This window comes from Crotalus tigris, unplaced genomic scaffold (genome assembly GCF_016545835.1).
Source record: "Crotalus tigris isolate CLP2741 ecotype Arizona unplaced genomic scaffold, ASM1654583v1 scf7180000024473.799607, whole genome shotgun sequence".
NCBI classification, from domain to species: Eukaryota; Metazoa; Chordata; class Lepidosauria; order Squamata; family Viperidae; genus Crotalus; species Crotalus tigris.
The window spans coordinates 66770-210948 of NW_024100644.1; the positions used below are offsets into that span (position 1 = coordinate 66770).

Here is a 144179-nt window from a genome sequence, read left to right on the forward strand (position 1 = left end):
TTTTTTTTCAAATTCTATCAAAAGACGTAAGATAAGGCTCACTGTGACAGGGATATAGAGTGGCTAAACTGATAACAGTTGAATATCACTTCTGCCTTTTAATAAAATTCATTAGTTCAAAAAGGTGCTACCAGATTCTTTATTATGTTCTTCCACCATAGAAGATGTTTCTGTTCATACAATCACATCAGAAGGTGATATACCAGTCATCCATCAGTGGTATGGCCATATACTTTTCAGATCTAAAAAATGAGCGAAGAATGTTCCATCTCCTTATATTGTGAGGCAGTAAGAACTTAAACCTCTTAAAAGGGAAAACATATGCAAACCACTTCATCATAAATTAATTTCCCCCTCTACTGAAGCTTCATTCATACTTGACCATCTGTCTCTTCTAAAAAATAGATCTTCAAAGGGATAATAACAGTGAAGAAAAGGGATCATGAACTGGCTCCTTCTAATTTTCATTCCCACAATTTTGAAAGGTATGCTACTGCTGGTGTCTTCTTTTTGTTTTATTAGCACAACTCATTCTCACAGATTATCTGTATAGATCAGAAAAATAATCTTAATCTTTAATTATAATAGCTTTTTTCTTATAGAGTAATTCATTTCCATCATTTGATGACCATTTCTCCATCCCCCAGGTGCCCTTTCTCAGATTACTCTTACCCAGTCAAGTCCAGTAATCAAGAATCAAGGAGAATCACTCCAACTCAAATGCTCCATAACTGGGTTTGATATTTACAATCATTATATGCAATGGTCGATGAAGCAGCCTGGGAACCCACTGAAGTGGCTGGTACACTATCGTATCCCAAAGTACAGTGCTTATTCTCCCACAATACAAGGAAGATTTACAGCCTCCAAAGACAGTTCCAACTTTTACCTCCAAATGAATGATTTGAAAGTGGAGGATACAGCTGTGTATTATTGTATTAGTACAATAACCCACACAGTGATGGAAAAGAATCATGACAAGAGGGGAAAAAAACCCTTCTCTTAAATTGGATTCAGTTTGTGGGTTGGCTTACCTGCAGATGGGCTTATCCATAAATGTATACAGTAATACTTTTTTTTTCAAAAAAGTACTCATATGCCCCATATATATTCATGGAGAAGCCCATCAGCAGATAAGCAAACCCATAAATGTTTAACCAAAATATCATAAAAATGCAATATCTATGAAAGGGCTCATTGTGAATATTGAAACATACAAAAAATTAGAGGGTTTTTTTTATACATAGCTGACACATTTTTTCATACCGGTAGTATTTTGGTTTAAAATCTCACGAAGTTTGGTCTTACACATAATTTGGCTTATCCATGGATATGTACAGTGCTAAAGACTCATTACTCTGCTTTGTTCATAAGAGCAGATAAGGTTGTCCATATTTTACATTGGACAATAGGTATTTACTTTTGTGTAACTGTAAGTCTGATATCATTATGTAGGGTAAAATAGCTAAGAGCAAGTAATGCAAAAATAAAATAGGGCCATCAAATGCTTTGCAAATGTTGAAACAAAAACATGATACATTTAAATTCCATAGGTGTAAATTTGCAGTTCATATTGATAGTAGATAATTAGCTGTTTCATTTGACTTTCTTCAGGTCTGTAATGGCAATAGCAAGTCCTTGGACTTATATACCACTTCACAGTACTTTACAGCCCTCTCTAAGCAGTTTTTACAGAGTCAGCATATGGCCTCTGATGACTTGGGTCTTCATTTTACTGACCTTGTGAGGATAGAAAGCTGAGTCAACCTTGAGCCAGTGAGAATCAAACTGCTGGCAGTTGGCAGAATTAGCCTGCAGTACTGCATTCTAACCAGTGTGCCACCACGGCTCTTAATCAAGATTCTTATCTAGCAAATACCATTTTTCACTGGATATTCTTGTGGCTGTAAAGAATCTCTAAGAGAGAGGGTACATATTAAACCTCCACTAATTTTAGATGTCACCAATGCAATTCAGAGATGAGATATGCAATCTTGGTCCTCAGCAACAGGCACCTGTTCTTGATGTTTTTGGGTTTCAGTGGACAATTGAAGTACGGAGCACTTAAAATATTATCTACTTAAATAATGGGCATTTTGAGTACTATGCAAATTATTTTATGTTACTGCTGCTTTAAAGGGGAAGGATTAAACTGACCATTAGGTTCCTTTTAGCTGGAGATCAGAATTTCTGCTCATCTCTCTTACTCAATATTAACATTATGGAATGGACTATCTTGGCATGTTTCATATTGTCATTCTCTGAATGTAAGGAACTATATATATATATATATATATATATATATATATATATATATATATATATATATATATATATATATATATATATATACTGATCTCTTCTATCTTCATGTAATATTCCAACAATTCTTTCTGTTACCTTATGCCACAGGCAGTTTATCCAGTCGTACCATTATTGAATCAGGAGGTGATGTTAAGAGGCCTGGGGAGTCCATAAAACTGACTTGTACAGTGTCTGGATTTTCTGTAGCAGAGGCGTACATGGACTGGATCCATCAACGTCCAGGAGAGGGACTGGAATGGGTTGGACGTATTGCAAAGAGTGGGACTGTATATTATAATAGTATTTTACAAAATCGGTTAACCCTCACAAGAGATACCTCCAAAAACCAATTTTTACTGCAACTCAATGGTCTAAAACCAGAAGACACTGCCTTGTATTTCTGCACAGAAGACACACAGTGAATGAGTCCTTCTAAAAATATCCTCCCTGAAATACAATTTTGCATGTTAAACAAATCCTTTTTTCAGTCATTTGGGTTTCCCAATTACTGCTTTGTAACATCATTCTTTTTTCATACTGCAACAATCATTGGTGGTATGGATACATGAAGTGCAGTTATAACAGTATAACAAAGTTGGGAGGGACCGTGGAGTTCTTCTAGTACAAATCTCTGCTCAAGCAGATTGAACTAGAAGATCTACAAGGTCCCTTCCAGCTGTAATCTGATTGATTGAATGATTGATTGATTGACAAGGTCCCTTCCAGCTCTAATCTGAGTGATTGAATGATTGATTGATTGACAAGGTCCCTTCCAGCTCTAATCTGATTGATTGAATGATTGATGATTGACAAGGTCCCTTCCAGCTCTAATCTGATTGATTGAATGATTGATTGATTGACAAGGTCCCTTCCAGCTCTAATCTGATTGATTGAATGATTGATTGATTGACAAGGTCCCTTCCAGCTCTAATCTGATTGATTGAATGATTGATGATTGACAAGGTCCCTTCCAGCTCTAATCTGATTGATTGAATGATTGATTGATTGAGAAGGTCCCTTCCAGCTCTAATCTGATTGATTGAATGATTGATTGATTGAGAAGGTCCCTTCCAGCTCTAATCTGATTGACTGAATGATTGATTGATTGAGAAGGTCCCTTCCAGCTCTAATCTGATTGATTGAATGATTGATTGATTGACTCCTAAAAGGGATTACAACAGTTTATGCTGCAGGAAAATGGTTTAAATATTTATTTATTTATAAAATTTAAATATGCATTGAGAATGCATATTGTGAATGTCAAGTTGGAAGGCCTTTGAGATATAATTTAAACATATGAAATGGTTTTTGCATGGAAAAATAGTCTTCAAACAGGGCTTGCTCAGCAAAGCCACTTCAAAACATTGCATTTAATTGCAGCTTATCAGGATAAATCTTTGTCTCTTCTCAATGTTGATCTGTGATTTACACCTTTTCATACAGGAAGACATGGACAGCTCTCACATATCACATTAAGCATTGATTGTCCTAAGCATGATTTCTTGAACCATTCACCAATGAATTCAAAGGAATCTAGATTTTTTGTTTTTCAAAGATTTTGTAGAAAGGCTTAAAGCAGGCATGCCAAAATGCTGGCCCGCAGGCCAGGCGCATCACCAGGAAATCACACCACCCCATTGCTGCAGTGGGGAAAAATTCTGATACGTTGCACGATGTCATGTGACATCACAAATTTGACGTGTCTGGCTTAAAGTTTTGTAAGGTACTTTAACAGTCACATAGTGACTAAGCTGATAAGGGCTAAATAAAAACATTTGAACTTGGAAAATGTGCTACCAGACCCTTTATCATTTTCTTTCACTGTAGACTAATGTGGTTCTATTGCTACAATGACACTAGAAGCTCATCAACCAATGATGGCACAGCCATACAATAACTTTGTTAACTGTCAAGACTGTTTTTTTTTTCCATTAGTTATTCTAAATAGTCTGTGATCCTCTCCTCTCCTCTCCTCTCCAGTGTTGTTCTAATGGAAGTTTCCTTCTCCTTATGTGATGAGGCAGTAAGAACTTAAACCTCTTAAAAGGGAAAACATATGCAAATTACTTCATCATATATTATTTTCCTCCTCTGCTGATCTCCTGTCTCTTCTAGAGAAAAGTCTTCAAAGGGATAATAACAGAGAAGAAACAGGATCATGAATTTGCTGCGCCTAATTTTCATTCAAACAATTTTAAAAAGTATGCTACTGCTGATGTCCTCTTTTGGTTTTAAAGCACAGCTCAATCTCAAAGAGGATCTGTGCAGATCAGAAAAATAATCAATCTTTAATTATGGTAGCTTTTTTTCTTATAGAGTAATTCATTGCTATCATCTGGTGACCTTTTCTTCTTCCTCCAGGTACCCTTTCTCAAATTACTCTTACCCAGTCAAGTCTAATAATCAAGAATCAAGGAGAATCCATCCAACTCAAATGTTCCATAACTGGATTTGATATCAATCACCATTATATGAATTGGGTGATGCAGAGGCCTGGGAAGCCATTGGAATGGCTGGTGTATTATCGTATCCTGAAGTACAGTGGTTATTCTCCAAGAATACAAGGAAGATTTACAGCCTCCAAAGACAGTTCCAACTTCTAACTCCAAATGAATGACTTGAAAGTGGAGGACACTGCTGTATATTATTGTACTACTCATATAGACCCTGCACAATGATGGAAAAGAATCATGACAAAGGAAAAAACAATCCTTATTTTTCTGGAACAGTCATGTTTCATGACATGAACTGCTGGCAGAATTATTTATTATGAGATAACAACTGTTTCTAAAGAAAATAGAAGGGGGAATCTCCCTCTCCATGGCAAAAAACTCTTTCATGAAAAATCCAAAAAGTGAGTTACCATCTGTTTCCATGGCCATTTGTCTATCTCACACATCATAAACAGTCCTCCACATCAGTATTTGTCAATCTTGTCAACTTCAGGTTTTCTGGACTTCAATTCCCAGTGTTTCTAGTCAGCATGAATTCTGGGAGTTGAAGTCCAGGCATCTTAAAAGTGACAATGTTGACTAAACACCAACCCCAAACAGATGTTGGAGAATGCACATTGATGTTCACTTCTGACTGCTTGTAGTTAGATTTCAGAAATTAGAACATAACAAATGAAGTGAAATGAAACAATGCATTGTCATAACTCTTTGCTTAATTGTAAATCTATGTAAAATAAATCAAAGAATTTGGAAAATTACTATGATCGAAATGTTTACAAAATGCTTGAGCCGGTCAGTTTGCAACACTTCATGGTGGATTCTTCAGAATTATGAAGAGCTCCAAAATATGTTTTGTCTTGTCTCATCAGTTCTTGTAGGAAGGGTATGTTTTGAGTCCTGTCAAATAATATCATCTGGTGGGACACAGGAATCATGTCTTCTCAAGACATTCTCTTTGGAAGATAATTCCATCTGAGGGTAAATTAGATCCAATTTTGCTGACCATTCATACAGCTCATGAGACCTGGCCTTTCTCTTAATCATGGGGATTTTTCTTCTAGACCAGAGGTCTTCAAACTTGGCCCTTTTATGACTTGTGGACTTCAATTCCCAGAATTCGTCAGCCAGGCACTCTGGCTGAGCAATTCTGGAACTTGAAGTCTACAAGTCCTAAAAGGTACACGTTTGAAGGCCCCTGTTCTAGACTAACATGGTTTTATTCACACAGTCACACCAGAAGGTGATAAGCCAGTCATCCATCAATGGTACAGCTATGTACTTTTCAGATCTGAACATTGAACAAAGAAATGTTCCATCTTCTTATATTGTGAGGCAGTAAGAACTTAAACCTCTTAAAAGGGAAAACTTATGCAAACCACTTCATCATAAATTAATTTCACCCTCTGCTAAAGCTTCATTCATACTTGACCTCCTGTCTCTTCTAAAAAAACAGTCTTCAAAGGGATAATAACAGAGAAGAAACAGGATCATGAACTGGCTGCCTCTAATTTTCATTCTCACAGTTTTGAAAGGTATGCTATTGCTGGTGTTTTCTTTTGGTTTTACAGCATAGCTCATTCTCACAGATTATCTGCAGAGATCAGAAAAAATACTCTTGGTTTTTAATTATAATAGTTTTTTTTCTTATAGAGTAATTCATTTCCATCACTTGATGACACTCTCCTTCCTCCAGGTGCCCTTTGTCAGATTACTCTCACCCAGTCAAGTCCAGTAATCAAGAATCAAGGAGAATCACTCCAACTCAAATGTTCCATAACTGGGTTTGATATTTACAATCATTATATGGATTGGTTGATGAAGAAGCCCGGGAACCCACTGAAGTGGCTAGTACACTATCGTATCCCAAAGTACAGTGCTTATTCCCCCACAATACAAGGAAGATTTACAGCCTCCAAAGACAGTTCCAACTTCTACCTTCAAATGAATGATTTGAAAATGGAAGATACAGCTGTGTATTATTGTACTAGTGCAATAACCCACACAGTGATGGAAAAGAATCTTGACAAGAGGGGAAACATGCTTCTTGATCTGAAGCACTCATGTTTCATGACAGTGCAGCAACTGGCAGTAATATTTATTATTAGAAAGCATTTTTACTAAAGAAAATATAAAGGGGAATCTATGTCTCCATGACAAAGTTCAGTTTCATGCATGATAAATCCAAGATATGAGTTACCATCTGTTTCCATAGCCATCTGTCTCACAAATCATGCACACTCCTCTATACCACTGTTTGTCAACCTTCTAAAATTTAAGATGTCTGGACTTCAACTCCCAGAATTCCCCAGCCAGCATGAATTTACCTGAGAATTCTCTCAATCATGGGAGATAGTTATGCACGTGAGTTCTATGTTATTAATGAATTTACTCCTAGTTTTTTTTCTTGTTGGCTTTGCATATTTTATGGGTTTATTTTTTTAACTTGCATTCCATGGATGTGTTTTGTAAGTTGATTATTATCTCACTCACTTGGTGAGATAATAATCAACTAAAATAAACTCAACTTTTATTTAATTAGCTAATTGATCTATGTTCCATTGGGTCCATTTTTTATCATTTTTATTCAGTGCAATAAAACTAAACCACTTCCTCAGCCTTTTAAACAGCAATGCAGTGATTTTTGTTTATCTTCAGAGTCTAGTTTTAAAGGGAAGGAAATCCTTTGAGGGAAGTGCAGATTCTAGCAATTGCACTCATGGAGGTTTATTTGCAACTCTCAAAAAGTGTTTTACAACTGCTGTCTTCTTGATTGTGGTTTGATTAAGCAATTTGGCCAACTAATTTGAATTCTCAGATGGTTCAACATATAAGTCCAGTCTATAAACTTGATTTTTCTGGTGGACTCAAATCTACATACCATACATACTTTTAGAATAAGCCAAGAATGTTAGCTTTGAAAAAAAAAATCACCAATCAAGTTGGGTTCAGCTTATCTGGGGTTGGGTTTATCCATGTGTATATACAGTATACTTTTTTTTTAAGTACTCATATCTCCAAGTTATATTCAGGGATAAGCCCATCAGCAGATAAGCCACAAATAAATATTTAACCAAAATAACATGGAAAATGCAATATCATAAGAAGGGTAATTGTGAACATTGAAACATACAAAAAAATGGAGAGTTTGTTTATTCATAGCTGACACATTTTTATGGTATTTTGGTTTAAAGTTTCACAAAGTTTGATCTTATCTATAATTTGGCTTATCCATGAGTATGTATGCTACTAAACAGTCATTACTTCTTTAGTAATGTTTATAAGAACAGATTAGAGCTAATAAGATTGTCCATGTATTAAATTGGATAATAGGTCTTCTACTGTTTTATGGAATTGTAAGTCTAACTTCATTAGGTGTGGCAAAGAAGCTATGAACAAGTACTGTCAAAATTAAATAAAGCCATTAATTGCCCCAAGGGTATTTTTTCAAATGGCAACTTTTTTTTGCTAAACAAAGCAAAAAAACAAAAACAAAAAAACAAAAAACACCTCAAAACAAAAACAAAGTCCAGTTGTATTTTGAAAAAGCACCTTTGGGACAATCTTTACCAGCATGACTGAGAATCTCCATAGACAAGGTTATTAATTGCTTTGCAAATGGTGGAAAGAAACCATGATGGGTTTCATCTCCTTAGGTGTAGATTTGCAATTCACATTGTCAGTTGATAATTAGCTGTTTCATTTGGTTTCCTTGAAGTTTGTAATGGCAATAGCAGTAGCACTTGGACTTCTATATTGCTTCACAATGCTTTACAGCCCTCTTTAAGCAGTTTTTACAGAGTCAGAATATTGCCCCAATGATATGGGTCCTCACTTTACTGACCTCGGAAGAATGGAAAGCTGAGTCAACCTTGAGCCGGTGAAAATCAAACTTCTGGCAATTGGCAGAATTAGCCTGCAATACTGCATGTGCAGTACCAGTGCTCCACCATGACTCTTAATCAAGATTCTTATCTGGCAAATGTCATTTTTACTGGATATTCCTATGGCTGTGAAGAATCTCTAAGAAAGAGGGTCCTTATCAAATTTCCACTAATTTTAGATGTCACCAATGCAGTTCAGTGATGTGATATGCGATCTTAGTCCTTAGCAACAGGAATCTGTTCTTGATGTCTTTGGGTTTCAATTCACAATTGACATACTGGGTACTGCATCCAGTTTTGGTCACCACGATGTAAAAAAGATGTTGAGACTCTAGAAAGAGTACAGAGAAGAGCAACAAAGATGATTAGGGGACTGGAGGCTAAAACATATAAGGAACGGTTGTGAGAATTGGGTATGTCCAGTTTAACGAAGAGAAGGACAAGGGGGGACATGATAGCAGTATTCCAATATATCAGGGGCTGCCATAAAGAAGAGGGAATTAAGCTATTTTCCAAAGCACCTGAAGGCAGGACAAGAAGCAACGGGTGGAAACTAATCAAGGAGAGAAGCAACCTAGAACTAAGGAGAAACTTCATGACATTGAGAACAATTAATCAGTGGAACAGCTTGCCTCCAGAAGCAGTAAATGCTCCAACACTGGAAGTTTTTAAGAAGAGAATGGACAGCCATTTGTCCGAAATGGTGTAGGGTTTCCTGCCCGAGCAGGGGGTTGGACTAGATGACCTCCAAGGTCCCTTCCAACTTTACTATTATTATTATTATTATTATTATTATTATTATTATTATTATTATTATTATTATTATTATTATTATTATTATTACTATCTAATTAAATAATGGGCACTTTGAATATCATGCAAATTATTTTATGCCACAGCTTCTTTAAAGGGGAAGGATTATTTCTTTCAGCTGGAGATCAGAATTTGTGCTCATTTTAGTTAGTCAGTATTAACATTATGGAATTAACAATCTTGGCATGTTTCATATTGTCATTCTCTGCATGTAAGGAAAAATGTATTTCATATAATATTTCAACATATCATTCTTTTACCTTCTGCACCATCATTTTCTCCTTTTTAATTTTGCATTTTTATTGTTTTTTTATCACAGGCAGTTCACCCAGTCATACCATTACTGAATCTGGTGGTGATGTTAAGAGGCCTGGGGAGTCCATAAAACTGACTTGTACAGTGTCTGGATTTTCTGTAGCAGAGGCGTACATGGACTGGATCCGTCAACGTCCAGGCGAGGGACTGGAATGGGTTGGACGTATTGCAAAGAGTGGGACTGTATATTATAATAGTATTTTGCAAAATCGGTTAACCCTCACAAGAGATACCTCCAAAAATCAGGTATTTGTCCAACTCAATGGTCTAAAACCTGAAGACACTGCCTTGTATTCCTGCGTAAATAACACACAGTGAATTAGCCCTTCTAAAATTATCCTTCCTGAAATATATCTATCCACCCTGTCACAATGTCACAGCTGCTGAACAAATCCTTTTTTGGTCAGTAGGTTCCTCAATCACTGTTATATAGTGTCATTCTTTTTTTTTATGCTGCAAGAATCATATATGATATGGAGCAGTGAAGTGCAGATATCCCATGTTCCTAGTCACAGAACTGAAAGATGAGTTATAAATAAGGGAGAAAGGAAGGGAGAGAGGGATAGAGGAGGAAGTATTTCCAAAGGTTTTTGATTATTCTTTTTCCTTTTTTACTACTAACAATGGGTAGTAGAAGCAACCATGCAGATCTGATGAATTTTAATGTAAGCCAGCAAGAATCATTCATTGAAGATAGCAAGGAAGCCAACCAAGAAATCATTATGGGACATAGCAGAGAATATGTGGAAGTAGGATTCATTCATTCATTCATTCATTCATTCATTCAGATCTGATAAATTTTAATGTTGTAAGCCTCCCCCCACTCTGTCACCTCTATGAGAATTGGGCAACCATATACATAAATAAAAACTGAGGTTTCCTATTGAAGAAAGCAAGTAAGCCAACCAAAAGTCATTATGGAACAATGCAGAGAATAAATGGAACTATAATTCATTCATTCATTCATTCATTCATTCATTCATCATATTTATATAGCCATAAGGGCTGCAAAACATGGCTCTATGCAGCATACAATGAAAACTAAACCATACAATAAACAATATTAAAAGTATTCTGTAACTTAAAAAAAAACAATCCATTAGTGTTACTATTAACACACTTAAGAGAGAATTTGATGTTAAAGGCAATGCAGCCACCTCTCTAAATCACCACTTCCCTGAAATACTCAAGGAACAACCATGTTTTAAGGGAATTCCAGAAAGATGTTGTAAGAGATGAGAGAGGGGATCAATGCATAATCAGTCATGAGTCTCTTCATCCCCACAAGAGATCTAAGTCCAGTCCACCTTGAATTCCTTTTTATTCTTAACTCCCACTAATTTATCTTGACTGATAGTAGTTCAGATTCTTGTATAGAGTTTAAGCTTACAATTAATCTTTCTACAATTTGAATTATCTGGATCTCCTGATTTTCCTGGTTCTTGATTGAAGTCATGGATGGGACCAATCTCACCTCAGGGAGAATAATGTTCCAAGATTGGATGCCATGAAAGAAAAGACCCATCTCCTAGGTCCTTTCTCATGGAATTTCAGACATGAAGGGGATAAAGATACATCATTGGGCAGAGAAAGTTCCTTCCTTGAATAACTCAGCCCCATGCCATAAAAGAATCTAAACCTCAGAACTAGCATCACAAATGGGACCTAAAAGCAAATTAACAACCAATGCAGTTTACAGTGCAGAATTATAATGTATGCCATTCTAGGACACAAATAACAGCCTGGACCACCACATTTTGTATCAGTACAATTATCCATGAACTTAGCTATTATTTTTGCAAATCATGGTTCACATTATATGGGGCCTAGGCTGAATGGCTTGAGGCTTGCTTCTATCCATGACTTATATTTAAATAATAGGTTAGAGTGATGTGTGTATTTACCTAAGTCTGCTCTGAATTCATAATTTTACTTGTGTTTCTTCCTAAGGCCCAGCTTCATTTTAGAAACTCTTTTCTTTAAATCTCACGGGTCTCATCCTCAAAGGAAAGAAAACTTAAATGGATTTGCTCATATTTATAGTTGTTCATGCTTAGTTCTACTGCAAGGTACAATTGCCCAAGTTTAGAATAGAGTAGAGTAGAGCAGAACAGAACAGCAGAGTTGAAGGAACCTTGAAGTTTTCTAGTCCAACCTCCTGTTCAGGCAGGAAACCCTATACCAGTTCAGATAAATAGTTATCCAATCTTTTCTTAAAAAACTTCCAGTGTTGGAGCATTCACAACTTCTGGAGGCAAGTTGTTCCACTCGTTAATTGCTCTGTCAGGAAATGTCTTCTTAGTTCTAGGTCAGGGGTGTCAAACTGGCAGCCTGCAGGCTGGATGCGTCATGGCAAAACCATGCCCACCCCATTGCTGCAATGAAAAAAAGTTGTGATACGTCATGACACGTCATGTGACATTGAGAGTTTGACACCCCTGTTCCAGGGTGCTTCTCTCCTTCATTAGCTCCCAGCCATTGCCTCTTGTCCTGCCCTCAGGTACTTTGGAGAATAGCTTGATTCCCTCTTCTTTATGGCAACTCCTGAGATATTGGAACACTGCTATCATGTCACCCCTAGTCCTCCTTTTCATTAAACTAGACATACCCTATTTAAGCAGCCTTTCCTTATATGCTTTAGCCTCCAGCCCCCTAATCATCTTTGTTGCTCTTTATTCTCTGCACTCTTTCTAGAATCTCAACATATTTTTACATTGTGGTGACCAAAACTGGATGCAGTATTCCAAGTGTGGCCTTACCAAGGTATTGTAAAGTGGTATTAACACTTTGTGTGATCTTAATTCTATCCCTCTGTTAATGCAGTCTAGCATTTGATAATTTGAATTGGAATTTTATTATAACACAATTGTACTATATGGATTTTGGGACAAAATTTGGAAAGATGGTTGAGAAAATATATATTAAACAAACAGCTAGGGTAATTATAAATGAGGAAATGACAGAAAAAAATGATATAACCAAAGGAGTAAGACAAGGATGCCCACTTTCTCCTCTTCTATTTATTTTATCATTAGAAATACTTCTTACAAAAATCAATGCAGCCTAGAACTGTGTTGGCTTTTTTGGTAGCTGCAGCACACTGCTGGCTCATATTTAAGTGATTGTCCACTAGGACTCTGAGATCCCTCTCACAATTATTATGTTCCAGACAATATCACCAACAGTTAGGTGTAGTACCACCATAATTATGGACTCCAAGCATTGGATACTATGACTTTTTGGATTTAGGATGTCTTTTGCATTTTACTGTCTGAAATCTGCAAATCAAGACCTGCACTTTACTATTAAAAGTCATTTTTAGCTTTCTTAGAAAAAAAAACTTATTTTCAGTCTATATTAGTCATCACAGATTTATTAAGCCTTCTATTCACCACAATGCTGTGCCTCTTCAACATGTTATTGTTCATCACCATGTAGATCTTTTTAACTTTTTTTTAATAAAAAATGATTGCTTAATAAAGAGTTAAATTGTGAGAAGATTAATTCTCTTGCTTGCTGTAGAGAGGGATATCACTTAATCATACTGGTTTTGATCCTTCATTAAAGTAAACTAACTGCCTCTTTGCTTTCCAGAGGGGATTCACAAGTCACTGTTCATATCACCGCTCTTCTCTTCTCTTCTCTTCTCTTCTCTTCTCTTCTCTTCTCTTCTCTTCTCTTCTCTTCTCTTCTCTTCTCTTCTCTTCTCTTCTCTTCTCTCCCTTTCCCTTCCATTTTAACTTCTCTTCTCCCCACTTCATGCTTGATGCTGTTGTTTGACTGGCAGCTGTTATTAATGATGGGGGATATAAAGGCAAGCAGAATTAAGTGATATCCCTGTCCATAACAAGCCATAACATTAATCTTCTCCCAATTAACCTTGTTCTTTTTTTTTTATTATTTCTTTTTTATTTTTTTTATTTTTTTTTATTGAAAGTTTTATAAATTTTACAAAAAGACAAAAACAATACAAAACAAAAGGCAACATATACAAAAAAAAACTAAACATTACATATATAAAAAAAAAAAACCCATCCCCCACCCCTCACAAAAACCCTCCCTTCCCCCCCCTGAGCTTCCCAGAGCAGAATACAGGCTTAATTAAAAATTAAAAAATAGAAATAAAAAATTAAATTAAAAAATTTATATTTATATATATATATAAAAAAATATCTATATATATATATATATAAATAAAACTTATAAAAAAGCTATGTGATATTTTTGTATACCCAATCTAAATTGTATAAATTTTATCCATTTGTCCCAAACAGCAAGGAACTTCTCTTGCGTTTGTTGCTTTAAGAAAGCCGAAATCTTTGCCATTTCCGCCAGATAAGCTACTTTAAGAAACCATTCCTGCAATGTTGGCAAAGATTCCTTCTTCCAATATTGTCCTACTAACAGCCTAGCAGCTGTAATCAAGTTTAACATCAATACAACCTCCTTTGTATCACAATCTGTAACAATGCCTAACAAAAATAATTGCGGAGTAAATTTTACCCTCCTTCTAAGAATTCTCTGGATATTCCACCATATTTTGATCCAAAATGCTTTTATCTCTCTGCATGACCACCAAATATGATAATAGGAAGCATCCTTATAACCACATCTCCAACATTTGGGTTGCACGTCAGGGTACATAAGAGACATTTTTTGTGGATCAAGGTGCCATCTATAAAACATTTTATAAAAATTCTCCCTAAGATTCTGTGCTTGTGTAAATTTGACATTTCTCACCCAAATGGTTTCCCAAATGTCCAATGAGACTGGGACACCAAAATTCTGCGCCCATCTAATCATACAATCTTTAATTAATTCCGTTTCTGAGTCCATTTCAACTAATACCCCATACATTCTCTTGATATGGGTTTGTCTTTGATCCTTGACTTGCTTAATAAGATTTCCATCTTCTCTAAGAAAACCCAATTTACAATCCACCTTCCATTTATCTACTAGTTGCCTATATTGAAACCAAGAATAAATAATATTTTCTTGCGCTAAATCTTCCCGTAATCTTAACTGCCAGTTTTGCCCATCCCATCTAAGTAACTGACTATAAGACACCATGTCCATTTTTACTCCTCTTTTATTCCTTCTATCGCATGCCAAGGTATAGCCCATAATGGAACTTTAAAATCACTTTTATAATATTTTCTCCAAATCCTAAGTAAAGAAATTCTTAAAATATGAGATTTAAAGACCCAGTCCATTTTTTTTATTAAATATTAAATAGGCATGCCACCCATAAAGTAAGTCCCATCCCTCTAAATGAAGTATCTCAGGATTTGTCAAATTTACCCAATCACTGATTAGTGTTAAAAGCACCGCATCGTAATATAATTTCAAATTTGGTACCTTAAGTCCACCCCTCTCACGGAAGTCTTGCATAATTTTAAACTTAACCCTTGGCTTTTTCCCTGCCCAAATAAATTTATTAAGACCCTTCTGCCACTCACTTAATTTAATCTCATTTTTCAAAATCGGTAACATTTGAAACAAAAAAAGAAACTTGGGTAGAATATTCATTTTTATCACTGCAATTCTTCCCATGAGGGATAATTACAACTTCTCCCAATTCTTCAAATCCTTCTGTACCCTGACCCACAACCTTTCATAGTTATTTTTATATAATTTTACATTAGAAACAGACAACATCACCCCCAAATATTTTACCTTATTAACAATCTCAAAACCCGTCAAGTTAGCCAAAATCTGCTTCTCCTGACTAGACATATTTTTAGGTAGGATTTTAGTCTTATTTACATTAATCTTGAAACCCGAAACCAAACCATAATGATGAATCAACTGTAATAAGTTTACTGCAGAATAATCAGGTTGCGACAAAGTAACCTTGTTCTTAAATGAGTATCATTTTAAGAAAAGAAGACAGATGCATTTATAAGGCAATATTGTGATGGGAAGGGAAGGGAAGGGAAGAGTTTATAGGGACAGCATCAGTAGCCATTCTCCGTGTCTCCATTCATGGTCTTCAAGCCTCTCCACTCCTGAACCTTCAGCCACTTCCATTTTTTTGGCCCTGAAGAGAGGCAATGTTGTCTATACCTCAAAGGATTTGTGTTATTTCATTAAATTGTTTATACCCATTGGTGCTCAGTTTATAAGGCAAGAACACCTTCATATAATTAAAGTTTCTAAGAACAGTTTTCTAAATAGATATATTTATACTGACCGTTATGGGAAAAATAAATTTATTAATCTATCGATATTCCTCAAGCCAGGAAGATAAGGCTTTCCTAAAACTTGGATGGAAGAATAGAGAATTCTCAGGACTCTAGTCTAGATTGGAAATCAAAACCAATTCAGGAAGACCATCTCATCAAACACCTTCTGTATCAATTCAAAGAAAGTAACTTGATCTTGTCTATGAATTCATTCCAAACTGAATTCAGCTAGAAGGGATTTCACGTAATCCATAGCTACATAAGTTGCTCACTAAAGCGAATATCAATGTACAGTAGATGCAGTGTGGATATGCACCATTCTTGATATGAGCTCAAGTTACACAATAGTTGAAGTTGAAGATGTGACTTGGTTATATTTGTATGATCTGTGATTTCATGCAAATATTCCTGGTGTGCCTTTTTCTTAAAGGCAGTAATTGAGAATATAGTTCAGATCAGTTTCAGGTGGAAAGAGTGAATTCCGTACCTCAATCATGGAGCTACATATCTTGATTTCTTTCTTAATGGTCTTTCCTGCATGTAAGGGGAAAAAAAGCCACATTTTTTAAAGATAGCATGTGGTCTTTTTCCTACATTTCCTGATACCAATTTTTTGTCCTTTCTATATTCTTGAATGCAGGTATTTCATCACAGATTACCCTTACTGAGTCTGGTGATGGCCTTAAGAAGCCAGGAGATACTCTACGGCTGACTTGTACAGTCTCTGGATTTGCCATCACAAGCTATGCAGTGTCCTGGATCCGTCAGCCCCCAGGAAAGGCATTGGAATGGAATGGTGCTATCTGGGCTGGTGGAAGCACTCAGTATAACAGTGCTCTCCAGAATCGGATCAGTATCACAAGGGATACATCCAAAAACCAGGTGTTCCTTCAGTTGACTGGTTTAAAGCCTGAGGACACCGGCACTTATTACTGTGCAAGAGACACAGTGAAAGAAATGCTTTGCTCAAGCAGCCTAAAACTTCTCTTCCTCAAAATGAATCCTTAGTCATTTGTTGTTTTTCAATGGCAGCTGGCAACTAGATTGCTTTCCATGCTCTGCCAGCTATGTGTGAAAGTTTAAAAGGAGAAATTTGGAGCATGCCTTTACTATGGGAGAGAGTGGTGCAGGCAGGTATTCTTGGAATAAAGTAGTCCCTCATGTTGCCCCTTTCTATGGCACGTAAGCTTCAAAGGTGATAACCAGCACCTTGAATCAAAACAGGAGCCTATTGGAAGCCAATGCAACTCACAAACTAGCAGTGTTAAGTGGGCCTAAAGACATGCACACATAACTCTGGTTCCCAGATGGTCTTCAAGAGCAGCTCCATGTGGAATGCATTGAATTACTCCAAATAAGAGGTCAGTAATCAGCATGCTGTTCCTGTCCTGGAATTGGCAAAACTGCTGCCCAATAGGCAAAGGCCCGCATGATCATAGCTGTTGAATGTTCTTCAAGCAGAAGCTGAGTTCAGAATCTCAGATTGTTCACCAAGTCCAAACAGAATAATGCTACTCTATCCAAGATCAAGAATGGAAAGACTCTGTTTATTAGATCGGATAGCCAGATGCCAGAATGATTCAGTTTTTTCAGTGTTAAGCTGCAACCTGTTCTACCCCCTCCAGATTCTCACAGCCCTAGAACAGAACCTCAACAGCTTCACTTGGATGGATGGGGGCAGAGATATACTGTGTCTCTGGGTACCATCTCCATACTGATGATGCCTCACTCTGTACATGCAGATGTTCTTACCAAGTACTACTGAAATGTATGAAAAAACCAATAAACTGTGAAAAAAAGGAAAAAAGGAGAAAAGGAGAAAAGGACTATGTTAGTCATCACAGATTTATTAAGTTTTCCATTTACCACACTGCTATGGCTCTTCAACATGTTATTGTTCGTTACAACACCACCATGTAAATCTTTCTGACTTTTTTTAAAATAAAAAATAGTTCCTTAATAAGGAGTTAAATTGTGAGAAGATTGCTTTAGACAGGGATATCGCTTGATCCTACTGGTTTTGATCCTTCATTAAAGTAATCTATCTGCCCCTTTCCTTTCCAGATGGGGATTCACAAATCACTCTCACTCAGTCAGGTCCAGAACGAAAAAGAGCAGGAGAATCCACAAGACTCACTTGTTCTATAAAAGGGTTTGACATAAATAACTATGGCCTGCTTTGGATCAAGCAGTTTCCAAGGAAGGGTCCGAAATGGTTGGCTCACTATTCAACAGAAACAATCAACCACTATTCTCCAGCCATCCGAGGGAGATTCTCTGCCTTCAAAAGCAACTCTCAATTCTATCTGCAAATGAATGATCTAAGGACAGAAGACACCAGATATCTATTATTGCCCTGGAGATACACAACACTGAAAATCTTACATTAACTCTTGCAAAAACTCTTTCCTCCATTAAATCTTAGAAGGATGTTCCTGGAGGTGGAGCTGTTGTTCCATCATGCTTTTATTCAGGAAAAAAAACAACAATGTTCAGAATCCAAAAATAGAAGAAACCACAAAGGAAGAACAAAAATAGAGAAGGAAACATTCACTTACAATCTGGAGCAGCTGTCTAGCAGAAGTGTCCTCAGAGCTGAAAGACATTGCTTGATTGTTTATTCATTCCACATATTTTAAACTTAAGATGTCTTGACTTCAATTCCCCAGATTCTCGAGCCAGCATGAATTCTCCTGGGAATCTTCTTAGTCATGGGAATTGGGAGGTGGTTAAGCTTATGAGTTCTATGTATGTGTTATTGATGAATTTACTCCTGGTTGCCATTCTTTGCAGTTTGTTTTGTATATTTTATGAGTTTATTGCTATTATTATTATTTTAGAAAAAAATGCTTTGTACTGATATTTTTCATAAAGTCACCCAAAAGTAATTTCTTGTGATAGTTACTCTTTTAAGAGTTCTTCCCCTTTATTTTATTTTTTTTTGTACTTTGTATTTTGATAACTAATAAAAAATTAAAAGTGAAAGATGTTCTTTAGACCTCTCTATTCTATTCTAAAGAGGTCCAAAGAACAACTTCTACTGTTAATTTTTTATTAGCTTATCAAAATATAAAGTACAAAAAAAATAAATAAAGGTAAAGTGAGGATAAAAAAGAGAAATAGGAAAAAAAATGTGTACAGGAAAGGGGGAAAAAAGAAAAAAAAAACATTCACTTTCAACTCTTATTTTAGAGCAGTAGAATAAGGTAATAACATTCAGCCCCAATTCCTCCACCTGGCCCACTAGGATAGGAAATCAGGCTGTGTTGTTGGTCCCATCTCTCAGGTATGTACATCTAGGCTGACACAAAAGTGTTCATCTCTTTTTCCCTTCCCTTCTCTCCCCTCCCCTTCTTTTCTCTTTTTTTCTCTTCTTTTCTCTTTTCTTTTCTTTTCTTCTCTTCTCTTCTCTTTCCTTCCATTTTGACTTCTCCCTACTTTATGCTTGATGCTGCAGTTTGACTGGCAGCTTTTGCTGATGATAGGGGATATAAAGGCAAGCAGAATCAAGTGATATCCGTGTCCATAGCAAGCCATTAAATTAATCTTCTGCCAATTAACTTTTTTGTTAAATGAGCATCATTTTTAAAAAAGAAGGTAGATGATTTTATAAGGCAATATTGTGATGGGAAGTGAAGGGAAGGGTTTATAGTGACACATCAGTAGCCATTCTCAGTGTCTCCCCACACCTGAACCTTCAGCCACTTGCATTCTTTGGTCCTGAAGAGAGGCAATGTTGTCTATACCTCAATGGATCTGTGTTATTTCATTAAATGGTTTATACCCTTTGGTGTTCAGTTTATAAGGCAAGAACACCTTCATATAATTGAAGTTTCTAAGAACAGTTTTCTAAATAGATATATTTATATTGACCATTATGGGGAAAAATATATTTATTAATATATCAATATTCCTTAAGCCGGGAAGATAAGGCTTTCCTAAAACTTGGATGAAAGAATATAGAATTCTCAGGACTCTAGTCTAGATTGGAAATCAAAACCAATTCAGGAAGACCATCTCATCAAAAACCTTCTGTATCAATTCAAAGAAAACAACATGGTCTTGTCTATGAATTCATTCCAAACTGAATTCAGCTAGAAGGGATTTCACGTAATCCATAGCTACATAAGTTGCTCACTAAAGTGAATATCAATGTACAGTAGATGCAATGTGGACATGCACCATTCCTGATATGAGCTCAAGGTCTGTTGTTACACAATAGTTGAAGCTGAGGATGTGACTTGGTTATATTTGTACGATATGTGATTTCATGCAAATATGCCTGGTGTAGCTTTTTCTTAAAGGCGGTAATTTAGAATATAGTTCAGATCAGTTTCAAGTGGAGAGAGTGAATTCCGTACCTCAATCATGGAGCTTTTTATCTTGATTTCTTTCTTAATGTTTCGCATGTAAGACAACAAAAAAAACCCCATTTTTTAATAATAGCAGAAGTGGTCTTTTTTCTAAAGTTCCCTCATACCCATTTTTTTTCCTTTCTATATCTTGAATGCCAGGTATATTTCTCACAGATTACCCTTACTGAGTCTGGTTGATGGCCTAAGAAGCCCAGGAGATGATCTACGGCTGACTTGTAACAGTCTCTGGAATTTGCCCATCAAAGCTATGGAGTGCACTGGATCGTCAGCCCCCTGGAAAGGCATTGGAATGGAATGGTATTATCTGGAATAGATGAAGCACTGAATATAACAGTGTTCTCAGAAGAGGTATCACCATTCACAAGGTGGGTACACAAAAACCAGGTTTTCCTTCAACTGACTGTTTTAAAGACTGAGGACACCGGCACTTATTACTGTGCAAGAGACACAGTGAAAGAAATGCTTTGCTCAAGCAGCCTAAAACTTCTCTTCCTCAAAATGAACCCTTAGTCATTTGTTGCTTTTGAATGGCAGCTGGCAATTAGATTTCTTTCCATGCTCTGCCAGCTATGTGTGAAAGTTTAAAAGAAGAAATTTGGAGCATGCCTTTACTACGGGAGCAAGTGGAGCAGGCAGATGTTCTTGGAATAAAGTGGTTCCTCAAGTTGCCCCTTTCTATGACATGTAAGGCTTCAAAGGTGATAACCAGCACCTTGAATCATAACAGGAGCCTATTGAAAGCCAATGCAACTCATAAACTAGCAGTGTTAAGTGGGCCTAAAGACATGCACACATAACTCTGGTTCCAGATGGTCTTCTAGGGCAGCTCCATGTAGAATGAATTGAAGTACTCCAAGTGAGAGGTCAGTAATCAGTATGCTGTTACAGTTCGGGAATTGGCAAAACTGCTGCCCAATAGGCAAAGGCCCCCATGATCATAGCTGTTGAATGTTCTTCAAGCAGAAGCTGAGTTCAGAACCTCAGATTGTTCACCAAGTCCAAACAGGATAATGCTACTCTATCCAAGATCAAGAATGGAAAGACTCTGTTTATTAGATCGGATAGCCAGATGCCAGAATGATTCAGTTTTTTCAGTGTTAAGCTGCAACCTGTTCTACCCCCTCCAGATCCTCACAGCCCTAGAACAGAACCTCAACAGCTTTACTTGGATGGATGGGGGCAGAGATATATTGTGTCTCTGGGTACCATCTCCATATTGATGATGCCTCACTCTGTACATGCAGATGTTCTTACCAAGTACTACTGAAATGTATGAAAAAACCAATAAACTGTAAAAAAAAGGAAAAAGGAGAAAAGGAGAAAAGGACTATGTTAGTCATCACAGATTTATTAAGTTTTCCATTTACCACACTGCTATGGCTCTTCAACATGTTATTGTTCGTTACAACACCACCATGTAAATCTTTCTGACTTTTTTTAAAATAAAAAATAGTTCTTTAACAAGGAGTTAAATTGTGAGAAGATTGCTTTAGACAGGGATATCGCTTGATCCTACTGGTTTTGATCCTTCATTAAAGTAATCTATCTGCCCCTTTCCTTTCCAGATGGGGATTCACAAATCACTCTCACTCAGTCAGGTCCAGAACGAAAAAGAGCAGGAGAATCCACAAGACTCACCTGTTCTATAAAAGGGTTTGACATAAATAACTATGGCGTGCTTTGGATCAAGCAGTTTCCAAGGAAGGGTCCGAAATGGTTGGCTCACTATTCAACAGAAACAATCAACCACTATTCTCCAGCCATCCGAGGGAGATTCTCTGCCTTCAAAAGCAACTCTCAATTCTATCTGCAAATGAATGATCTAAGGACAGAAGACACCAGATATCTATTATTGCCCTGGAGATACACAACACTGAAAATCTTACATTAACTCTTGCAAAAACTCTTTCCTCCATTAAATCTTAGAAGGATGTTCCTGGAGGTGGAGCTGTTGTTCCATCATGCTTTTATTCAGGAAAAAAAACAACAATGTTCAGAATCCAAAAATAGAAGAAACCACAAAGGAAGAACAAAAATAGAGAAGGAAACATTCACTTACAATCTGGAGCAGCTGTCTAGCAGAAGTGTCCTCAGAGCTGAAAGACATTGCTTGATTGTTTATTCATTCCACATATTTTAAACTTAAGATGTCTTGACTTCAATTCCCCAGATTCTCGAGCCAGCATGAATTCTCCTGGGAATCTTCTTAGTCATGGGAATTGGGAGGTGGTTAAGCTTATGAGTTCTATGTATGTGTTATTGATGAATTTACTCCTGGTTGCCATTTTTTGCAGTTTGTTTTGTATATTTTATGAGTTTATTGCTATTATTATTATTTTAGAAAAAAATGCTTTGTACTGATATTTTTCATAAAGTCACCCAAAAGTAATTTCTTGTGATAGTTACTCTTTTAAGAGTTCTTCCCCTTTATTTTATTTTTTTTTTGTACTTTGTATTTTGATAACTAATAAAAAATTAAAAGTGAAAGATGTTCTTTAGACCTCTCTATTCTATTCTAAAGAGGTCCAAAGAACAACTTCTACTGTTAATTTTTTATTAGCTTATCAAAATATAAAGTACAAAAAAAATAAATAAAGGTAAAGTGAGGATAAAAAAGAGAAATAGGAAAAAAAAAGTGTACAGGAAAGGGGGAAAAAAGAAAAAAAAAACATTCACTTTCAACTCTTTTTTTAGAGCAGTAGAATAAGGTAATAACATTCAGCCCCAATTCCTCCATCTGGCCCACTAGGATAGGAAATCAGGCTGTGTTGTTGGTCCCATCTCTCAGGTATGTACATCTAGGCTGACACAAAAGTGTTCATCTCTTTTTCCCTTCCCTTCTCTCCCCCTTCCCATTCTTTTCTATTCTTTTCTCTTCTTTTCTCTTCTTTTCTCTTCTTTTCTCTTCTCTTTTCTTCTCTTCTCTTCTCTTCTCTTCTCTCTCCTTCCATTTTGACTTCTCCCTACTTTATGCTTGATACTGCAGTTTGACTGGCAGCTTTTGCTGATGATAGGGGATATAAAGGCAAGCAGAATCAAGTGATATCCGTGTCCATAGCAAGCCATTAAATTAATCTTCTGCCAATTAACTTTTTTGTTAAATGAGCATCATTTTAAAAAAAGAAGGTAGATGATTTTATAAGGCAATATTGTGATGGGAAGTGAAGGGAAGAGTTTATAGTGACACATCAGTAGCCATTCTCAGTGTCTCCCCACACCTGAACCTTCAGCCACTTGCATTCTTTGGTCCTGAAGAGAGGCAATGTTGTCTATACCTCAATGGATCTGTGTTATTTCATTAAATGGTTTATACCCTTTGGTGTTCAGTTTATAAGGCAAGAACACCTTCATATAATTGAAGTTTCTAAGACCAGTTTTCTAAATAGATATATTTATATTGACCATTATAGGGAAAAATATATTTATTAATATATCAATATTCCTTAAGCCGGGAATATAAGGCTTTCCTAAAACTTGGAGGGAAGAATATAGAATTCTCAGGACTCTAGTCTAGATTGGAAATCAAAACCAATTCAGGAAGACCATCTCATCAAAAACCTTCTGTATCAATTCAAAGAAAACAACATGGTCTTGTCTATGAATTCATTCCAAACTGAATTCAGCTAGAAGGGATTTCACGTAATCCATAGCTACATAAGTTGCTCACTAAAGTGAATATCAATGTACAGTAGATGCAATGTGGACATGCACCATTCCTGATATGAGCTCAAGGTCTGTTGTTACACAATAGTTGAAGCTGAGGATGTGACTTGGTTATATTTGTACGATCTGTGATTTCATGCAAATATTCCTGGTGTGGCTTTTTCTTAAAGGCGGTAATTTAGAATATAGTTCAGATCAGTTTCAAGTGGAGAGAGTGAATTCCGTACCTCAATCATGGAGCTTTTTATCTTGATTTCTTTCTTAATGGTCTTTCCTGCATGTAAGAGAAAAAAACCCACATTTTTTAAAATAGCAAGTGGTCTTTTTTCTACATTTCCTCATACCCATTTTTTTTGTTTTTTCTATATTCTTGAATGCAGGTATTTCATCACAGATTACCCTTACTGAGTCTGGTGATGGCCTTAAGAAGCCAGGAGATACTCTACGGCTGACTTGTACAGTCTCTGGATTTGCCATCACAAGCTATGGAGTGCACTGGATCCGTCAGCCCCCTGGAAAGGCATTGGAATGGAATGGTGCTATCTGGAATGATGGAAGAACTGACTATAACAGTGCTCTCCAGAATAGGATCACCATCAGAAGGGATACATCCAAAAACCAGGTTTTCCTTCAACTGACTGGTTTAAAGCCTGAGGACACCGGCACTTATTACTGTGCAAGAGACACAGTAAAAGAAATGCTTTGCTCAAGCAGCCTAAAACTTCTCTTCCTCAAAATGAACCTTTAGTCATTTGTTGCTTTTGAATGGCAGCTGGCAATTAGATTTCTTTCCATGCTCTGCCAGCTATGTGTGAAAGTTTAAAAGAAGAAATTTGGAGCATGCCTTTACTACGGGAGCAAGTGGAGCAGGCAGATGTTCTTGGAATAAAGTGGTTCCTCAAGTTGCCCCTTTCTATGACATGTAAGGCTTCAAAGGTGATAACCAGCACCTTGAATCATAACAGGAGCCTATTGGAAGCCAATGCAACTCATAAACTAGCAGTGTTAAGTGGGCCTAAAGACATGCACACATAACTCTGGTTCCAGATGGTCTTCTAGGGCAGCTCCATGTAGAATGCATTGAAGTACTCCAAGTGAGAGGTCAGTAATCAGTATGCTGTTACAGTTCGGGAATTGGCAAAACTGCTGCCCAATAGGCAAAGGCCCACATGATCATAGCTGTTAAATGTTCTTCAAGCAGAAGCTGAGTTCAGAACCTCAGATTGTTCACCAAGTCCAAACAGGATAATGCTACTCTATCCAAGATCAAGAATGGAAAGACTCTGTTTATTAGATCGGATAGCCAGATGCCAGAATGATTCAGTTTTTTCAGTGTTAAGCTGCAACCTGTTCTACCCCCTCCAGATCCTCACAGCCCTAGAACAGAACCTCAACAGCTTCACTTGGATGTTGGGGGCAGAGATATACTGTGTCTCTGGGTACCATCTCCATATTGATGATGCCTCACTCTGTACATGCAGATGATCTTACCAAGTACTGCTGAAATGTATGAAAATACCAATAAACTGTAAAAAAAAGGAAAAAGAAGAAAAGGAAAAAGGACTATGTTAGTCATCACAGATTTATTAAGTTTTCCATTTACCACACTGCTATGGCTCTTCAACATGTTATTGTTCATCACAACACCACCATGTAAATCTTTCTGACTTTTTTAAAAATAAAAAATAGTTCTTTAATAAGGAGTTAAATTGTGAGAAGATTGCTTTAGACAGGGATATCACTTGATCCTACTTGTTTTGATCCTTCATTAAAGTAATCTATCTGCCTCTTTGCTTTCCAGATGGGGATTCACAAGTCACTCTCACTCAGTCAGGTCCAGAACGAAAAAGAGCAGAAGAATCCACAAGACTCACCTCTTCTATAAAAGATTTTGACATAAATAACTATGGCGTGCTTTGGATCAAGCAGTTTCCAAGGAAGGGTCCGAAATGGTTGGCTCACTATTCAACAGAAACAATCAACCACTATTCTCCAGCCATCCGAGGGAGATTCTCTGCCTTCAAAAGCAACTCTCAATTCTATCTGCAAAATACCCATCTAAGGACAGAAGACACCAGATGTCTATTATTGCCCTGGAGATACACAACAATGAAAATCTTACCTTAACTCTTGCAAAAACTCTTTCCTCCACTAAATCTTAGAAGGATGTTCCTGGACGTGGCGCTGTTTTTCCATCATGCTTTTATTCAGGAAAGAAAAAAGTTCAGAATCCAAAAATAGAAGAAACCACAAAGGAAGAAGAAAAATAGAGAAGGAAACATTCACTTATCATCTGGAGCAGCTGTCTAGCAGGAGTGTCCTCAGAGCTGAAAGACATTGATTGATTCTTTATTCATTCCACATATTTTAAACTTAAGATGTCTTGATTTCAATTCCCTGAATTCTCCAGCCAGCATGAATTCTCCTGAGAATCTTCTTAGTCGCGGGGATTGGGAGGTGGTTAAGCTTATGAGTTCTATGTATGTGTTATTGATAAATTTACTCCTGGTTGCCATTCTTTGCAGTTTGTTTTGTACATTTTTATGGGTTTATTACTATTATTAATATTTTACAAAAAATTGCATTGTACTGATATTTTTCATAAAGTTACCCAAAGTCATTTCTTCTGATAGCTACTCTTGTAAGAGGTCTTTCCCTTTTTTTGTACTTTGTATTTTGATAAACTAATAAAAAATTAAAAGTGGAAGATGTTCTTTAGACCTCTCTATTCTATTCTAACGAGGTCCAAAGGACATCCTCTACTGTTAATTTTTTATTAGCTTATCAAAATATAAAGTAGAAAAAAAAATAAAGGTAAAGATAAAAAAGAGAAAAAGGAAAAAAAGTGTACAGGAAAGGGGAAAAAAGAAAAAAAAATCACTTTCAACTCTTTTTTTAGTGCAGTAGAATAAGGTAATAACATATATCCCTAATTCCTCCACCTGGCCCACTAGGATAGGAAGTCAGGCTATGTTGTGGGTCCCATCTCTCATATATGTACATCTAGGCTGATACAAAAGTGTTCATCACTTTTTCCCTTCTCTTCCCTCCCCTCCCCTCCCCTCCCCTTCTTTTCTCTTCTTTTCTTTTCTCTTCTCTTCTCTTCTCTCTCCTTCCATTTTGATTTTTCTTCTCTGTACTTCATGCTTGATGCTGCTGTTTGACTGGCAGCTACTGTTCATGATGGGGGATATAAAGGCAATGAGGATCAAATGATATCCCTGTCCATAGCAAGACATAAAATTACTCTTCCCCCAATTAACCTTTTTGTTAAATGAGCATCATTTTAAAAACAGAAGACAGATGGATTTATAAGGCAATATTGTGATGGGAAGGGAAGGGAAGAGTTTATAGTGACAGCATCAGTAGCCATTCTCCGTGTCTCCATTCATGGTCTCCAAGTATCTCCACATCTGAACCTTCAGCCACTTCCATTTTTTTGGCCCTGAAGAGAGGCAATGTTGTCTATACCTCAATGGATCTGTGTTATTTCATAAAATGGTTTATACCCTTTGGTGCTCAGTTTATAAGGCAAGAACACCTTCATATAATTGAAGTTTCTAAGACCAGTTTTCTAAATAGATATATTTATACTGACCATTATGGGAAAAATAAATTTATTAATATATCAATATTCCTTAAGCCAGGAAGATAAGGCTTTCCTAAAACTTGGATGGAAGAATATAGAATTCTCAGGACTCTAGTCTAGATTGGAAATCAAAACCAATTCAGGAAGACCATCTCATCAAACACCTTCTGTATCAATTCAAAGAAAACAACATGGTCTTGTCTATGAATTCATTCCAAACTGAATTCAGCTAGAAGGGATTTCACGTAATCCACAGCTACATAAGTTTCACACTAAAGTAAATATCAATGTACAGTTGAGGCAGTGTGGCAATGCACCATTCCTGATATGAGCTCAAGGTCTGTTGTTACACAATAGTTGAAGCTGAGGATGTGACTTGGTTATATTTGTACGATCTGTGATTTCATGCAAATATTCCTGGTGTGGCTTTTTCTTAAAGGCGGTAATTTAGAATATAGTTCAGATCAGTTTCAAGTGGAGAAAGTGAATTCCGTACCTCAATCATGGAGTTTTTTATCTTGATTTCTTTCTTAATGGTCTTTCCTGCATGTAAGAGAAAAAAACCCACATTTTTTAAAATAGCAAGTGGTCTTTTTTCTACATTTCCTCATACCCATTTTTTTTCCTTTCTATATTCTTGAATACAGGTATTTCATCACAGGTTACCCTTACTGAGTCTGGTGATGGCCTTAAGAAGCCAGGAGATACTCTACGGCTGACTTGTACAGTCTCTGGATTTGCCATCACAAGCTATGGAGTGCACTGGATCCGTCAGCCCCCAAGAAAGGCATTGGAATGGAATGGTATTATCTGGGCTAGTGGAAGCACTCAGTATAACAGTGCTCTCCAGAATCGGATCAGCATCACAAGGGATACATCCAAAAACCAGGTGTTCCTTCAATTGACTGGTTTAAAGCCTGAGGACACCGGCACTTATTACTGTGCAAGAGACACAGTGAAAGAAATGCTTTGCTCAAGCAGCCTAAAACTTTTCTTCCTCAAAATGAACCCTTAGTCATTTGTGGTTTTTGAATGGCAGCTGGCAACTAGATTGCTTTCCATGCTCTGCCAGCTATGTGTGAAAGTTTAAAAGGGGAAATTTGGAGCATGCCTTTACTATGGGAGCAAGTGGGGCAGGCAGATGTTCTTGGAATAAAGTGGTCCCTCAAGTTGCCCCTTTCTATGACATGTAAGGCTTCAAAAGTGATAACCAGCACCTTGAATCAAAACAGGAGCCTATTGGAAGCCAAAGCAACTCACAAACTAGCAGTGTTAAATGGGCCTAAAGACATGCACACATAACTCTGGTTGCCAGATGGTCTTCAAGGGCAGCTCCATGTAGAATGCATTGAACTACTCCAAGTGAGAGGTCAGTAATCAGTATGCTGTTCCAGTTTGGGAATTGGCAAAAATGCTGCCCAATAGACAAAGGCCCCCATGATTATAGCTGTGGAATGTTCTTCAAGCAGAAGCTGAATTCTGAATCTCAGATTGTTCACCAAGTCCAAACAGGGTAATGCTACTCTATCCAAGATCAAAAATGGAAAGACTCGGTTTATGAGATCCAATAGCCAGATGCCAGAATGATTCAGTTTTTCCAGCATTGAGCTACAACCTGTTCTACCCCCTCCAGTTCTTCACAGCCCTTAAACAGAACCTCAACAGCTTCACTTGGATGTTGGGGGCAGAGATATACTGTGTCTCTGGGTACCATCTCCATATTGATGATGCCTCACTCTGTACAGGCAGATGATCTCACCAAGGACTACTGAATTGTATGAAAAAACCAATAAAAGTGTAAAAAAAAGGAAAAAGGAGAAAAGGAAAAAGGACTATGTTAGTCATCACAGATTTATTAAGTTTTCCATTTACCACAATGCTATGGCTCTTCAACATGTTATTGTTCGTCACAACACCACCATGTAAATCTTTCTGACTTTTTAAAAATAAAAAATAGTTCTTTAATAAGGAGTTAAATTGTGAGAAGATTGCTGTAGACAGGGATATCACTTGATCCTACTGGTTTTGATCCTTCATTAAAGTAATCTATCTACCTCTTTCCTTTCCAGATGGGGATTCACAAATCACTCTCACTCAGTCAGGTCCAGAACAAAAAAGAGCAGGAGAATCCACAAGACTCACCTGTTCTATAAAAGGATTTGACGTAAATAAGTATGGCCTGCTTTGGATCAAGCAGTTTCCAAGGAAGGGTCCGGAATGGTTGGCTCACTATTCAACAGAAATAATCAACCACTATTCTCCAGCCATCTGAGGGAGATTCTCTGCCTTCAAAAGCAACTCTCAATTCTATCTGCAAAAGATCAATCTAAGGACAGAAGACACTGGATGTCTATTATTGCCCTGGAGATACACAACAATGAAAATTGTACCTTAACTCTTGCAAAAACTCTTTCCTCCACTAAATCTTAGAAGGATGTTCCTGGAGGTGGAGCTGTTGTTCCATCATGCTTTTATTCAGGAAAAAAAAAGTTCAGAATCCAAAAATAGAAGAAACCACAAAGGAAGAAAAAAAATAGAGAAGGAAACATTCACTTACCATCTGGAGCAGCTGTCTAGCAGGAGTGTCCTCAGAGCTAAAAGTCAGTGATTGATTGTTTATTCATTCCACATATTTTAAATTTAAGATTTCTTGACTTCAATTCCCCGAATTCTCCAGCCAGCATGAATTCTCCTGAGAATCCTCTTAGTCACAGGGATTGGGAGGTGGTTAAGTTTATGAGTTCTATGTATGTGTTATTGATGAATTTACTCCTGGTTGCCATTCTTTGCTGTTTGTTTTGTATATTTTTATGGGTTTATTGCTATTATTATTATTTTACAAAAAATTGCATTGTACTGATATTTTTCATAAAGTCACCCAAAGTCATTTGTTGAGATAGCTGCTCTTGTAAGAGGTCTTTCCCTTTATTTTTATTTTTTTGTACTTTGTATTTTGATAAACTAATAAAAATTAAAAGTGGAAGATGTTCTTTCGACCTCTCTATTCTATTCTAAAAAGGTCCAAAGGACATCCTCTAATTTTAATTTGTTATTAGCTTATCAAAATATAAAGTACAAAAAAATAAAGGGAAAGTAAGGATACAAAAGAAAAATAGGAAAAAAAAGTTTACAGGAAAGGATGAAAAAGAAAAAAAAAACATTCACTTCCAACTCTTTTTTTAGCGCATAGAATAAGGTAATAGCATACAGCCCCAATTCCTCCACCTGGCCAACTAGGATAGGAAGTCAGGCTATGTTGTGGGTCGATCTCTCAGGTATGTACATCTAGACTGATACAAAAGTATTCATCCTGTCAGAATCCAATTATATTTCATCTTTAATTATCAAATATAGAAACTCCCAATTCTGCCTTCTCTGGATTCTGCCATAAGAGGGAGAGAAGGGGGAGAACAAAGGGGCTTTATGGCCCTCACTTCTTTCAGTACACTTCAAAGAGCTGAATGCTGAATGTGTGTTTATTGTAACCTCAAAGCGTTAGCATACCAAAGGAGGGTATTTGCCTTTCATGTAGTTATCTGAAGTCTCCATCCAGATGGAAGAAAGAAGAAAGGGGGTGGAATTGTGATACTTGAAACTATCACTGGAAGGGGGGTTGATTGGGTGGGACTACTGGGGAACCCCTTAAAACCTTGAATGGGAGAGCTTGACCCCAAGTCCTGTCTAGCATGCCTGCAACCATTTTCTCTTAATAAAGGATTCCTGTTGGAAGAATTATTCCAAGAGTTCTGTCTTCTTAAGATGCAAAGTGGGGTGGGTCCTTACATTAGACAGGACTTGCAAAATTAATCCACCTGGAAGGGAGACCCTTGCCAGGGGATTTTGCAAAAATTTACCATGTCAGACAATGGAGCAAGAGAGGGGGAAAACTCCCTGGAAAGAGAGCCGCTGACCCAGTTGGAACCTTGCCAGATGTTGGGATCCGAGAGGCCAGATTCCTCAGGAGAAGAAGTGGTGGAGACACAGGACCACAAGCCTCGCTGGTCGATGGGCGTTGGAAAGAAAAGTGAGTAGAGAAAGGAATCAAGAAAGGTGACCCTGAGACGGGGACCAAGCAACCAGAATGGAAGCAGGAGATGGAGAAATCCCTGCACGCAAGTGAAGAGGGAGGAAGCTGGGCACCGTACTCAGACTGGATCCTAGAGAAAGCTATTGACCTGATGAAGAGAACTCTCAGCTCCCTAGGAGAGGAGAATACTGAGCCCTACGGCCGCCCCAGTTCCTGGAGCCACAAAGGGAGAGACACCGAGGGGGACGTGGAACCTGCAACCCCAGGGACATCTACTGATCCAGGAGCCCCCACCCCCTACCGGACCACAGATGGCAATCTGGACGGAAGACACTACCACCCACAACGGAGGCACCGATCCATTCCAAGATGTCCACCGTTGGAGGTGAAATTCAAAGGGGAGCCAACACGCTTGGGGTTTTTCCTAACCCAAGTCCTCAGCTACATGGAGGAATATGGGCAGGACATTCCCAGCGACAAAGCCCGCATCCGGATCGTGCAATCTGCCCTGGATGGACCAGCTGCGGATTGGGTAGTGAACTTGCATGACTCCAATGCCCCAGAACTCAGTAACTTCAACCATTTCATGTCCTCTTTGAGAAGACGATTTGAAGACCTCCTGGCTGATCGCAAAGCCCGTGAAAGAATAACAACGATGAGGCAAGGCAAACGCCCAGTGGCTGAGTATACACAAGAATTCCGGGCCATTGCCAGCAAACTGAATTGGCCAGAGGACATCCTCCTTGGCCATTAAAAAGACGGACTAAACTATGATCTATATGATGCTTGCCTGCCCCGAGGGGACCCACATCGACTTGAGGAATGGTACGTCTTGGCAGAGGAAGCAGAGATCGACATATTGAAGAGGCACCACCGAGGAAAACAATGGAGCCGCCCCCCGCCTGAGCTGACACACCAACCGGTGAAATCATCGGACACAGCCAAGAAGCAAATGGGGTGTTTCAAGTGCGGAAGAGAAGGGCATCGAGCTGTAGAATGCCGCTCAAAGGCCCCCCAGCACAACCCAGACAGATCCCCAATCAACAAACCCGGAAAGTATTCAGCTAAGCCAAAAGAAACAGCCATGAGAATGATGGAAATTGCAGAAACCCCCACCTCTGCTCACCAAGGGGAAAGAACTCCAGCCTACACCACAGGGCCGGTGGATGCCTCAGATGACAGCTCGGAAGGGCGAACCCCTGGTAAGTGGATGCATCACACCCATCTTCAAAACAGTGACTATATTAATCCCCCCCATGCCCGAAGCTGTGAAGGTGAAAGCCTTAATAGACTCTGGCTGCACCCGCTGCCTCATTAGCCCAACACTAGTGGGGAATCTGGGCATCCCATCCAGGAGACTGGAACAACCAATCTCATTTGGCCAGCTAGATGGATCCATAGCAGGGGGGGTGCCAGCTACCCTAGCCACTCTGCCAATACACCTCTCCCTGGGCAACCATGAAGAGGACTTAACGTTTGTGGTGACCCCAGGTATGGAATGCCCAATGATTCTAGGGATGGAATGGTTGAAAAAATGGAACCCCTGGGTAAACTGGAGGACGACAGAAATCAAATTCCCGAAGGGGGACCCTATGGACTTAAAACCCCAAGGGAGGCTACCAGAATCAAGAATAGAAAAAGCATCCATAGGAGAGGAAAAAAGATTAACAGAAATACCAGAGGAATATAGGGACCTTGCTGAAGTCTTCAGTGAGGAGAGGGCGAATGAGCTTCCCCCCCCACCGACCCACAGACTGTACCATTGAATTCAAGCCTGGGGCAAAACTCCCGAAGCCCAGATTATACTCCATGAGCCCAAAGGAGAAGGAGGAAATGGAAAGATTTATAAAAAAAAACCTGGAGAGAGGTTTCATTGAGCCAGCCAAGCCTAAAGTGGCTGCCCCGGTCCTTTTTAGAGAGAAGAAGGATGGCTCTTTACGTTTATGCGTGGATTATAGGGCCCTGAATACAATCAGTGAAAGCAACCTATACCCGCTGCCCCTCATGAAAGACATGCTGTCACACCTATCGAAAGGGAAAATTTTTTCTAAACTAGACTTAAGGGAAGCTTACTATCGCGTGAGAATCAAGGAAGGGGACGAATGGAAGACTGCATTTAACTGCCCCATGGGGTGCTATCAATTCAAAGTCTTGCCATTTGGATTACAAGGGGGCCCTGCAGTCTTTATGCAATTAATCAATGACGTTCTAAGGGAGCACCTGTTTAAGGGGGTCCTTGTTTACTTGGACGACATTCTTATCTTTACTGAAACAAAAGAAGAACACGTCAAACTTGTCAGAGCGGTTTTAAAGAAGCTGCGAGCCGCTCACCTATATGCCAAACTCTCAAAATGCGAATTCCACCAGGAAAGGATAGACTACCTAGGCTATCGCATATCCCCACAGGGCATTGAAATGGACCCAGAGAAGGTCAAAGCAGTACTAGAATTGGGCACCACCCCGCACAAGAAAGCAACTACAAAGTTTCCTGGGCTTTGCAAATTTTTACCGCCAATTCATCCCCTCATTTGCACAGATAGCCTTGCCCCTCACTAACTTACTAAAAACGAAGGGAACATCCTCAGTAAAACCTAGCCAGCCACTAACATGGACAATGGAGTGCCAAGCAGCGTTTGAGAGACTAAAGAGACTTTTTTCTGCCGAACCAGTACTAAGGCACCCAGACATGGACAAGCCCTTCATAATACAGGCAGATGCAAGTGATGTGGCAGTGGGGGCTGTGCTATTACAAGAAAATGATGATGCAGTATTGCAACCCTGTGCATATACATCCAAGAAACTCACGGAAACAGAACAGCGCTGGCCCGTATGGGAGAAGGAGGCTTATGGGATACGTTGGGCATTACTCACGTGGTGACAGTTCCTGGAAGGCAACAAAATCCCCTTCCAGGTGTGGACTGATCACAAAAATTTAGAAGCCCTGAAAACTTCCAGGAAACTCAATCCCAAACAAGCCCGCTGGTCCCAGCATTTTCACCAATTCCAATTTAAGCTCAAACATTTACCAGGAAGAAAGAACTTCCTGGCAGATGCACTATCTCGCATGCCCAATATAACAGCGCACGAACCACAGACTCTAGACCAATAATGGCAGAGTCACAACTGGCAGCACCAGTAACCACAAGAACCCAAGCCAAAATAAAACCACAACTGGACAGCCAAACTGGGATTGAATTCAGAAAAAGTTTGAAAACAGATGAATGGTTCCAGAAAAACAAACGTGTGCACAATGAGAGACGGGTTGCCTTGGGTAGGGGGAAAGTTATATATACCAACAACTCAAAGACTAACTTTCATGCACCTTTGCCATGACACAAAATCAGCAGGGCATTTTGGATTTGTAAAAACTTTACACTTAATTAAACGGCAATTTTGGTGGCCATCAATAAAAAAGGACATAGAAAGTTATGTTGCCAGCTGCCCAACCTGTGCATCAGCAAAGAGGTTGCAAGGGAAATCGCCAGGGCTATTACAACCAGTGGCACGTCCCTCAGCCCCCTGGAGGGAAATAGCCATGGATTTTATAGTGGAATTGCCAGAAAGCAATGGGAATACTGTTATCTGGACAGTCACGGACTTGTTTTCCAAACAGGTGCACTTTATCCCTTGCCACAAGATTCCCACTGCAAAGGCCTTAGCAAGACTTTTCATCCAGCACATTTACAGATTGCACGGGGCACCCCAACGCATCATCTCTGATAGGGGAGTGCAATTTATGTCTGCATTTTGGAAGGAATTTTTATCTCTCTTAGGGACCACTCAGGGACTGACATCTAGCCATCACCCTCAGACAGATGGACAAACGGAACGGTGCCATTCAGTACTTGAGCAATATTTGAGATGCTTTTTAAATTTCCAACAGAGTGATTGGACGGACTTACTTCCTTTTGCAGAAGTTGCCTACAATAATGTAGCCCATTCCAGCACAGGCTACACTCCTTTTCAAATAGCCAACAGTCAAAGTTTCAACCCCATGCCAGAATTAACCCCAAATGAACCAACAATCCCTTCGCTGAAAGAATGGATGGAGAAATTACAAAACACCTGGCCAATAGTCAGAAAAGCACTAGATGAAGCTAGGCAGGCATACAAAACACAAGCCGATAAAAAAAGGGTTGAGCCTACACCATTCATTATAGGAGAGATGGTGTACTTATCTACAAAATACCTAAAGTCCCTACAGCCCTGTAAAAAACTTGGACCAAAATATATAGGCCCTTTTCCAATTAAAAGAATCATAAATCCAGTAACAGTAGAATTAGAATTACCCAAAAATCTCAGGCAAATACACCCAATTTTTCATTGCAGCTTGCTGAAAAGAGAGCATCAGTCACATCTACGGCCAAAAATCCCCCCCCACACCACCTCCACTCATGGTGGAGGGTGAACAACACTTCGAAATAAAGGAAATCCTTGATTCTAGGAGATATCATGGAGCAACTCAGTACCTAGTTGCCTGGAAACACCTCCCTCCCTCACAAAATGAGTGGGTCCATAAACGTCATGTCAGAGTCCCGAAGCTATTGAAGAAGTTTCACACAGAGTATCCTAACAAGCCTGACTAAATTTTATACTTGTGTTTTCTTTCAAGTGGATCTCTCTTATTTTTAAGAGGGGCCGGATGTCAGAATCCAATTATATTTCATCTTTAATTATCAAATATAGAAAATCCCAATTCTGCCTTCTCTGGATTCTGCCATAAGAGGGAGAGAAGGGGGAGAACAAAGGGGCTTTATGGCCCTCACTTTCTTCAGTACACTTCAAAGAGCTGAATGCTGAATGTGTGTTTATTGTAACCTCAAAGCGTTAGCATACCAAAGAAGGGTATTTGCCTTTCATGTAATTATCTGAAGTCTCCATCCAGATGGAAGAAAGAAGAAAGGGGGTGGAATTGTGATACTTGAAACTATCACTGGAAGGGGGGTTGATTGGGTGGGACTACTGGGGAACCCCTTAAAACCTTGAATGGGAGAGCTTGAACCCCAAGTCCTGCCTAGCATGCCTGCAACCATTTTCTCTTAATAAAGGATTCCTGTTGGAAAAATTATTCCAAGAGTTCTGTCTTCTTAAGATGCAAAGTGGGGTGGGTCCTTACACATCCATTCTTCTCTTCTCTTCTCTTCTCTTCTCTTCTCTTCTTTCTCCTTCCATTTTGAATTCCCTTCTCCCCACTTCATGCTGGATGCTGCTGTTTGACTGGCAGCTGTTGTTGATGATGGGGGATATAAAGACAAGCAGAATCAAGTGATATCCCTGTCCATAGCAAGCCATAACATTAATCTTCTCCCAATTAATTTTTTTATTAAATGAGCATCCTTTTAAAAACAGAAGACAGATGGATTTATAACAAAATATTGTGATGGGAAGAGAAGCGAAGGGAAGAGTTTATAGTGACACATCAGTAACCATTCTCAGTTTCTCCATTCATGTTCTTTAAGTCTCCCCATACCTGAATTTTCACCTACTTCCATTCTTTGGCCCTGAAGAAAGGCAATGTTGTCTATACCTCAATGGATCTGTGTTATTTCATTAAATGGTTTATACCCATTGGTGCTCAGTTTATAAAGCAAGAACACCTTCATATAATTAAAGTTTCTAAGAACAGTTTTCTAAATAGATATATTTATACTGACCATTATGGGAAAAATAAATGTATTAATCTATCGATATTCCTCAAGCCAGGAAGATAAGGCTTTCCTAAAACTTGGATGGAAGAATAAAGAATTCTCAGGACTCTAGTCTAGATTGGAAATCAAAACCAATTCAGGAAGACCATCTCATCAAACACCTGATGTATCAATTCAAAGAAAGTAACTTGGTCTTGTCTATGAATTCATTCCGAACTGAATTCAGCTAGAAGGGATTTCACCTCATCCACAGCTACATAAGTTGCTCACTAAAGTGAATATCAATGTACAGTAGAGGCAGTGTGGATATGAACCATTCCTGATATGAGCTCAAGGTCTGTTGTTACACAATAGTTGAAGTTGAGGATGTGACTTGGTTATATTTGTACCATCTGTGATTTTATGCAAATATTCCTGGTGTGGCTTTTTCTTAAAGGCAGTAATTGAGAATATAGTTCAGATCAGTTTCAGGTGGAGAGAGTGAATTCCGTACTTTAATCATGGAGCTACATATCTTGATTTCTTTCTTAATGGTCTTTCCTGCATGTAAGGGGAAAAAAACCCACATTTTTTTAAAGATAGCAAGTAGTCTTTTTTCTACATTTCCTCATACCCATTTTCTCTTTTTGTTCTTTCCATATTTCTGAATACAGGTATTTCATCACAGATTACACTTACTGAGTCTGGTGATGGCCTTAAGAAGCCAGGAGATACTCTACGGCTGACTTGTACAGTCTCTGGATTTGCCATCACAAGCTATGCAGTGTCCTGGATCCGTCAGCCCCCAGGAAAGGCATTGGAATGGAATGGTGCTATCTGGGCTGGTGGAAGCACTGACTATAACAGTGTTCTCCAGAATCGGATTACCATCACAAGGGATACATCCAAAAACCAGGTGTTCCTTCAATTGACTGGTTTAAAGCCTGAGGATACCGGCACTTATTACTGTGCAAGAGACACAGTGAAAGAAATGCTTTGTTCAAGCAGCCTAAAACTTCTCTTCCTCAAAATGAACCCTTAGTCATTTGTTGTTTGTGAATGGCAGCTGGCAACTAGATTGCTTTCCATGCTCTGCCAGCTATGTGTGAAATTTTAAAAGGGGAAATTTGAAGTATGCCTTTACTATGGGAGCAAATGGGGCAGGCAGGTGTTCTTGGAATAAAGTACTCCCTCAAGTTGCCCCTTTCTATGACATGTAAGTCTTTAAAGGTGATAACCAGCACCTTGAATCAAAACAGGAGGCTATTGGAAGCCAATGCTAGCAGTGTTAAGTGGGCCTAAAGACATGCACACATAACTCTGCTTTCCAGATGGTCTTCATGGGCAGCTCCATGTAGAATGCATTGAACTACTCCAAATGAGAGGTCAGTAATCAGTATGCTGTTCCAGTTCAGGAATTGGCAAAACTGCTGCCCAATAGGCTATGTTGTGGGTCCCATTTCTCAGGTATGTACATCTAGGCTGACACAAAAGTGTTCTTCTCTTCTCTTCTCTTCTCTTCTCTTCTCTTCTCTTCTCTTCTCTCTCCTTCCATTTTGACTTCTCCCTACTTTATGCTTGATGCTGCTGTTTGACTGGCAGCTGTTATTGATGATAGGGAATATAAAGGCAAGCATGATCAATTGATATCCCTGTCCATAGCAAGTCATAAAATTAATCTTCGGCCAATTAACTTTTTTTGGTAAATGAGCATCATTTTAAAAACTGAACACAGATGATTTTATAAGGCAATATTGTGATGAGAAGGGAAGGAAAGAGTTTGTAGAGACAGCATCAGTAGCCATTCTCAGTGTCTCCATTCATGGTCTTCAAGTCTCCCTACACCTGAACTTTCAGCCACTTCCATTTTTTGGCCATGAAGAGAGGCAATGTTGTCTATACCTCAATGGATCTGTGTTATTTCATTAAATGGTTTGTACCCATTGGTGCTCAGTTTATAAGGCAAGAACACCTTCATATAATTGAAGTTTCCAAGACTAGTTTCTAAATAGATATATTTATACTGACCATTATGGGGAAAAAATATTAATCTATCAATATTCCTCAAGCCAGAAAGATAAGGCTTTCCTAAAACTTGGACAGAAGAATATAGAATTCTCAGGACTCTAGTGTAGATTGAAAATCAAAACCAATTCAGGAAGACCATCTCATCAAACATCTTTTGTATCAATTCAAAGAAAATAACTAGGTCTTGTCTATGAATTCATTCCAAACTGAATTCAGCTAGAAGGGATTTCACCTGATCCACAGCTACACAAGTTGCTCACTAAAGCGAATATCATTGTATAGTAGAGGCAGTGTGGACATGCACCATTCATGATATGAGGTCAAGGTCTGTTGTTACACAATAGTTGAAGTTGAGGATATGACTTGGTTATATTTGTACGATCTGTGATTTCATGCAAATATTCCTGGTGTGGCTTTTTCTTAAAGGCAGTAATTGAGAATGTAGTTCAGATCAGTTTCAGGTGGAAAGAGTGAATTCCATTCCTCCATCATGGAGCTACATATCTTGGTTTCTTTCTTAATGATCTTTCCTGCATGTAAGGGGGAAAAAACCCCACATTTTTTACGATAGAAAGTAGGCTTTTTTTTACATTTCGTTATACCCAATTTCTCTTTTTGTCCTTTATATATTTTTGAATGCAGGTATTTCATCAGAGATTACCCTTACTGAGTCTGGTGATGGCCTTAAGAAGCCAGGAGATACTCTATCGTTGACTTGTACAGTCTCTGGATTTGCCATCACAAGTTATGGAGTGTCCTGGATCCGTCAGCCCCCTGGAAAGGCATTGGAATGGAATGGTGCTATCTGGGCTGCTGGAAGCACTCAGTATAACAGTGCTCTCCAGAATCGGATCACCATCACAAGGGATACATCCAAAAACCAGGTTTTCCTTCAACTGACTGGTTTAAAGCCTGAGGATACCGGCACTTATTATTGTGCAGGATACACAGTGAAAGAAATGCTTTGCTCAAGCAGCCTAAAACTTCTCTTCCTCAAAATGAACCCTTAGTCATTTGTGGTTTTTGAATGGCAGCTGGCAACTAGATTGCTTTCCATGCTCTGCCAGCTATGTGTGCAAGTTTAAATGGGGAAATTTGGATCATCCCTTTACTACAGGAGCAAATGGGGCAGGCAGATGTTCCTGGAATAAAGTGGTCCCACATGTTGCCCCTTTCTATCACATGTAAGGCTTCAAAGGTGATAACCAGCACCTTGAATTATAACATGAGCCTATTGAAAGCCAATGCAACTCATAAACTAGCAGTGTTAAGTGGGCCTAAAGACATGCACACATAACTCTGGTTCCAGATGGTCTTCTAGGGCAGCTCCATGTAGAATGCATTGAAGTACTCCAAATGAGAGGTCAGTAATCAGCATGCTGTTCCTGTCCTGGAATTGGCAAAACTGCTGCCCAATTGGCAAAGGCTCCCATGATCATAGATGTTGAACGTTCTTCAAGCAGAAGCTGAGTTCAGAACCTCAGATTGTTCACCAAGTCCAAACAGGGCAATGCTACTCTATCCAAAATCAAAATTGGAAAGACTTGGTTATTAGATCCGATAGCCAGATACCAGAATGATTCACTTTTCTCAGTGTTGAGCTGCAACCTGTTCTAACCCTTCCATATCCTCACAGCCCTAGAACAGAATCTCAACAGCTTCACCTGGATGTTGGGGGCAGAGATATACTGTGTCTCTGGGTACCATCTCCATATTGATGATGCCTCACTCTATACAGTCAGATGATCTCACCAAGTACTACTGAATTGCATGAAAAAACCAATAAAAACTGTTAAAAAAGGAAAAAGGACTTCTTCTCAGCCTATGTTAGTCATCACAGATTTATTAAGTTTTCCATTCGACACAGTGCTATGGCTCTTCAACATGTTATTGTTCGTCACAACAACACCATGTAAATCTTTCTGACTTTTTTAAAAATAAAAAAATAGTTCTTTAATAAGGAGTTAAATTGTGAGAATATTGCTTTAGACAGGGATATTACTTGATCCTACTGGTTATGATCCTTCATTAAAGTAATATATCTGCCTCTTTCCTTTCCAGATGGGGTTTCAAAAGTCACTCTCACTCAGTCAGGTCCAGAACAAAAAGAGCAGAAGAATCCACAAGACTCACCTCTTCTATAAAAGATTTTGACATAAATGACTATGGCCTGCTTTGGATCAAGCAGTTTCCAAGGAAGGGTCCGAAATGGTTGGCTCACTATTCAACAGAAACAATCAATCACTATTCTCCAGCCATCCAAGGGAGATTCTCTGCCTTCAAAAGCAACTCTCAATTCTATCTGCAAAAGATCGATCTAAGGACAGAAGACACCGGATATCTATTATTGCCCTGGAGATACACAACGCTGAAAATCTTACCTTAACTTTTGCAAAAACTCTTTCCTCCACTAAATCTTATAAGGATGTTCCTGGAGGTGGAGCTGTTGTTCCATCATGCTTTTATTCAGGAAAGAAAAAAGTTCAGAATCCAAAAATAGAAGAAACCACAAAGGAAGAACAAAAATAGAGAAGGAAACATTCATTTACCATCTGGAGCAGCTGTCTAGCAGGAGTGTCCTCAGAGCTGAAAGACATTGATTGATTCTTTATTCATTCCACATATTTTAAACTTAAGATGTCTTGACTTCAATTCCCCGAATTCTCCAGCCAGCATGAATTCTCCCGGGAATCCTCTTAGTCACGGGGATTGGGAGGTGGTTAAGCTTATGAGTTCTATGTATGTGTTACTGATGAATTTACTCCTGGTTGCCATTCTTTGCAGTTTGTTTTGTACATTTTTATGGGTTTATTACTATTATTAATATTTTACAAAAAATTTCATTGTACTGATATTTTTCATAAAGTTACCCAAAGTCATTTCTTGTGATAGCTACTCTTGTAAGAGGTCTTTCCCTTTTTTTGTACTTTGTATTTTGATAAACTAATAAAAAATTAAAAGTGGAAGATGTCCTTTAGACCTCTCTATTCTATTCTTAAGAGGTCCAAAGAACATCCTCTACTTTTAATTTTTTATTAGCTTATCAAAATATAAAGTACAAAAAAAATAAAGGCAAAGTAAGGATAAAAAAGAGAAATAGGAAATAATTGTAATTTGAAAGTGGGGAAAAAAGAAAAAAAAAACATTCGCTTCCAACTCTTTTTTTAGTGCAGTAGAATAAGGTAATAACATATATCCCCAATTCCTCCACCTGGCCCACTAGGATAGGAAGTCAGGCTATGTTGTGGGTCCCATGTCTCAGATATGTACATCTAGGCTGATACAAAAGTGTTCATCTCTTTTTCCCTTCCCTTCCCTTCCCTTCCCTCCCCTCCCCTTCCCTTCTTTTTTCTTCTCTTCTCTCTCCTCACCTCATGTCACCTCACCTCATCTCACCTACCTTCCATTTTGACTTCTCTTATCCCCACTTCATGCTTGATGCTGCTGTTTGACTGGCAGCTACTGTTGATGATGGGGGATATAAAGGCAAGCAGGATCCAATGATATCCCTGTCAATAGCAAGGCATAAAATTACTCTTCCCCCAATTAAACTTTTTGTTAAATGAGTATCATTTAAAAAACACAAGACAGATGTATTTATAAGGCAATATTGTGATGGGAAGGGAAGGGAAGAGTTTATAGTGACAGCATCAGTAGCCATTCTCTGTGTCTCCATTCATGGTCTTCAAGTATCTCCACATCTGAATCTTCAGCCACTTCCATTTTTTTGGCCCTGAAGAGAGGCAATGTTGTCTATACCTGAATGGATCTGTTTTATTTCATAAAATGGTTTGTAACTATTGGTGCTCAGTTTAAAAAGCAAGAACACCTTCATATAATTGAAGTTTCTAAGACCAGTTTTCTAAATAGATATATTTATACTGACCATTATGGGAAAAATAAATTTATTAATATATCAATATTCCTTCAGCCAGGAAGATAAGGCTTTCCTAAAACTTGGATGGAAGAATATAGAATTCTCAGGACTCTAGTCCAGATTGGAAATCAAAAGCAATTCAGGAAGACCATCTCATCAAACACCTTCTGTATCAATTCAAAGAAAACAACATGGTCTTGTCTATGAATTCATTCCAAACTGAATTCAGCTAGAAGGGATTTCACGTAATCCACAGGTACATAAGTTGCTCACTAAAGCGAATATCAATGTACAGTAGAGGCAGTGTGGATATGCACCATTCCTGATATGAGCTCAACACAATAGTTGAAGTTGAGGATGTGACTTGGTTATATTTGTACGATCTGTGATTTCATGCAAATATTCCTGGTGTGGCTTTTTCTTAAAGGCGGTAATTGAGATTATAGTTCAGATCAGTTTCACGTGTACCTCAATCATGGAGCTACATATCTTGATTTCTTTCTTAATGGTCTTTCCTGCATGTAAGGGAAAAAACCCCACATTTTTTAAGATAGCAAGTGGTCTTTTTTCTACATTTCCTGATATCATTTTTTTTTTCCTTTCTATATTCTTGAATACAGGTATTTCATCACAGATTACCCTTATTGAGTCTGGTGATGGCCTTAAGAAGCCAGGAGGTACTCTACGGCTGACTTGTACAGTCTCTGGATTTGCCATCACAAGCTATGGAGTGCACTGGATCCGTCAGCCCCCAGGAAAGGCATTGGAATGGAATGGTGGTATCTGGAGTAGTGGAAGCACTTACTATAACAGTGCTCTCCAGAATCGGATCACCATCACAAGGGATACATCCAAAAACCAGGTGTTCCTTCAATTGACTGGTTTAAAGCCTGAGGACACCGGCACTTATTACTGTGCAAGAGACACAGTGAAAGAAATGCTTTGCTCAAGCAGCCTAAAACTTCTCTTCCTCAAAATGAACCCTTAGTCATTTGTTGTTTTTCAATGGCAGCTGGCAACTAGATTGCTTTCCATGCTCTGCCAGCTATGTGTGAAAGTTTGCGTGGGAAATTTGGAGCATGCCTTTACTACGGGAGCAAATGGGGCAGGCAGGTGTTCTTGGAATAAAGTGGTCCGACATGTTGCCCCTTTGATAACCAGCACCTTGAATCAAAACAGGAGCCTATTGGAAGCCAATACTATTCACAAACTAGCAGTGTTAAATGGGCCTAAAGAGATGTACACATAAGTCTGGTTTCCAGATGGTCTTCAAGGACAGCTCCATGTAGAAGGCATTAAACTACTCCAAAGGAGACGTCAGTAATCAGTTTTGCCAGGAATTGGCAAAACTGCTGCCTAATAGGCAAAGGCCTTAAAAGTGCCTATGGAGCAGTACTATCACTTCCAGTGACCTTAATGCTGTCCCTCTATTTTTTTATAACACTTTAATAGTTTTTTTATATTTACAATTCATTAATGCTTAGTAAAGAGTGTGTTGTCTGGGTCTATTTGTTTTACTTAATAGTACACATTAAATTCCTAATCTGTGACCCATTTTTCCAGCCATTGATAAAATATATCCCATATTTGAAAATAAACCTAGCCGACAACTTTATCATCCAAAGATGCTGTCCCTCTGTTGATGCAGCCTAGGACAACATTGGCTTTTTTGGCAGCTATGGTACACTACTGGCTCATTCTTAAGCAGTGATCCACAGGACATCCTCTCACAGACACTACTGATGAGCCAGGTGCTTCCTATCCTGTACCTGCATATTTGGTTTTTCTGCTTCAGGGCAGGGCCTTACTTTTCTCACCAATGAACTGCTTCTTGTTGGAGCACAAAGGACCCAATGCTCAAGTCAATGCTTCTGAATCCTGAGTCCATTTTCCAAAATGTAAGGATCCCCCCCCTACTCCAGTTGGTATCATATTTCATGATGATGATGAATTGGGACGAGGAGGAGAAGGAGGAAGTATCTTGAGAGGTTTGTCCAACAGTTACTCCAACAACATTTTATGGGATGAAATCATCAAAAGCCCCATTTATCTTTATCATGTCTATAATTTTAACTCTTCATTTAATGACTACCATTTATCTTCTTACATATCAACTCCTAAGATATTTTACTAAAGTAATATTGCAGAAATTTCCCCTTTGTTTCTCAATTCCATGTGTAATCTTACAATCAAAGAATTTTAGAAGACTTGTTATGAAAAGAATGATTAAAAATAGCATTATTTAATAGAAAATAGCCCTGTAAAAGCATATGATGTTGCAGTTTGAACTAAGGTCAGATATATTTCAACAGCATACAGAATACATGAAAACCACAAATTTATTCTTCATCTTTTATTGACATGTTTTTACTGTATTTCTGTGGGGAGGGTTGGGATGAACAAGTAAATTGGAAAATAAATTGAAACTGGATGGAATGATTTGATCAGCAGATAAATAAAGTCCACTCTATCTGTCCTATAGTAGATATTCTTTGTGCATTATTTTTGCATCTGCTTTCTTCTCATGAGCTGCTCCTTGTTGTTCAATTCAGGCCTCAGCACAATTATGAAACATTTGGGGAAAAATATGCATCCCAAAAGCCCAGCACTGGAAGCCAAGATGGAAAAGATCTCCACAGCTACCATATATTTTCCTTTGGTGCTCAGGTAAGTTGGAACAAATGACAACCAAACAGTGGTGAATACTAGCATGCTGACGGTGATGAATTTGGCTTCGTTGAAACTATCTGGCAACTTCCTAGCTAGAAAAGCAACACTGAAGCTGATGATGGACAGAATTCCCATGTAGCCTAAGACAAGATAAAACATAGCAACAGAACCTTCCTTGCACTCTGCTACCATCTCAGTAGTCAGTGAGTCCATGTCCAAATTGGGGAACGGAGGAGAGATTGTTAGCCATATAGCAGAAATGCCTACTGGGATGGAAGAGCTGGGAAGGACAATAAAACCAGTGAGCCTCTTTCCCACCCACCTCCTCAAATTGGATCCTGGTTTGGTGGCCATGAAAGCTACAACCACAGTAATAGTTTTGGCTAACACACAGGAAACAGCCAGCGAGAAGATGATGCCAAAGGCTGGTTGCTGAAGGAAGCAGGTCACTACTCCGGGCTTACCAAGAAATAGGAAAGGTGAGAGGAAGCAGAGCAAAAGAGAGATGAGAAGAGCATAGGTGAGGTCCCGGTTGTTGGCTTTGACTATGGGGCTATCTTTGTGCAGGTGGAATATTTTTAATAATGAAATTGTGATTGAGAAAAAGAAGATGGCACTTGTTGCTAATGAAATGCCCAGAGGTTCTTCATAAGACAAAAAAATGATCATTTTGGGAAAACATTCATCTTGTTTCTGGTTTGGATACTGATCAGATGGACATTTGAAGCAATCTTCTGTGTCTGGATGCAGGAAAACAGATTAAGGCAGGGTTAAATTTATGCAAAATGACTCAGTTCTCATGGTCAGTCTTTTAAAAAAGAGGCCCATCACTCTTGATTCCACAAGAGAACCGAACTTTGTGAAGAAACAGCCATTATTGTCCAATTGTCCTTCTAACCACTAAACTAGAAAGATCAATATATTTATTATTTGGATTATTCATGAAGTCTTCCTGTCTTCAGCTCAATTCTGCTTCCTGAATATTTTTACATTGTTTCTTTTGAAAACACACATCATCAAGGAATAATGGATGAAGAAAAAAAATAGGAGCCACTGTTTATAGCTTCAGGTTTGAAGGGAAGAAAGACCCTTTCACTTAACCACTTCTGTAACTCGCTAAATCATCTGTGCTTTCTCCTGGTGATATGATGGTTGATAGATAAAGGTAAAGATTTCCCCTGTCCAGTCATGTCTGACTCTAGGTGGTGGTACTCATCTTCATTTCTTTGTTGAAGGAACCACCATTGTTTGAAGACATGTCTGTGGTCATGTGGTGAGCATGACTATACACCAAGGCCCACAGAATGCTGTTACCTTCACACCAAAGTGGTACCTATTTATCTACTCACATTTGCATGCTTTTGATCTGCTGGGTGGGCAGGAGCTAGGGAAGGTAACAGGAGATCATCCCATTGCATGGTGCTCAGGTTTCTAACCCAGGCTATCAGCTTTTCAGCTAACAAGCTCAATGTCTTTAACCACTGAACCATCATGTCCCCATTAAGAGATATGGCCAAGAAAAGATCTTCTTGAATTAAAGAAAGTAGCACATGGGTGCTATGTTCATGCACCCATGTATTTTGAAGGACCTTTCTTCCTTAAAATATGAAGTCCTGCAAAGTCATAATGATAATATATTAAGCAAGAATACATTGCTATATAACTTATGTGGCCCAACACTTCTCAACAATTGCCATATGGAATATCCCTCCAATTCTCATTAAGCATGCAGGAGAAAAGAGATAAAAAGAAAAATAAGGGGCAGAGATGTTATCAAACCGGACCATTTTGATTTTCTCCAACCCTCTTTATATCCATTATGTTGGAAGAGTTGCTGTACTGTGTCATTTACCTCTTTGATTGGAAATCTTCCCTTCTGGACACCGAACACATCCATAGCAGCAAAATTTCTCTCCTTCTTTTTTTCTCTTTTGAGAACCAGGCTGGCAATAAGGATTACACAAGGAAAGAGGATGGACCTTTAAAATAAAAAATAAAAAAATAAAAGGTTAGGTAGAAATTATCTGGCATGACATAACAAATGAACCATCAGTTTACACATGTTTAGAAAGTAAATAGGTAGGTAGGTGGTAGCTAGGTAGGTAGACAGGTCACTACAATTAATGCCTCCTGGACAATGCTGAATTTATCATATAAAGTACACTTCATCTTAACCTAAACTCTTGATATAGAATTAACTATGAGTAATCTTCTTCTCCTTCCTGTTCTTCTTTTTGTTCTTCCTCCTCCACCTCTTTCTTTCTTATTATTATTGTAATAGAAAGTGAGAGAATTCCAACAATTAAAATTGGGCTTTTCAAAAGATTTATGAATACTCACTTTGCTAACGCTCCCATGCCATTTAATCTTGTCAGTCTCAATGATGATTTCTTTCCCTTGAGAATCCTTGGTCCCCATCCTTCCAACCTTCACTTTATGAAAAGAGTTATTAGAGAAAATAATCAGGTTTACTATATCAAATCCATATCCCATCTCCTTATTCTCATTAAAGGAGACCATTTCTCCATCTGTGTTGTTAAATGAAAGGGTCTGAAGGAAGCGGTGAAGCTAAGAAGAACAAAGCAAGAAACAGATAAGAGGACGGATCTTTTCATAACTCAAACTAAAGTGAATACATAAAAATATTATCGCCGCCATTTGTCATTCTTATTCTTGTTCTTTTAGAGCTGTAACCTTTTGTTTTATTTTTATATAAATATTTTAACTCTTCATGGTAGGCCAGATATGGAAATAATTACAATTATACTTTATTGGGATACAATAACAACTTTATCAAAAGTTATTTGTTTACAAAAACAACATTTTAGAAGAATGCCTGTGTCTTTCTTTTCCTCCCTTTTGTACCTGAGCCAGTTGTAGTATGTGTCTTTGTAATACTCTCCCACCCCTCTGGATTTAACACACTTTTTTTTTTTACTACCATGATGTTTTCTAAAAGCCTTTTAATACCTTTTTCATCTTGCTGGCCTCCTACAAAATATCATTATTATTTTTTTAAAAAAATTACTGAACGAGGGCAATAATAGGATAAGAAAATCAACTCTAATAACATATGGAACTGAATCAAACTTTTAATAACTACCGGTATGGATGTAGAAATCTCTGTCTGAATGCCTGAATCCATACATTCTGCTTTTCCTTTTTTTAAAATAACTTCTTTTAACCTGATTCATTACCAAATATGAAGGCTTTTGAACACTCTTCTTTAAAAAGGATAGTTGTGAAAATGAATGAAATGATTTTACTCATCTTCAGAACTGGAACTACTACAGTCATATCACAAGTGCTTCAGCGCTTCTGGGTTGAAAAGATTGAATGGTGACATCACCATTGACCAGGGGATGCTCAATTGGGGGGTTCCTTTCATAATCTCATTAAGTTGCCAGCTGGAGTTTATCTACGGACAGTTGTCCACTTTAATATGCTAACTTGGCAGGAACTGGAGAGTGTGACGGAACTCACCCCATCCTGGGGCAGCAAGTGGGTCTTGAACACAAGCTTGTTGTTTGTCAGCCCAGCAGCCTAACTCATGTCAGTGCGCTCCCTAGAACTGGAAAATGTAAGAGGACTCCTCTCCCCTAATGGAAAATATTTTAAATAATCCACAAATACATATATTCCTGTGAGTTATTAGTGAAAAAGAAGTTCTATGTATTTTAATATGATGTGATATATTTTTTCAATTCTATGTAGAATTTCTTTTAATTTTCTTTTCTTTTTCTTTCATTGTGGAAACATTACCTGCCAAGGGCTTATCTCTTCAAGATGTCTTGTAATCCTGATTGTTTTATGTTTTGATCTAGATAAATCCAGGCCATGTAATGCATGGGCCACAGCAAAGACTGCAGTATAGATGCTGTAGCTATGGCCAGTCATGACCATCTCAAATAGAATCCCTGGAAGATCCCTCAAGGATTCTGTCCCACTACAAAATTTGTGAGCCTCTATTAGGTTCGTAGGATCTGGAACAGAGCAACCAAAGGCTTGTTACCAGAACTCCTTGGAAAAGTCATCAGGTTGTGCCTTGGCTGGTTTTATATTCTGAAGATAGATCTGAAACTCTTCGTGTTCATTGGAGTGGATCGCAAAAAGAAAAGCACCTTGGAATATTTCGTATTTCTAGTCCTTTGAAATGACTGTTGAAGCAAAGTCAATCTGGTCTGTCATAATCCACACCTTTTCGGTATATTTAACACCCGCAAAAAATAACGCAGTGCTTAGCCACATTACAGTTAGAGTTTCACCATAGACAACAAGGGTGTTAACTTTTGGATCTGAGTAGAACTCATTAGCATTGGCAGAAATAGTTTTCAGTTCATCAGGTTCAGGGAACCGGCTATCAACTGGCATTCTTTGAACAAAGGCTGGACATATCTTATTCTGGAGAAATAATGACTCCATCTTTTTCAAGAAACGCTCTCCACTTTCGTCATCTCCAGCCAAAAGTCCAACCCAGATCCACCCAAAATGTTTAAGTAAATAGATAATGCCTGTATACTGATGACCTTCATTGGAGACTGTGTGGTAAAAGGAAGATGTCTCTACCATATTACTTCTTTGCATAGGAAACGATCCATATGTGAGCTGAAAGGACATGCTCAGAGATATTCAGATACATATTATTTATTTACTTATTCATCACATTTCTACACTAACCATCTCATCTAAGTGATTCAAGGCTAATAATAATAATAATAATAATAATAATAGTAATGTTGTTGTTGTTAATTGCGAAGTCATGTCCGACCCATCGTGACCCCATGGACAATGTTCCTCCAGGTCTTCCTAATAGTAATAGTAATAATAATAATAATAAAATCCAGTCTGAACATCTGGCTGATTGTACGATGATTAATAATAATAATAATAATAATAATAATAATAATAACAACAGAAATAGAAAGACTGTGGCAAAAGCAAGCAAGGGTAGTACCAGTAGTAATAGGCTCCTTAGGTGTAATCCCAAAACAACTGGAGCACCACTTGAACACCATTGGCATTGACAAATTTGCTATTAGTCAATTGCAAAAGGCGGCCTTACTAGGAACTGCTTCCATCCTACGACAATATCTGTAATACCATCAAACATCCACATCTGCCTATCCCAGGTCCTGGGTAAGGACTCGATAGGTAGACAAAATGCCAAATCCAGTCTGAACATCTGGCTGACTGTGCGATGATCCATAATAATAATAGTAATGCATTGGAAGATCTGCAAAAATATCATTTGCCTGTAAGCAAAAACTGGTGGGATCATAAAATAGAGAAAGTCATAGAAAATGATAAAATTAAACTGCTCTGGGACTTCAGAATTCAAACAGACAAGCACCTGCAACATAACACCCCAGACTTAACAATTGTCGATAAGAAAGACAAAAAAGTCTGGATAGTGGACGTGGCAGTGCCTGGAGATAGCAGAATAGAAGAGAAAGAACTGGAGAAGATAACAAAATACAAAGACCTACAAATAGAAATAGAAAGACTGTGGCAAAAGCAAGCAAGGGTAGTACCAATAGTAATAGGCTCCTTGGGTGCAATCCCAAAACAACTGGAGCACCACTTGAACACCATTGGCATTGACAAATTCGCTATTAGTCAATTGCAAAAGGCGGCCTTATTAGGAACTGCTTCCATCCTGCGACGATATCTGTAATACCATCAAACATCCACATCTGCCTATCCCAGGTCCTGGGTAAGGACTCGATAGGTAGACAAAATGCCAAATCCAGTCTGAACATCTGGCTGACTGTGCGATGATCAATAATAATAATAATAATAATAATAATAATAATAATAATAATAATAATAATAATAATAATAATAATAATAATGATAATGTAGTATAAGAGCATAAATCAGAACAAAGTTAAAAACAAAATTTAAAAGATAGGGCTATGGTATTAAAAGTTAAAAAATTAAAAAGATCACAAAGGAGAGAGAACATGATATCAATTCCTCCCCCCCCCAGAGATGCATATCACTCTTACACAAACAAACATAGTTTTGTGTAAAAGTGTCTTAACACTCTTTCTGAGATAAGATACCAGAGATACCTCTGAAGATAGGATAAGGTGGGAGCAACGACAAAGAACTGTCTCTCCTTGGATCCCACCAATGATACAGGATACACAGCATGCCCTCCCTGTCTGACCAGGTGGGATGAGACAATATAATTGGTATGAAACAGTTCTTTAGTTAACGTGGCCCCATGCCATAAAAGTCTTTAAAGGTGAGAGTTAACACCTTGAATTCAACAAGAAAACAAACCAGCATCCAAGGCTACGCATGTAGCAGAGGTGTTATATGCCATTTATCTATCTCTATCTCTATTTCTATCTCTATCCCCCTCTCTCTTTCATAAGAGGTTTTCTCAATGCATTTATGAACATTATTTTTAAGACCAGGAATTATCAGTGAATGGAGAAAAATAGTTGCTTTTTTATCCATTAAGCCTATTAATCACTAAGTTCCCTCAAAGGTTTAATAACAAAAGAATAAATACCCACCTTAGCAATTCAAACTTTATTTAAAAAGATTTGTTTGCAAACCAGGCTGCTTTAAAATCTAAGAAAGAAGTCTTAGGAAAATCAATCAAAGCAATATAATATCTTTATGGCTTTTCATGGCCAGACTTCATCCTGATGGGCTATGAACATGTACTAGCTGATCTCAAGGAACGGGTCATTCATTTATAGCAGCTTTACCAGATGTACTGAGAAACATCTTTCTGAGGCATTCTACACACTTTTCCAGCCAGCCAGATATCTTAGCTGCATACAAATTCAAAAATTTAGAAGGGTTTATCTGTCTATGGAGATTCTCAGTCATCCAAAGATTGTCCCAAAGATGCTTTTCTCATGAGGCAACTAGACTTTCTTGTTTTTCTTTGAAGATATTTTGCTTCTCATCCAAGAAGCTTCTTCAGCTCTGACCATCCCCACCATGCAGTCAGAGCTGAAGAAGTTTCTTGGATGAGAAGTGAAACATCTTCAAAGGAAAACAAGAAACTCCAGTTGCCTTGTCAAAAAAAAGCACCTTTGGGACAAGGGTTTTATCTGTTAATTCAATGGCCTCCCAACAGCTTTTACTGAAGTATACACCAAAATATTCCCTTCAAATGAAGACTGTGTCCATGCAATGGAAGAATAATTGAAACTGGAACATATTATCTTCTATTGTCCCTTCTGTGCAAATGATCATCAGGAATTATTATCTCCATCTTTCGCTAAATATCCTGATAATTCTGATTTTCTAATCTTACATTGTTATTATCAGATCAATCTGATTTTACTTCCTTGACTACAGAGACATATTGTTCTATTGTTTATACAGAGTGCCATTGGTTCTTTTCTAATTTTTCTTATATATATTAGATTTTTTTTTCTTTTTACCCTAATTAATTGTGATGTTCTTGTTTTTATCTGCTGGACTATAACCAAATAAATTTGATTGATTATTTGATTGATCCATTCAACATAGTACTATGTGTACTGAAATGGCACTCTGAGATTCCAAGCAGGAAACACTTAATATTAAGCTACAATTCATTCTATCAGGTCGGACCATAATTAGAATTCTGATGATGGTGGAATCTGGGAGAGTCCAAATCATGGACTCTTATGCCAAAACCTTGAGAATAATGATGCAGCATTAGAGAAATGTTGATAGCATTGATAATATCAATATTGTATCAATATTGATATCAATCTTCCAATATATAAGGGGCTGCCACTATGAAGAGGGGGTTAACCTAGTCTCCAAAGCATCTGAAGACAGGACAAGAAGCAATGAATGGAATCAAGGAGAGAACCAACTTAGAACTAAGGAGTAATTTCCTGACAGTGAAAACAATTACTGTAACAAGTGGAACAGTTTGCCTCCAGAAGCTGTGGGTGCTCCAACATTGGAGGTTTCTAAGAAGAGACTGGACAACCATTTGTCTGAAATGGTATAGAAGACCTCCAACTATGTTATTCTGTTAATATGCATGCTTATTGCTTTGCTATTAAACCTTTAAGGAAACCTAACCTTAAAAAATATCAAAAATAACCATTTTGCTTCATTCAGTGATAATTCCTGGCCTTAAAAATAACGTGTATAAATGCATTGAGAAAACCTTTCCTTAGATGATATAGGTCGATAGATGATAGATGGATAGATGATAGATAGATGATAGATAGACGGACAGACAGACAGACAGACAGACAGACAGGCAGACAGATCCTTCCAACATTTTTATTCTGTTATTGGCAAGATATCGTAGCAAAATCAGGGAGCTGAATAGAAGACAATTCCAAAGGTTTAGGAAAAAAATAATCATGAAACTGATTCGGGATACTCCAAGTGTGAAATTAGAAGCTCATAAAGTAGGCTTAGCAGATGTTAGTTTCTAGATGTCAGTTTTCCATTGAGGACATAGCACATAAGCATTGCTTGAGCAGGGTCTGCAAGATTGTCTGAGACATAACACATCCTCTTCACAACCTGCTTTCCTTGTTACCTTCTGGGACAGGGCTCCATAGTATCCAAAGCAGAATACAGTTTTGTCCCTTACAGTATTAACCTTGTGAACTCTAAAGCTTCCTCCTTCCATTATGTATTCAAGATGGACAGTGAATAATGCTTACATGTTATTTATGTGCAAGGGTGTATGTCTATACATATGTTGTATATAGTATGTTTAAATGTGTTTTATGTATGTGTACAATTTGAAAGCAAGCAACTAAATTTCATTTTTAATGTGGCCATTGTGCCCACAATTAAAAAAAAATGACAATGGAGGTTATCTAATCTAATAATAAAGACAGTCCACTTTACCTTAATTTATTCATACCTTAATTATTTTCCTTAAGTGTCTTCTTTAACTTGAAAGTTAAAGAGCAAATAAGTCCTACTAGTTCTAAGGTGCAAAATAGCTACTAGGTGGTAGAAATAAGTAAGGATGGTCCTCTGATCTTTTATGCCACTGAATGGCTGACCAGATCTTTTGCAGCTCAGAGATTGTAGCCCTGATGGCAGAGGAGAAGAATAGGAAGCAAGCGAGAAATACTTACAGTGGAAGCTCATCACTCAATTTCTTAGAAGGAGCTTCATCAAAGGTGTATTGGAAATATACATTTAATATATGAGAAACTATCCCACCAATCAGGAATTTGCCAGACTGGTACCACTCATGTGGAACAAGAAACATCTCTTTGCTAGAGCACTTTTTGGGGTCTGCTTTAGCTCTCCCGTATGATGAAAGGAGTACAAGTATTGTTAACAAGAACATCTGACTCCAAATCACTCTAGATGGATGCAATTTCCAGGCCATCTCTGTAGGCTGAGAGCTGATCGTTGCAAACATCAGCAAGATACATCATCTGACAACCGCCTCCATAATTGTAGCATAGGAAAAGGAACTGTAATTAAGGATAGTATGTCTCTGAAAGTGTTCTTCAGGCTTCAAACAATACAGTGATATATTGCCTAAATGAATTGGGGAAATCTACAGTGTTCAGCTGGATAGAATTCAGCCTTCTTTGTCCTCTCCCAGCTTAGGATTGGGCAAAAGAAAGGTTTTATAGTTCCTTGCAATATTGCTTGTGGATTTCATTTTTGATGCTCTCTATAAGTTCCTTGAGTGAAGTCAATAGGAAAATGAATATCCTCAGATAATTGCAAGAAGGATAATTACTACTCATGCAATACCAAGTCTCTTTGTGGCAGAGAAGGGAGTAAACTCTTCTTGTTTTTCTTCATATTTAGAGAAATGTATGGAAGTTGACTAAATGATGATGAATGTTATTACTAAATGTCGTTTTCGTCTCCATCATGCAGAGAACAATCAGTTATTTACCAGATTTAATATTCCCCAAATGTTCAAGTGATGCATCATGTTGAATTTTCAAGAGATGATTTTCCTTCTCACACAATCAACCTGTTCCTTCACATGTTTCTTAAGGGTTAAAATGAATATACTTTAACTGATGTTGGTACATTTTCAGCATGTCTACAATGGAGGACAAATGCACTCTAGCAGGTCAAAGAAGTATGTGTCTCTTTTATCCCAAGGCTATGTAAATTCAGTAATAGCTTCCTGTTGAAAGGAACAATACCTTCCTGTTCTCCTGCTACACTCAACATCTGAAATGTTGAGTGCTTGACTGAATGTTTCCTCATCAGTAAAACTCCTTTAATTTTTTAAGCAAGCAATAATGGCCCTCTGGCTAAACCTCATGTCCTTGTTAGTTATCCTCAGAGGTATTATTTACCCCTCCAAAGAGGGGTTATTACTCAATTTCTTGTGTTTATCTGCAGGAGACCTCATTAAACCATCTTTCTTTCTAGGTGTCCAATCTGACGTTCAGTTGGTGGAATCTGGAGGAGTTGTGAGAAGATCTAGAGAGTCCCTCTGTCTCTCTTGCCAAACCTCTGGATTCACCTTCAGCAGCTACTGGATGGATTGGGTGAGACAGGCCTGGAATGGGTGGCATACATAAGCACCAGTTCTGGTACGATTTACTACTCCGACAAAGTGAAGGGATGCTTCACCATCTCCAGGGACAATGCCAAAACCCAAATTTATCTGCAAATGAACAGCCTCAAAGCTGAAGACAGGACAGTCTTTTACTGTGCTAGAGACACAGTGAGAGGAACAATATGTGAAGTCAAAAGTGCCCATTTCACATAGCAGCTCTGCAAATTTCTTTTCTAATAAAAATAAACTTTATTAATTCGGATTCTCCCTTCATGTCTTCATTCTGCACTTTAACCTTCCTTAGAAATGAGCCTCTTTTTTGTTCATGTAATGAAGACCACACGTCGATTTTATTCTCAGTCCAAGTTGATATTTATTCAATCTACACATTCCTGAACCTATCCCACTCACTTCACCACCCTTATTTCTTAGCCCTTAATTTAGTAATGTTATCACAAATTTATCTAAATAAAATCAGTTGGTGTGGAAAACCACAATCCATGTCCAGCCTCTGGGATGGGACTAATTGATCGACTTAACCTTCCTTTCTTACAAACTGGTTTTATCTTCCCCTTGAAACTCAGATGCAAATGAGGCCACTCAGTTGCTTCTCCTTTAAATAATCACAAACACACAAAAGAGAATCACAGACCCAAAGGTGTCATTACTCTAAAGAAAGGGTGGATTTCTCACTGCCCAATGGATCTTACCATTCTTCTTCTTTGCTTAGTAACAGCTCCTTTGTGTGAGTATCTTCCAGATAGAGATGAACAAAGAGATAAACAAAAGCAGAGTTGTGTATTAATCCCTCTTTGTCCTTCATTTAGATGTCCACTCCACTGTCCAACTTGTGGAATCTGGACCATGAACAGCGAGCCCTGGAGGATCCTTCAGATTAACTTGCAAAGTGACTGGTGACTCTTATCAAGAATGTATACTGGGAGTGCATCTGCCAGGCTCCAGGAAAAGGACTGGAATGGGTGGGCCAGATAGACTGGGATGGTAGTAAGTGGAGGACATACTATGCCTCATCCCTCCAAAGCCAAACAACTTTGTCTGCGGATGACTCCCACAATGAGTATTATTTGACAATGAGGTCCCTGACAGCTGCAGACTCAGCCACATATTACTGTGCAGGAGAGTCACAGTGAGAGAAAGCAAGGGAGGAAGTGTGTAAAACCTCTGATTCTTTACCTGATGAAACTTTATTCATTCACACCAATGGATTGAGATAATGTATTTATTCTTTCAGATTGCTGTTGTCTGCAGAGCAGAAGGATTATGAGATAAAGAGCCCTGGTAGTTGGGTTGATTAAAAAGTCCTACCGGTATGAGTCATTTAACCTTTTCTCTTCCCACCCCACACCCCCCCAGATTTGTATTGGTTTTCAAAGAGTTTAGTATGGGTCTGAGATGGTAGGAATGGAAAACCTCTGATCAGTCAATCCAGTTTCATCAGGGCTGAACTACCCATTACATCTGAGAATATGAGCATCTGTTAGTTCTAAGGAAACAAGTACTGATAATATATACTTTATGTTATTACCAATTAAATGTATATATTAAATATTTTCTTAATGAATCTTTCTGAAGACTAATTCCAAGTAAATAAATATATTGTATTATTTTTATTTATATTTTGAGGTGGGCTATTGAACTTATTCTTGAAGCTGATATCAATAGATATCAAAAATTAAGCAGAGACAACTGCCCACAACACTAGTTCCATAAAATCATTTTAAAAATATTTAAATAAGGTATCAAATCAACATATACTACATGTAAATTGGGTAGTAGATAGATTCCCTTAATATTGATATAGTATTTATTTCATTTTTTATGCATATGTGGTCCTTATACCATAATTGGTGCTCCCATAACTCCAGAAGGCAAGATATTCCATTAATTAATTTTTCTCACTGTCAGGAAATTCCTCCTTAGCTCCAGATTGGATCTCCCTCTCCCAAGCCTTTAACCATTGCTTTTTTTTCCTGCCTTCAAGTGGTGTGGAGAATAAATCAATCCCCTCTTCCCTGTGACAGCCCTTCAAGTATTGGAAGACTGCTATCAGGTCACCCCAGTGGTGGGATGCAGATATGTGAACAACCAGTTCTCTGTGTGGATGATGCTTCTGGAAGTCTGTTCTGGGCCTGGGCAACAAAAAATAGCAATCAGATCTGCAGAACTGGTGCAAACGGGCTGAATCCCACCACTGGGTCTCCCCTAAGCTTTGTCTTCATAAATACCTAGTTCCTTTAGCCATTGATTCTATATTTTAACATGCAAACCCTTTGTCAACCTTTCTTGTTCTTTTTTATCCTTTTCAAGGCCCCCAGCATCTTTTTTTGTATCGTGGTGACCAAAACTGGATGCAGTATTCCAAATGTGACCTATCAATTTCCAGTGACCTATTGATGCAGCCTGGACTACATTGGCTTTTTTGGTAGCTGCAGCACACTATTGTCTCATACCTATCCAAGGGGACACTCAGAGCCCTCTCACAGACACTACTGTTGAGCCGGGTACTTCCTATCCTGTACCTATATATTTGGCCTTTCTGTCTCAGGGCAGGATTTTACTTTTCCCACCAATGAACTGCTTCTTACTGGAGCACAGAGGACCTTGTCACCAGCAAGATTAGCAAACATGTTTAAAAATATGTCAGATAGATGTTGGAAATGTAAACACAAGTCAGGCACTTATTATCATGTATAGTGGACAACTGTTAAAGCAAAGAAAAGATGTTGGGAAAACATGTAGCTTTTAGGCCTGAACTTTTTTTTATTAGGTATAATGTCAGAAAAGTTTGATAAACAAAGTATATACTTGATTTTACATGTGATAACAGCGGCAAGAATCATATTTGCACAATATTTGAAAAATGAAGAAATACCACCAGAGGAAGAAATATATCTAAAAAATGCTAGATTGTGCGGAAATGGACAGACTTACTCTGAGGCTGAAAGAAAAAGAAGAAACAGAATACTATCAAACTTTTGACTTATTTTACCAATGGCTGGAGAAAAGAATTAGGAATTAAATCTGTATTAGTGAATGATAAACTCAGACAACCCGTTTGTTGAACAAATACTACTGAATTGTATGAAAAAAAAAGAAATAAAATTGTAAAAAAAAGAAAAGAAAGAAAAAAGAAAAAAAGGACTTCTTTTCAGCCTATGTCAGTCATCACAGATTTATTAAGTTTTCCATTGTTCGTCAAAACACCACCATGTAAATCTTTCTGACTTTTTTTAAAAATAAACTCCTTGTTTAATAAGGAGTTAAATTGTGAGAAGATTGCTGTACACAGGGATATCACTTGATCCTAGTGGTTTTGATCCTTTATTAAAGTAATCTATCTGTCTCTTTGCTTTCCAGATGGGGTTTCAAAAGTCACTCTCACTCAGTCAGGTCCAGAACAAAAACAAAAACAAAACAAATCAAAAAAAAAAAAAGAACAGGAGAATCCACGAGATTCACCTGTTTTATAAAAGGGTTTGACATAAATAACTATGGCATGCTTTGGATCTAGTAGTTTCCAGGGAAGAGTCTGGAATGGTTGGCTCACTATTCAACAGAAACAATCAACCACTGTTCTCCACCTATCAGAGGGAAATTCTCTGCCTTCAAAAGAAACTCTCAATTCTATCTGCAAATGAACAATCTAAGACAGTGATGGCGAACCTTTTAGAGACCGAGTGCCCAAACTACAATCCAAAACACACTTATGCATCGCCAAGTGCTGGGTGGGTGTGGCCCATTGGCTAGGTGTAGCCAACTGAATGGCCGTGGCTGCAGTGGTAATAGCAGACTGGGTGGGACTAAAAAGTTGAATCAGTCAATTCCAACTTTGCAAGATCTTTTTTTTTTCCGCAAATGTTGAAATTGACTGAACTTTTATTTTTGTTTTTGCACATGGTGGCAGAGGCCTAAAGCGAAAAGGTTTTATAAAACCCAGCTAAAGGTCTAGGACTGGGGCGATGGCGCGCATGCCCACAAAGAGGGCTCTGAGGACTGCCTTTGGCACCCATGCCCTAGGTTCGCCACCACTGATCTAAGGACAGAAGACACCGGATGTCTATTATTGCCCTGGAGATACACAATGCTGAAAATCTTACCTTAACTCTTGCAAAAACTCTTTCCTCCAATAAATCTTAGAAGGATGTTCCTGAAGGTGGAGCTGTTGTTCCATCATGCTTTTATTCAAGAAAAAAAAAATGTTCAGAATCCAAAAATAGAAGAAACCACAAAGGAAGAACAAAAATAGAGAAGGAAACATTCACTTACCATCTGGAGCAGCTGTCTAGCAGGAGTGTCCTCGGAGCTGAAAGACATTGATTGATTGTTTATTCATTCCATATATTTTAAATTTAAGATGTCTTGACTTCAAGTCCCCGAATTCTCCAGCCAGCATGAATTCTCCTGAGAATCCCCTTAGTCACGGGGATTGGGAGGTGGTTAAGTTTATGAGTTCTATGTATGTGTTACTGATGAATTTACTCCTGGTTGCCATTCTTTGCTGTTTCTTTTGTACATTTTATGGGATGATGATGATGGTGGTGATGATGATTATGGATCATCGCAGAGTCAGCCAGATGTTCAGACTGGATTTGGCATTTTGTCTACCTATCGTGTCCTTACCCAGGACCTGGGATAGGCAGATGTGGATGTTTGATGGTATTACAGATATCGTCGCAGGATGGAAGCAATTCCTAGTAAGGCCGCCTTTTGCAATTGACTAATAGCAAATTTGTCAATGACAATGGTGTTCAAGTGGTGCTCCAGTTGTTCTGGGATTGAACCCAAGGCGTCTATGACTATTGGTACTACCCTTGCTTGCTTTTGCCATAGTCTTTCTATTTCTGTTTGTAGGTCTTTGTATTTTGTTATCTTCTCCAGTTCTTTCTTGTCTATTCTGCTTTCTCCAGGCAGGGCCATGTTCACTATCATCATCATCATAATCATTACTATTATTATAATACAGAAATTCATTGTATTGATATTTTTATAGATAAGTCACCCAAAGTCATTTGTTGAGATAGCTGGTCTTGTAAGAGGTTTTTTCCTTTATTTTGTTGTACTGGTGAAGGAGAAAAAAGGGAAATAGGAAAAATTGTAAAGGAAACGAAGAAAAAAAATGATTTCCAACTCTTTTTTTAGTGCAGTAGAATAACATATAGCTCCAATTCCTGCATCTGGCCCACTAGGATAGAAAGTCAGTCTATGTTGTGGTCCCATCACTCAGGTATGTACATCTAGGCTGACACAAAAGTGTTCTTCTCTTCTCTTCTCTTCTCTTCTCTTCTCTTCTCTTCTCTTCTCTTCTCTTCTCTTCTCTTCTCTTCTCTTCTCTTCTCTTCAATTCTCTTCTCTTCCCTTCCCTTCCCTTCCCTTCTCTTCTCTTCCCTTCCCTTCCCTTTCCTTTCCTTCCCTTCCCTTCCTTTCTCTTCCATTTTGAATTCCCTTCTCCCCACTTCATGCTTGATGCTGCTGTTTGACTGGCAGCTGTTGTTGATGATGGGGGATATAAAGGCAAGCAGAACCAAGTGATATCCCTGTCCATAGCAAGCCATAAAATTAATCTTCTCCCAATTAACTTTTTTGCTAAATGAGCATCATTTAAAAAAAAAGATAGATGATTTTATAAGGCAATATTGTGAAGGGAAGGGAAGATCATATAATGACAGCATCAGTAGCCATTCTCCGTATCTCCATTTATGGTCTTCAAGTCTCTTCACACCTGAACTTTCAGCCACTTCCATTTTTTGGGCCCTGAAGAGAAGCAATGTTGTCTATACCTCAATGGATCTATCTTATTTCATTAAATGTTTTGTACCCATTGGTGCACAGTTTATAAGGCAAGAACACCTTCATATAATTGAAGTTTGTAAGACCAGTTTCCTAAATAGATACATTTATACTGACTATTATGGGAAAAATAAATTTATTGATCTACCAATATTTCTCAAGCCAAGACGAGATATATAACTTTCAGCCACTTCCATTTTTTTGGCCCTGAAGAGAGGCAACGTATATATGTATGTGTGTATATATATATATAATTCTCAGGACTCTAGTCTAGATTGGAAGTCAAAACCAATTCAGGTAGACCATCTCATCAAACACCTTCTGTATCAATTCAAAGAAAATAACTAGGTCTTGTCTATGAATTCTTTCCAAACTGAATTCAGCTGTGGATCACCTGATAAACAGCTACACAAGTTTCCCACAAGAGCGAATATCAATGTATAGTAGAGGCAGTGTGGATATGCACCATTCCTGATATGAGCTCAAGGTCTGCTATTACACTATAGTTGAAGTTGAGGATGTGACTTGGTTATATTTGTACCATCTGTGATTTCATGCAAATATTCCTGGTGTGGCTTTTTCTTAAATGCGGTAATTGAGAATATAGTTCAGATCAGTTTCAGGTGGAAAGAGTGAATTCCATTCCTCCATCATGGAGCTACATATCTTGATTTCTTTCTTAATGATCTTTCCTGCATGTAAGGGAAAAAAAAACAACACATTTTTTAAATATAGCAAGTGGTCTTTTTTTCTACATTTCCTCATACCCATTTTTTTGTTCTTTCTGTATTTTTGACCACAGGTATTTCATCACAGATTACCCTTACTGAGTCTGGTGATGGCCTTAAGAAGCCAGGAGATGCTCTACGGCTGACTTGTACAGTCTCTGGATTTGCCATCACAAGCTATGGAGTGTCCTGGATCCGTCAGCCCCCAGGAAAGGCATTGGAATGGAATGGTCGTATCTCGTCTGGTGGAAGCACTTACTATAACAGTGCTCTCCAGAATCGGATCACCATCACAAGGGATACATCCAAAAACCAGGTTTTCCTTCAACTGACTGGTTTAAAGCCTGAGGACACTGGCACTTATTACTGTGCAAGAGACACAGTGAAAGAAATGCTTTGCTCAAGCAGCCTAAAACTTCTCTTCCTCAAAATGAACCCTTAGTCATTTGTTGTTTTTGAATGGCAGCTGGCAACTAGATTGGTTTTCATGCTCTGCCAGCTATGTGTGCAAGTTTAAAAGGGGAAATTTGGAGCATGCCTTTACTATGGGAGCAAATGGGGCAGGCAGATGTTCTTGGAATAAAGTGGTCCCTCAAGTTGCCCCTTTCTATGACATGTAAGTCTTCAAAAGTGATAACCAGCACCTTGAATCAAAACAGGAGCCTATTGGAAGCCAATACAACTCACAAACTAGCAGTGTTAAATGGGCCAAATAGATGCACACATAACTCTGGTTCCCAGATGGTCTTCAAGGGCAGCTCCATGTAGAAGGCATTGAACTACTCCAAATGAGAGGTCAGTAAACAGCATGCTGTTCCAGTCCAAGAATTGGCAAAACTGCTGCCCAATAGGCAAAGGCCTTACTAGTGCCTATGGAGCATACTATCAACTCCAGTGACTTTGATGCTGTCCATCTATTTTTTAAATAACATTTTAATAGTTTTCTACATTTACAATTCATTAGTGCTTAGTAAAGAGTGTGTTGTCTGGCTCTATTTGTTTTACTTAATACTACATGTTAAATTCCTAATCTGTGACCCATTTTTCCAGCCATTGATAAAATACATCCCATATTTGAAAAGAAACCTAGCTGACAACTTTGTCATCCAAAGATTCTGTCCCTCTGTTGATGCAGCCTAGGACAACATTGGCTTTTTTGGCAGCTGTAGTACACTACTGGCTCATCCTTAAGCAGTGATCCACCAGGACATCCTCTCACAGACATTACTGATGAGCCAGGTGCTTCCTATCCAATACTTGTACATTTGGTTTTTCTGCTTCAGGGCAGGGCCTTACTTTTCTCACCAATGAACTTGTTGGAGCACAGAGCATCCAATGCTCAAAACCCTTCTGAATCTTAAGTCTATTTTCCAAAATGTAAGGATTCCCCCCCTCTCCAGTTGGTATCATCCTTCATGATGATGATGGTGGTGATTTGGGAGGAGAAGGAGGAAGTATCTTAAGAGGTTTGTCCAACAGTTACTCCAACAAGATTTTATGGGATGAAATCATCAAAAGCCCCATTTATCTTTATCATGTCTATAATTTTAACTCTTCATTTAATGACTACCATTTATCTTTTTACATATCAACTCCTAAGATATTTTACTAAAGTAATATTGCAGAAATTTCCCCTTTGTTTCTCAATTCCATGTCTAATCTTACAATCAAAGAATTTTAGAAGACTTGTTATGAAAAAAAAGATTAAAATAGCATTATTTAATAGAAAATAGCCCTGTAAAAACATGTGATGTTGTAGTTTGAACTAAGGTCAGATATATTTCAACAGCATACAGAATACATGAAAACCACAAATTTATTCTTCATCTTTTATTGACATGTTTTTACTGTAATTCTGTGGGGAGGGTTGGGATGAACAAGTATATTGGAAAATAAATTGAAACTGGATGGAATGATTTGATCAGCAGATACACAAAGTCCACTGTATCTGTCCCATAGTAGATATTCATTGTGTATTATTTTTGCATCTGCTTTCTTCTCATGAGCTGCTCCTTGTTGTTCAATTCAGGCCTCAGCACAATTATGAAACATTTGGGGGAAAATATGCATCCCAAAAGCCCAGCACTGGAAGCCAAGATGGAAAAGATCTCCACAGCTACCATATATTTTCCTTTGGTGCTCAGGTAAGTTGGAACAAATGACAACCAAACACTGGTGAATACCAGCATGCTGAAGGTGATGAATTTGGCTTCGTTGAAACTATCTGGCAACTTCCTAGCTAGAAAAGCAACACTGAAGCTGATGATGGACAGAATTCCCATGTAGCCTAAGACAAGATAAAACATAGCAACAGAACCTTCCTTGCACTCTGCTACCATCTCAGTAGTCAGTAAGTCCATGTCCAAATTGGGGAACGGAGGAGAGATTGTTAGCCATATAGCAGAAATGCCTACTGGGATGGAAGAGCTGGAAAGGACAATAAAACCAGTGAGCCTCTTTCCCACCCACCTCCTCATATTGGATCCTGGCTTGGTGGCCATGAAAGCTACCACCACAGTAATAGTTTTGGCTAACACACAGGAAACAGCCAGCGAGAAGATGATGCCAAAGGCTGGTTGCCGAAGGAAGCAGGTCACTACTCCGGGCTTACCAATGAATAGGAAAGGTGAGAGGAAGCAGAGCAAAAGACAGATGAGAAGAGCATAGGTGAGGTCCCGGTTGTTGGCTTTGACTATGGGGCTATCTTTGTGCAGGTGGAATATTTTTAATACAGCAATTGTGACTGAGAAGAAGAAGACGGCGCTTGTTGCTAACGAGATGCCCAGAGGTTCTTCATAAGACAAAAAAATGATCATTTTGGGAAAACATTCATCTTGTTTCTGGTTTGGATACTGATCAAATGGACATTTGAAGCAATTGTCTGTGTCTGGATTCAGGAAAACAGATTAAGGCAGGGTTAAATTTATGTGAAATGACTCAGTTCTCATGTCAGTCTTTTTAAAAAAGGCCCATCACTCTTGATTCCACAAGAGAACCGAACGTTGTGAAGAAACACCCATTATTGTCCGATTGTCCTTCTAACCACTATCCTAGAAAGATCAATATATTTATTATTTGGATTATTCATGAAGACTTCTTGTCTTCAGCTCAATTCTGCTTCCTGAATATTTTTACATTGTTTCCTTTGAAAACACACATCTTCAAGGAATAATGGATGGGGGAAAAAAATAGGAGCCACTGTGTATAGCTTCAGGTTTGAAGGGAAGAAAGATCCTTTCACTTAACCACTTCTGTAACTCGTTAAATCATCTGTACTTTCTCCTGGTGATATGACGGTTGATAGATAAAGGTAAAGATTTCCCCTGTCCAGTCATGTCTGACTCTAGGTGGTGGTGCTCATCTCCATTTCTTGGTTTAAGGAACCAGCATTGTTTAAAGACATTTCTGTGGTCATGTGGTGAGCATGACTATACACCGAGGCCCACAGAATGCTGTTACCTTTACACCAAAGTGGTATCTATTTTCTACTCACATTTGTATGCTTTTATTCTGCTGGGTGTGCAGGAGCTAGGGAAGGTAACAGGAGATCATCCCATTGTGTGGTGCTCAGGTTTCTAACAAGCTCAATGTCTTTAGCCATTGAGCCATCATGCCCCCACTGAGAGATATTGCCAAGAAAAGATCTGCTTGAATTAAAGAAAATAGCACATGGGTGCTATGTTCATGCACCCATGTATTTTGAAGGACCTTTCTTCCTTAAAATATGAAGTCCTACAAAGTCATAATGATAATATATTAAGCAAGACTATATTACTATATAACTTATGAGGTCCAAGCTCTATTGGCACAACACTTCTCAACAATTGCCATATGGAATATCCCTCTAATTCTCATTAAGCATGCAGGAGAAAAGAGATAAAAAGAAGAATAAGGGGCAGAGATGTTATCAAACCTGGACATTTTGATTTTCTCCAACCCTCTTTATATCTATTATGTTGGAAGAGTTGCGTACTGTGTCATTTACCTCTTTCATTGGAAATCTTCCCTTCTGGACACCGAACACATCCATAGCCGCAAAATTTCTCTCCTTCTTTTTTTCTCTTTTGAGAACCAGGCTGGCAATAAGGATTACACAAGGAAAGAGGACGGACCTTTAAAATAAAAAATAAAAAAATGAAAGGTTAGGTAGAGGTTATCTGGTATGACATAACAAACAAATCTTCAATTTACACATGTTTGGAAGGTAAATATGTAGGTAGTTGGTAGGTAGGTAGGTAGGTAGGTCACTACAATTAATGCCTCCTGGACAATGCTGAATTTATCATACAAAGTACACTTCATCTTAACCTAAACTCTTGATATAGAATTAACTATGAACAATCTTCTTCTCCTTCCCGTTCTTCTTTTCGTTCTTCCTCCTCCACCTCTTTCTTTCTTATTATTATTGTAATAGAAAGTGAGAGAATTCCACCAATTAAAATTGGGCTTTTCAAAAGATTTATGAATACTCACTTTGCTAACACTTCCATACCATTTAATCTTGTCAGTCTCAATGATGATTTCTTTCCCTTGAGAATCCTTAGTCCCCACCCTTCCAACCTTCATTTTATGAAAAGAGTTATTAGAGAAAATAAGCATGTTTACTATATCAAATCCATATCCCATCTCCTTATTCTCATTAAAGGAGACCATTTCTCCATCTGTGTTGTTAAATGAAAGGGTCTGAAGGAAGCGGTGAAGCTAAGAAGAACAAAGCAAGAAACAGATAAGAGGACGGATCTTTTCATAACTCAAACTAAAGTGAATACATAAAAATATTACCCCCACCATTTGTCATTCTTATTCTTGTTTTTTTTAGAGCTGTAACCTTTTGTTTTCTTTCTATATAAATATTTTAACTCTTCATGGTGGGCCAGATATGGAAATAATTACAATTATACTTTATTGGGATATAATAACAACTTTATCAAACGTTATTTGTTTACAAAAACAACATTTTAGAAGAATGCCTGTGTCTTTCTTTTCCTCCCTTTTGTACCTGAGCCAGTTGTGGTATGTGTCTTTGTAATACTCTCCCACCCCTCTGGATTTAACACACTTTTTTTTTTTTTTACTACCATAATGTTTTTCTAAAAGCCTTTTAATACCTTTTTCATCTTGCTGGCCTCCTACAAAATATCATTATTATTTTTTTAAAAAAATTACTGAACGAGGGCAATAATAGGATAAGAAAATCAACTCTAATAACATATGGAACTGAATCAAACTTTTAAGAACTACCGGTATGTATGTAGAAATCTGAGGAAGCTTTGCAAATAGCTGAGGAAAGAAGGGAAGCGAAAGGCAAAGGAGAAAGAGAAAGATACACCCAATTGAATGCAGAATTCCAGAGAGTAGCTAGAAGAGATAAGAATGCCTTCTTAAATGAACAGTGCAAAGAAATAGAAGAAAACAACAGAATAGGGAGGACCAGAGATCTCTTCAAGAAAATTGGAGATATGAAGGGAACATTTCATGCAAAGATGGGCATGATAAAGGACCAAAATGGCAGAGACCTAACAGAGGCAGAAGAGATTAAGAAGAGATGGCAAAACTACACAGAAGAACTATACAAGAATGAGCTTAACATCCCAGATAACCACAATGAGATGGTCATTGACCTCGAACCAGACATCCTAGAATGTGAAGTAAAATGGGCCTTAGAAAATCTGAGCAACAACAAAGCTAGTGGAGGTGACAGTATTCCAGCTGAGCTATTCAAAATCTTAAAAGACGATGCAGTAAAAGTGCTACACTCAATTTGCCAGCAAATTTGGAAAACTCAACAGTGGCCACAGGATTGGAAAAGGTCAGTTTACATTCCAATTCCAAAGAAAGGCAATGCCAAAGAATGTTCAAACTATCGCACCATTGCACTCATTTCACATGCTAGTAAAGTTATGCTTAAAATCCTACAAGCTAGACTCCAGCAGTATGTGGATCGAGAACTACCAGAAGTACAGGCAGGATTTCGAAGAGGCAGAGGAACTAGAGATCAAATTGCCAACATACGCTGGATCATGGAGAAAGCTAGGGAGTTCCAGAAAAACATCTACTTCTGCTTCATTGACTATGCAAAAAGCCTTTGATTGTGTGGATCACAACAAATTGTGGCAAGTTCTTAAAGAGATGGGAGTACCAGACCATCTCATTTGTCTCTTGAGAAACCTATATGCGGGTCAAGAAGCAACAGTGAGAACTGGACACGGAACCACTGATTGGTTCAAAATTGGAAAAGGAGTCCGGCAAGGCTGTATACTGTCGCCCTGCCTATTTAACTTATATGCAGAGCACATCATGAGAAAGGCAGGGCTAGATGAATCAAAAGTTGGAATTAAGATTGCCGGGAGAAATATCAACAACCTAAGATATGCAGATGATACCACTCTAATGGCAGAAAGTGAAGAGGAACTAAAGAGCCTCTTGATGCGGGTAAAGAAGGAGAGTGCAAAAGTTGGCTTGAAACTCAACATTAAGAAAACCAAAATCATGGCATCCGGCCCTCTCAATTCCTGGCAAATAGATGGGGAAGAAATGGAGGTAGTGACAGATTTTATTTTTCTGGGCTCCAAGATCACCTCAGATGGGGACTGCAGCCAAGAAATTAAAAGACGCTTGCTCCTGGGGAGGAAAGCTATGGCAAATCTAGACAGCATTCTAAAAAGCAGAGACATCACCCTGCCAACAAAAGTGTATAGTCCAGGCCATGGTTTTCCCAGTTGCAATGTATGGCTGTGAAAGTTGGACCATAAGAAAGGCTGAGCGCAAAAGAATTGAGGCCTTTGAACTATGGTGCTGGAGAAGACTCCTGCGAGTCCCTTGGACTGCAAGGCGTTCAAACCGGTCAGTCCTAGAAGAGATCAACCCCGACTGCTCTTTAGAAGGCCAGATCCTGAAGTTGAAACTCAAGTACTTTGGCCACCTAATGAGAAGGAAGGATTCACTGGAGAAGAGCCTAATGCTGGGAAAGATTGAGGGCAATAGAAGAAGGGGACGACAGAGAATGAGATGGCTGGATGGAGTCACTGAAGCAGTAGGTGTGAATTTAAATGGACTCCAGAAGATGGTAGAGGACAGGAAGACCTGGAGGAACGTTGTCCATGGGGTCGCGATGGGTCGGACACGACTTTGCAATTAACAACAACAACAATGTAGAAATCTCTGTCTGAATGTCTGAATCCATACATTCTGCTTTTCCTTTTTTCAAAATAACTTCTTTTAACCTGATTCATTACCAAATATGAAGGCTTTGGAACACTCTTCTTTAAAAAGGATAGTTGTGAAATTGAATGAAATGATTTTACTCATCTTCAGAATTGGAACTACTACAGTCATATCACAAGTGCTTCAGCACTTCTGGGTTGAAAAGATTGAATGGTGACATCACCATTGACCAGGGGATGCTCAATTGGGGGGTTCCTTTCATAATCTCATTAAGTTGCCAGCTGGAGTTTATCTATGGACAGTTGTCCGCTTTAATATGCTAACTTGGCAGGAACTGGAGAGTGTGACGGAACTCACCCGATCCTGGGGCAGCAAGTGGGTCTTGAACACAAGCTTGTTGTATGTCAGCCCAGCATCCTAACTCATGTCAGTGCGCTCCCTAGAACTGGAAAATGTAAGAGGACTCCTCTCCCCTAATGGAAAATATTTTAAATAATCCACAAATACATATATTCCTGTGAGTTATTAGTGAAAAAGAAGTTCTATGTATTTTAATATGATGTGATATATTTTTTCAATTCTATGTAGAATTTCTTTTAATTTTCTTTTCTTTTTCTTTCATTGTGGAAACATTACCTGCCAAGGGCTTATCTCTTCAAGATGTCTTGTAATCCTGATTGTTTTATGTTTTGATCTAGATAAATCCAGGCCATGTAATGCATGGGCCACAGCAAAGACTGCAGTGTAGATGCTGTAGCTATGACCAGTCATGACCATCTCGAACAGAATCCCTGGAAGATCCCTCAAGGATTCTGTCCCACTACAAAATTTGTGAGCCTCTATTAGGTTCGTAGGATCTGGAACAGAGCAACCAAAGGCTTGTTCCCAGAACTCCTTGGAAAAGTCATCAGGTTGTGCCTTGGCTGGTTTTATATTCTGAAGATAGATCTGAAACTCTTTGTGTTCATTGGAGTGGATCGCAAAAAGAAAAGCACCTTGGAATATTTCGTATTTCCAGTCCTTTGAAATGACTGTTGAAGCAAAGTCAATCTGGCCTGTCATAATCCACACCTTTTCACAAACACCCGCAAAAAATAACGCAGTGCTTAGCCACATTACAGTTAGAGTTTCACCATAGACAACAAGGGTGTTAACTTTTGGATCTGAGTAGAACTCATTAGCATTGGAAGAAATAGTTTTCAGTTCGTCAAGTTCAGGGAACCGGCTATCAACTGGCATTCTTTGAACAAAGGCTGGACATATCTTATTCTGGAGAAATAATGACTCAGTCTTTTTCAAGAAACGCTCTCCACTTTCGTCATCTCCAGCCAAAAGTCCAACCCAGATCCACCCAAAATGTTTAAGAAAATAGATAATGCCTGTATACTGATGACCTTCATTGGAGACTGTGTGGTAAAAGGAAGATGTCTCTACCATATTACTTCTTTGCATAGGAAACGATCCATATGTGAGCTGAAAGGACATGCTCAGAGATATTCAGATACATATTATTTATTTACTTATTCATCACATTTCTACACTAACCATCTCATCTAAGTGATTCTAGGCTAATAATAATAATAATAATAATAATAATAATAATAATAATAATAATAATAATAATAATAATAATAATAGTAGTAGTAGTAGTAGTAGTAGTAGTAGTAGTAGTAGTAGTAGTAGTAATGTTGTTGTTAATTGCGAAGTCGTGTCCGACCCATCACGACCCCATGGACAATGTTCCTCCAGGTCTTCCTAATAGTAATAGTAATAATAATAATAATAAAATCCAGTCTGAACATCTGGCTGATTGTACGATGATTAATAATAATAATAATAATAATAATAATAATAATAATAGAAATAGAAAGACTGTGGCATAAGCAAGCAAGGGTAGTATCAGTAGTAGTAGGCTCCTTAGGTGCAATCACAAAACAACTGGAGCACCACTTGAACACCATTGGCATTGACAAATTTGCTATTAGTCAATTGCAAAAGGCGGCCTTACTAGGAACTGCTTCCATCCTACGACAATATCTGTAATACCATCAAACATCCACATCTGCCTATCCCAGGTCCTGGGTAAGGACTCGATAGGTAGACAAAATGCCAAATCCAGTCTGAACATCTGGCTGACTGTGCGATGTTCCATAATAATAATAGTAATGCATTGGAAGATCTGCAAAAAATATCATTTGCCTGTAAGCAAAAACTGGTGAGATCATAAAATAGAGAAAGTCCTAGAAAATGATAAAATTAAACTGCTCTGGGACTTCAGGATTCAAACAGACAAGCACTTGCAACATAACACCCCAGACTTAACAATTGTCGATAAGAAAGACAAAAAAGTCTGGATAGTGGATGTGGCAGTGCCTGGAGATAGCAGAATAGAAGAGACAGAACTGGAGAAGATAACAAAATACAAAGACCTACAAATAGAAATAGAAAGACTGTGGCAAAAGCAAGCAAGGGTAGTACCAATAGTAATAGGCTCCTTAGCTGCAATCCCAAAACAACTGGAGCACCACTTGAACACCATTGGCATTGACAAATTTGCTATTAGTCAATTGCAAAAGGCGGCCTTATTAGGAACTGCTTCCATCCTGCGACGATATCTGTAATACCATCAAACATCCACATCTGCCTATCCCAGGTCCTGGGTAAGGGTTCGATAGGTAGACAAAATGCCAAATCCAGTCTGAACATCTGGCTGACTGTGCAATGATTGATAATAATAATAATAATGTAGTATAAGAGCATAAATCAGAACAAAGTTAAAAACAAAATTTAAAAGATAGGGCTATGGTATTAAAAGTTAAAAAATTAAAAAGATCACAAAGGAGAGAGAACATGATATCAATTCCTCCCCCCCCCCCAGAGATGCATATCACTCTTACACAAACAAACATAGTTTTGTGTAAAAGTGTCTTAACACTCTTTCTGAGATAAGATACCAGAGATACCTCTGAAGATACGATAACGTGGGGGCAACGACAAAGAACTGTCTCTCCTTGGATCCCACCAATGATACAGGATACACAGCATGCCCTCCCTGTCTGACCAGGTGAGATGAGACAATATAATTGGTATGAAACAGTTCTTTAGTTAATGTGGCCCCATGCCATAAAAGTCTTTAAAGGTGAGAGTTAACACCTTGAATTCAACAAGAAAACAAACCAGCATCCAAGGCTACACATGTAGCAGAGGTGTTATATGCCACTTATCTATCTCTATCTCTATTTCTATCTCTATCCCCCTCTCTCTTTCATAAGAGGTTTTCTCAATGCATTTATGAACATTATTTTTAAGACCAGGAATTATCAGTGAATGGAGAAAAATAGTTGCTTTTTTATCCATTAAGCCTATTTATCACTAAGTTCCCTCATAGGTTTAATAACAAAAGAATAAACACCCACCTTAGCAATTCAAACTTTATTTCTAAAGCTTTGTTTGCAAACCAGGCTGCTTTAAAATCTAAGAAAGAAGTCTTAGGAAAATCAATCAAAGCAATATAATATCTTTATGGCTTTTCATGGCCAGACTTCATCCTGATGGGCTATGAACATGTACTAGCTGATTTCAAGGAACGGGTCATTCATTTATAGCAGCTTTACCAGATGTACTGAGAAACATCTTTCTGAAGCATTCTACACACTTTTCCAGCCAGCCAGATATCTTAGCTACATACAAATTCAAAAATTTAGAAGGGTTTATTTGTCTATGGAGATTCTCAGTCATCCAGGTCTTGGTTGTCCCAAAGATGCTTTTCTCATGAGGCAACTAGACTTTCTTGTTTTTCTTTGAAGATATTTTGCTTCTCATCCAAGAAGCTTCTTCAGCTCTGACCATCCCCACCATGCAGTCAGAGCTGAAGAAGTTTCTTGGATGAGAAGTGAAACATCTACAAAGGAAAACAAGAAACTCCAGTTGCCTTGTCAAAAAAAAGCACCTTTGGGACAAGGGTTTTATCTGTTAATTCAATGGCCTCCCAACAGCTTTTACTGAAGTATACACCAAAATATTCCCTTCAAATGAAGACTGTGTCAATGCAATGGAAGAATAATTGAAACTGGAACATATTATCTTGCATTGTCCCTTCTGTGCAAATGATCACCAGGAATTATTATCTCCATCTTTCGCTAAATATCCTGATAATTCTGATTGTCTAATCTTACATTGTTATTATCAGATCAATCTGATTTTACTTCCTTGACTACAGAGACATACTGTTCTATAGTTTATACAGAGTACCATTGGTTCTTTTCTAATTTTTCTTATATATATTAGATTTTTTTTCTTTTTACCCTAATTAATTGTGATGTTCTTGTTTTTATCTGCTGGTCTATAACCAAATAAATTTGATTGATTATTTGATTGATCCATTCAACATAGTACTATGTGTACTGAAATGGCACTCTGAGATTCCAAGCAGGAAACACTTAATATTAAGCTACAATTCATTCTATCAGGTCGGACCATAATTAGAATTCTGATGATGGTGGAATCTGGGAGAGTCCAAATCATGGACTCTTATGCCAAAACCTTGGGAATAATGATGCAGCATTAGAGAAATGTTGATAGCATTGATAATATTGATATCAATCTTCCAATATCTAAGGGGCTGCCACTATGAAGAGGGGGTTAACCTAGTCTCCAAAGCATCTGAAGACAGGACAAGAAGCAATGAATGGAATCAAGGAGAGAACCAACTTAGAACTAAGGAGTAATTTCCTGACAGTGAAAACAATTACTGTAACCAGTGGAACAGTTTGCCTCCAGAAGCTGTGGGTGCTCCAACATTGGAGGTTTCTAAGAAGAGACTGGACAACCATTTGTCTGAAATGGTATAGAAGACCTCCAACTATGTTATTCTGTTAATATGCATGCTTATTGCTTTGCTATTAAACCTTTAAGGAAACCTAACCTTAAAAAATATCAAAAATAACCATTTTCCTTCATTCAGTGATAATTCCTGGCCTTAAAAATAATGTGTATAAATGCATTGACAAAACCTTTCCTTAGATGATATAGGTCGATAGATGATAGATGGATAGATGATAGATAGATGATAGACTGACCGACAGACAGACAGACAGACAGATACATAAACAGATCATAAACAGAAGATAGATGATAGATAGACGGATAGACAGACAGACAGATCCTTCCAACATTTTTATTCTGTTATTGGCAAGATATCCTAGTTTCTACTATATGCTTGCATCTCTCTTCCAATCTTTGGAAGCTTTCCCCATTTGTGCATTCACTTCCACTCTTTTGGGAGTGTGAGACTCACTTTCAGAAAAACAAAACTGGCTACTGTACCAAAATGATGGGGCTGCTCTGATGAGGTGCACAAATGTTACCTGCGGAATCTTGTACAGACTTAAAATGTATGCCACACAGGAGGAGATGTCAGGGTTGATTCCCCCAATGAGTGCTATCAGTCTTCTGTGAGGATCACATTTGTAATTGGGGAGAAATGTCTGTGACTTGAAAAGCAAGTCCAAGGTGATCCGATAGGTCATCTTTGAATCAAAATGACTGTCATAGATATGGAAGCCAAGGGTGAGATTTGGCAAGATCATTGGGTCCTGGTTGATCTTATTCACAGCAAAGGCCAGAGCCAGGAGGTGTTGGTAGAACTTTGGCAACATACTGCAAGAAAAATATATATATACATCTTTAGTGGATTTAATTTACAATGCACACCCTCCTATTGCCACCTTCCTTCATGGTTCAGATTTAAATAAGATACAAATAATTGTAAATCTTCCCACCAACCTTTATCAGCTCCTTCATTAGCAAAATCAGGGAGCTGAATAGAAGACAATTCCAAAGGTTTAGGAAAAAAAATAATCATGAAACTGATTAGGGATACTCCAAGTATGAAATTAGAAGCTCATAAAGTAGGCTTAGCAGATGTCAGTTTCTAGATGTCAGTTTTCCATTGAGGACATAGCACATAAGCATTGCTTGAGCAGGGTCTGCAAGATTGTCTGAGACATAACACATCCTCTTCACAACCTGCTTTCCTTGTTACCTTCTGGGATAGGGCTCCATAGTATCCAAAGCAGAACACAGTTTTGTCCCTTACAGTATTAACCTTGTGAACTCTAAAGCTTCCTCCTTCCATTATGTATTCAAGATGGACAGTGAATAATGCTTACATGTTATTTATGTGCAAGGGTGTATGTCCATACATATGTTGTATATAGTATGTTTAAATGTGTTTTATGTATGTGTACAATTTGAAAGCAAGCAACTAAATTTCATTTTTAATGTGGCCATTGTGCCCACAATTAAAAAAAAAATGACAATGGAGGTTATCTAATCTAATAAAAAAGGCAGTCCACTTTACCTTAATTTATTCCTACCTTAATTATTTTCCTTAAGTGTCTTGTTTAACTTGAAAGTTAAAGAGCAAATAAGTCCTACTAGTTCTAAGGTGCAAAATAGCTACTAGGTGGTAGAAATAAGTAAGGATGGTCCTCTGATCTTTTATGCCACTGAATGGCTGACCAGATCTTTTGCAGCTCAGAGGTTGTAGCCCTGATGGCAGAGGAGAGTAATAGGAAGCAAGCGAGAAATACTTACAGTGGAAGCTCATCACTCAATTTCTTAGAAGGAGCTTCGTCAAAGGTGTATTGGAAATATACATTTAATATATGAGAAACTATCCCACCAATCAGGAATTTGCCAGACTGGTACCACTCATGTGGAACAAGAAACATCTCTTTGCTAGAGCACTTTTTGGGGTCTGCTTTAGCTCTCCCGTATGATGAAAGGAGTACAAGTATTGTTAACAAGAACATCTGACTCCAAATCACTCTAGATGGATGCAATTTCCAGGCCATCTCTGTAGGCTGAGAGCTGATCGTTGCAAACATCAGCAAGATACATCATCTGACAACCGCCTCCATAATTGTAGCATAGGAAAAGGAACTGTAATTAAGGATAGTATGTCTCTGAAAGTGTTCTTCAGGCTTCAAACAATACAGTGATATATTGCCTAAATGAATTGGGGAAATCTACAGTGTTCAGCTGGATAGAATTCTGCCTTCTTTGTCCTCTCCCAGCTTAGGATTGAGCAAAAGAAAGGTTTTATAGTTCCTTGAAATATTGCTTGTGGATTTCATTTTTGATGCTCTCTATAAGTTCCTTGAGTGAAGTCAATAGGAAAATGAATATCCTCAGATAATTGCAAGAAGGATAATTACTACTCATGCAATACCAAGTCTCTTTGTGGCAGAGAAGGGAGTAAACTCTTCTTGTTTTTCTTCATATTTAGAGAAATGTATGGAAGTTGACTAAATGATGATGAATGTTATTACTAAATGTCGTTTTCGTCTCCATCATGCAGAGAACAATCAGTTATTTACCAGATTTAATATTCCCCAAATGTTCAAGTGATGCATCATGTTGAATTTTCAAGAGATGATTTTCCTTCTCACACAATCAACCTGTTCCTTCACATGTTTCTTAAGGGTTAAAATGAATATACTTTAACTGATGTTGGTACATTTTCAGCATGTCTACAATGGAGGACAAATGCACTCTAGCAGGTCAAAGAAGTATGTGTCTCTTTTATCCCAAGGCTATGTAAATTCAGTAATAGCTTCCTGTTGAAAGGAACAATACCTTCCTGTTCTCCTGCTACACTCAACATCTGAAATGTTGAGTGCTTGACTGAATGTTTCCTCATCAGTAAAACTCCTTTAATTTTTTAAGCAAGCAATAATGGCCCTCTGGCTAAACCTCATGTCCTTGTTAGTTATCCTCAGAGGTATTATTTACCCCTCCAAAGAGGGGTTATTACTCAATTTCTTGTGTTTATCTGCAGGAGACCTCATTAAACCATCTTTCTTTCTAGGTGTCCAATCTGACGTTCAGTTGGTGGAATCTGGAGGAGTTGTGAGAAGATCTAGAGAGTCCCTCTGTCTCTCTTGCCAAACCTCTGGATTCACCTTCAGCAGCTACTGGATGGATTGGGTGAGACAGGCCTGGAATGGGTGGCATACATAAGCACCAGTTCTGGTACGATTTACTACTCCGACAAAGTGAAGGGATGCTTCACCATCTCCAGGGACAATGCCAAAACCCAAATTTATCTGCAAATGAACAGCCTCAAAGCTGAAGACAGGACAGTCTTTTACTGTGCTAGAGACACAGTGAGAGGAACAATATGTGAAGTCAAAAGTGCCCATTTCACATAGCAGCTCTGCAAATTTCTTTTCTAATAAAAATAAACTTTATTAATTCGGATTCTCCCTTCATGTCTTCATTCTGCACTTTAACCTTCCTTAGAAATGAGCCTCTTTTTTGTTCATGTAATGAAGACCACACGTCGATTTTATTCTCAGTCCAAGTTGATATTTATTCAATCTACACATTCCTGAACCTATCCCACTCACTTCACCACCCTTATTTCTTAGCCCTTAATTTAGTAATGTTATCACAAATTTATCTAAATAAAATCAGTTGGTGTGGAAAACCACAATCCATGTCCAGCCTCTGGGATGGGACTAATTGATCGACTTAACCTTCCTTTCTTACAAACTGGTTTTATCTTCCCCTTGAAACTCAGATGCAAATGAGGCCACTCAGTTGCTTCTCCTTTAAATAATCACAAACACACAAAAGAGAATCACAGACCCAAAGGTGTCATTACTCTAAAGAAAGGGTGGATTTCTCACTGCCCAATGGATCTTACCATTCTTCTTCTTTGCTTAGTAACAGCTCCTTTGTGTGAGTATCTTCCAGATAGAGATGAACAAAGAGATAAACAAAAGCAGAGTTGTGTATTAATCCCTCTTTGTCCTTCATTTAGATGTCCACTCCACTGTCCAACTTGTGGAATCTGGACCATGAACAGCGAGCCCTGGAGGATCCTTCAGATTAACTTGCAAAGTGACTGGTGACTCTTATCAAGAATGTATACTGGGAGTGCATCTGCCAGGCTCCAGGAAAAGGACTGGAATGGGTGGGCCAGATAGACTGGGATGGTAGTAAGTGGAGGACATACTATGCCTCATCCCTCCAAAGCCAAACAACTTTGTCTGCGGATGACTCCCACAATGAGTATTATTTGACAATGAGGTCCCTGACAGCTGCAGACTCAGCCACATATTACTGTGCAGGAGAGTCACAGTGAGAGAAAGCAAGGGAGGAAGTGTGTAAAACCTCTGATTCTTTACCTGATGAAACTTTATTCATTCACACCAATGGATTGAGATAATGTATTTATTCTTTCAGATTGCTGTTGTCTGCAGAGCAGAAGGATTATGAGATAAAGAGCCCTGGTAGTTGGGTTGATTAAAAAGTCCTACCGGTATGAGTCATTTAACCTTTTCTCTTCCCACCCCACACCCCCCCAGATTTGTATTGGTTTTCAAAGAGTTTAGTATGGGTCTGAGATGGTAGGAATGGAAAACCTCTGATCAGTCAATCCAGTTTCATCAGGGCTGAACTACCCATTACATCTGAGAATATGAGCATCTGTTAGTTCTAAGGAAACAAGTACTGATAATATATACTTTATGTTATTACCAATTAAATGTATATATTAAATATTTTCTTAATGAATCTTTCTGAAGACTAATTCCAAGTAAATAAATATATTGTATTATTTTTATTTATATTTTGAGGTGGGCTATTGAACTTATTCTTGAAGCTGATATCAATAGATATCAAAAATTAAGCAGAGACAACTGCCCACAACACTAGTTCCATAAAATCATTTTAAAAATATTTAAATAAGGTATCAAATCAACATATACTACATGTAAATTGGGTAGTAGATAGATTCCCTTAATATTGATATAGTATTTATTTCATTTTTTATGCATATGTGGTCCTTATACCATAATTGGTGCTCCCATAACTCCAGAAGGCAAGATATTCCATTAATTAATTTTTCTCACTGTCAGGAAATTCCTCCTTAGCTCCAGATTGGATCTCCCTCTCCCAAGCCTTTAACCATTGCTTTTTTTTCCTGCCTTCAAGTGGTGTGGAGAATAAATCAATCCCCTCTTCCCTGTGACAGCCCTTCAAGTATTGGAAGACTGCTATCAGGTCACCCCAGTGGTGGGATGCAGATATGTGAACAACCAGTTCTCTGTGTGGATGATGCTTCTGGAAGTCTGTTCTGGGCCTGGGCAACAAAAAATAGCAATCAGATCTGCAGAACTGGTGCAAACGGGCTGAATCCCACCACTGGGTCTCCCCTAAGCTTTGTCTTCATAAATACCTAGTTCCTTTAGCCATTGATTCTATATTTTAACATGCAAACCCTTTGTCAACCTTTCTTGTTCTTTTTTATCCTTTTCAAGGCCCCCAGCATCTTTTTTTGTATCGTGGTGACCAAAACTGGATGCAGTATTCCAAATGTGACCTATCAATTTCCAGTGACCTATTGATGCAGCCTGGACTACATTGGCTTTTTTGGTAGCTGCAGCACACTATTGTCTCATACCTATCCAAGGGGACACTCAGAGCCCTCTCACAGACACTACTGTTGAGCCGGGTACTTCCTATCCTGTACCTATATATTTGGCCTTTCTGTCTCAGGGCAGGATTTTACTTTTCCCACCAATGAACTGCTTCTTACTGGAGCACAGAGGACCTTGTCACCAGCAAGATTAGCAAACATGTTTAAAAATATGTCAGATAGATGTTGGAAATGTAAACACAAGTCAGGCACTTATTATCATGTATAGTGGACAACTGTTAAAGCAAAGAAAAGATGTTGGGAAAACATGTAGCTTTTAGGCCTGAACTTTTTTTTATTAGGTATAATGTCAGAAAAGTTTGATAAACAAAGTATATACTTGATTTTACATGTGATAACAGCGGCAAGAATCATATTTGCACAATATTTGAAAAATGAAGAAATACCACCAGAGGAAGAAATATATCTAAAAAATGCTAGATTGTGCGGAAATGGACAGACTTACTCTGAGGCTGAAAGAAAAAGAAGAAACAGAATACTATCAAACTTTTGACTTATTTTACCAATGGCTGGAGAAAAGAATTAGGAATTAAATCTGTATTAGTGAATGATAAACTCAGACAACCCGTTTGTTGAACAAATACTACTGAATTGTATGAAAAAAAAAGAAATAAAATTGTAAAAAAAAGAAAAGAAAGAAAAAAGAAAAAAAGGACTTCTTTTCAGCCTATGTCAGTCATCACAGATTTATTAAGTTTTCCATTGTTCGTCAAAACACCACCATGTAAATCTTTCTGACTTTTTTTAAAAATAAACTCCTTGTTTAATAAGGAGTTAAATTGTGAGAAGATTGCTGTACACAGGGATATCACTTGATCCTAGTGGTTTTGATCCTTTATTAAAGTAATCTATCTGCCTCTTTGCTTTCCAGATGGGGTTTCAAAAGTCACTCTCACTCAGTCAGGTCCAGAACAAAAACAAAAACAAAACAAATCAAAAAAAAAAAAAAAGAACAGGAGAATCCACGAGATTCACCTGTTCTATAAAAGGGTTTGACATAAATAACTATGGCATGCTTTGGATCTAGTAGTTTCCAGGGAAGAGTCTGGAATGGTTGGCTCACTATTCAACAGAAACAATCAACCACTGTTCTCCACCTATCAGAGGGAAATTCTCTGCCTTCAAAAGAAACTCTCAATTCTATCTGCAAATGAACAATCTAAGACAGTGATGGCGAACCTTTTAGAGACCGAGTGCCCAAACTACAATCCAAAACACACTTATGCATCGCCAAGTGCTGGGTGGGTGTGGCCCATTGGCTAGGTGTAGCCAACTGAATGGCCGTGGCTGCAGTGGTAATAGCAGACTGGGTGGGACTAAAAAGTTGAATCAGTCAATTCCAACTTTGCAAGATCTTTTTTTTTCCCGCAAATGTTGAAATTGACTGAACTTTTATTTTTGTTTTTGCACATGGTGGCAGAGGCCTAAAGCGAAAAGGTTTTATAAAACCCAGCTAAAGGTCTAGGACTGGGGCGATGGCGCGCATGCCCACAAAGAGGGCTCTGAGGACTGCCTTTGGCACCCATGCCCTAGGTTCGCCACCACTGATCTAAGGACAGAAGACACCGGATGTCTATTATTGCCCTGGAGATACACAATGCTGAAAATCTTACCTTAACTCTTGCAAAAACTCTTTCCTCCAATATATCTTAGAAGGATGTTCCTGAAGGTGGAGCTGTTGTTCCATCATGCTTTTATTCAAGAAAAAAAAAATGTTCAGAATCCAAAAATAGAAGAAACCACAAAGGAAGAACAAAAATAGAGAAGGAAACATTCACTTACCATCTGGAGCAGCTGTCTAGCAGGAGTGTCCTCGGAGCTAAAAGACATTGATTGATTGTTTATTCATTCCATATATTTTAAATTTAAGATGTCTTGACTTCAAGTCCCCGAATTCTCCAGCCAGCATGAATTCTCCTGAGAATCCCCTTAGTCACGGGGATTGGGAGGTGGTTAAGTTTATGAGTTCTATGTATGTGTTACTGATGAATTTACTCCTGGTTGCCATTCTTTGCTGTTTCTTTTGTACATTTTATGGGATGATGATGATGGTGGTGATGATGATTATGGATCATCGCAGAGTCAGCCAGATGTTCAGACTGGATTTGGCATTTTGTCTACCTATCGTGTCCTTACCCAGGACCTGGGATAGGCAGATGTGGATGTTTGATGGTATTACAGATATCGTCGCAGGATGGAAGCAATTCCTAGTAAGGCCGCCTTTTGCAATTGACTAATAGCAAATTTGTCAATGACAATGGTGTTCAAGTGGTGCTCCAGTTGTTCTGGGATTGAACCCAAGGCGTCTATGACTATTGGTACTACCCTTGCTTGCTTTTGCCATAGTCTTTCTATTTCTGTTTGTAGGTCTTTGTATTTTGTTATCTTCTCCAGTTCTTTCTTGTCTATTCTGCTTTCTCCAGGCAGGGCCATGTTCACTATCATCATCATCATAATCATTACTATTATTATAATACAGAAATTCATTGTATTGATATTTTTATAGATAAGTCACCCAAAGTCATTTGTTGAGATAGCTGGTCTTGTAAGAGGTTTTTTCCTTTATTTTGTTGTACTGGTGAAGGAGAAAAAAGGGAAATAGGAAAAATTGTAAAGGAAACGAAGAAAAAAAATGATTTCCAACTCTTTTTTTAGTGCAGTAGAATAACATATAGCTCCAATTCCTGCATCTGGCCCACTAGGATAGAAAGTCAGTCTATGTTGTGGTCCCATCACTCAGGTATGTACATCTAGGCTGACACAAAAGTGTTCTTCTCTTCTCTTCTCTTCTCTTCTCTTCTCTTCTCTTCTCTTCTCTTCTCTTCTCTTCTCTTCTCTTCTCTTCTCTTCTCTTCAATTCTCTTCTCTTCCCTTCCCTTCCCTTCCCTTCTCTTCTCTTCCCTTCCCTTCCCTTTCCTTTCCTTCCCTTCCCTTCCTTTCTCTTCCATTTTGAATTCCCTTCTCCCCACTTCATGCTTGATGCTGCTGTTTGACTGGCAGCTGTTGTTGATGATGGGGGATATAAAGGCAAGCAGAACCAAGTGATATCCCTGTCCATAGCAAGCCATAAAATTAATCTTCTCCCAATTAACTTTTTTGCTAAATGAGCATCATTTAAAAAAAAAGATAGATGATTTTATAAGGCAATATTGTGAAGGGAAGGGAAGATCATATAATGACAGCATCAGTAGCCATTCTCCGTATCTCCATTTATGGTCTTCAAGTCTCTTCACACCTGAACTTTCAGCCACTTCCATTTTTTGGGCCCTGAAGAGAAGCAATGTTGTCTATACCTCAATGGATCTATCTTATTTCATTAAATGTTTTGTACCCATTGGTGCACAGTTTATAAGGCAAGAACACCTTCATATAATTGAAGTTTGTAAGACCAGTTTCCTAAATAGATACATTTATACTGACTATTATGGGAAAAATAAATTTATTGATCTACCAATATTTCTCAAGCCAAGACGAGATATATAACTTTCAGCCACTTCCATTTTTTTGGCCCTGAAGAGAGGCAACGTATATATGTATGTGTGTATATATATATATAATTCTCAGGACTCTAGTCTAGATTGGAAGTCAAAACCAATTCAGGTAGACCATCTCATCAAACACCTTCTGTATCAATTCAAAGAAAATAACTAGGTCTTGTCTATGAATTCTTTCCAAACTGAATTCAGCTGTGGATCACCTGATAAACAGCTACACAAGTTTCCCACAAGAGCGAATATCAATGTATAGTAGAGGCAGTGTGGATATGCACCATTCCTGATATGAGCTCAAGGTCTGCTATTACACTATAGTTGAAGTTGAGGATGTGACTTGGTTATATTTGTACCATCTGTGATTTCATGCAAATATTCCTGGTGTGGCTTTTTCTTAAATGCGGTAATTGAGAATATAGTTCAGATCAGTTTCAGGTGGAAAGAGTGAATTCCATTCCTCCATCATGGAGCTACATATCTTGATTTCTTTCTTAATGATCTTTCCTGCATGTAAGGGAAAAAAAAACAACACATTTTTTAAATATAGCAAGTGGTCTTTTTTTCTACATTTCCTCATACCCATTTTTTTGTTCTTTCTGTATTTTTGACCACAGGTATTTCATCACAGATTACCCTTACTGAGTCTGGTGATGGCCTTAAGAAGCCAGGAGATGCTCTACGGCTGACTTGTACAGTCTCTGGATTTGCCATCACAAGCTATGGAGTGCACTGGATCCGTCAGCCCCCTGGAAAGGCATTGGAATGGAATGGTCTTATCTCGTCTGGTGGAAGCACTTACTATAACAGTGCTCTCCAGAATCGGATCGGCATCACAAGGGATACATCCAAAAACCAGGTTTTCCTTCAGTTGATTGGTTTAAAGCCTGAGGACACCGGCACTTATTACTGTGCAAGAGACACAGTGAAAGAAATGCTTTGCTCAAGCAGCCTAAAACTGCTCTTCCTCAAAATGAATCCTTAGTCATTTGTTGTTTTTGAATGGCAGCTGGCAACTAGATTGCTTTCCATGCTCTGCCAGCTATGTGTGAAAGTTTAAAAGGGAAAATTTGGAGTATGCTTTTACTGTGGGAGCAAGTGGGGCAAGCAGGTTTTCTTGGAATAAAGTTGTCCCACAAGTTGCCCCTTTCTATGACATGTAAGGCTTCAAAGGTGATAACCAGCACCTTGAATCAAAACAGGAGCCTATTGGAAGCCAATGCAACTCACAAACTAGCAGTTTTAACTGGACCTAAAGACATGCACACATAACTCTGGTTCCCAGATGGTCTTCAAGGGCAGCTCCATGTAGAAGGCATTGAACTACTCCAAATGAGAGGTCAGTAATCAGCATGCTGTTCCAGTCCAGGAATTGGCAAAACTGCTGCCCAATAGGCAAAGGCCTTACTAGTGCCTGTGGAGCAGTACTAACACTTCCAGTGACCTTGATGCTATCTCTCTTTTTTTTAAATAATATTTTAATAGTTTTCTACATTTAAAAATCATAAGTGCTTAGTGAACACTGTGTTGTCTGGGTCTATTTGTTTTACTTAATACTACACATTAATTTCCTAATCTGTGACCCATTTTTCCAGCCATTGATAAAATACATGCCGTATTTGAAAATAAACCTAGCCGACAACTTTGTCATCCAAAGATGCTGTCCCTCTGTTGATGCAGCCTAGGACAACATTGGCTTTTTTGGCAGCTATGGTACACTACTGGCTCAACCATAAGCAGTGATCCACAAGGACATCCTCTCACAGACAATACTGATGAGCCAGGTGCTTCCTATCCAGTACCTGTACATTTGGTTTTTCTGCTTCAGGGCAGAGCCTTACTTTTCTCACCAATGAACCGCTTCTTGTTGGAGCACAGAGGACCCAATGCTCAAGTCAGTAAAACCCTTCTGAATCTTGACTCTATTTTCCAAAATGTAAGGATTCCCTCCCCCACTCCAGTTGGTTTCATCCTTCATGATGATGATGATGATGAATTGGAAGGAGGAAGAGAAGAAGGAGGAAACATCTTAAGAGGTTTGTCCAACAGTTACTCCAACAGCATTTTATGGGATGAAATCATCAAAAGCCCCATTTCTTTTTACAATGTCTGTAATTTTAACTCTTCATTTAATGACTATCATTTATCTTTTTACATATCAACTCCTAAGATAATTTACTAAAGTAATATTGCAGAAATTTCCTCTTTGTTTGTCAATTCCATGTCTAATCTTGCAATCAAAGAATTTTAGAAGACTTATTATGAAAAAAAAATGATTAAAAATAGCCTTATTTAATAGAAAATAGCCCTGTAAAAGCATATGATGTTGTAGTTTGAACTAAGGTCAGATATATTTCAACAGCATACAGAATACATGAAAACCACAAATTTATTCTTCATCTTTTATTGACATGTTTTTACTGTAATTCTGTGGGGAGGGTTGGAATGAACAAGTATATTGGAAAATAAATTGAAACTGGATGGAATGATTTGATCAGCAGATACATAAAGTCCACTGTATCTGTCCCATAGTAGATATTCATTGTGTATTATTTTTGCATCTGCTTTCTTCTCATGAGCTGCTCCTTGTTGTTCAATTCAGGCCTCAGCACAATTATGAAACATTTGGGGAAAAATATGCATCCCAAAAGCCCAGCACTGGAAGCCAAGATGGAAAAGATCTCCACAGCTACCATATATTTTCCTTTGGTGCTCAGGTAAGTTGGGACAAATGACAACCAAACACTGGTGAATACCAGCATGCTGAAGGTGATGAATTTGGCTTCGTTGAAACTATCTGGCAACTTCCTAGCTAGAAAAGCAACACTGAAGCTGATGATGGACAGAATTCCCATGTAGCCTAAGACAAGATAAAACATAGCAACAGAACCTTCCTTGCACTCTGCTACCATCTCAGTAGTCAGTGAGTCCATGTCCAAATTGGGGAACGGAGGAGAGATTGTTAGCCATATAGCAGAAATGCCTACTGGGATGGAAGAGCTGGAAAGGACAATAAAACCAGTGAGCCTCTTTCCCACCCACCTCCTCATATTGGATCCTGGCTTGGTGGCCATGAAAGCTACCACCACAGTAATAGTTTTGGCTAACACACAGGAAACAGCCAGCGAGAAGATGATGCCAAAGGCTGGTTGCCGAAGGAAGCAGGTCACTACTCCGGGCTTACCAAGAAATAGGAAAGGTGAGAGGAAGCAGAGCAAAAGAGAGATGAGAAGAGCATAGGTGAGGTCCCGGTTGTTGGCTTTGACTATGGGACTATCTTTGTGCAGGTGGAATATTTTTAATACTGCAATTGTGACTGAGAAGAAGAAGATGGCACTTGTGGCTAAGGAGATGCCCAGAGGTTCTTCATAAGACAAAAAAACGATGATTTTGGGAAAACATTCATCTTGTTTCTGGTTTGGATACTGATCAGATGGACATTTGAAGCAATCTTCTGTGTCTGGATGCAGGAAAATAGATTAAGGCAGTGTTAAATTTATGCAAAATGACTCAGTTCTCATATCAGTCTTTTAAACAAGAGGCCCATCACTCTTGATTCCACAAGAGAAACAAACTTTGTGAAGAAACAGCCATTATTGTCCGATTGTCCTTCTAATCACTATCCTAGAAAGATCAATATATTTATTATTTGGATTATTCATGAAAACTTCCTGTCTTCAGCTCAATTCTGCTTCCTGAATATTTTTACATTGTTTCCTTTGAACACACACAGCGTCAAGGAATAATGGATGGGGAAAAAAATAGGAACCACTGTGTATAGCTTCAGGTTTGAAGGGAAGTTAACCACTTCTGTAACTCGCTAAATCATCTGTGCTTTCCCCTGGTGATATGATGGTTGATAGATAAAGGTAAAGATTTCCCCTGTCCAGTCATGTCTGCCTCTAGGTGGTGGTGCTCATCTCCATTTCTTGGTTGAAGTAACCAGCATTGTTTGAAGACATTTCTGGGGTCATATGGTGAGCATGACTATACACCGAGGCCCACAGAATGCTGTTACCTTCACACCAAAGTGGTATCTATTTATCTACTCACATTTGCATGCTTTTGAGCTGCTGGGTGGGCAGGAGCTAGGGAAGGTAACAGGAGATCATCCCACTGCTTAGGTTTCTAACCCAGGTACTATGTTCATGCACCCATGTATTTTGAAGGACCTTTCTTCTTTAAAGTCCTGCAAAGTCATAATGATAATATATTAAGCAAGAATCTATTGCTATATAACTTATGTGGCCCAAGCTCTATTAGCACAACACTTCTCAACAATTGTCATATGGAATATCCCTCCAATTCTCATTAAGCATGCAGGAGAAAAGAGATAAAAAGAAGAATAAGGGGCAGAGATGTTATCAAACCTGGCCATTTTGACGTTCTCCAACCCTTTTTATATCCATTTTATATCCATGAGCCGAGGTGGCGCAGCAGTTAGAGTGCAGTACTACAGGCCACTTTAGCTGACTGTGTTCAGCAGGTCTGTGGTTGAAATCTCACCGGCTCAAGGTTGACTCAGCCTTCCATCCTTCTGGGGTAGGTAAAATGAGGACCCAGATTGTTGGGGGCAATGTAAATATATATATATATATATATATATATATATATATATATATATATATATATACATTGCTTACTGATGTACACCACTTAGAGAGTGCTTGCACTTAAAGCGGTATATAAGTCTCATAAATAAATAAATAAATAAATAAATAAATAAATTATGTTGGAAGAGTTGCTGCACTGTGTCATTTACCTCTTTCATTGGAAATCTTCCCTTCTGGACAGCGAACACATCCATAGCAGCAAAATTTCTCTCCTTCTTTTTTTCTCTTTTGAGAACCAGGCTGGCAATAAGGATTACACAAGGAAAGAGGACGGACCTTTAAAATAAAAAATAAAAAAATGAAAGGTTAGGTAGAGATTATCTGGTATGACATAACAAACAAATCTTCAATTTACACATGTTTGGAAGGTAAATATGTAGGTAGTTGGTAGGTAGGTAGGTCACTACAATTAATGCCTTCTGGACAATGCTGAATTTATCATACAAAGTACACTTCATCTTAACCTAAACTCTTGATATAGAATTAACTATGAACAATCTTCTTCTCCTTCTCCTTCTTCTTTTCCTTCTTCCTCCTCCACCTCTTTCTTTTTCTTTTTCGACAACCATATCTCTGAAATGGTATAGGGCAAGGTTGTCAAACTCAATTTCACTGAGGGCTGCATCAGCATTGAGGTTGCCCTTGGGAGGCCAGGTGGGTGTGGCCAGAGTGGGTGTAGCCTACTGGGTGGGCATTGAGGGAGTGGGTGTGGCTTACCGGGTGGGCATGGCCAGTTCTACATCATTCACGTCAAGGGTGCCTGTGGGGTCTGGGCAGAAGAGGGACAGATCTGAGGGTCTCTGGCAGAAGGGGGTGGGACTGGGGCAAGTGGCAAGGCATGGTCCACTGGGGCAAGTGCCAAGAAGGCCACCACAAAATTGTACATTGGCTCCCGGCAGGCCTGGGCCAGGGCCAAGGCAGCGGTGGCCGTTCCCTCACTGTTTCCAGGATGACTTCATGGGCCACATGAAACCACTTTGTGGCCGCATCCAGCCCCCAGGCCTTGTGTTTGACATGTCTGGTATAGGGTTTCCTGCTTAAGCAGGGGGTTGGACTAGAATTCCTCCAAGGTCCCTTCCAACTCTGAAGGACTTACTAAGGATCTCTGTACCTCTGTGAATTTGGAGTCTATTTATTGCTCTTAAATGAATTTTAAGCAGCAGATCTGCAAAGTCCTTTGGAGAAAGAAACCCCAAAGCTGGAGGACAGCTGAATGACAGAGGGAGGAGAAGGAACTAGAAAATACCAGCCATTTAGAATTGTTTCCCAAATTTATCCCTACTGTCACTATAAACTGAATTCGCCTCCAAAAATGTTGGTTTTACTTAGGGAAAATTAGACAAGGAACAAATGCTACTCCCTTGTCAAAACATTTCTGGAAACAAAGAGTTCATATGTTGTGGAAAATGTAGGGACAATCCTTGTAAACTTTTTTTTCCCAGAAAGCTGATAAAGGTCTACAGGTTAAAGAACAAAGAAAACAGAAAACAAAGAGGAAATAGGGGATTAAAATTCCCAAGACAGGGATAGATTTGTCCATTTATATTTTCTACCAATAATAAAGAAGCCATAACTCACTCACTCACTGTCTCTCTCCCTCCCTCCTTCCCTCCCTCCCCCCCCTCCTCTCTCTCTCTCTCTTGTTCTTTCTTTTGCTTCTCCTACCTAAAACATTTTTCTTTTCTTTTAATGTGACTCTATAATCCGTTCCATAGGTGTATAGTTGGGACAACTGAATGGAGTTACTGGCTGGATGCTTTTCCTGATCCCTACGTGGAGTTCACAGTAGAAATTTTCTCTTTGCACCCAGAGAGAGAAACATCTGCCACTACCTAGGATCATAGCCTCTTGATATTGAGGTGAAAGCTCCACCTCTAGGCCACCACATCATTCCTCCTACCCTAAAACAGTAATACTAGAAAAAAAGAGCATCTCTCTGAAAATATTTTTCTTTCCATTGTAAGTATTCCGTTTCTCCTAGTAGGGGTACAGTATCTCAGAGTGTCCCCTAAAGATTTTACTATTCTGTATGGGGTATTAGGGTAATTGTTTTTGTTGTTTTTGTTGTTGTTGTTGTTTATTGTAATGGAAAGTGAGAGAATTCCACCAATTAAAATTGGGCTTTTCAAAAGATTTATGAAGACTCACTTTGCTGACGCTTCCATGCCATTTAATCTTGTCAGTCTCAATGATGATTTCTTTCTCTTGAGAATCCTTGGTCCCCATCCTTCCAACCTTCACTTTATGAAAAGAGTTATTAGAGAAAATAAGCATGTTTACTATATCAAATCCATATCCCATCTCCTTATTCTCATTAAAGGAGACCATTTCTCCATCTGTGTTGTTAAATGAAAGGGTCTGAAGGAAGCGGTGAAGCTAAGAAGAACAAAGCAAGAAACAGATAAGAGGACGGATCTTTTCATAACTCAAAAAAAGTGAATACATAAAAATATTACCCCCACCATTTGTCATTCTTATTCTTGTTCTTTAAGAGATGTAATCTTTTGTTTTCTTTTTATATAAATATTTTAACTCTTCATGGTAGGCCAGGTATGGAAATAATTACAATTATATTTTATTGGGATACAATAACAACTTTATCAAAAGTTATTTGTTTACAAAAACAACATTTTAGAAGGATGCCTGTGTCTTTCTTTTCCTCCCTTTTGTACCTGAGCCAGTTGTGGTATGTGTCTTTGTAATACTCTCACACCCCTCTGGATTTAACACACTTTTTTTTTTACTACCATAATGTTTTTCTAAAAGCCTTTTAATACCTTTTTCATCTTGCTGGCCTCCTACAAAATATCATTATTATTTTTTAAAAAAAATTACTGAACGAGGGCAATAATAGGATAAGAAAATCAACTCTAATAACATATGGAACTGAATCAAACTTTTAATAACTACCGGTATGTATGTAGAAATCTCTGTCTGAATGCCTGAATCCATACATTCTGCTTTTCCATTTTTTAAAATAACTTCTTTTAACCTGATTCATTACCAAATATGAAGGCTTTCGAAAATTCTTCTTTAAAAAGGATAGTTGTGAAAATGAATGAAAATTTTTTACTCATCTTCAAAATTGGAACTACTACAGTCGTATCACAAGTGCTTCAGCGCTTCTGGGTTGAAAAGATTGAATGGTGACATCACCATTGACCAGGGGATGCTCCATTGGTGGGTTCCTTTCATGTCCCCATTAAGTTGCCCACTGGAGTTTATCCATTCGTGGTTGTCCACTTTAAAATGCTAACTTGGCAGGAAGTGGAGAGTGTGATGAGCACTCACCCCCTCCAGGAGCAGCAATTGGGTCTTCTACACAAGTTTGCTGTATGTCAGCCCAGCATCCTAACTCATAAGTCACTGTGATCCCTAGAACTGGAAAATGTAAGAGGACTCCTCTCCCCCAGTGGAAAATATTTTAAATAATCCACAAATACCATATATCCCTTTGAGTTATTAGTGAAAAAGGAAGTTCTATGCATTTTAATATGATGTGATATATTTTTTTCAATTCTATATAGAATTTCTTTTAATTTTCTTTTCTTTCATTCTAGAGACATTACCTGCCAAGGGTTTATCTCATCAAGATATCTTGTAATCCTGATTGCTTTATGTTTTGATCTAGATAAATCCAGGCTGTGTAATGCATGGGCCACAACAAAGACTGCAGTGTAGATGCTGTAGCTATGACCAGTCATGACCATCTCGAACAGAATCCCTGGAAGATCCCTCAAGGATTCTGTCCCACTACAAAATTTGTGAGCCTCTATTAGGTTCGTAGGATCTGGAACAGAGCAACCAAAGGCTTGTTCCCAGAACTCCTTGGAAAAGTCATCAGGTTGTGCCTTGGCTGGTTTTATATTCTGAAGATAGATCTGAAACTCTTCGTGTTCATTGGAGTGGATCGCAAAAAGAAAAGCACCTTGGAATACTTCGTATTTCCAGTCCTTTGAAATGACTGTTGAAGCAAAGTCAATCTGGCCTGTCATAATCCACACCTTTTCGGTATATTTAACACCCGCAAAAAATAACGCAGTGCTTAGCCACATTACAGTTAGAGTTTCACCATAGACAACAAGGGTGTTAACTTTTGGATCTGAGTAGAACTCATTAATATTTGCAGAAATAGTTTTCAGTTCATCAAGTTCAGGGAACCGGCTATCAACTGGCATTCTTTGAACAAAGGCTGAACATATCTTATTCTGGAGAAATAATGACTCCATCTTTTTCAAGAAACGCTCTCCACTTTCGTCATCTCCAGCCAAAAGTCCAACCCAGATCCACCCAAAATGTTTAAGTAAATAGATAATGCCTGTATACTGATGACCTTCATTGGAGACTGTGTGGTAAAAGGAAGATGTCTCTACCATATTACTTCTTTGCATAGGAAACGATCCATATGTGAGCTGAAAGGACATGCTCAGAGATATTCAGATACGTATTATTTATTTACTTATTCATTTCTACACTAACCATCTGATCTAAGTGATTATGGGCAGAAAATAGTAATAACAATAATAACAATAACAATAACAATAACAATAACAATAACAATAACAATAATAATAATAATAATAATAATAATAATAATAATAATAATGGTAAGCTGTTGTAAGAAGATTGCACAGACTGACTACAAGGCTTACTACATTTATACACATTTATACAAGGCTTACTGACTACTGGAGAGACCAAACTGGCCTACAAGAAAGACCAAATGAAGAACAGAATACAGGCATGGGAAGACAAAGCACTTCATGGCCAATATATTAAAAAAATACCTGGGAAAGCAGATATTAACAAGACTTGGCAATGGCTAAGAGCAGGAAAATTGAAGAAAGAGACCGAGGGACTAATTCTGGGTGCACAAGACCAAGTCTTAAGGACAAATGCATATAAAGTCAAAATTGAGAAGACAGCAACAGACAGTAAGTGCCGCCTATGCAAAGAATTTGAAGAAACAGTGTGCCACCTGGTAAGCTGTTGCAAGAAGATTGCACAGACTGACTGCAAGCAGCGGCATGAGAAAGTAGCAACAATGGTGCATTGGAAGATCTGCAAAAAAATATCATTTGCCTGTAAGCAAAAACTGGTGGGATCATAAAATAGAGAAAGTCATAGAAAATGATAAAATTAAACTGCTCTGGGACTTCAGAATTCAAACAGACAAGCACCTGCAACATAACATCCCAGACTTAACAATTGTCAATAAGAAAGACAAAAAAGTCTGGATAGTGGACCTGGCAGTGCCTGGAGACAGCAGAATAGAAGAGAAAGAGCTGGAGAAGATAACAAAATACAAAGACCTACAAATAGAAATGGAAAGACTGTGGCAAAAGCAAGCAAGGGTAGTACCAATAGTCATAGGCACAATCCCAAAACAACTGGAGCACCACTTGAACACCATTGGCATTGACAAATTCGCTATTAGTCAATTGCAAAAGGCGGCCTTACTAGAAACTGCTTCCATCCTGCGACGATATCTGTAATACCATCAAACATCCACATCTGCCTATCCCAGATCCTGAATAAGGACTCAATAGGTAGACAAAATGCCAAATCCAGTCTGAACATCTGGCTGACTGTGCGATGATTAATAATAATAATAATAATAATAATAATAATAATAATAATAATAATAATAATAATAAATACCATAAAGGCAATCAACACCTGGGCAATCCCAGTCATTAGGTACACAGCTGGAATAGTGGACTGGACTCAAGCAGAACTAAAAGCAATGGATAGGCAGACCAGAAAAATAATGACAATGAATCATGCCCTTCATCCACGCAGTGACATTGATAGACTTTATCTACCAAGGCAAATAGGTGGGCGTGGAATGCTACAAGTACATCAGATGGTTGAAGAAGAAAAAATGGCTTTGGAAGAATATCTGAAGAACAATGATGAAGATGCACTGAAATTAGTATATCAGGAAGGCTTACTAACTACTGGAGAGACCAAACTGGCCTACAAGAAAGACCAAATGAAGAACAGAATAGAGGCATGGGAAGACAAAGCACTACATGGCCAATACATGAAAAAAATAGCTGGGAAAGCAGATAATAATAAAACCTGGCAATGGCTAAGAGCAGGAAAATTGAAGAAAGAGACCGAGGGACTAATTCTGGCTGCACAAGACCAAGCCTTAAGGACAAAGGCATACAAAGTCAAAATTGAGAAGACAGCAACAGACAGTAAGTGCCGCCTATGCAAAGAAGCTGAAGAAACAGTGGACCACTTGGTAAGCTGTTGCAAGAAGATTGCACAGACTGATTACAAGCAGCGGCATGACAAAGTAGCAACAATGGTGCATTGGAAGATCTGCAAAAAATATCATTTGCCTGTAAGCAAAAACTGGTGGGATCATAAAATAGAGAAAGTCATAGAAAATGATAAAATTAAACTGCTCTGGGACTTCAGAATTCAAACAGACAAGCACCTGCAACATAACACCCCAGATTTAACAATTGTCGATAAGAAAGACAAAAAAGTCTGGATAGTGGACGTGGCAGTGCCTGGAGATAGCAGAATAGAAGAGAAAGAACTGGAGAAATAACAAAATACAAAGACCTACAAATAGAAATAGAAAGACTGTGGCAAAAGCAAGCAAGGGTAGTACCAATAGTAATAGGCTCCTTGGGTGCAATCCCAAAACAACTGGAGCACCACTTGAACACCATTGGCATTGACAAATTCGCTATTAGTCAATTGCAAAAGGCGGCCTTATTAGGAACTGCTTCCATCCTGCGACGATATCTGTAATACCATCAAACATCCACATCTGCCTATCCCAGGTCCTGGGTAAGGACTCGATAGGTAGACAAAATGCCAAATCCAGTCTGAACATCTGGCTGACTGTGCGATGATCCATAATAATAATAATAATAATAGTATCGTAGAATAAGAGCATAAATCAGAACAAAGTTAAAAAAAAATTTGAAAGATAGGGCTATGGTATTAAAAGTTAAAAAATTAAAAAGATAACAAAGGAGAGAGAACATGATATAAACTCCTCCCCCCCAGAGATGCATATCACTCTTACACAAACAGACATAGTTTTGTGTAAAAGTGTCTTAATACTCTTTCTGAGATAAGATACCAGAGATACCTCTGAAGATACGATAAGGTGGGGGCAACGACAAAGAACTGTCTCTCCTTGGATCCCACCAATGATACAGGACACACAGCATGCCCTTCCTGTCTGACCAGGTGAGATGAGACAATATAATTGGTATGAAACCGTTCTTTAGTTAACCTGGCCCCATGCCATAAAAGTCTTTAAAGGTGAGAGTTAACACCTTGAATTCAACAAGGAAACAAACCAGCATCCAAGGAAATGCATGTAGCAGAGGTGTTATATGCCATTTATCTATCTCTATCTCTATCGTCTCTATCTCTATCTATCTCTATCATCTCTATCTCTATCTGTATCTGTATCTCTATCTCTATCTCTATCCCCCTCTCTCTTTCATAAGAGGTTTTCTCAATGCATTTATGGACATTATTTTTAAGACCAGGAATTATCAGTGAATGGAGAAAAATAGTTGCTTTTTTTATCCATTAAGCTTATTAATCACTAAGTTCCCTCAAAGGTTTAATAGCAAAAGAATAAACACCCACCTTAGCAATTCAAACTTTATTTAGAAAGATTTGTTTGCAAACCAGGCTGCTTTAAAATCTAAGAAAGAAGTCTTAGGACAATCAATCAAAGCAATATAATACCTTTATGGCTTTTCATGGCCAGACTTCATCCTGATGGGCTATGAACATTTACTAGCTGATCTCAAGGAACGGGTCATTCATTTATAGCAGCTTTACCAGATGTACTGAGAAACATCTTTCTGAGGCATTCTACACACTTTTCCAACCAGCCAGATATCTTAGCTGCATACAAATTCAAAAATTTAGAAGGGTTTTATCTGTCTATGGAGATTCTCAGTCATCCAGGTCTTGGTTGTCCCAAAGATGCTTTTCTCATGAGACTTTCTTGTTTTTCTTTGAAGATATTTTGCTTCTCATCCAAGAAGCTTCTTCAGCTCTGACCACCCCCACCATGCAGTCAGAGCTGAAGAGGTTTATTGGATGAGAAGTGAAACATCTTCAACGGAAAACAAGAAAGCCCAGTTGCCTTCTGAAAAAAAGCACCTTTGGGACAAGGGTTTTATCTGTTGATTCAATGGCCTCCCAATAGCTTTTACTGAAGTATACACCAAAATATTCCTTTCAAATGAAGACTGTTTCCATGCAGTGGAAGAATAATTGAAACTGGAACATAATTATCTTGTATTGTCCCTTCTGTGCAAATGATCACCAGGAATTATTATCTCCATCTTTCGCTAAACATCCTGATAATTCTGATTTGTCTAATCTTACATTGTTATGTCAGATCAATCTGATTTTACTTCCTTGACTACAGAGATATACTGTTCTATAGTTTATATAGAGTGCCATTGGTTCTTTTCTAATTCTTCTTATATATATTAGATTTTTTTTCTTTTTCTCCTAATTAATTGTGATTTTCTTGTTTTTATCTGCTGGTTTATGATCAAATAAAATTGATTGATTATTTGATTGATCCATTCAATTTAGTACTATGTGTACTGAAATGGCACTCTGAAATTCTAAGCAGGAAACACTTAATATTAAGCTACAATTTATTCCATCAGGTAGGACCATGATTAGGATTCTGAGGATGGTGGAATCTGGGAGAGTCCAAATCATGGACTCTTATGCCAAAACCTTGGGAATAATGATGCAGCTATTGAAAATAGGCATTAGAGAAATGTTGGTAGCATTGATAACATTGAAATCAATCTTCCAATATCTAAGGGGCTGCCACAATAAAGAGGGGATTAACCTAGTCTCCAAAGCATCTGAAGGCAGGACAAGAAGCAATGGGTGGAATCAAGAGGAGAACCAACTTAGAAATAAGGAGTAATTTCCTTACAGTGAAAACAATTACTGTAACCAGTGGAACAGCTTGCCTCCAGAAGCTGTGGGTGCCCCAACATTGGAGGTTTTTAAGAAGAGACTGGACAACCATTTGTCTGAAATGGTGTAGAAGACCTCCAACTATGTTATTCTGTTAATATGCATGCTTCATTCAATGATAATTCCTGGCCTTAAAAAATAACATGTATAAATGCATTGAGAAAACCTTTTCGAGATGATATAGGTAGATAGATGGTAGATAGATAGATAGATGATAGATAGATGATAGACTGACCAACAGACAGACAGACAGATACATAGACAGATCATAAATAGAAGATAGATGATAGACGGATATATAGACAGACAGACAGACAGACAGACAGACAGACCCTTCCAACATTTTTATTCTGTTATTGGCAAGATATCCTAGTTTCTACCATATGCTTGCATTTCTCTTCCAATCTCTGGAAGCTTTCCCCATTTCTGCATTCACTTCCACTTTTTTGGGAATGTGAGACTCACTTTCAGAAAAACAAAACTGGCTACTGTACCAAAATGATAGGGCTGCTCTGTTGAGGTGCACAAATGTTACCTGAGGAATCTTGTACAGACTTAAAATGTCTGCCACACAGGAGGAGATGTCAGGGCTGATTCCCCCAATGAGTGCTATCAGTCTTCTGTGAGGATCACATTTGTAATTGGGGAGAAATGTCTGTGACTTAAAAAGCAAGTCCAAGGTGATCCGATAGGTCATCCTTGAATCAAAATGACTGTCATAGATATGGAAGCCAAGGGTGAGATTCGGCAAGATCATTGGATCCTGGTTGATCTTATTCACAGCAAAAGCCAGAGCCAGGAGGTGTTGGTAGAACTTTGGCAACATACTGCAAGAAAATATATATATACATCTTTAGTGGATTTAATTTACAATCCACACCTTCCTATTGCCACCTTCCTGCATGGTTCAGCTTTAAATAAGACACAAATAATTGTAAATCTTCCCACCAACCTTTATCAGCTCCTTCATTAGCAAAATCAGGGAGCTGAATAGAAGACAATTCCAAAGGTTTAGGAAAAAAAATAATCATGAAACTGATTAGGGATACTCCAAGTATGAAATTAGAAGCTGATAATGTAGGGCTTAGCAGATGTTAGTTTCTAACTGTCTAACTGCATCTGATATCATCCCCTTAGCTTGTATTATCCCCTTAGTTTGTCATGAACTGCAGTGCAGGAAATGTATCTTGACATTTCCATCACATTTTAAATTGAGGAAAGAATAACATTTGGTCTAAAGTAACAATATTATTCCTTTCACTAGAGCCAGTTTAAAAAAAAAAAAAAACTTTGGACAATTTCTCTCCATATGCTTCTTCTTTTATCCAGCTGTGCTGATCTCAGCTTTCTCTCCTTTCATACCTTTATATGGTGATTCCAATTTAAACAGCAAAGAACCATTGACCTCTTGAAGTCTCTTATGGGTCTTATTCATGATGACAATGGGGGTGCTTACCACAAGGACATTAAGCGTTTGGTGAACTGGTGTAAGGAAAACAGCCTAGTTTTAAATACTGGAAAAACCAAAGAGATCATTGTCAATTTCAGAAAAGACAGGCACAGCCACACTTCTCTGTGCATTCATGATTCACCTGTGGAGATGGTTACCAGCATCAAATTCCTGGGTGTGCAGTTAACAAGTAGGCTGGCTTGGTCACTCAACAGCGAGACACTGATGAACCAGGCACAGCAGTGCCTTCATTTTCTGCATCGCATGAGAAAAGCTCATCTTCCTTCCCCTATCCTTTCTACAGAGGAATGATCAAGAGCATCCTGTCATACAGGCTATTTGTCTGGTTTGGAATCTTCACTGCTTCAGAGAGGAAGGTGGTGCAAAGAGTGGTGAGGATGGCTGAAAAGATAATTGGCAGTTCCCTCCTTTTCATCCAAGACATAACACATAAGTGTTGCTTGAGTAGGGTCTGTAAGATTGTCTGAGACATGACACATCCTCTTCATGACCTGTTTTCCTTGTTACATTCTGGGAGGGCTCCATGGTATCCGAAGCAAAACATCCAGATTCAGTCACAGTTTTGTCCCATACAGTATTAACCTTGTGAACTCTAAAGCTTCCTCCTTCCATTAGGTATTCAAGATGGACAGTGAATAATACTTGCATGTTACTTATATGTAAGGGTGTAGATGTATACATATGTTGTATGTAGTATGTTTAACTGTGTGTTATGTATGTATAACAATAAAAAAATGACAATAAAGGTTATCTATTCTGATCTAAAAAAAAGGCAGTCCACTTTACCTTAATTTATTCCTACCTTAATTATTTTCCTTAAGTGTCTTCTTTAACTTGAAAGTTAAAGAGCAAATAAGTCCTACTAGTTCTAAGGTGCAAAATAGCTACTAGGTAGTAGAAATAAGTAAGGGTGGTCCTCTGATCTTTTATGCCACTGAATGGCTAACCAGATTTTTTGCAGATCAGAGTGTAGCCCTGATGGCAGAGAAGAACAATAGGAAGCAAGCAAGAAATACTTACAGTGGAAGCTCATCACTCAGTTTCTTAGAAGGAGCTTCATCAAAGGTGTATTGGAAATATACATTTAAGATATGAGAAACTATCCCACCAATCAGGAATTTGCCAGACTGATACCACTCATGTGGAACAAGAAACATCTCTTTGCTAGAGCACTTTTTGGGGTCTGCTTTGGCTCTCCCGTAAGATGGAAAGAGTACAAGTATTGTTAACAAGAATATCTGACTCCAAATCACTCTAGATGGAGGCAATTTCCAGGCCATCTCTGTAGGCTGAGAGCTGATCTTTGCAAACATCAGCAAGCTACATCATCTGACAACCGCCTCCATAACTGTAGCATAGGAAAAGGAACTGTAATTAAGGACAGTACGTCTTTGAAAGTGTTCTTCAGGCTTCAATCAATGCAGTGATAAGGCAATAATAGCCTAAATGAATTAGGGAAATCTACAGTGTTCAACTGAATAGAATTCTGCCTTCTTTGTCCTCTCCCAGCTTGGAATTGGGCAAAAGAAAGGTTTTATAGTTCCTTGAAATATTGCTTGTGGATTTCATTTTTGATGCTCTTTAGAAGTCCCTTGAGTGAAGCCAATATGGAGAACAAATAATCTCAGATAATTGCAAGAAGGATAATTACTACTCATGCAATACCAAGTCTCTTTGTGGCAGAAAAGGGAGTAAACTCTTCTTGTTTTTCTTCATGTATATTCTTGTTTTTCTTGTTTTTCTTCATGTATATTTAGAGAAACATATGGAAGTTGACTAAATGATGATGCAATCAGATGAATGAGCTGAAATGACTCAGATGAGCCTTGCAGAAGAAAACTTTTACAATATTATTTTTTTTTCACATTTCATTTTGATTGAATAATCCCTGGGATGGCCTTTGTATTAGCTTATGTTGGGACAACAAAGACTGCAACACTAATATCCACACCAAATTCAAAAATGATGAACTTGGTTACATTCAATGCACATTGTAACTTCTTAGCAATGAAGCTATGAAGCTAATTATGGACACATGATAGAGGATTGCCAATATACAAAGATAATTGTTCATGTCATGCCTGGTCACTCAAACATTCTCTTTTAACATTCTCCATTAAATTGGACTGTTGAAAGTGTGTCAGATAACCTCACATTTCCCAGTATGAACTTAGTCAGCATACTGGACTTTAAAGGAAGTTGGGGAAAACTATCAATATATTCTGAGATAATTTCAACTCATGTACTTTTTGGAATTGAAAGAACTTGTTAAACTGGAACAGAGAAGTTGAAAAAGAAGCAATGGAGAACAGCTCCTTTGGTGCCAGTTCTCTGATCCTGCCTTGGTTATTGGAAAACTGGCAGGACAAAATCTGCAGATCTTCTAAAGCCACCAACTAATAACCAACTAATTATTTGAGGCATTTCTTCTTCTGCACTATGGCTCATATAGACTTTTCTTCTCCAGGATGAAGGAAATGAAGATACTTTTCAGACTTGGTAGATAGCTGAGATACTAAGTTGAAGTTGTTCTTTATGTATCATAGGTCTTAGAGTGTGGACCCATTTCTACATCCACTCTACATTTATCACTATGATAAAGCAAGGAAAGGCAAGCTATCAAGTTCATAGGAAGATTTCATATAAACACTATTTAATTCACTAGGGAACTATATCTGGCTCAGATTTGAACGTAGAAAGGCATTTTTTGTTTGTGCATTAGCAACCTGCTTGTTCAATTAAAGCTAGGCTGGAATTTTCCAATTCAAAATCTAAAGAACCTCAAAATAAAAGCAAAGAGAAAGAGATTATTTATTATTTATTGCCACCTACTTCAGATAAGATAGTCTCAAATTTAGTCTAAATTAAATCAGGACAATTAATTGGTGTTTCAGATGTGAAAATACAAAATTCTACTTGTGGGCTGAGTCTCGTTGATGGACTTAAGCCATCTTTCTTATAGAATGGTTTTAACTTCCTCATGAAACTCAGATGCAAATGAAGTCACTGAGCTGTTTCTCCTTTAAATAACCAAAAACACACAAATGAACAACACAGAGCCAAAGGGGTCATTGTTCTAAAGGAACTGAGCTTTCCTTACTTCCCAATGGATCTTGACATTCTTCTTCTTTACTTAGTAGCAACTCCTGTGAGTATCTTCTGGATGGACCTGAACAATGAGATAAAACAAAACCAAGATTGTTTACAAATTCCTGCTTTGTAATACAATTAGATGTCCACTCCACAGTCCAACTTGGAAGTAAGTGGAGGACATTCTATGCATCATCCCTCCAAAGCCGAACAACCTTGTCTGATGATGACTCCCACAATGAATATTATTTGACAATGTGGTCCCTGACACTGCAGAATCAGCCACATATTACTGTGCGAGAGATCCACAGTGAAAGGAGGAAGTATGAAAATATCTGAGCCTTTCTTCACCTGAAGAAACTTTATGCACTTACATGAATGGATTCAGATAACTTAGTTCTGATTTCAGGCCATCAGTCCCTGCAGAAAACAACGAGCTACTCTTCCAGGTTAACCAGAAGTAGTACTAGAATTCAGATTTACTGCTTGTACTCAGAACAACACATAAGACCCTATTTGCGTAAGCTTTCTTTTCTCTTTCTTTTGTTTCATTTCTCGCATTTGCACAGTATTTTCAAGGTGTCATGCCTCTGTCTGAGCCTGACTCTGAGGACAACATGGAGTTCCCTGTTGAGGCCCAGGAGTGGGTGTCTGTGGCTTCAGAGGACTGTGGGGAGGAACAGGCTGAAGCAGGCCAGGACCCTTCAAGTTTGGAACAGGGAAGACAGAGCATAGGCAAGAAGCAAAGCTCCTCCTCACCAGATCCCAGAGCAAGGAGAGCAGAGAGAAGGAGGGAACAACGAAGGCAGGCTCACTTGCTCAGGAGGAGAGCATCATGCCCCACTTCATAAGGCACACCTGGAGAGTAGGTATTTAAGGAGACGCTGTGGGCTGGGGCATTTGCCGGGAACAAACGTGAACTCTTGTGATGTGAGCTCTTGTACTCTTTGTATTTTGGATCAAGTTTGTTTCCTGCTGAGTTTTCCTTGCTGTCTTCAGTTTTGCAGTTTGCAGGTTATAGGCAAGCTGGGCGTTGAAAAGATCATACTTTGTTTGTTATCTGATTGACTTTAAAGAACTGTTTAACTCAGTTGACTGTTTTATTGAACTTGTGCCAGCATATGTGAGGCTGTTGGGTGAACGTTGGCAGTGCTTACAAAGACAATTATTCTGACCAGCTAATTGCTTTGCCTCTGTTTGGGGTCCTGGGTCATCACACATGGTCTGGCTGCAACAACATTCTCCTGGACAAGGAGTAAGTGATGCAGTGCTCTGTAAGTTGGGTTGATTATAAGTCCTAAGAGGCTGTTGACCTCTTCTCTTCCCATTCCTCTTTGGTATGTCCATTTGTGTTTTGGTTTTCAAATGAGGACCATATAGGAATGAGATGGCAGGAATGGAAAGAATCTGATCAGTCACTGTATGGAATTCTATTTCATAGATAGGAGTTTGATAATGGCTAAACTACACATTACATCTAAGAATATGAGTATCTGCTGGAGCAAGCGGTAGAACTAAAACCAGAATTCTTTCTATTAGGTTTAACTATGCAAAAGCATGACAAAGACGTACTTTATTTAATGCTACACATCTTAACGGCTTCCAGGCTGGTTTTTGCTCAAAATTGGAGGAATAAGGGAACCCCAACGGAAGAAGAGATCCTGCATAAAATTCTATCATGTGCTGAGATGGACAGGCTTACAATGATTATGAAAGACAAAACAGAACATGAATACTTCGAAATCTGGGGCAAATTTTACCGTTGGTATGAATTAAGAACTGCTCGGACTTCAAGCTGATGGTAGAATTAAAAGATATACGTAACTGTACATATAATTGTATATATAATTGTATTGTATAGAAGATGAGGCTTATATAGAGGTTAAGAACAATGTATTAAACTTTTGTACTATGATAGGAACTGATAGGAAAATTCACTCTGGAATGTCATGTTTGTTCATTGTTGTTTTAACTGTATTATGAATAAAAAAAAAAAACTTGTGTGTGTGTGTTTGTACAGACACACATACACACACACAGAGTATATGTTATATTTTTATCGGTTAAATGGATATATTAAATGTTCACAAAATGAACTTATATGAAGACTAATACCAGTGAATTAATATATTATATTATTTTATTTTTATTAATATCTTGAGGTGGGCTACTGAGTTCATTCTATTCAGTCTGCAAACTCTGGAGAAATCCTGGAGATCAGAAATATTCTCCTAAGCCCTATTTTCTTTCTTATATAATGAAGGTGTTTTCAGACCCTGCACCTGACTTTGCAAAAGAAGGCAGCAGCGTCCAACAAACTGACATTCTCCACTTAACACAAATGAAAGTGGGGTTTCAGCTGATGGTTTCCTCTGCTGCTTCCGAAATATCACTCACTAGGTCCCTGGAGACCATCCTTCTGCAAGAAATTTTCTATAATGCTTTCTTTTTTTTAGCTCTAAGATAAAATTCTCTGTCTTGCTTCCTTTTTCATTGCAGGCCAAGCTTCATATGTTTGAAACAGTTTCTCTCTCTTGGTTCACTGCCTGCCCTCTTTGTTCATTCATAACTATTGTTGGGGATGACAGAAACATGAAGATATTTGCATGCAACAGACGAAGCTGGTATATTGGTCCATTCTTACACAGTGTTGAGGATGGGACATGGCAGGAAGAGATAGGAAGGGAAGGGAATTGGAAGGGAATCAAAAGCAGATCGGAAGGATTGGGAAACTTTGTGTATGCAAGGGAATCAATAGCATACACAAAGTGGTTATCAACCATCATATCCAGCTCCACAGGCTGTGGAGCTGCATTTTATTGGGACTATTTAGAATGGTTTTGAAGGGTTCTGGAACAAAGGGAAATTGTTTAGTCTAACTGTTGCTTTCTTGCTTTTTGTAATCGGCTTTTGCACCAGAGAAATTTCATGCAAGTGTGGGAAACATGTACATGGATGCGATATACTGAAGAAGGGAATAAGGGAGTGTACAGGAATGATTGATGTCTTTATTATGATGTAATGGCTCTGTTGTCTGATTTTCATTGGCTAACAAAGTTTATAAAGCAATGCTACCAACTTCCTAATATGTGGCACTTCTGGATGTAACTCTGCCAGCATTTCAGATTGTTGGCCACCCAGCTGCTTAATTTGATCAAATAAAGGGCTGCTTGATCAAGAAGTCTGCACTAGGGTTATCTGATTAGATTGATATGGAATCTCAAGTTTAAGTAAGGACTGGGACCTTACAGTTTAATTCTTTCCTCAGTGGATAATTGCAGGTAATTCTGATATGCATATTACACCATATTACACCTGCCATGACTTCTGATTATTGTCCAAGGGCAATTTAATGTGCTGTTTTCAACATAAGAAACCTGTTTCCTTTGCAAGGGGTGACCTTAAAGAATGTATCTGTACTCTAGAATTGACTCAATCCCTTTGATGATGTAGGAGAAGCAGCTGCTTATCTCTCATATTGGGGAGGACAGAGGGGGCTGAGGCCTGGATGCATCCCTTTTCCTTTATGAGAACGGCCCACTGAAATGGGCTCCTGCAAGAAGCATCTTTCATTCCAACCCTGACCACTGTCTGGAAGCTTCAGAAAATGGAAGATTGCTGGAGACTGTTTGGGGGTAATAAAATAGACAGCATCTGGAGTGCATTTAGTGAATAGAATAGAATAGAATAGAATAGAATAGAATAGAATAGAATAGAATAGAATAGAATAGAATAGAATAACAGAGTTGGAAGGATTTTGTAGGTCATCTAGTCCAAACTTCTACCCAACCAGGAGACACTGACAGATGGCTATCCAGTCTTTTAAAAAACTCCAGTAATGAAGCACCCACAACTTATGAAGGCAAGCTGTTCCACTGGTTAATTATCCTCATTGTTAAGAAGTTTTTCCTTAATTCCAAGTTGCTTCTCTCCTTGATCAGTTTCCATCCATTGTTTCTTGTCTGGCCTTCAGGTGTTTTGGAAAATAAGTGGACCCCCTCCTCTCTGTGACAGCCCCTCAAATATTGGGACACTGCTATCATGTCTCCCCTAGTCCTTCTCTTCACTAGATTAGCTTAATAATTTTGACAATGGATTTCTATGATTTATAGTTCCATTTTTTTTTTTTTTGCTATTTAATTGTGTGAGCTGCTAAGAATCAATATAGAATTGCCCTGGATTACTCACGTGATATACCAATCGATAAATATAAATGAATTATAAGAACCTGAATCAGGTAGAACCTGAATCTTTTCTTTTTGGTACAGAAAAGAAATAGCGTGTGTATGTGTGTGTTTGTGTGTTCGGGGAGGGGGCTATGAAGAAAAGAAACAAAACTAGCATTTCTTTCTCATCCAGTCTTACAAAGTGATATTTGTGTCACTCTTGATTCCAATTGAAGAAATATATCATATTTTATTTTTATTTATGTATTTCCTGAGCTGGGGCTATTGAGCTTGTTCTATTCAGTCAGGAAACTCTGGAAAACTTCTGGAGTTCAGAAAGATTGTCCCAAGCCCTATTTTCTTACCTTTACAATGAGCCTGGTGGCACCCTCCTATCTGCTTTGCACAAGAGGGCAGCAGTGTCCAACAAAATGATATTCTCCACTTAAAACAAATGAAAGTATGGTTTCATCTGTTAGCCAGATAAAGTAATTAATTAATTAATTTCATCTGTTAGAATAGAATATACTTTATTTGACATTAGGACTATTTTCAGAATATCTACAATGAAGGATGAAGGCACTCTAGAAAGTCAAAGCAGTGTGTATCGCTTATATCTTGAGGGCTATTTAAATTCAGTGACAGCTTCCTGGTGAAAGGAACCATATCTTCCTGTTCTCCTGCTGCGCGCAACATCTCAAAGGTTGAGTGCTTGTCTGAATGTTTTCCCATCAGTAAGAAACCTACAAGGTTTTGAGCTACCAAAAATGGCACCCCGGCTAAACTTCATGTCCTTGTTAGTTGTCCTCAGAGGTATTATTATTTTCCTTTCCAAAGAGAGGGATTATTCCCCAGTTTCTTGTGTTTCCCTGCAGGAAGTCTTATTAAACAAACTTTCTTTCTAGGTGTCCAATCTGAGGCTCAGTTAGTGGAGTCTGGAGGGGAGGGGAGAAGACCTGGAGAGACCCTCCATCTCTCCTGCCAAGCCTCAGGATTCACCTTTGGCAACTACTGGATGGTCTGGGTGAGACAGGTTCCAGGAAAAGGCCTGGAGTGGGTTGTACATACATGGTCTTCATATTTTTACTACTCTGACAAAGTGAACGGACACTTCACCATTTCCAAGGATGAGGACAAAATCCAGCTTGTATCTGCAAATGAACAGCCTCAAACTACAGAACACGGCCATCTATTACTGTGTGAGAGGGACACACAGTGAGAGGAAGTGAATATGTTTATTTCTGCATTTTTTTTCTAATAAAAAAACCAGCTTTATTAATTCAGATTCTCACTTTGTTTCTTCATTCTGTACATCAACCTTCATCCATTCAATCTATATATTCATATAGTGAACACTGTATTTCTATTTCATACTCAGTCCAGGTTGATATTTACTCAGTCCACCTATTCCTGACCCTGTCCCTCTCATTTTACCATTCATATTTCTTAGCCTTTTATTTATTGATAATATCATAAATTTATCTAAATCAGGACAAATATTTGGGGATGTAGATATGAAAATCACTGTCAAAGTTCAAATTGTAGACAGTGATGGTTTGTTAGATATAGCCTTTCTTTCTTATAAACTGATTTTATCTTCCCCATGAAACCCAGATGCAAATGAGGGCACTGAGCTGTTTCTCCTTTAAATAATCACAAATACACAAAAGAGCATCCCAGACCCAAAGGTGTCAGTGCAGTAAAAGAAGGCGTGTTTTCTCACTGCCCCATGGAGCCTGCCATTGTACTTCTTTGCTTAGTAGCAGCTCCTGTGTGTGAGTATCTTCCAGATAGACCCTGAACAATGAGATAAAACAAAAGCAGAGTTATTTACTAATTATTACTTTCTCATTCGCTTAGATGTCCACTCCACCATCCAACTTGTGGAATCTGGGCCAGGAAGAGTGAGCCCTGGAGGATCCTTCAGATTAACTTGCAAAGTGACAGGGCAATCCATTAAGAATGTAGACTTGGCATGGATCCGCCAGGCTCCAGGAAAAGGATTGGAATGGGTGGGTACCACAGTCTTGGAAGATGTTGAATGGAGTACAGCGTATGCCTCATCCCTCCAAAGTCGAACGACCTTGACAACCGATGACTCCAAGAATGAATGTTACTTGACAATGAAATCCCTGACAGCTGCAGACTCAGCCACATATTACTGTGCAGGAGAGTCACAGTGAGAGAAAGCAAGGGAGGAAGTGTGTAAAACCTCTCAGCTTTTGTCTGAAGAAACTTTATTCATTCACACAAATGGATTGAGATAATTTATTTATTCTTTCAGCTTGCTGTTGGCTGCAAAATGGAACAAGCTACTATTCCAAGTCAAGAAGAAGTCGGACTATATTTCAGAGTAGCTATTCATATTCAGAACTGCACATAGCTTGTTATTTGCATCTATTTTCTTTTCTCTTTCTTTTTTCCTATTTACACAGGTTTCTCAAGAATTAGCTGCAACATCATTGTTGTGGATTAAAAGATACAGATCCCTGGTAGTTGGGTTGATTACAAGTCCTAAGAGTCATTTAGCCTTCTCTCTTCCCATTCCTCCTTGGTATACTCAGATGTGTGTTGGTTTTAAAAGGAGCTCAGTATGGGTGTCATATGGTATGAATGGAAGGAATCAGATCAGTCAGAATATACAGAATTCTACTTCACTAATAGCAATTTCATCAGGGCTGAACTACACATTACACCATATGAGTATCTGCTAGTTCTAAGGAAACAAGTGGAAATAATATATATTTCACATTATTACCAATTAAATGGATATATTAAGGAACTTTTGTGGAGATTGACACCAAAAGAATGAATATATCTATATATTTTATTTTTATTTATTTCTTGAGGTGGAGCTATTGAGCCCATTCTATTCAGCCTGGAAACTCTGGAGAACTCCTACAGATCAGAAACACTATCCCGAGCCCTATTTTCTTACCTTTACAATGAGCCTGATGGTAGCCTTCCATCTGCTTTGCACGAGAGGGCAGCAGTGTCTAACAAATTAACATTCTCCACTTAACCCAAGTGAAAGTGTGGTTTCATCTGTTAGCCAGATGGTTTTCTCTTCTGCTTCTGATTTGTCATTCAATGGGTCTCTGGAGACCATCCTTTCCCAAGATTCTTTCTCATAATTCCTTTTTTTTAGCTCTGAGATAAAATTGCTTCACTTTTTTCTTTTTTTTTTCTTTTTCATTTGCAGACCAGTGGAAGCAACAACAAACACAACATACAGTAGTTATCAACTGTCATATTCTGCTGGACAGTCTGCAGAACTAGGTTTTGGGAGGTCTGTTTGGAATGGTTCAATTCCTTCCTCGGTGGCTAAGTCCTAATAATACTGTTATGCTTCCAGTGGGCACATATTATACAAATTTTGCAGACCATGCCATGATTTCCAATTATCTTCCAAGGGGAATTTAATGTGCTTATTTCAATCAATTCCGATCTTTGTCTTGGCAGAGAATGAGATGAAAAATTCCTCTGTCCATTGACATTGGCTCTTCACTATTGGTCAGATCAGGAAAAGAAGCTGCTGATCCCCCAAATTGGGGAAGGCAGAGCAAATACAAAGGTGTTAGCCATGTTTTTTGCTTCTTTATTTTTAAAAGAAAAATAAATTTGAAGCATGAGAGAGATGGATAAAGTAAAAGATGCCATGGATTACAAACTGCAGCAATAACCATATTTTGAGAAGTATCTGAAAAATTGGTACAAAAAGTAAGAAAGTGTATTCTTGATAGACACTCACTTAAGAGACTCTGGAGAACACATGGATTTAAATTTTTCAATTCCACTAAATGTGATGTACATCTCCATCATGCAGAGAACTAGGAAATCAGTTCTCTACCAGCTTTAACATTACCAAAATGCTCAAATAATGCATTACGATGATTTTTCAAGATATGACTTTCCTTCTGAGAAAATCAACCTTTTGCTTTTCATGATTATTAAGGATTAAAATAAATATATTTAACTCATGTTAGGTCATTTTCAGCATGTCTACCATGTAGGATGAAGGCAACCTAGAAGATCAAAGCTGCATGTGGTTATTTTATCCTGAGGACTATGTAAATTCAGTGACAGCTTCCTGTTCAAAGGAACCATATCATCCTGGTCTTCTGCTGCACTCAAAAACTTAAAGGTTGAGTGCTTGTCTGAATATTTTTTCCACCAGTAAGAATCGTTCACACTTTTGAGCGAGCAAAAATGGCACTCTGGCTAAACATCTTGTCCTTGTTAGTTTTCCTTGGAGGTATTATTTTCCCCTCCAAAAAGAGTGGTTGTTCCTCAGTTTCTTTTGTTTCTCTGCAGGAAGTCTTATTAAACAAACTTTCTTTCTAGGTGCCCAATCTGAGGTTCAGTTGGTGGAAACTGGAGGGGATGTGAGAAGACCTGGAGAATCCCTCCGTCTCTCCTGCCAAGGATCTGGATTCACCTTCAGCAGCTACTGGATGAGCTGGATAAGACAGGCTCCAGGGAAAGGAGTGGAATGGGTGGCAAGGATACGCAATGATGCCGCATATACTTACTACCCTGACAAAGTGAAGGGCCGCTTCACCATCTCCAGGGACAATGCCAAAAGCCAGCTGTATCTGCAAATGAACAGCCTCAAAGCTGAAGACACGGCAGTCTATTACTGTGTGAGAGACACAGTGAGAGGAACTATATGTGAAGTCACGCAAAAACTGCCCATTTCACACAGCAGCCCTGCAAATTTCTTTTGTAATAAAAAACCACTTTATTCTCCTCAGATTCTCCTTTCATATCTTCATTCGGCACTTCCACCTTCATCCATTTGGTCTATAGAAATGAGCTTCTTTTTACTTCATGTATTGAGCACCACACTTCAATTTCATCGTCAATCCAGTTTAATATTTACTCAGTCTACTCATTCTTGATCCTCTCCCTATCATTTCACCACCAATGATAGCTTACTGCTGTACTCATCCTGATTTCCTGCTGCAGTCAACATCTCAAAAGCTGAGTGCTTGTCTAAATGTTTTCCCTTCGTTAAAAATCCTCAAAACGTTTGAGAAAGCAAAAATGGCACTCTGGGTAAACCTCGTGTCCTTGTTAGTTCTCCTCACAGGCTCCAGGGAAAGGACTGGAATAGGTGGCAGGTATATATTCACTACTCATATATTCACTACTGTGATCCATTCTGTCTATAGGATCCATTCAGTCTATAGGAATGATCCTCTTTTTTTTAAATGTAATAAAGGCCACATTTCAATTTTATATTCAATCCAGTTTGATATGTATTCAATCTACTAATTCCTGTCACCCTGTCTCTCATCACCCATCTTTCTTAGCCCTTAATTTAGTAATGTTATCATAAATTTATCTAAATTAAATCAGGAAAAAAAAGTTTGGTGTTGAAAACAACAGTCAATGTCCAACGTCTGAGCTGGGACAAATTGATCGACTTAACCTACTTTTCTTATAAACTGGTTTTATCTTCCCCCTGAAACTCAGATGCCAATGAATCACTGAGATGTTCCTCCTTTAAACAATCACAAACACTCAAAAGAGCTTCACAGACTCAATGTTCTGATTGGGCTAAAGGAAAGGTTGTATTTCTCACTCTTCAGTGGATTTTGCCATTCTTCATCTTCTTTCCTTCTTTGCTTTATGTTTCAGGTAGACCTGAGCAATGAGTTAAAACAAAAGCAGGATTGTGTGGGATGGTGATAACTGGAGTAGTCCTATGCCTCATCCCTCCAACATCCAACAACCTTGACAGCTGATGACTCCCGCAATGAATTATATTTGACAATGAAGTTCCTGACCTCTGCAGACTCAGCAACATATTTTTAGCTCTGAGATAAAATTGCTTCCCTTTCTTTCTTTTTCATTTGCAGACCAAGCTTGATATGTTGGAAACAATTCCTCTCTCTTTGTTCACTGCCTGTCCTCTTTTATTTATTCTTATCTATAGATGGGCATGATAGAAACATGAAAAAAAAAGGATGGAAGAAACCTAGATGTGTATTGGTGAATCGTCACTCATAGACTGCCAATGCTGAGGAAGGGAAGGGAATGACAAAGGAATCAGAAAGGAATTGGAAGGGAAGAAAGAATGTTGTGAAAGCACTGGAAACAACAACAAACATAAAATAGATATCAATTGTCATATTCTGCTCGACAGTCTGTGGAACTAGGTTTTTGGAGGTCTCTTTTTAATGTTTAATTCTTTCCTCAGTGGCTAACTCCTAATAATCCTGATATGCTTCTGATGGGCACATATTAAATAATTTTTTCAGACCATGCAATGATCTCTAATTCCAAGGGAAATTTAATGTGCTGAGTTCAACCTATGCAAACATTTGGCTTGGCATAGAATGAGCTAAAGAATTCCTCTGTCCATTGGAACTGGATCTATGCTATTGACTAGGTCAGGGAAAAAAAGCTGGTTGTCCCGCATATTGGGGAGGGCAGAGAAAATACAAAAGTGTAAGCGATGTTTTTCGCTTCTATATTTGTGTAAAAAATAAATTTGAAGCCTGAAGAGAGAGATGGAAAAATTAATAGATGCTACAGATTAAAAAGTACAACAATAACCATATTTTGAGAAGTATCTGAAAAATTGCTACAACAGCTAAGAAAGTGTATTCTTGATAGATGCTCACTTAGGGGACTCTGGATAACATATGGATTTCAATTTTGACTGAATTTATTTACTTGCAACTGTGGGAATTAGTTCCACTAAATGAGATGTACATCTCCATCATTCAGAGAACTAGCCAATTAGTTCTCTACCAGCTTTAATATTACCAAAATGCTCAAATAATGCATTACAATGATTTTTCAAGATATGACTTTCCTTCTGAGAAAATGAACCGGTTGCTTTTCATGTTTCTTAAGGATTGAAATAAATATATTTAACTCATGTTAGGTCATGAGAAGGGAGGACTCACTGGAGAAGGGCCTAATGTTGGGAAAGATTGAGGGCAATAGAACAAGGGGACAACAGAGAATGAGGTGGCTGGATGGAGTCACTGAAGCAGTAGTTTTGAGCTTAAATGGACTCCAGAAGATGGTAGAGGACAGGAAGACCTGGAGGAACATTGTCCATGGGGTCGCAATGGGTCAGACACAACTTCACAATTAACAACACAAGATTATTTTCAGCATGTCTGCAATGTAGGATGAAGGCAATCTATAAGGTCAAAGTTGCATGTGGTTCTTTTATCCTGAGGACTATGTAAATTCAGTGACAGCTTCCTGTTCAAAGGAACCATATCATCCTGCTCTCCTGCTGTACTCAAAAACAGGGGTTGAGTGCTTGTCTGAATATTTTTCCATCAGTAAGAATCCTTCACACTTTTGAGCGAGCAAAAATGGCACTCTGGCTAAATATCATGTCCTTGTTAGTTGTTCTTGGAGGTATTATTTTCCCCTCAGAAAAGAGTGGTTATTCGTCAGTTTCTTGGGTTTACCTGCAGGAAGTCTTATTAAACAAACTTTCTTTCTAGGTGCTCAATCTGAGGTTCAGTTGGTGGAAACTGGAGGGGATGTGAGAAGACCTGAAGAATCCCTCCGTCTCTCCTGCCAAGCCTCTGGATTCACTTTCAGCAGCTACTGGATGAGCTGGGTGAGACAGGCTCCAGGGAAAGGCCTGGAATGGGTGGCAAGAATATATTCTTCATATATTTACTACTCCGACAAAGTGAAGGGTCGCTTCACCATCTCCAGGGACGATGCCAAAAGCCAGCTGTATCTGCAAATGAACAGCCTGAAAGCTGAAGACACAGCAGTCTATTACTGTGCGAGAGACACAGTGAGAGGAACTATATGTGAAGCCATGTAAAAACTGTTAATGACAATGAAGTTCATTATATTTGACAATGAAGTTCTGACTTCTGCAGACTCAGCAACATATTTTTAGCTCTGAGATAAAATCGCATCCCTTTTTCATTTGCAGACCAAGTTTGATATCTTTGAAACAATTTCTCTCTCTTTGTTCATTACCTGTCCTCTTTTATTTATTCTTATCTACAGATGGGCATGACAGATACATGAAAAAAAATGCATGGAAGAAACCTAGCAGTATATTGGTGAATCGTCACTCATAGACTGCCAATGCTGAGGAAGGGAAGGGAATCACAAAGGAAGGAATTGGAAGAGTATTGGAAGGAAAGGAAGAATGTTTTGAAAGCAGTGGAAACAACAAGAAACATAAAATAGATATCAACTGTCATATTCTGCTGGACAGTCTGTGGAACTAGGTTTTTGGAGGTCTGTTTTGAATGGTTCAATTCATTCCTCAGTGGCTAACTGCTATTAAGCCTGATATCCTTCTGGTGGGCACATATTAAATAAATTTTGCAGACTATGCAATGACCTCTGATCCCAAGGGCAATTTAATGTGCTGATTTCAACCTATGCAAACCTTTGGCTTGGCCCAGAGTGAGCTAAATAATTTCTCTGTCCATTGGAAGTGGATCTTCACTATTGATTAGGTCAGGGGAAAAAAGCTGGTTGTCCCCCCTATTGGGGAGGGCAGACAAAATACAAAAGTGTAGATCATGTTTTTTGTTTCTATACTTGTATATAAAAAAAAATAAATATGAAGCATGAGAGAGAGAGAGATGGATAAAGTAACAGATGCCATGCATTGCAAACTACAATAATAATCATATTTTCAGAAGTATCTAAAAAAATGCTGCAAGGTAAGAAGGTGTATCCTTAATAGATGCTCGCATATGGATTAAAATAAATATACTTTAACTGATGTTGGGACATTGTCAGTCATGTCTACAATGGAGGATGAAGACACTCTAGAAAGACAAAGCAGTGTGTATCTCTTTTATCCTGAGGGCTATGTAAATTCAGTGACAGCTTCCTGTTAAAAGGGACCATATCTTTCTATTCTCCTGCTCCACTCAAGATCTCAAGGGTTGACTGCTTGACTGAATGTTTTCCCATCAGTAAGAATTCACCAAGGTTTTCAGCAACGAAAAATGGCACTCTGGCTAAACCTTCTGTCCTTGTTAGTTGTCCTCAGAGGTATTATTTTCCCCTCCAAAGAGAGGGATTATTCCTCAGTTTCTTAAGTTTCCCTGCAGGAGGTCTTATTAAACAACCTTTCTTTCTAGGTGTCCAATCTGAGATTCAGTTGGTGGAGTCTGGAGGGGATGTAAGAAGATCTGGAGAGACCCTCCGTCTCTCCTGCCAAGCCTCTGGATTCACCTTCAGCAGCTATGAGATGGTCTGGGTGAGACAGGCTCCAGGGAAAGGTCTGGAATGGGTGGCTTATATATGGTCTTCAGATATTTACTACTCTGACAAAGTGAAGGGACGCTTCACCATCTCCAGGAATGATGCCAAAAGCCAGCTGTATCTGCAAATGAACAGCCTCAAACCAGAGGACACAGCCATCTATTACTGTGCGAGAGACACAATGAGAGGAAGTATATGTGAAGCCAAGCAAAAACTGCCTATTTCGTCCAATGGTTCTGCAAATTTCTTTTCTAAGAAAAAAACAGGTTCATTAATTCAGATTCTCCCTTCATGCCTTCATTCTGTACACGAACCTTCATCCATTCAATCTATAGGAACAGACCTCTTTTTGTTCATTTAGTGACCACCAGATTTCAATTTCATATTCAATCCAAGATATTTACTCAGTCTACTTATTCTTGACCCTAACCCTTTCATTTCACCACCCATATTTCTTGGTTCTTAATTTTGTAATGTTATCATAGATTTATCTAAGTCCTAAGAGTTAGGTAAACCTTTTTATTCCTCTTCAGTATATCCACATGTCTACTGGTTTTCAAGTCAGGACAATATGAATGTGAGATGGTAGGAATGGAAAAGATCTGATCAGTCACTAAACAGAATTCTGCTTCATTGATAGCTGTTTCATTAGGGCTGAACTTCACATTACATCTGAGAATATGAGTTTCTGCTAGTTCTCATGAAACAAGTGCTTATAATGTATATTTTGCATTATTGCCAATTAAATGGATATATTAAATATTTTCATAATGAAACTTTCTGGAGACTGATTCCAAGTCAATAAATATATCATACCAATTTTATTTCTATTTATTTCCTGAGCTGCACACCATGCCATGACTGCCGATTATCTTCCAAGGAGAATTTAATGTGCTGATTTCAACCTATGCCAATCTTTGGCTTGGCAGAGAATGAACAACAGAATTCCTCTGTATATTGGAATTGGCTCTACACTATCGGTCAGATCAGGAAAAAAAGCTGGTTGTCCCTCAGATTGGGAGCACAGAGCAAATAAAAAAGTGTAAATCATGTTCTTTGCTTCTATATATAAAAAAATAAATTTGAAGCATGAGAGAGAGAGAGAAAGAGAGAGAGAGAGAGAGAGAGAGATGGATGGATAAAGTAAAAGATCCAATGGATTACAAACTGCAGCAATAACCATATTTTGAGAAGTATCTAAAAAATTGCCACAAGGTAAGAAAGTGTGTCCTTAATAGATGCTTACTTATGGGACTATCTAAAGTATGGATTTCAGTTTTGACTCAATTTCTTTCCTTGGAAATGTGGGAAATAGTTCCACTAAATTTTATTTACATCTCCATCATACAGAGAACTAACAATCAGTTCTCGACTAGCAGTACAGTTCCCCAAATGATGCAGCATATTGAATTTTCAAGTTATGTTTTTCCTTCTGACAAAATCAAGCTGTTGCTTTACATGTTTCTTAAGGATTAAAATGAATATACTTTATTTGACATTAGGACTATTTTCAGCATGTCCACAATGTGGGATGAAGGCACTCTAGAAACTCAAAGCAGTGAGTATCTCTTTTATCCGAGGGCTAATTACTGTAAATTCAGTGACAGCTTCCTCTTGAAAGGAACCATATCTTAATATTCTCCTGCTGCACTCAACATCTCGAAGCTGAGTGCTTGTATGAATGTTTTCCCATCAGTAAGAAACCTACAAGGTTTTGAGCTACCAAAAATGGCATCCTGGCTAAACCTCATGTCCTTGTTAGTTGTCCTCAGAGGTATTATTATTTTCCTCTCCAAAGAGAAAGATAATTCCCCATTTTCTTGTGTTTCCCTGCAGGAGGTCTTATTAAACAACCTTTCTTTCTAGGTGTCCAATCTGAGGTACAGTTAGTGGAGTCTGGAGGGGAGGGGAGAAGACCTGGAGAGTCCCTCCATCTCTCCTGCCAAGGCTCTGGATTCACCTTTGGCAACTACTGGATGGTCTGGGTGAGACAGGTTCCAGGAAAAGGCCTGGAATGGGTAGCTTATATATGGTCTTCAGATATTTACTACTCTGACAAAGTGAAGGGACGCTTCACCATCTCCAGGGATTATGCCAAAAGCCAGCTGTATCTGCAAATGAACAGCCTCAAACCAGAGGACACAGCCATCTATTACTGTGCGAGAGACACAATGAGACAGGTTCCAGGGAAAGGCCTGGAGTGGGTTGCACGTATATGATCTTCATATATTTACTACTCTGACACCTGATGGTATGACAGTTCCATGACGGCATGGCGGCTTGTGTTCTTAGTAACGGTGGAGCCTCAGAGGCCTTCCCTGTTAATAATGGCATTAAGCAGGGCTGCGTGCTGGCACCAACCCTGTTCAGCATGATGTTCTCAGCCATGCTGTCAGACGCCTTTCAGAACAGGTACAGAACCGATGGGAAACTGTTCAACCTGCGAAGACTTCAGGCTGTCACCAAGGTAAAGGAGACTGTGCTATGAGATCTCCTCTTTGCTGATGACTGTGCCCTTAATGCAGGATCGGAGCAGGAAATGCAAGCCAGCATGGACAAATTCGCAGCCGCTTGTGACAACTTTGGCCTCTTCATCAACACGAAGAAAACTGAAGTGATATACCAGCCAGCTCCAAAAGCCCAATATCAAGAGCCCACCATCACAGTAAAGGGACAAAAGCTGCAAGCAGCGGACCAATTTACGTATCTTGGTAGTACCCTCTCCCGTGCAGTGACAATTGACATCGAGGTCAACTGTAGAATTGCCAAGGCAAGTTCTGCATTTGGCAGATTGCAGACTAACGTGTGGGACCGCCGTGGAATAAGTCTTGCTACCAAGCTTAAACTTTACCAGGCAGCAGTGCTAACTACCCTATTGTATGCTAGTGAGACCTGGACAGTGTACAGGAGGCATGTTAGGCAACTGAACTACTTCCACATAACTTGCCTTCATAGAATTCTGAGGATCTGGTGGCAGGATAACATACCAGACACAGATGTCCTCTCCAGAGCAGGTCTATCATCAGTTTACACTCTGTTGATGAAAGCCCAGATGCGCTGGGCAGGCCATGTTGTAAGGAAGCCAGATCATCGCATCCCTAAATAGCTCTTCTATGGTGAGCTGTCTCAAGGAAAGCGATCACACGGGGGACAAAAGAAGCGATACAAAGACACGTTAAAAGCTTCTCAAGTCCCTGGATATTAATACCATCTCTTGGGAACTTCTGGCGCATGATCGACCGACATGGCGCACCTTGGTGTACCAGGGTTGCAAGATATATGAACACAGAAGGACAATCTTGGCACAAGAAAAGCGAGCACTCCGCAAAGCCAGAGCTGCAAATGCTGAATTAACAGTGTCTACACTTCTTTGTTCAGTATGTGGCAGAACATTCCATGCTAACATCGGTCTTATCAGCCACCTACGGACACATCGTTGATAGCCCATAACCCATAACCCACAAGATATCAAGGTCTTCATCGAAATTGATGGACAAAAAACACTCTGACACCATTCACCATTTCCATGGATGACGCCAAAATCCAGCTGTATCTGCAAATGAACAGCCTCAAACCAGAGGACACGGCGATCTATTACTGTGTGAGAGAGACAAACAGTGAGAGGAAGTGAATCTGTTTATTTCACCCAGCAGTTCTGCAATATTTTTTCTAATAAAAAACAGCTTTATTAATTCAGATTCTCACATTGTTTCTTCATTCTGTACATCAACCTTCATCCATTCAATCTATATGAAAAAGCCACTTTTTGTTCATACAGTGAACACTGCATTTCTATTTCATATTCAGTCCAGGTTGATATTTACTCAGTCCACTTATTCCTGACCCTGTCCCTCTCATTTCACCACTCATGTTTCTTAGCCCTTAATTTATTGATAATATCATAAATTTATCTAAATCAGGACAAATATTTGGGGATGTAGATATGAAAATCATTGTCAAAGTTCAAATTATAGACAGTGATGGTTTGTTAGATATAGCCTTTCTTTCTTATAAACTGATTTTATCTTCCCCATGAAACTGAGATGCAAATGAGGTCACTGAGCTGTTTCTCCTTTAAATAATCACAAATACACAAAAGAGCATCCCACACCCAAAGGTGTCAGTGCAGTAAAAGAAGGGTTGTTTTCTCACTGCCCCATGGAGCCTGCCATTGTACTTCTTTGTTTAGTAGCAGAGGACACAGCCATCTATTACTGTGCGAGAGACACAATGAGACAGGTTCCAGGGAAAGGCCTGGAGTGGGTTGCACGTATATGATCTTCATATATTTACTACTCTGACACCTGATGGTATGACAGTTCCATGATGGCATGGTGGCTTGTGTTCTTAGTAACGGTGGAGCCTCAGAGGCCTTCCCTGTTACTAATGGCGTTAAGCAGGGCTGCGTGCTGGCACCAACCCTGTTCAGCATGATGTTCTCAGCCATGCTGTCAGACGCCTTTCAGAACAGCTCAATGGGAGTTAATCTGAGGTACAGAACCGATGGGAAACTGTTCAACCTGCTAAGACTTCAGGCTGTCACCAAGGTAAAGGAGACTGTGCTATGAGATCTCCTCTTTGCTGATGACTGTGCCCTTAATGCAGGATCGGAGCAGGAAATGCAAGCCAGCATGGACAAATTCGCAGCCGCTTGTGACAACTTTGGCCTCTTCATCAACACGAAGAAAACTGAAGTGATATACCAGCCAGCTCCAAAAGCCCAATATCAAGAGCCCACCATCACAGTAAAGGGACAAAAGCTGCAAGCAGCGGACCAATTTACGTATCTTGGTAGTACCCTCTCCCGTGCAGTGACAATTGACATCGAGGTCAACTGTAGAATTGCCAAGGCAAGTTCTGCATTTGGCAGATTGCAGACTAACGTGTGGGACCGCCGTGGAATAAGTCTTGCTACCAAGCTTAAACTTTACCAGGCAGCAGTGCTAACTACCCTATTGTATGCTAGTGAGACCTGGACAGTGTACAGGAGGCATGTTAGGCAACTGAACTACTTCCACATGACTTGCCTTCATAGAATTCTGAGGATCCGGTGGCAGGATAACATACCAGACACAGATGTCCTCTCCAGAGCAGGTCTATCATCAGTTTACACTCTGTTGATGAAAGCCCAGATGCGCTGGGCGGGCCATGTTGTAAGGAAGCCAGATCATCGCATCCCTAAATAGCTCTTCTATGGTGAGCTGTCTCAAGGAAAGCGATCACACGGGGGACAAAAGAAGCGATACAAAGACACGTTAAAAGCTTCTCAAGTCCCTGGATATTAATACCATCTCTTGGGAACTTCTGACGCATGATCGACCGACATGGTGCACCTTGGTGTACCAGGGTTGCAAGATATATGAACACAGAAGGACAATCTTGGCACAAGAAAAGCGAGCACTCCGCAAAGCCAGAGCTGCAAATGTTGAATTAACAGTGTTTACACTTCTTTGTTCAGTATGTGGCAGAACATTCCATGCTAACATCGGTCTTATCAGCCACCTACGGACACATCGCTGATGGCCCATAACCCATAACCCACAAGATGTCAAGGTCTTCATCGAAATTGATGGACAAAAAACACTCTGACACCATTCACCATTTCCATGGATGACGCCAAAATCCAGCTGTATCTGCAAATGAACAGCCTCAAACCAGAGGACACGGCCATCTATTACTGTGTGAGAGAGACACACAGTGAGAGGAAGTGAATCTGTTCATTTCACGCAGCAGTTCTGCAATTTTTTTTCTAATAAAAAACAGCTTTATTAATTCAGATTCTCACATTGTTTCTTCATTCTGTACATCAACCTTCATCCATTCAATCTATATGAAAAAGCCACTTTTTGTTCATACAGTGAACACTGCATTTCTATTTCATATTCAGTCCAGGTTGATATTTACTCAGTCCACTTATTCCTGACCCTATCCCTCTCATTTCATGTTTCTTAGCCCTTAATTTATTGATAATATCATAAATTTATCTAAATCAGGACAAATATTTGGGGATGTAGATATGAAAATCATTGTCAAAGTTCAAATTATAGACAGTGATGGTTTGTTAGATATAGCCTTTCTTTCTTATAAACTGATTTTATCTTCCCCATGAAACTGAGATGCAAATGAGGTCACTGAGCTGTTTCTCCTTTAAATAATCACAAATACACAAAAGAGCATCCCACACCCAAAGGTGTCAGTGCGGTAAAAGAAGGGTTGTTTTCTCACTGCCCCATGGAGCCTGCCATTGTACTTCTTTGTTTAGTAGCAGCTCCTCTGTGTGAGTATCTTCCAGATAGACCCTGAACAATGAGATAAAATAAAAGCAGAGTTATTTACTAATTATTACTTTCTCATTCGCTTAGATGTCCACTCCACCATCCAACTTGTGGAATCTGGGCCAGGAATAGTGAGCCCTGGAGGATCCTTCAGATTAACTTGCAAAGTGACAGGGGAATCCATTGAGAATGTATACTTGGCATGGATCCGCCAGGCTCCAGGAAAAGGATTGGAATGGGTCGGTGACATAGCCTTGGAGGAGGGTGAATCGAGTACAGACTATGCCTCATCCCTCCAAAGTCGAACGACCTTGACAGCCGATGACTCCAAGAATGAATGTTACTTGACAATGAAATCCCTGACAGCTGCAGACTCAGCCACATATTACTGTGCAGGAGAGTCACAGTGAGAGAAAGCAAGGGAGGAAGTGTGTAAAACCTCTCAGCTTTTGTCTGAAGAAACTTTATTCATTCACACAAATGGATTGAGATAATTTATTTATTCTTTCAGGTTTGGCTGCAAAATGGAACAAGCTACTATTCCAAGTCAAGAAGAAGTAGGACTAGATTTCAGAGTAGCTATTCATATTCAGAACTGCAGATAGCTTGTTATTTGCATCTATTTTCTTTTCTCTTTCTTTTTTCCTATTTACACAGGTTTCTCAAGAATTAGCTGCAACATCATTGTTGTGGACAGGGATTAAGAGATACAGATCCCTGGTAGTTGGGTTGATTACAAGTCCTAAGAGTCATTTAGCCTTCTCTCTTCCCATTCCTCCTTGGTATACTCAGATGTGTGTTGGTTTTAAAAGGAGCTCAGTACGGGTGTCATATGGTACGAATGGAAGGAATCAGATCAGTCAGTACAGAATATACAGAATTCTACTTCACTAATAGCAATTTCATCAGGGCTGAACTACACATTACACCATATGAGTATCTGCTAGTTCTAAGGAAACAAGTGGAAATAATGTATATTTCACATTATTACCAATTAAATGGATATATTAATGAACCTTTGTGGAGATTGACACCAAAAGAATGAATATATCTATATATTTTATTTTTATTTATTACTTGAGTTGGAGCTATTGAGCCCAATCTATTCAGCTTGGAAACTCTGGAGAACTCCTGCAGATCAGAAACACTATCCCAAGCCCTATTTTCTTACCTTTACAATGAGCCTGATGGTAGCCTTCCGTCTGCTTTGCACGAGAGGGCAGCAGTGTCTAACAAATTAACATTCTCCACTTAACCCAATTGAAAGTGTGGTTTCATCTGTTAGCCAGATGGTTTTCTCTTCTGCTTCCAATTTGTCATTCAATGGGTCTCTGGAGACCATCCTTTCCTTTTTTTTAGCTCTGAGATAAAATTGCTCCACTTTCTTCTTTTTTCATTTGCAGACCAGTGGAAACAACAACAAACACAACATAGTTATCAACTGTCATATTCTGCTGGACAGTCTGCAGAACTAGGTTTTGGGAGGTCTGTTTGGAATGGTTCAATTCCTTCCTCGGTGGCTACCTCCTAATAATATTGTTATGCTTCCAGTGGGCACATATTATACAAATTTTACAGACCATGCCATGACTGCTGATTATCTTCCAAGGGCAATTTAATGTCCTGATTTCAACCTATGCCTACCTTTGGCTTGGCTCAGAGTGAACTGAAGAATTCATCTGTCCATTGGAATTGGCTCTACAATATTGAACACTGGTGTGCCCCATATTGGGGAGGGCAGAGCAAATACAAAAATTGTAAGTCATTTTTTTGCTTCTATATTTGTATAAAAAAATAAATTTGAAGCTGGCAATAGAAAGATGGAAAAATTAATAGATGCTACAGATTACAAAGTACATCAATAACCAAATTTTGAGAAGTATCTGAAAAATTGCTACAAAAGGTAAGAAAGTGTATTCTTGATAGACGCTCACTTAGAGGACTCTGGATAACATGGATTTCAATTTTGACTGAATATCTTTACTTGCAACTGTGGGAATTAGTTCCACTAAATATGATGTATATCTCCATCATGCAGAGAAGTAGGCAATCAGTTCTCTACCAGCTTTAACATTACCGAAATGCTCAAATAATGTATTACAATGATTTTTGAAGATATGACTTTCCTTCTGAGAAAATGAACCTGTTGCTTTTCATGTTTCTTAAGGATTGAAATAAATATATTTAACTCATGTTAGGTCATGAGAAGGAAGGACTCACTGGAGAAGGGCCTAATGCTGGGAAAGATTCAGGGCAATAGAAAAAGTGGACGACAGAGAATGAGGTGGCTGGATGGAGTCACTGAAGCAGTAGGCATGAGCTTAAATGGACTCCAGAAGATGGTAGAGTACAGGAAGACCTGGAGGAATGTTGTCCACGGGGTTGCGATGGGTCAGACACAACTTCACAATTAACAACAAAAGGTCATTTTCAGCATTTCTACAATGTAGGATGAAGGCATTCTAGAAGGTCAAAGCTGCATGTGGTTCTATTATCCCTAGGATTAGGTAAATTCAGTGACAGCTTCCTGTTCAAAGGAATCATATCATTCTGCTCTCCTTCTGAACTCAAAAACTTAAAGGTTGAGTGCTTGTCTGAATATTTTTTTCCATCAGTAAGAATCCTTCACACTTTTGAGTGAGCAAAAATGGCACTCTGGCTCAACATAATGTTCTTGTTAGTTGTCCATGGAGGTATTATTTTTCTCTCCAGAAAGAGTGGTTATTCCTCAGTTTCTTTTGTTTTCCTGCAGGAAGACTTATTAAACAATCTTTCTTTCTAGGTGCCCAATCTTAGGTTCAGTTGGTGGAAACTGGAGGGGATGTGAGAAGACCTGGAGAGTCCCTCCGTCTCTCCTGCAAAGGATCTGGATTCACCTTCAGCAGCTATGAGATGATCTGGGTGAGACAGGCTCTAGGGAAAGGACTGGAATGGGTGGCATATAAATATTCTTCATTCTTTCACCCAGCAGCTCTGTAAACCTTTCTAACAAAAACAACTTCATTAATTTGGATTCTCCCTTCCTGTCTTCATTCTGCACTTCAAGCTTCATCCATTCAATGTATAGGAATAATACTCTTTTTTAATGCAATTTCAATTTCATACTCAATCCAGGTTGATATTTACTCAGTTTATTCATTCCTGACCCCCACCCACTGATTTCACCACCCATATTTTTTAGCACTTAATTTACTAACATTATCCTCCTTTTATACAAATTAAATCAGGAGTAATATTTGGTGTTGTAGATGTGACAGCCACAGTCAAAGTCCAACTTCTAGGCTAGGACTGATTGCCACCTACTCCAGATTTTTGCATTTTAGATATGATAGTCCTACATTTGTTTTAAATTAAATCAGGACAACTAGTTAGTGTTGCAGATGTTAACATACAAATTTCTACTTGTGAACTGAGTCTGATGGACTTAAGCCATCTTTCTTATAAACTGGTTTCAATTTCCACATGAAACTCAGATGCAAATGAAGTCACTGAGCTGTTTCTCCTTTAAATAAACATAAACACACAAAAGACCATCCCAGACCAAAAAGTGTCAGTGCAGTAAAGGAATCACAGAGCCAAAGGTGTCATTGTTCTAAAGGAAAAGAGTTTTCTTTACTGCACAATGGGTCTTGCCATTCTTCGTCTTCTTTGTTTAATAGCAGCTCCTGTGTGTGAGTATCATCCAGATGGACCTGAACAATGAGATAAAACAAAAAAATAGGGTTGTGTACTAATTCCTGCTTTGTCATTCATTTAGATGTCCACTCCACCATCCTACTTGTAGAATCTGGACCAGGAACAGCGAGCCCTGGAGGATCCTTCAGATTAACTTGCAAAGTGACTGGTGACTCTGTCAAGAAAGTATACTGGGAGTGGGTTCGCCAGGCTCCAGGAAAAGGACTGGAATGGGTGGGCCAGATAGACTGGGCTAGTAATAACTGGAGGATATACTATGCCTCATCCCTCCAAAGCCGAACAACCTTGTCTGCCGATGACTCCCGCAATGAATATTATTTGACAATGAGCTCCCTGACAGCTGCAGACTCAGCCACATATTACTGTGCAAGAGGTCCACAGTGAGATAAAGCAAGGGAGGAAGTGTGAAAAACTTCTGGAACTTTCCCTGATGAAATTTTATGGACTCACATGAATGGATTCAGATAACTTAGTTCATCTTTCAGGCTGTCATTCTCTGCAGAGAGGAACAAGGTACACATTCCAGGTGAACAAAAAAGTAGTACTAGACTTCAGTGTTACTGCTGATATTCAGAACAGCACATAGCATGCTGTTTGTGTCTTCCTTCTTTTCTTGTTCTTTTGTTTCCTTTCTCCTATTTCCACAGGTTTTTTTTTTTTTTTTTCAAGACCTGGCTGCAATATAACCATGACAGAGAAGGATTAAGAGATGCAGTCCTCTGTTATCTCGCCTTTTCTCTTCCCGTTCCTCCCTGGTATGTCCAAATGCGCATTGGTTTTCAAACAAGGGCATGGGTTGGTAGGAATGGAAAGAGTCTGATCAGTCCCTGTATGGAATTTTTCTTCATAGATAGCACTCTCATCAGGGCTGAACTACACATTACAACTGTGACAAGGAGCATCTGATGGTTCTTAAGAAATGTGCTTATATTTTACACACACACGCACACACTCATATATAATTTTTATCAATTAAATGGATAAATTAAATGTTTGCAAAATGAATCTTTATGGAGATTGTTACTAACAATGAATAAATATATTACATTATTTTATTTTTATTTATTTCTTGAGATAGGCTATCAAGCTGATTCCTTTCAGCCTGGAAGTACTGGATATCTCCCGGAGATTGTCCTAAACCCTGTTTTCTTTCACACATAATGAAAGTCTTTTCAGATCTTCTACCTGCTTTGCAAAAGAGGGCAGCAGGGTCTAACAAATTAACATTCTCCACTTTACAAAAAATGAAAATGTGGCTTTAACTGTTAGCTTGGTGGTTTTCCCTGCTGCTTCCGAACTATCACTCAACAGGTTCCTGAAGACCATCCTTCCCCAAGAGACTTTACATAACTCTTTTCTATAAGGTTTGAGAACAATTTGTCTCATCCAAGTGGTAAAGAAATCCAATCCATCTTAGATGTTGGCCAATGAGACACAACTAAGGGAATGGCCAAATAGAAGGCGGTTGAGCCTGCAGCAGGACAGAATCAGACCACTAGCTATGGGCCAACTCATCACAGGACAATTCATCATTTCAATTTAATAATTATATATATATATATATATATATATATATATATATATATATATATATATATATATATATATATATATATAAAAAAAATATGTTCATTCATATTTCATTTTGACCGTCCTTTTGCACCCCTTCTTTAATGAATTTCATTTTAGTGTAACTCTTGTTTCATGGTGAATTGTCTCATGACAAATTGGTTGTAGTGAGTTGGCTATGATAAGTTGGCTGTGGTGAGTTGCCCATAGTGAGTTGTTCTAGACCTGCAGCAGGAATGTGGGTAGGACAAGAAGTTTGGAAGAGACTCTCCCTGTAATGAAAACATTGTAGGTGCTTCGTGAGTAAATTACAGTAACAGGTTTGCATGTACACTGAGAGCTTCTGCACCAGAGACAAATTCCTGGTGTATCTAATCACACTTGGCTAAATAAACATTCAATTAATTCAATTCAATAATGAAGATCTGTTCAGACCCTGAGCCTGGTGGCTCCCTTCTACCTGCTTTGCCCAACAGGGCAGCAGTGTCCAACAAACTGACATTCTCCACTTAACACAAATGAAAGTGTGGTTTCAGTTGTTGGCCTGATGGTTTCCTCTGCTGCTTCTGACCTATCACTCATCAGGCCCCTGAAGACCATTCTTTCCCAAGAGACTTTCTCATAATTCTTTTTCTAACCTCTAAAATAAAATTGTTCCCCTTTCTTCCTTTTTCATCTGCAGACCACATATGATCTGTTTGAAAGAGTTCCTCTCTCTTGGTTCAATATCTGCCCTCTTTGTTCATTCATAACTATGGATGGGGTGACAGAAAGATGCAGAAAAATGTATTTGGGTGGAACAAACAAAGCAGGTGTGTTGGTGAATCTTTATATAGAGAGGAAGAGAAGAGAAGAGAAGAGAAGAGAAGGGAAGGGAAGGGAAGGGAAGGGAAGGGAAGGGAAGGGAAAGGAAAGGAAAGGAAGGGAAGGGAGAAGGGAAGGAAAGGGAAGGGAAGGGAAGGGAGAAGGGAAGGGAAGGGAAGGGAAGGGAAGGGAAGGGAAGGGAAGGGAAGGGAAGGGAAGGGAAAGGAAAGGAAAAGGAAAAGAAGGAAAGGGAAGGGGAGAGGGAGGGGAAGGGAAGGGAAGGGAAGGGAAGGGAAGGGAAGGGAAGGGAAGGGAAGGGAAGGGAAAGTCTTCCAATATCTCAGGAGCTGCCCCGAAGAAGAGGGAGTCAAGCTATTTTCCAAAGCGCCTGAAGGCAGGACAAGAAGCAATGGGTGGAAACTAATCAAGGAGAGAAGCAACCTAGAACTAAGGAGAAACTTCCTGACAGTGAGAACAATTAATCAGTGGAACAGCCTGCCTCCAGAAGCAGTAAATGCTCCAACACTGTAAGTTTTTAAGAAGAGACTGGACAGCCATTTGGCCGAAAGGTGGAACGGTTTCCTGCCTGAGCAGGGGGTTGGACGGGATGACCTCCAAGGTCCCTTCCAACTGTTTTATTATATTATTATCGATCATCGCACAGTCAGCCAGATGTTCAGACGGATTTAGCGGCATTTTGTCTACCTATCGAGTCCTTAGACCAGGACCTGGGATAGGCAGATGTGATGGTTGATTGGTATTACAGATATCGTCGCAGGATGGAAGCAGTTCCTAATAAGGCCGCCTTTTGCAATTGACTAATAGCGAATTTGTCAATGCCAATGGTGTTCAAGTGGTGCTCCAGTTGTTTTGGGATTGCACCCAAGGAGACTATGACTATTGGTACTACCCTTGCTTGCTTTTGCCACAGTCTTTCTATTTCTATTTGTAGGTCTTTGTATTTTGTTATCTTCTCCAGTTCTTTCTCTTCTATTCTGCTATCTCCAGGCACTGCCACGTCCACTATCCAGACTTTTTGTCTTTCTTATCGACAATTGTTAAGTCTGGGGTGTTATGTTGCAGGTGCTTGTCTGTTTGAATTCTGAAGTCCCAGAGCAGTTTAATTTTATCATTTTCTATGACTTTCTCTATTTTATGATCCCACCAGTTTTTGTTTACAGGCAAATGATATTTTTGCAGATCTTCCAATGCACCATTGTTGCTACTTTGTCATGCCGCTGCTTGTAATCAGTCTGTGCAATCTTCTTGCAACAGCTTACCAATTGGTCCACTGTTTCTTCAGCTTCTTTGCATAGGCGGCACTTACTGTCTGTTGCTGTCTTCTCAATTTTGACTTTGTATGCATTTGTCCTTAAGGCTTGATCTTGTGCAGCCAGAATTAGTCCCTCGGTCTCTTTCTTCAATTTCCTGCTCTTAGCCATTGCCAGGTTTTATTATTATCTGCTTTCCCAGCTATTTTTTTAATGTATTGGCCATGTAGTGCTTTGTATTCCCATGCCTCTATTTTGTTCTTCATTTGGTCTTTCTTGTAGGCCAGTTTGGTCTCTCCAGTAGTTAGTAAGCCTTCCTGATATACTAATTTCAGTGCATCTTCATCATTGTTCTTCCGATATTCTTCCAAAGCCATTTTTTCTTCTTCAACCATCTGATGTACTTGTAGCATTCCACGCCCACCTATTTGCCTTGGTAGATAAAGTCTATCAATGTCACTGCGTGGATGAAGGGCATGATTCATTGTCATTATTTTTCTGGTCTGCCTATACATTGCTTTTAGTTCTGCTTGAGTCCAGTCCACTATTTCAGCTGTGTACCTAATGACTGGGATTGCCCAGGTGTTGATTGCCTTTATGGTATTTCCTCCATTGAGTTTGGACTTTAAGATCTTCTTCACTCTCTTGATGTATTCACTTCTAATCTTTTTCTTGACTTCAGTGTGCTTGATGTTGTCAGCTTGAAGGATACCCAAGTATTTTTAGTACTCTTCCTCATCCAGACTCTTAATGTTATTTTTGTGGGGCATCTTGATTCCTTCAGTTTTCATTATTTTTCCTTGTTTGATAGTAAGTGTGGCACATTTGTCCAAGCAAACTCCATTACAATATCTTGGCTATATATACGGACAGTGTTGAGCAGCGATTCTATTTCAGATGATGTTTTTCCATACAGCTTCAGATCATCCATATAAAGGAGGTGGGATAGTCTGGCAGATGTTTTTGATGTTTGATAGCCATGTCCTGAGTTATTCAGTATTGTTGAAAGAGGAAACAGTGCAATAACAAATAGTAATGGTGATAATGAATCTCCTTGAAATATTCATCTCTTGATATTATTATTATATCTATCGATCATCGCCACAGTCAGCCAGATGTTCAGACGGGATTTGGCATTTTGTCTACCTATCGAGTCCTTACCCAGGACCTGGGATAGGCAGATGTGGATGTTTGATGGTATTACAGGTATCGTCGCAGGATGGAAGCAGTTCCTAATAAGGCCGCCTTTTGCAATTGACTAATAGCAAATTTGTCAATGACAATGGTGTTCAAGTGGTGCTCCAGTTGTTTTGGGATTGCGCCCAAGGAGCCTATGACTAGTGGTACTACCCTTGCTTGCTTTTGCCACAGTCTTTCTATTTCTATTTGTAGGTCTTTGTATTTTGTTATCTTCTCCAGTTCTTTCTCTTCTATTCTGCTGTCTCCAGGCACTGCCACGTCCACTATCCAGACTTTTTTGTCTTTCTTATCGACAATTGTTAAGTCTGGGGTGTTATGTTGCAGGTGCTTGTCTGTTGAATTCTGAAGTCCCAGAGCAGTTTAATTTTATCATTTTCTATGACTTTCTCTATTTTATGATCCCACCAGTTTTTGCTTACAGGTAAATGATATTTTTTGCAGATCTTCCAATGCACCATTGTTGCTACTTTGTCATGCCGCTGCTTGTAATCAGTCTGTGCAATCTTCTGGCAACAGCTTACCAAGTGGTCCACTGTTTCGTCAGCTTCTTTGCATAGGCGGCACTTACTGTCTGTTGCTGTCTTCTCAATTTTGACTTTGTATGCATTTGTCCTTAAGGCTTGGTCTTGGGCAGCCAGAATTAGTCCCTCGGTCTCTTTCTTCAATTTTCCTGCTCTTAGCCATTGCCAGGTTTTATTATTATCTGCTTTCCCAGCTATTTTTTTCATGTATTGGCCATGTAGTGCTTTGTCTTCCCATGCCTCTATTCTGTTCTTCATTTGGTCTTTCTTGTAGGCCAGTTTGGTCTCTCCAGTAGTCAGTAAGCCTTCCTGATATACTAATTTCAGTGCATCTTCATCATTGTTCTTCAGATATGCTTCCAAAGCCATTTTTTCTTCTTCAACCATCTGATGTACTTGTAGCATTCCACGCCCACCTATTTGCCTTGGTAGATAAAGTCTATCAATGTCACTGCGTGAATGAAGGGCATGATTCATTGTCATTATTTTTCTGGTCTGCCTATCCATTGCTTTTAGTTCTGCTTGACTCCAGTCCACTATTCCAGCTGTGTACCTAATGACTGGGATTGCCCAGGTGTTGATTGCCTTTATGTATTTCCTCCATTGAGTTTGGACTTTAAGATCTTCTTCACTCTCTTGATGTATTCACCTCTAATCTTTTTCTTGACTTCAGTGTGCTTGATGTTGTCAGCTTGAAGGATACCCAAGTATTTGTAGTATTCTTCCTCATCCAGACTCTTAATGTTATTTTCGTGGGGCATCTTGATTCCTGCAGTTTTCACTATTTTTCCTTGTTTGATAGTAAGTGTGGCACATTTGTCCAAGCCAAACTCCATTACAATATCTTGGCTATATATACGGACAGTGTTGAGCAGCGATTCTATTTCAGATGATGTTTTCCATACAGCTTCAGATCATCCATGTAAAGGAGATGGGATAGTCTAGCAGATGTTTTTGATGTTTGATAACCATGTCCTGAGTTAATCAGTATTGTTGACAGAGGAAACAGTGCAATAACAAATAGTAATGGTGATAATGAATCTCCTTGAAATATTCCTCTCTTGATATTAACCTCTCCCAGCCTCTCACCATTGATCTGCAACTGTGTTTTCCATTGTGCCATCGATCTTTGCACAAATTTTCTGATGTTTCTAATGACTCCTGTTATTTCTAGGCACTTTATTATCCAATCATGTGGCAGAGAGTCAAATGCCTTTTTGTAGTCAATCCATGGCACATTCAGGTTGGTCTTCCTTCTCTTGCAGTTTTCCAAGATCATTTTGTCTATTAGGAGTTGATCTTTTGTTCCTCTGCTGTTGGGGCGGTTTCCTTTCTGCTCAGGTGGAAAGAGATTGTTTTCAACTAGATGCTGTTGAACTGCATCAGCTACTACACCAGTTAGTACTTTGAAAGTTGTTGGTAAGCAGGTAATTGGCCTGTAGTTACCTGGTGTTGCCCCTTTTGCTGGAATTTTTCATTATTAGGTAGGTTTTCCCAGTTGTTAGCCACTTTTCAATTTCTCCTCCTTGTAGTATATTGTTGAACTGTTTGGCAATGAGTGGGTGTATAACAGTTAGAGGTTTCAACCAAAACCCATGCAGTTCATCTTCACCTGGTGCTGACCAATTTTTTATTTTCTTTGCTCTTTTTTCTACCATTTTTGTTGTTATTACTAGTTCTTTCATTTCAACTTCTGTTTTATTTGCATCCACCTCTTTTAACCAAGCCGCATCCGTGTTGTATTTCTTTGGGTTATCCCATATCTGCTTCCAGAACTGCACTGTTTCTTCCTTGGTCAGGTACGACTGATTCTCTTTGCAGTTTCTCCATTGATGGATTGGTAGAAACGTTCTGATTGGATTGAAATTGGAGGTTCTGCCTATAGTTTGCAATTCGAGCTTCATATCTACTGATTTTCCTGGCTATAGCTGTTATTTGTTGCTTTATTATTTCCAGTGCTTCCTTGATCTTCCTTGTTTCTAAGTGGTATTCCTTGATTAGGTATTCTTTGGTCTTCTTGTTCTTCAGCTTCTTTTCTTTCATCTGTTCTAGCTTGCTTGCATGTGATCTTAACTTGCTGATCTTATTTTCTAGTTTAACCTTCCATTTTTCTGGTGCACTGTTTGTTTGTTTTTCTTCTTTGTTGATTTTGCATCCCAGGTATTCAGTTATAACTGCAGCGGTGCTGTACATTAGTTGGTTTGTTTCTTGCAGTGAATTGGTGCTTATACTTGCTATTGCAGTATTTGCATCTTTTAATGCTTGTGCTAGCTGTTTCTTTGAAACAAGCTTCAATGCAGGTAGCCTTATTCTGTTGGTTTTGTGCTGTTCTAGATGCTCAGTTATTCTTTGTTTCAATTCTTTTATTTCTTTAGTTAGAGGGTTTTGTTCTTCCTGAGGAAGAGGTGCATGGTTTCCAAATGAGAACAGTTGTATATCTCTGCTGGATTCCTTCACTGCCAACTCCCCCTGGTTTGCCTCTACATTCTGAATTACTTCTGGTAAGGCTTTGATTTCTTTGCCCTGGGTAAACCTTTGCAGTTCGTCCAATTCGGTTTCTGTGAATATTTTATTTCGTGTTATAAATCGGCGTTGATCTGCTAGTCTCTGTTCTGTTATTTCTGATTCTGGATGTTGTTCTTTCCAGAATTGGTGCATTCGTTTTAGATATCCTCGTCTTGTTGGACTTGATCTGTAGTAACAGATCATTATTTCTTGGTTTTCCATCACTGTGTATCTGCGACGGGTAAACACCTTTTCTTCCAGTAGTTCTGCAGCTGCTGGCCCTGGTTGCTCAGCCAACAGTCCTGTAACCCATTTTCCACCAGATATCCAGGAACTCCAATATCTAGCGCGGACCTTGTTAACCCGGGCGACGTCTGAGCCGGTATGGCATTCTGCAATTTACGTCTCACCATATTTTTTATGGGAGAGACACTCTTTGTCTGACTCCTCTGATGAGACCTGTCCAGTATGGTTGAACCTCTAGCATAGCTCTCATCTTCATCAGAGTACACAAGCCCCACAACCACGTCAAGGTAGTGCCTCACTGGGGGTTATTATTATTATTATTATTATTATTATTATTATTATTATTATTATTATTATTATTATTATGTCTGCCATTGCTATTTTTATGTGGAGGGAAGTTGTTGTCCTGCCTATGGAAATAAATAAAAACCACAGAACAGTTATCAGCTGTTTATATGCATTTCCATCATGCAGCATATTAGAGAACTAGACACTATTTATCTGCCAATTCTTAAATTCCTCAAATGATGCGTCCAATTGAAATTTCAAGACATGACTTTGCTTTTTGTAAAATCAACTTGTTGCTACACATATTTCTTAAAGATTAAGAAAAAAATGTACTTTGAATGACGTGGAACTTTTTAATCATGTCTTCAATATAGCATGAAGGAACTCTAGTAGGTCAAAGCAGTATGCAGATCTTTTATCTTGAGGGCTATGTAAATTCAGTGACAGCTTCCTGTTCAAAGGAACCATATCATCCTGCTCTCCTGCTGCACTCAAAATCACAAAGGTTAAGGGCTTGTCTGAATGTTTTCCCATCCTTAAGGGTCCTCCAATCTTTTGAGTGAGCAAAAATGGCACCATGGCTACACCTCCTGTCCTTGTTAGTTGTCCTCAGAGGTATTATTTTTGCCTCCAAAGAAAGTGGTTATTCCTCTGTTTCTTGTGTTTACCTGCAAAAGGTCTTATTAAACAAGCTTTCTTTCTAGGTGGCCAATCTGAGGTCCAGTTGGTGGAATCTGGAGGGGATGTGAGAAGACCTGGAGGGTCCCTCCGTCTCTCCTGCCAAGCCTCTGGATTCACCTTCAGCGGCTATTGAATGGGCTGGCAGTGTACATCGTGTGATGGAGGAGGAGACTGATGGTTTGTTTGATGTTGAGATTGAGTGATGGATGTGATTGATGTATTTGTTTAGATGAGGGTGATGATGTTTGTGGTTGTGTGTGATTAGGGGGGATGATGATGATGAGATGTTGTGCTTGTGTGTTTTGTGTGATTGATGTTTGTGTGACGAGTTGGTTGGATAGTGTGTAGTAGGTGGGAGTGGTGATTTTTGTGATGATTGTTTGTGGTGAGTTGATTGTGATTGTGATGAGTTGTGTGATTGTTGTGATTGTGATTGGTTGATTGAGATTTTGAGTTTTGTTGAGATGAGTGTCTGTTTGAGATTTGATGATGGTGATTGAGACAGGCTCCAGGGAAAGGACTGGAATGGGTGGCATTCATAAACACCGGTTCTGGTACTTACTACTCAGACAAAGTGAAGGGACTGTTCATCATCTCCAGGGACAATGCCAAAAGCCAGCTGTATCTGCAGATGAACAGCCTCAAAGCTGAAGACACGGCAGTCTATTACTGTGTGAGAGACACAGTGAGAGGAACTATATGTGAAGCCAAGCAAAAACTGCCCATTTCACACAGCAGCTCTGTAAACTTTTCTAACAAAAACAACTTCATCAATTTGGATTCTCCCTTCATGTCTTCATTCTGCACTTCAAGCTTCATCCATTCAATGTATAGGAATAATACTCTTTTTTTATGCAATTTCAATTTCATACTCAATCCAGGTTGATATTTACTCAGTCTATTCATTCCTGACCCCCATCCACTGATTTCACCACCCATATTTTTTAGCCCTCAATTTACTAACATTATTGTTCATTTATACAAATTAAATCAGGAGAAATATTTGGTGTTGTAGATGTGACAGCCACAGTCAAAGTCCAACTTCTAGGCCAGGACTGATTGCCACCTACTCCAGATTTTTGCATTTTAGATATGATAGTCCTACATTTATTTTAAATTAAATCAGGACAACTAGTTAGTGTTGCAGATGTTAAAATACAAAGTTCTACTTGTGAACTGAGTCTGATAGACTTAAGCCATCTTTCTTATAAACTGGTTTTAACTTCCACATGAAAATTAGATGCAAATGAAGTCACTGAGCTGTTTCTCCTTTAAATATACACAAACACACAAATGGGAATCACAGAGCCAAAGGTGTCATTGTTCTAAAGGAAAAGAGTTTTCCTTACTGCACAATGGGTCTTGCCATTCTTCGTCTTCTTTGTTTAATAGCAGCTCCTGTGTGTGAGTATCATCCAGATGGACCTGAACAATGAGATAAAACAAAAAAATAGGGTTGTGTACTAATTCCTGCTTTGTCATTCATTTAGATGTCCACTCCACCATCCTACTTGTAGAATCTGGACCAGGAACAGCGAGCCCTGGAGGATCCTTCAGATTAACTTGCAAAGTGACTGGTGACTCCATCAAGAATGCATACTGGGAGTGGATTCGCCAGGCTCCAGGAAAAGGACCAGAATGGGTGGGCCAGATAGACTGGTCTAGTAATAACTGGAGGATATACTATGCCTCATCCCTCCAAAGCCGAACAACCTTGTCTGCCGATGACTCCCGCAATGAATATTATTTGACAATGAGGTCCCTGACAGCTGCAGACTCAGCCACATATTACTGTGCACGAAGGTCACAGTGAGATAAAGCAAAGGAGGAAGTGTGAAAAACTGTTATGCATGTAATGGAAGAACAAGAAACACAAAATGGTTATCAACCATCATTTTCTGTTGGAAAGGCTCTGATGCTCAGTATTGGGGCAACTGTTTTGAATGATTTAATTTTTTCTTTGGTGGATTATTCAAGGTAATTCTGATGTGCTTCCTATTGGATACATATTATACCAATTTTGCAGGGACCTCTGATTAACTTCCAAGGGCCGTATAATGTGCTGCTTTCAATCTGAGGAACTGTTTGGCTTGATACGGGATGACCTTAAAAAATTCATCTGTCCTCTGGAATTGGCTTGGCCCTATTTTTCCAGAAAACCAGTTCTGCCTGGTGTGCAATGCCCAATAAACCACACACTGAGGTGTAGATTTACAAATGCTTTATTCTGTGCAGAAGAAAGGACACAGGAGGATCATTCCCAATAGGCATGTGTAAAGTCCACTCCTCCAATAGTACACTTTTTATAGATACTTTTCCATAAGCCCATCTTAAGCCAATCCCTGTTAGGTCATCCTATGACAGTGATGGTGAACCTTTTAGAGACCAAGTGCCCAAAAACTGTCCCCCGCCCCTGCTCTGCCTCCTGACCTGCCTGCTCCAGGCCTGCCCGCCCCCGACCCACCCACCCACAGGGCCACTCACTGCGTCCATGGCCCGCTGCAGATTGCCCAGGCAGCCCTGCAGTGCCATGCCTTTTGCCCACACCCCTCAGCATCATCTGCACACTATGGGGTGCAAGAGTGGAGTCTTGTCCCTTTTGCCCGGCTATGTACTTGGCTGTGCGGCTCCGTGCGGGCCATGCCCGGGAGCGACTCTCCTCTAGGGGGGCTGCTGGTGAGGAGGGGGCTATGGTGGAAGGTGGGGCTGGGGCAACAGTTCACGTGCCCATAGAGAGGGCTTCGAGTGCCACCTCTGGCACACGTGCCATAGGTTCGCTACCTCTGTCCTATGACCTTACCAAGGTTTGTTAATATTGCTTAGCTTGCATTTACCATGTCCAGCAGTCATCAGCACATTTGCCTCTAATTTCCAGTAACAAGTGATACATTATGTTATCATTAGTACATTAGCTCCCCCAAGTCCCTCTTTTCTTAAACCGTTGCCTGTGACACATCTGTAAAATAGAAATAGCACTTAGATTTATACACCGCTTAATAGTGCTTTACAGCTCGCTCTAAATGATTTACACAATCAGTACGTTGTCCCCAACAATCTGGGTCCTCATTTTCCTGACCTCGGAAGGATGGAAGGCTGAGCCAATCTTGAGCTAGTGAGAATTGAAGTGCTGGCAGTGGACACAGTTTGCCTGCAATACTGCATTCTAACCACAAGGAAGGAAGGAAGGAAGGAAGGAAGGAAGGAAGGAAGGAAGGAAGGAAGGAAGGAAGGAAGGAAGGAAGGAGGATCCCCAACAGTCCAGGTCCTCCATTTACCAACCTCGGAAGGATGGAAAGATGTGAAAATCGAACTACCTAACTGCCGGCAGCCGGCAGCCAGCAGAAGTAGCCTAACCAACTGTGCCAACATGGCTCTTTTATATTCATTGATATATTTAGGTTGCCTGTGCATGAAATTGCCTTGTTCCACCCTAATGAAACATATTCTGAGGATTTTACTAACTAAGGTAATTCCATTACTTCTCATGCACTAGCAAATATCTGCAAGTACCAATTTTCTATAGAGACTACAATTTTAGGCGACGGGGTCTTTTGCCTCTTCCTTCATTCCCCCCACTCCCTTTGCTGCTTATTTCAATTTTGACTCTACTTCTTTACTTGCAAATGTGGGAATTAATTCCACAAAAAGTGGTCCACATCTTCATCATGCAGAGAACTAGACAGTTATCTACCAGCTTTAATATTCCCTAAATGTTCATATGAGGCATCAGATTGAATTTTCAAGATACGGCTTTCCTTCTTAAAAAAATCAACCTGTTGCTTTACATATTTCTTAAGTGCTTTGACTGATGTTGGGACTTTGCAGCATGTCTACAACATAGGATGAAGGCCCTCTAGAACAAGGGTGTCAAACTGCTGACCCATGGGCCGGATGCATCATACCGAACTGTACCCACTCCATTGCTGGCAATGGGAAAAAGTCACAATATGTCGTGACACGTCACGTGACGTTACTAGTTACATATATGATCTTCAAGTATTTACTACTCAGACAAAGTGAATGGATAATAATAATAATAATAATAATAATAATAATAGTAGTAGTAGTAGTAGTAGTAGTAGTAGTAGTAGTAGTAGTAGTAGTAGTAGTAAAGTTGGAAGGGACCTTGGAGGTTATCTAGTCCAACCCCCTGCTCAGGCAGGAAACCCTATACCATTTCAGACAAATGGCTGTCCAGTCTCTTCTTAAAAACCTCCAGTGTTGGAGCATTCACCAGTTCTGGAGGCAGGTTGTTCCACTGGTTAATTGTTCTAACTGTCAGGAAGTTTCTCCTTAGCTCTAAGATACTTCACCATCTCCAGGGATGATGCCAAAAGCTAGCTAAATCTGCAAATGAATAGCCTCAAAGCTGAAGACACAGCAGTCTATTACTGTGGAAGAGACACACTGAGAGGAAACATTTTTGAAGCCAAGCAAAAAATGCCCATTTCATCCAGCAGCTCTTAAATGTCCCTTTGGAACAATATACAACTCCATTAATTTGTATTCTCCTTTCATGTCGTCATTTTGCACCAACCTTCATCCATTGAATTGGTAGGAATGATCCTTTTTTAGATGTAATGAATACCACATTTCAATTTCATATTCAATCCAGGTTGATATTTATTCCATCTAGTCATTCCTGACCCTCTCCCTCTGATTTCACCACCCCTATTTCTTAGCCCTTAATTTAGTAAAGTTAGCATAAATTTATCTAAATTAAATCAGGACAAATAGTTGGGGCTGTAGATATGAAAAGCACAGTGGCCGGGATGCTTTTATACATTTAACATACCTTTCTTATAAACAGGTTTTAACTTCCCCATGAAAATCAGATGCAAATCAAGTCACTGAACTGTTTCTCTTTTAAATAACCACAAACACACAAAAGAGATTCACAAAGCCAAAGATTCATTGCTCTAAAGAAAATGAGCTTTCCTTACTGCCCAATGGATCTTGCCATTCTTCTTCTTTGCTTAGTAGCAGCTCCTGTGTGTGAGTATCTTCCAGGTAGACTTGAACAATGAGATAAAAAAAATAGGGTTGTGTAATAATTCTTTCTTTGTCATTCATTTAGATGTCCACTCCACTGTCCAACTTGTGGAATCTGGGCCAGGAAGAGTGAGCCCTGGAGGATCCGTCAGATTAACTTGCAAAGTGACTGGTGACTCTATCAAGAATGTATACTGGGAGTGGATCCGCCAGGCTCCAGGAAAAGGACTGGAATGGGTGGGCCAGATAGACTGGGATGCTAACAAGTGGAGGACATTCTATGCCTCATCCCTCCAAAGCCGAACAACCTTGTCTGCCGATGACTCCCGCAACGAATATTATTTGACAATGAGCTCCCTGACAGCTGCAGACTCAGCCACATATTACTGTGCAAGAGGTCCACAGTGAGATAAAGCAAGGGAGGAAGTGTGAAAAACCTCTGATCCTTTGCCTGATGAAACTTAGTTCTTCATTAAAGCTGTCATTCTCTGCAGAGAGGAACAAGCTACTAATTCCAGGTTAACAAGAAGTAGTACTAGACTTCAGGGCTGATATTCAGATAGAGAAGGATTAAGAAAAGCAGTCCTCTGTTATTTCACCTTTTCTCTTCCTGTTCCTCCTTAGTATGTCCCAATGTGCATTGGCTTTCAAACAAGGACAGTATGGGCATGGGATGGTAGGAATGGAAAGAATCTGATCAATCCCTATATTACATTTTTCTTCATAGATAACAGTCTCAACAGGGCTGAACTACACATTACATCTGTGACAATGAGCATCTGCTGGTTCTTAAGAAATATGCTTATAGTTTACATATATATATAGTTTTTATCAACTGAATGGATAAATTAAATGTTTGCAAAATGAATCTTTATGAAGACTAGTACCAATGAATAAATATATTGCATTATTTTATTTTTATTTATTTCTTGAGGTGGGCTATTGAGTTCATTCCTTTCAGCCTGGAAGTACTGGATATCTCCCGGAGATTGGAAACATTGTCCTAAACCAGGGGTGTCAAACTCAATTTCATTGAGGGCCGCATCAGCATTGTGGTTGCCCTCAGGGGGCCGGGTGGGTGTGGCCAGGGTGGGTGTGGCCTACTGGATGGGTGTGGATGGAGTGGGTGTGGCCTAAGGGGTGGGCATGGCCACTCTACATCGTTCGCATCAAGTGTGCCTGTGGACTGCTGAGCAGGAGTGGGATAGTTCTGAGGGTCTCTGGAAGAAGGGGGTGGGACCAGGGCAAGTGCCAAGGCATGGTCCACTGGAGGAGCCTCATTGTTCCTCTCAGGCCATGCGGGGGGGGGGCTTATGGAGCTAAGACTGAATGCGTTTCAGCAAAGATGGCCATCACAAAATTGTACATTGGGCCAGGGCCAAGGCAGTGGGGGCCGTTCCCTCACTGTTTCCGGGATGGCTTCACGAGCCACATGAAACCACTTTGTGGGCCGCATCCAGCCCCTGGGCCTTGTGTTTGACATGTCTGTCCTAAGCCCTGTTTTCTTTCCCACATAATGAAAGTCTATTCAGACCTGATGGCTGTCTTCTACCTGCTTTGCAAAAGAGGGCAGCAGTGTCTAACAAATTGACATTCTCCACTTTACAAAAAAATGAAAGTGAGGTTTTAACTGTTAGCTTGGTGGTTTTCCCTGCTGCTTCCGAACTATCACTCAACAGGTCCCTGAAGACTATCCTTCCCCAAGAGACTTTCCATAATTCCTTTCTATAAGGTCTGCGACACAATTATCTCCCTTTCTTCCTTTTTCATTTTCAGACCAAGCTTGATATGTTTGAAACAGTTCCTTTCTCTTCATTCACTGACTGCCCTCTTTCTTCATTCATAACTATAGTTGCACTAAACATAACTAAGTTGCACTAAACTCAATGTTATTTCCCTCCCTATCATGTAATGAATGAGTTTCCCATCAGGGGGTTTATGTTTCCCAAAACCTCATGTGTCTCCTTGCTGAAAAAGAAAAAATAAATAAATTTCTGTTGCTCTTGATTCCTGGGGATATGGAACATTGATGTGGTTTGCTACTTCCACTTTCTGAGATTTGTTTTCTTTCAGCTTTGTAGCCTGACCTGCAATTCTAGCATTACCTGCCAGTTTCTCATTCAAGTTGTAAAGGAATCCAATCCTGCTGAGATGTTGGCCAATGAGACACAACTAAGGGAATGATCAGCTAAAAGGCAGTTCATCCTGCAGCAGAATTGATGGGACAACTAGCCAACTCACCACAGCCAACTTGCCATGGGCCAAGTCAACATGGGACAATTCAACAATTCAATCTAAATATATATATATATATATCTTATTTCTATGGAATCCATTGGATCCCAGCACAGATCAACTCTGTAGCCAAGACACTCATCTCCAGAACAAAACGCTTAGCTGACGAACAACACCTAAAACCCGAACTACACACTCTCACCAATGTACTAACATCCAATGGATTCCATAGAAATAAGATTACAAACCTAATCCAAAAAGAAACCCCCACCAAAATCCAAGACAAAGAACAAGAAAACGGCAAAGCCCTCCTCCCATACATAAAAGGCACCACAGACAGAATCAGTAAGATCCTCCATAAACACAACATCAAAACAGCATTCTGCACAAACAGAAAAATATCCACCATCCTTAGAAACCCCAAAGATAAAATTGAATTAGAAAATCAAGGAGTATACGAAATCCCATGCACCACTTGTCCCACCACATACATCGGACAAACCAACAGAAGAATAAGTGCACGCATTGAAGAACATAAGAACTCAGTCAAAAAAGAGGAACCAACATCTTCCCTGGTCCAACACCTTAAAGCCACAGGACATGAAATTGACTTTAAAAATACCAGAACCATTGCCAAAAGTGAACATTTTAATAACAGAATAATCAGAGAAGCCATCGAGATAGAAAAACGCCCACACAGCATGAACAAGCAAGATGATACCTCCCGCATACCAGCCATTTGGAAACCCGCCCTTATTGACAAACGACTCCCTAACACAAAAAATGATACCAGACCCACACTCACAAAAACCACACAGGATGTCACCACCACACATCCACGCAAAAAACAAACCCAAAGCCACACCGATGACGAGGCATGACCACAAACCAGAAGCCATACCACAGCTGCATCATTAGCCACTTTAAACCCCTCCAATCCATACATGAAGCAAACTGACACCCTCCATGAAGAAGAAGCACGACCATGAACGCGAAGCCAAAAAATAGCAAGGCAGCCCAAAATCTTAAACCCCTCTGCAACTCAGACTAACCTGAGCACAACCAAACAGAACACTCCCCCAGCCAATCAGAGCACAGCCAAGCCCCTAACCATTCAGAACATACCTCCACCCAATCAGAACACAGCCAAGCTCCCACCCAATCAGTTCATACCCCACTGGCAGTTAAAAGGAATAAACAGCTAAGACCACACATTGCTGCTCAAAGCACGAAGCTGAAAGCACCAGCCTGAAGATGACAAATGGGACTTCATCGAAACGTCGCCAAGACACTTCCAATTTTACGCGGGAGAAAACCCGAACAACCAAAGACCTACATACAAATACCTGCGAAAACCTCAGAAAATATATATATATATATATATATATAAATTTTTCTCATTCACATTTTATTTTGTACCTCTTTCTTCATCCCTTCTTTAAAAAGACTTCATTCTACCATTTCTTAAATTTTAGTATAATTCTTGTTTCATAGTGAGTTGTCGTGTGACAAATTAGCTGTAATGAGTTGGCTGCGGCAAGATGGCTATGATGAGATGGCGGTGGTGAGTTGGCCATGGTAAATGGTCTATAGGTAAATGGTCTTAGAACTGAAGCAGGAATGTGGGTGGGACAAGAAGAGACTCTCCCTCATATGAAACCATTGTAGATTCTCCACGAGTAAATTACAATAACAGGTTTGCATGCACACTGAGAGCTTCTGCACCAGAGACAAATTCCTGGTGTATCTAATCACACTTGTGAAATAAATATTCAATTAATTTAATTCAATAATGAAAGTGGTTGTAAAGATATCCAATCCGACTTAGATGTGTTGGCCAATGAGACACAACTAAGGGAATGGTCAGATAAAAGGCAGTTCAGCCTGCAACAGGACGGAAAGGGATAACTAGCCAAGTCACCATGCTCCAACTCATCACAGGACAATTCAACAATTCAATTTAATTATTTAAAAAAAATAAAAAAAATTCTCATTCATAGAAAGAGTACAGAGAAGAGCAACAAAGATGATTAGGGGACTGGAGGCTAAAACATATAAGGAACGGTTGCTGGAATTGGGTATGTCTAGTTCAGTGTTTCTCAACCTTGACAATTTTAAGGCATGTGGACTTCAACTCCCAGAATTCTACAGCCAGCATTTCTGGCTGTGGAATTCTGGGAGTTGAAATCCACATGCCTTAAAATTGTCAAGGTTGAGAAACACTGGTCTAGTTTAATGAAGAGAAGGACGAGGGGGCACATGATAGCAGTATTCCAATATCTCAGGGGCTGCCATAAAGAAGAGGGAATTAAGCTATTTTCCAAAGTACCTGAAGGCAGGAC

The 144179-nt window shown here is 38.9% G+C and overlaps 2 protein-coding genes and 15 gene segments (V, D, J or C); 15 read left to right on the plus strand and 2 right to left on the minus strand.

The window, feature by feature from the left end:
• The first annotated feature begins 6193 nt into the window (after window positions 1-6193).
• LOC120303572 lies at window positions 6194-10084 on the plus strand. The segment is given in 2 exon segments: window positions 6194-6289; window positions 9771-10084. Coding segments are annotated over 2 exon segments (357 nt in total).
• Window positions 10085-16422: 6338 nt separating this feature from the next.
• Window positions 16423-16959, plus strand: LOC120303573. The segment is given in 2 exon segments: window positions 16423-16491; window positions 16592-16959. Coding segments are annotated over 2 exon segments (414 nt in total).
• A 7229-nt stretch (window positions 16960-24188) lies between these two features.
• Window positions 24189-24738, plus strand: LOC120303574. The segment is given in 2 exon segments: window positions 24189-24270; window positions 24371-24738. Coding segments are annotated over 2 exon segments (414 nt in total).
• Window positions 24739-28043: 3305 nt separating this feature from the next.
• Window positions 28044-28594, plus strand: LOC120303575. The segment is given in 2 exon segments: window positions 28044-28128; window positions 28227-28594. Coding segments are annotated over 2 exon segments (414 nt in total).
• A 9139-nt stretch (window positions 28595-37733) lies between these two features.
• LOC120303576 lies at window positions 37734-38275 on the plus strand. The segment is given in 2 exon segments: window positions 37734-37800; window positions 37908-38275. Coding segments are annotated over 2 exon segments (414 nt in total).
• Window positions 38276-39720: 1445 nt separating this feature from the next.
• LOC120303577 lies at window positions 39721-40271 on the plus strand. The segment is given in 2 exon segments: window positions 39721-39797; window positions 39904-40271. Coding segments are annotated over 2 exon segments (414 nt in total).
• A 3321-nt stretch (window positions 40272-43592) lies between these two features.
• On the plus strand, window positions 43593-44126 carry LOC120303578. The segment is given in 2 exon segments: window positions 43593-43659; window positions 43759-44126. Coding segments are annotated over 2 exon segments (414 nt in total).
• Window positions 44127-62712: 18586 nt separating this feature from the next.
• On the plus strand, window positions 62713-63266 carry LOC120303579. The segment is given in 2 exon segments: window positions 62713-62794; window positions 62899-63266. Coding segments are annotated over 2 exon segments (414 nt in total).
• Window positions 63267-64800: 1534 nt separating this feature from the next.
• Window positions 64801-76845, minus strand: LOC120303580 (vomeronasal type-2 receptor 26-like). The gene is made up of 6 exons (XM_039333319.1): window positions 76586-76845; window positions 75355-75646; window positions 70625-71461; window positions 67298-67525; window positions 66810-66936; window positions 64801-65711 (listed from the first exon to the last, which is right to left on the minus strand). Exons 1-6 carry the CDS (start codon window positions 76843-76845, stop codon window positions 64801-64803), a joined length of 2655 nt encoding a protein of 884 aa, XP_039189253.1.
• Window positions 76846-84417: 7572 nt separating this feature from the next.
• On the plus strand, window positions 84418-84971 carry LOC120303581. The segment is given in 2 exon segments: window positions 84418-84499; window positions 84604-84971. Coding segments are annotated over 2 exon segments (414 nt in total).
• Window positions 84972-86535: 1564 nt separating this feature from the next.
• Window positions 86536-100353, minus strand: LOC120303582 (vomeronasal type-2 receptor 26-like). The gene is made up of 6 exons (XM_039333321.1): window positions 100094-100353; window positions 98138-98429; window positions 92169-93011; window positions 90748-90975; window positions 88749-88875; window positions 86536-87446 (listed from the first exon to the last, which is right to left on the minus strand). Exons 1-6 carry the CDS (start codon window positions 100351-100353, stop codon window positions 86536-86538), a joined length of 2661 nt encoding a protein of 886 aa, XP_039189255.1.
• A 10099-nt stretch (window positions 100354-110452) lies between these two features.
• LOC120303583 lies at window positions 110453-111230 on the plus strand. The segment is given in 2 exon segments: window positions 110453-110584; window positions 110674-111230. Coding segments are annotated over 2 exon segments (603 nt in total).
• A 2381-nt stretch (window positions 111231-113611) lies between these two features.
• Window positions 113612-114142, plus strand: LOC120303584. The segment is given in 2 exon segments: window positions 113612-113718; window positions 113808-114142. Coding segments are annotated over 2 exon segments (381 nt in total).
• A 1084-nt stretch (window positions 114143-115226) lies between these two features.
• Window positions 115227-115915, plus strand: LOC120303585. The segment is given in 2 exon segments: window positions 115227-115341; window positions 115431-115915. Coding segments are annotated over 2 exon segments (531 nt in total).
• Window positions 115916-121745: 5830 nt separating this feature from the next.
• On the plus strand, window positions 121746-122239 carry LOC120303586. The segment is given in 2 exon segments: window positions 121746-121831; window positions 121917-122239. Coding segments are annotated over 2 exon segments (369 nt in total).
• Window positions 122240-125344: 3105 nt separating this feature from the next.
• On the plus strand, window positions 125345-125935 carry LOC120303682. The segment is given in 2 exon segments: window positions 125345-125500; window positions 125587-125935. Coding segments are annotated over 2 exon segments (372 nt in total).
• Window positions 125936-135909: 9974 nt separating this feature from the next.
• On the plus strand, window positions 135910-136425 carry LOC120303676. The segment is given in 2 exon segments: window positions 135910-136014; window positions 136101-136425. Coding segments are annotated over 2 exon segments (372 nt in total).
• The last annotated feature ends 7754 nt before the right edge of the window (window positions 136426-144179 follow it).

Bases quoted from the DNA above. Each gene is read 5' to 3' on its own strand.
- LOC120303580 (XM_039333319.1), bottom strand. From the start codon at position 76,845: ATGGCCTGGAAATTGCATCCATCTAGAGTGATTTGGAGTCAGATGTTC. The intron at 75,647-76,585 runs GTAAGTATTTCT...TTTTTCTTGCAG, and splicing joins TTGAGTGATGAGCTTCCACT to TATGTTGCCAAAGTTCTACC. The intron at 66,937-67,297 runs GTGAGTATTCAT...TTTATTTTAAAG, and splicing joins GGTATGGAAGTGTTAGCAAA to GTCCGTCCTCTTTCCTTGTG.
- LOC120303582 (XM_039333321.1), bottom strand. From the start codon at position 100,353: ATGGCCTGGAAATTGCCTCCATCTAGAGTGATTTGGAGTCAGATATTC. The intron at 98,430-100,093 runs GTAAGTATTTCT...ATTTTCTTGCAG, and splicing joins CTGAGTGATGAGCTTCCACT to TATGTTGCCAAAGTTCTACC. The intron at 90,976-92,168 runs GTAATGTCTCTA...TGTTCTTCTTAG, and splicing joins ATGAGATAAACCCTTGGCAG to CTTCACCGCTTCCTTCAGAC.